Source organism: Aphelocoma coerulescens, chromosome 15 (assembly GCF_041296385.1).
Source record: "Aphelocoma coerulescens isolate FSJ_1873_10779 chromosome 15, UR_Acoe_1.0, whole genome shotgun sequence".
Classification (NCBI taxonomy): Eukaryota; Metazoa; Chordata; class Aves; order Passeriformes; family Corvidae; genus Aphelocoma; species Aphelocoma coerulescens.
In genome coordinates this window covers 4,813-145,519 of record NC_091029.1, presented here as the reverse complement: position 1 = coordinate 145,519, position 140,707 = coordinate 4,813, and the positions used below count along the sequence as shown (strand labels likewise).

Sequence of the window (140,707 nt, the reverse complement as noted above, 5' to 3'; positions counted from 1 at the left end):
GAGCATTGTTCCAGGAGGGATGAGACAGAGCCCTTTCACTGCCATTGTCTGAGTGACTACAAAGTGCCACTCATGGAAGGAGCCAAAAATGCACATGAACTCCTGTGCTGAGCCAGCATTCCCACATGAACTGAATTACAAGTAGGAATAAACCTAATTGTACCAGACAGCAATTAGTATGGTTTCCTGTCAGGAGACAGTCCGCTTGCCCTGGGCAGGGAAAGTTGCTCCTGCCCCCTGGGAGAGGACTTGTGCTCACTGAGAGCTCCCAAGGGATGGCTCTGGCAGGGTGAGGGGTTGTATTTGGGACAGTGTGCATGCTGTGGGGCAGAAGGTGGGTGTTGAGATGCTGGGAAGCAGCACACCCCTCACTGAGCCCCCACACTCCTGTCCATGCACACTCTGGCTGCCCTCACACCCAGGCCAGCTGAGCAGAGCACGATCATCCATTGGGGTGGTCCGTTCTAGGGTGTTTCCCGAAAGCCCATGGATCTGGGACCCCAGACCTTTGCTGTAGGAGCCTCCTTCCTTCCCACAGACACAGGGCCATGTTAACCAAACATCTTGAGGTCTGTCCTGTATCTTCCTTGGGGAGCCCCTTAGAGACACGATGCTGCTATCAGACTGGGGTGAGTGGGCACTGCTGGTTGTACCCAATCTCACATGACATCTCCAGGCCAGAGTGCCCCCTGATCACCCACCTTCTCCATCCTGCTCCTAAATCATGCAGCTGCCCATTCCCAGGACAAAATAAGGCCAAAAATGAGCAGAGCAGGGCAGTTTTGAGCCTCCTGCCCACTGGCATCTCTCTTCTGGCTGTTCAGATATGATGAGTTCAGGTCTGGATCACTCAGCACTGAGGCTTTAGCAACCCCAAACTCAATTGACTGAGGATTTGCAGGAGCTAGACCCTAGTCTCCTTGTTCAAGCTTTAATAACATAGGGAATTAGTGGCAAAGTATTGGATTACTTAAAAATAATAAAACATTTCTCTAGTGAAACTTTAATTAAAAAAAAAAAAAGGCATTTGATTGTGCTTTGAGTAAGAGAGAGGCTGTATATAAACCATCCCTTTGGACACCTCGTGTCCACCACCATAATGAAAGTTCAGTTAATGTAACAGCTTTTAATGCATATGATGCACTTCGCTCTGTGGTGTAGACACAGAGCTGAGCTGTGCTATGAGCAACAGAAGCTGTGGTAATCTGTTATTCTTAGGACACAAGGGGCAAATAAGAGCTTTTCTGTAAAGCAGGGAAACTTTTCAGTAAGACCTTTAATAGAGCAGTGAGATTTTGTGCTGTATGTAACTGGCCATCATTGCAAACAGGGATATTTACTGGTAGCTTCAAGCCAGAAGGTTCACGAGCAATTTATTTCCAAAGCACTGTGCTACTGTATATGTTTGTTCTTGGGAAAATCACTCAGAGGTTTATTTTTTTCTCTTGTCATGCTGCCATTCTGCCTGCTGCAGCTTCAGCTTCTAATGCAACACGACACCAGTAGCTGCTTAAGATCCATGGAGTAGAGAGGAGTCATTAAAGTTGCATCCTGAGAAATAATTAAGTTCCCAAAGTTGCTCCACAAATTATGCTGTTTATTTCACATGACTTTGACATACAGAAGCATAATCCTTCCAGTCCAAAAGGATCTTTCATTCCTCACATTCATTAGGTGCAGGGGAGAGCAAAGCAAGAGAACGATGTTCCTCCCAGGACTTGGTCTCGAGTTTCCAGTAGTGAATACTTCCTCTTCCAGCAGAATCCACTTAACTTGCAAGCTTAGTGGAAACTGCCATGGGTGAGAATAACTGCAAAGGCAAAATGGGTTTTGCCACGAAGAACAGTTTTCATAGTAAGGATTTGCCTTATTTAACTGGTTTTCTTCCTTCAGGCTTCAAGCAGGGAGGACTGATCAAGGGTGTGAAACTTTCCTTTGGTTCTAGCTTTGCTGAGAAGTTCTAGAAAAAGCTGTGGAGCAAGAAGCCTTGCAGGTAATGATTTGCCTGGATCTGATGTACTGAAATATCTTTGCTTGAGAAATGCAGGGTTTTCCCATTAGGGCATTAGCAGGGAAGCTGAGCAGCCCTGGCAGCTGTCCTTAGGGTGTGCTTAGCTCTGTTAAGGGCCACATAAACTTTGTGGGCACTGTATTTCCAATATATGAACTGTTTATATCAATAAAAAGCCCTGAATTTGCAACATTAGCTCCAAAATATCCCTGGGTTTTGCTGATGTTTCAAACCAGGTTCCAACTGGACTTTGTAAGCAACTGGTCAGGGAAAAACACCTGGACATGTAATTTGGTAAGTGTTTACCTCTGAATCCAGACCTGTGGCTCAAACATATCTTAAAGGTTGTTTGCTTACTGAAGAAAAAGTTGAATTTGTAAACTCGGGCTCCAAGATCCCATTATATGGGGGAAGCAGCTTGGACTGTATCTGTATGAGTACAGCAATGGCTTTAGGCTAATGGCTGATTTTCCTCACCTTTTGAACTTCTTCATGAAGATCTTAAAGGCAAGATCCAGGTCAGATGAGGAACAGAAGAAATAAAATGTAAAACATGGTTGGGAAGAGGTTAGGACTGTTCTCCATCCTCCTGCGCCAAATTTGCCCGAGCTGGTCCTGAGAGCCTCTTGGTCTGGTGGGGATCCCACAGTCCTTCCAGGCAATTTGTTTAAATATTTCACTATTTTTACAGCTTTCCATAACATTTTTCTCACATCTTCTGTTTTAATCTCCTTTCTGCTTCCCATCTTCATGAATGGTTTCTGCCCCTTTTCTGGTAGTGTTTTCCCTAAGAAAGCTGGGTATGGTCGGTCTGAAGTTCTTTCCCATAAAATGTCTGAATGCTTTTTGTTGCTCTCTGTTAACACCAAGTAATTCTTACCTCAGAGAGATCCATAGAACTGGAAGGTGAAGGACACCAGTATTTATCCAGAGCTCAAATCCAGGGCTCTCAGCACCCTAAAGTGTTGTTGCCCTCGAAAAAAACTGAACTCAGTGGGGAGCAGGGTATAGTCAAAAACCATTTAAGAGGGAATTCATGGAACTGGCAGGATGTATATAAGAAGGTCTGGGCAGAGAAAGATTTTGGAGGTAAAGCAGGAAGAGCAGAGCAAGGAGCCAAGGCCAGGGGTGTGCTGTTTGCAGGAGGGTCTCACAGCATGGAGTGCAGGTGAGGTTTGTTAACGTGTCCCCCCAGGGCCCCATGATGGAAATTGCATTGTAGGAGAAGCTTTCCTGACCTTGCTAGCAAAATCCCCCCGTTGTCTGAGCCAGGCCTCCAGACAGGTTGTCAATCAACGTCACAAGCTGAAAGAAGATATATGGCCAGATTTAACTAACGAGATGTTCTGACTTTGCTAAAGTGGGTATCTGCCTCTGTAAGGTACAGAGCATGTGTGCATATTACAGATTGCTGGCTTTTGATGTAGGCCACATAATTTGGTGTCTTCCTGACTGACAGAAAGTACAAACTGTAGGCCACATAATTTGGTGTCTTCCTGACTGACAGAAAGTACAAACACGTATTAAAGCATTATAAAAACAGGTCAGAGGACTTGTGGTTTTCCCTGGCCAAAGAACAGTCTGTAGTGTCTAAGTAGTGTTAAAATTAGTACTATTTTCCACTGGAAAAGGGAATCTAATGATACCTTGTAGCTTTAAAAATTTTTGTTAGTTTTTTTCTTGGACTTCTTTCTCAGTAAAGTGACTGTGTTCTACTTCTTGTTAATTAACCTCTGAACTTCTCATCATTGCTTAAACAAGACATCAACATCCTTTCATGGACTGTTATTGAAAAGCAATGGGAATAAGGATAGGAATGCTGTTAGTGAAGAGAAAATTACACTTTGGTTTGCATTAACATGGCAGTTCTGACCCATCCTTCTGCCTGTCTCATTATTACAAGATCTTGATGTACTGGGGACGCTGCAGCAAAGCTAAGCCTGTGGAACGTGAGCTTCTTTTGTATTGTTTTATAATTCATGGGTGTTAATGCCTTAAACACTGTTCTGTGAGAAGAACACGATGCAGCAGGGAGGCAGAAGTGGCTGGTGTTGTTCCAGATAGTCTGTGCTGGTGTCTGCTCAGTGGCAACATGGCCTTGAGCTGAGTCTGTGGGTGTTGTAGCTGCCACACACGTTCCTGTAATGCCAAGGGATTTCAGCAGTAGACTGAGATGAGCTCATACTGGGTGCCTCACAAACCTGGAATAAAGGGAAGAAGATGGAAAATGAGACATGTCTGCAAGCAAGGGAGGCAAAGGAAATGACAGAAAAATACAGTTCAAATTCTTGGAGTACAGTTGTACTAGAAAAAATATACTGGGATTGGGTGGTGGTGTCTTGGTCTTACAGTGTATTTATAAGAGGCAAAGGGAGGATAGCATGGCTGCCTCGGGCTTGCTTAGAAGGAAATATTCCCAGGCAGAAGGGGGAGCGTGGAAGAATGTGAGCGTGGGTGTTTGAGCAAAGGAAGGAAGAGGTAGATTTCATGGTCAGGTGGACAAAGGAGCTGATTTCTTGGTGCTAAATGAGCAATAAAAGACAAAGCAGGGTTGTCTGTGAAAATCTTTGAAATAAAGAGGAGCAGTTTATTTTATCTGATATAAAGAATTCCACAGAGAGCTGCTTGAAAGCAGTGCTGAGAGATCAGAGTGTTAGACTTGGAAAAAGACCTCTGAAACAGGATTTGCTATGGGTACCTGCAGGAATGTGGCTGGCAGGGGGATAAAAGAGTTTTTCAGCAGAGGAGAAGCAGGCTGGGAAGAGCTGAAGCTTCAGGGGAAGCCAGGAAGGCTGCATTTTTCAGGAGTTATGTGAGAGAAATCTGCAAGATTTAGACATTAGAGTGAATTAGAGAGGACTAAGCTTTGCTGATAGTGGGCTCCGGTGGAATAATGGTTAGTGCTGTCTCAGCCTGTGGAGTGGGAGCTGGCAGATGGACATCCATGAGATGCTGGAGGTTCTTTGTGCCAGTGTGCAATTATGTAGAGAGCAAAAGTCCTGTGGCTAAGAGAACTGTGAGCATTTCTGCAGCATCTCTCTCCACTCCAGAGCCCTGGCCTGCAGGAAAATACTGTTTTCCATGCCCCTTCCAACTTTGGTTTCCCGTCTTTAGTATAAGTTATGAAAAAATGTCAGCAGGTTGATTTTTCAATTGGATAACAAGGAAGCAAAAAAAGGTGTATACTCCTAAGCCATCTGTAAATGTCCTGATACACTTTGGTTTTACTCAGGGAAAAGCAAAATTTCTAAACTTCCCATGACTTGTACTTAACATATGTGCAACTAGGTGTCTACCACTGGTCTTGTGTCATAGGTTAGCTATAGAAAAATAATTGCTCGCTTTTCCAATTTTATTGGTCACCCATCAGTTTTAAAAGCAGGAACCCAAATAAATAGTTTCTGCATTATATTAATTACAAGCAAGCAAATTATACTCCAGCAACTGCGTTATCTCATAGCTACCAAAGGTTCTAGAGAACAGCAGGATAATATCACAAATGTCCTCATTCTCAGACTTTGCAGGTTCTGAGATTCACCACTTGGACTTGGGAGGAAGTCCTTGCTGCCCCTTGGGAATTCCGTGTGTGCTGTTAGAGCGGCTCCTCACAGAGTGGGACCGTGGCAGCAGCCCGGGCCCCACTCTGCACAGCAATTTCTGTCTCCCTGGTTGATAGGGCAGAAAATTCTCCTTTCTCACTTGCCAGAATACGAGCATCTACAGTGATATAACAGCGCAGAAAAAGTCATATAGTATCTACTGATAAGAACTGCTGTATATTTAATGCAAAGGATATTTTCAGTATAGCTGTGTAATTGGGAAATTAAATCATCTAGATGTTGTCATATATGCTAATTATGCTAAAGACACCGAGGAAAAATCTTCATCTTCCACATAGCGTGTATAGCTAGAAGATAATGACATTTTAAATTCAAACTTGTCATCTTGGTGCACAAAGGTGAAAATATTTTAAATATGTGCATTTGGCTGGAATGTATGTGGAAGAAAAACAAATTGTGTACTTGTTTACAGGTTTTTCCAAACACTGGCAATAATGGGCAGATCGGGGAAATGTGAACTTGCAAATCAGCTTTACTAGTATTTCTTGTTTAGCATGAAAATTTTGTGGTAAAACAGACCATAGGTATCACCACAAATAGCTCCCTGCTCTGGGTGTCTATTTGCTTGCTCTTACAGCTGCTTGCAATTATCTCTATTTTGTTGTTGTGCAAAGCAAATATTTTGGCTAAAATGTGTTGAAATGCTGTTTTAACTGAGTCATTCATTTGCAATAAATGAAGCATAAAGAATGCCTTTTGGAAACTACACTTAACAGAATTAAAATCATCACGTTGTTCCTTCCTTAAATAAATTCTATTCAGCAACTTGCCTAAGTAATGAATGGCATGAAAACTCCATCTACCCTCATATAGTCCTTATGACATGAGCACAGAGTTAAACCTGTGCCATTGAAGTGGGGTTTTTTGCTTACTGAAAAGGAAAGAGAGGAAAAATATTCGCAGTTCAGTTTGTTATAACCAGGTTCTTTTTATTGCCCAGCTCTTCTCTCTGTAGCTGTAAGGAGCTGATGGCATCCACACAATCTGCCTCATTATTTTGGGCACAGCTTCCACCTTCCCAGGGAGAGCTGCTCTTAGATTACTTTCATTAGGTTAGAGGGAAGTTAGTGTGATTACTCATATGCTTAAATTTGAGTATATATACGATATATATTCAAATACAGGATTTAGCACCTCTCTGATATTTCTTTGGGCCTTGATGGTCAAGTGGTGTTTTATTAAAGGAGGAAGACTCATGCAATAAAATTAAACTATTAAAGATTCTCTCCTGGCTCTTTGTACCTGGCATGGCTGTGGACTCTTTTGGTCATGTAATTTATGGCAGAAATCTGCCATTTTGTCTCTTGTAAGTGCTTGCTAAAAATGTTTATAAATATGTTGGGAATTACTTTCAACAGAGTATGGACTACTGATCCAGTGTAAATAATCATTCACATTTCAGGTTCTTGTGGTGCAAGACAGATTGAGGTGCTGACGCAGAACATGTGCTAATAACTAATACCTGAGCAGATGGGGAAACAGGGCATTGAGATCTACAGAGGTCAGAGGTTGGGAAATTCAGTGACATTTGGCCCCTTCAGAATTCTGAGGCTTTCGTGGGGTGAGAAACAACTGTGGAAATAATATTCTCTTGCAATATGCAAGTTTAGTACATTCTACATTTGGTGAAAATGGGTATGCTCTTGCATTTAATGCCATAGGAAAGAATCTAAAAAGATTAAAGCACATTTGACATGGACCAACATCTTCAGTTTGGCCTGCTGTCACTCTCCTTTAAACACCTGCTCTGACAGAAGCTGTGAAGATTTTTGTCCCTGATGTGCTGCTGAGAGAGGATGACCTAGGAGAGGAAGATAAAATGGTAGCATGTGCCCTAAAATCCTGATCCCCTGAAGTTAAGAGCAAAACTCTTCCAGCTGGAGAGGGCTCAAGCCTTTATCTTTGGTCCATCAGCTCAGTGGCTGCCCATGATGAACGTTTATTCTTCGTTGCCCACTTTTGAAAAATGGGATGAAAGGTCAGTGTGGATCGTGCAACATCTTTCAGAACTGCAAGGAATGCAGCTGAGGTAACCTTGCTGCTACAGCCTGATTTGGCCAGGACGGGAGAGGAGGCACTGTGGATGTGGGTTAGGACCAAGCCCTGGAACTCCAGGCTGCCCAGCACAAGGACCAGTCTGCCAGACAAACTGTGCCCTGCAGAGGGGCAGAACGTGCTGAGTCTGTGTTGAGCAGTTCTCAGAGGACCCAAAATCCCTAGAAAACATTTTAAGGTACTGCTGAAGCCTTTGTGAAGTAAAGAAATTCAGCCAAATTAAATTTAATAAAGAAATAGATTTTATGCCGCGGCCAAAAGATCAGTCACACAGAAAGCCACGATCGAGAAAAGCAGCCCTGAGCCCAGGGTCGGAGCTGGGTAAACACAACACGCATAGATCTGACCTCTATCGCACCAGACCTCCCAAGTTCACTGGTGCTGCTTCGGCTGGTCCCTTCTTATACCGTTTTTGGGCAGAGTCAGAATTAATTCTATTCTTCCCGTAATTTTAGCATATTCATGAAGTTTTCTTGTCCCGGAGTTGGGCTGCACAAAGCCTTTCCTGGGTCCAATGAATTGTCCATCCTGGGTGATGAGTGGGCCATTTCTGGTGATGGAAAGGCCCTCTCTGAAGATGGATGGGCCATCTCTGGTTCCTGGAACAGTTATTTTTACTTCCCGGAATGTCCGATTCCTTATCAGATGAGATGTAGATATCAGAAGGTGGTGATCAAGTCGTCATGGTGCAAATGTCCCGGAGTTAAGATCTAACCCCACCTGGAGGGAATCCTCACTTATTTTGAGAGAACTTCTTTTAGTGTTGTGAAATTTTTCTCTTAGCCAGGCTGGTGGAGGGATTTTGAAACTCTGTCTCTACATGGTCTGATTACATTCCAGTTTTATACATAATAGCACGAATTAGATACTTTATTTATAACATTTGTCAGTGGTAACCTCAAGCCCATGACATGTCAGTGAACTTGTGCTGACAGTTTTCGCTCTGCCAAGACTGCCAGCACAGAGGCTGCTCATCCCGAGGGGAGGGCTGCAGATTTGTCCCAAACTCGGGGATTCTGACACATTGCTATGCACTCCTCCCAGCCCTGCTATGCTCCCTCTGCCTTCCTCCCGAGGATGGCTCTGATCTGCCCACAGTCACGTCAACTGTCAAAAGAAATGACTCCTAATAAGAAGAGATTCCAGAACTGCTTAGCAGGAAATTACTACATGTGATGTTGCTAAGCAATCTCAGGCTGGCTTGACTGCCTGGAATAACGCTTCTCTGTTGGAAAACCCGGGAAAAGTTGAGGGGTGGTCCGTGGCTGCTGCTTTCTGCTCAGAGCAGAGGAGTCGAGAATAGAGCAAATAACAGTCCTTGTCCCGTCGGGGCTAGTGTGACGGTTATTGAGAGTGAGAAAGAGCTCTCCCTCGACAGCAGCGGCAGCTGCGGGATGGAGGGGAGGAGGCGGGAGCAGCAGGCGATGCACAGGTTTGGCGTGAGTCCTGCAGACTGGAGGGGGATGTACAGAGACGGAGAACCACTCCCTAGAGGCACTTTGGGAGGGCTTTGTGGTAAAGTGGCCGTGAACATCTTTCCAGGGTGATTTTAAATAGTTGTTGGAAATGTTACCAAGTTTATATAACTTTAGTCAGGGGTTTTGTTCGCCTTTGCCCAGGGGGAAAGGAATTGAAATTTCTTTTCAAAGGACTGATGAGCTTAACTTCCCAACAAGACTGGGAATAGCACAGAAGATGCACAAAATATAACGACCATTAAAGAACATCACCTTCGAACATCACCCCTAGCATGGTCGGAGACACCTGATTTGGGAAAGAGAACGAAGAATGAGAACCTAATTAACATCGAAGGCAAAGGGATCAATAACCGGTAGGAAACCAAATACTAAGAACAGTGTAACTCGGGACCAATGAACATTGAACCAATTAATTTCTCCGGGTTTTGATTGTATAAGTATGTGAAAAATCTAGTAAAGATCAAAGGAATTTCTCTGTACAACCCGGGCAATGTGTGGATGAAATGAATGAACAACATCCTGGCCAGAGTAAAGTAATGCCTTAATTAACACAAAAAATGTTGTTGGAGAATTTTTGTTTTTCCCGCAGTTTCCATGACATGGTGAGTGGGAGCTGTTAGCCCTGCCGTTTGGAAACCCTCTCTCTGCACCTGTGGAACCAAGAGCCTGGGCTTTGCTGCTTTCTTTAAGAAGCTGAACTTTGTTTTAGTATGGAGCAAAGTCCTCGAGGTAACAGCTCTTGAGCTACAACAGGTAGCTGTTGGCGAGGCTTTGAGTCCTGTAAGCCAGGTATCTTCCCTCTGATTTCTCTGGTGCTGGAGTAGTAACTTTAGTCCAGTTCACAGGGACACAGGGTAGTGCAAACTCACCCACAGGAAGTGAGGTTTCCCTGCCAATTCTCTTTAACCAATTTCTTTTGGACAGAGATTTCCTCTTCCCTTATCCACTGGTTTTCTCCAGACCTGTCTGATATTAAATATCTCCAGAAGCAGCTATGGTTCATTGCTGGATTAATCTGTTTGTGCAGAAGATGTCATATCAATGTCCACCACAATTTCGCCTGAGCAGCACCTAGAAGCAATTTTTCATTTCTGTCCATTCTTCATTATCTCCACTTTTTATTTAACTTCAAACAGAAAGTGCAAATTTATTAAAAAAAAACAAAAAACAAAAAACAAACAAACAAAAAAAACCCAAAAAAACCCCCACCAAACTTTAAAAACCGTTTGCAAAGCTGCTGAGTGTATTAATATGCCAAAAGGAACTGGGGAACACAGATGCTGAGTAGGAAGTACATGTTCATCCTCAACTGGCAGGAGCTAGAGCTGTCAGGGTGTCCCCTGCCATCTGGCCTGTCGGAGCATGTGGTAGATTCACAGCTCTCGAGGGAGGACACGCTGCAGAGGCCATAGGATCCCATTATGCTGTTTATGGGGACAAGCCAGACATTTGTCTCGCTGAGACGAGGTGCCAGTCGGGGATACCCCAACTACGCGGTCTTTTCCATAGTCCCTTAAAAACTCAGAGATGAAGATGGTGCTTATAGAAATGCTGATGTTTAGAAAAAAACCCGTGGGATTTCAGCCAGACACAGATACCAAAACGGGAGGGGACTGAGCCCGCTCCTGCCCGCGCGGCGCAGGGGGAGCCGGCCGGGATCGGTGGCGGTGCTCGTCACTCAGCTGCGGCCAGACCACGCTTGCGAACCCCCCCACGCCCGCGGAGCTCTGACACCGCCTCCCTCATTAGCATCCCTTCTTTTTCTTCTTCTTCCTCCTCCTCCTCCTCCTGCGGCCGGCCGCAGAGGGGTGCATGGCAGCGGCTCCCGTTGCCGAGCCGCGCTCTGCTCCGCGCCAGCGTCCGCAGCAACTTTGCCGCTCCGCAGGCTGCGGAAGCGGGGCGATGTGACGACGCACCCGGCGGCGGAGCCTCCCCTGCAGCGCGGACCAGCGCGGACCAGCGCGGAGCGGAGTCCTCCCAACCTCCCTCCTCGGCGGGGCGGAGCGGAGCCCCCCCGCCTCCATCCTCGGCGGAACAGCGCGGAACGGAGTGGAGCCCCTCGCCTCTCTTCCTCCTTCCCTGCCTCCCTCCCTCCCCGGCGGCGGCCGCAGCCCGGGGTGGGAGCGCGAATGCGGCGCGGAGCCCGGCGGAGCCCATCGCGGGGCCGGGGCCGGGGCCGGGGCCGGGGCCGGGGCCGGGGCCAGGGCCGGGCGGCGCGAAGAGCGGGGGGATGCTGAGCCTCGCCTCCCGGCACCGCTCCCGCCGCCGGGAGATGCTCCTCGTGCTCGCTCTGTGGCTGGCGTGGCAAGAAGCGCCCGCGGCGCCGACCCCTGCGGCGGAGGACATCACCCAGGGAGTTGTGAGTTACCCGCGGCCCCCCGCTCCTCTCCGATCCCCCTTCCCCCGCCTCGCCGGCTACTCCCCCACCCTCGGGCATCGCCCACCCTCGCTGCACTGGGCGAGCTTCGGCGGCTGGAAACGCTCCCTGGCGCGCCCCCCTGCCCGGTACCCCCTTTGCCGCCAGTGCCCTCCATCCTGCTCCCGCTGACTGGGGCCTTTTACACCCTGTGCCCCCTCCAGCATTTATCTACGTGGTGCCGCTCGTTGTAGCTGGTGCCTCCCCGAGCAGACGGAAGGGTCTGTTTATCCCCCCCGCACCCAGTGCCTCCCACCCCCTACCCGCTGCACCGAGTCCTCTGGAAGCCAGAGTCCCCCTCCCCTGCACCCAGTGCACCCTACCGCACCCAGTGCACGGTGTCTCTCCTCCACCACAGCCTGGTGACCCAACTTTCCCCCAGCCCAGCATCATGGGGCGATGGCCCCACCAGCTTCCACACATGGATGGTGATTTCTCAGGCGCTGGGAAAGGGCTGGCCTGTCTCGAGGGCTCCCTCCCTGCCTGCCATGGAGCCACACAAACTCCAGCAGCATGCAGAGTAAAACGGCACGTTTGGAGTCAGAGCGGTCCCCGAGGACTGAGACATACTCGGGGATGTGTTTAAGGGATGCTCTGTGCCGGCGGCGGGCGGAGGATTGGCTTCATTGCGGGGGTCTGCACAGCGCGGGCATCCTTGTGGTCCTACTTCTCAGAACCCTCACAGGTGCCTGCTTAGTCTGCAGGGATGTAACAGGTTTTAGCAAGCATGGAGAGCTTAGGTCATGTCTCTGCCAGGTCACAGTGCCAGCAGGTCTACACAGCTTCACCCCTCTGACATGGAAGAAATTAAGGGTTTTCTTCTGGGGGAGGAAAAGTTTCTTGTGGTTTATACCAGTTGTAGCTCAGAGAAGCCCCACGACTGTATCAAACCTGGGTGTCAGAAAGCCAGCTGTGGCTGGGTGTGGGCGGGCAGTCCTGAGGCTGGACCCACCAGTTTGGAGAAATTCCCTGAAATTCATCGAATTTCAAAATGCTGCCAGTGCACTGCTGTGAAGGCAGGAGGGAGGAAGGGTTTTCAGCACGGTAGGGTTATCTAATGAGTGGGGCTTGCTCAGAGCAGTGCGCCAGGACGCTGCCTCCGCCGCCCAGGCTCCGGCTCCAAGCGTGTGCTTCGGCTCACAGGCTCCGACTCAGACACCTGCCAGGGAGGACAAAGCCTATCGTTCCCCATCTGTTCCTAGGAGAATAAAAACTGTGGTGAATATAAAGTATACCTGCATCATTACGGTGCATTCACTCTCCTCTGTAACCAAATGTTAAAGCTGGAATTAATATTTCATGCAAACAGCACATGAATTGATGTATTTTGCCCCAATCGATTTAACTCAAACTTTGTCTTTGACCTGGTTTTACCCTCGCTACCGAATATGCTGCACTCAGCTTTTACAGGGTAAATGCTAATACTCGAGGGGCTTATTAGTTACTGATGACAACTTTCAGGCATTAAGGTACCTTTTTAGTCCTGGACTTGACCACTCTCTCCAAACCCTGCTGAAGAGCTGGGGCTGTTGGGCAAAGGAGAAGGTGCTGGGGATGATGGTAATAGAGCAGAAGTGAACTGCAGGAGAAGGGGATTACATTAATCCAAGACTTATTTAGGCTGGGAATCTGACATTTAGGATGTATGATGGGTGTCAGGGTGCTGTCTCCCTCCTGTGGGTGTGCTTGCTGGGGCAAAGAATCTTTTCAGCCTGAGACACCATTCGTGGGTTTCCAAAGGGGTTGAATGTAAACCAGGTTTATGCTTATGCCCTCTAATGAGCAGCAGGGAGCACAAGAAGCCAGATATTTTCAGAGGTTTTGTTAGAAAACTACCACTCTATGGGAAGTGAGAACCTCAAGAATTATTTGACATCCACTTTATGAAGCAACTACAAAATTAAAGATCTGTGAGGCATTTCAATCAAATATTTCAAAACTAGGAAGCATGAAACCATGGCAATAGAAAGCCCTGCTAACCTTGGAAAATTATATCCAGCAATTCTCTGCAGTAAAGAGAGAACAATGTCAACAGAGCTTTTATATCCCAAATGCTCACCCCCTGCAACCTAGAGGTTTTCAGTGCTGAGCTGGACTGTGCCTCTGAGCTCTGTCCTCTGCTCCACTCCTGCTTGAAGTTTGTTTTAAATGAAACAGTGGTGCTGGGCCAAATTAAAGTTCAGCAAAATGAAAGAGGGCTGTAATTCAAAGGCAGTTCTTGTTAGTGTGCTGCCCAAAGCAATATAACATGGAATGATTCTCCAGATTTCATTACTAGTGGAATATCCTGCCCAGTTTATAAATCTAACTTGATTATTAATGTTTTTATTGTTCACCATTAGCTGCCCTGACAAAGGGAACATAAAATAGCAGATGGAACAGAGCTTGACTTGAGTGATTCCATTGAATTCTAGTATGCCGCTTTTGAAATTTATGACTTCGCATTTTGCACCGCTGTCTTTACAGTAAACCCCCAATGCCTCCTCACCACAGCGTTCACAAATTGCATCTTTTTATGGCTGTTGAGTTCAGATGTCTCAGGGGTGCAGGTAGCAAAGACTTCCTATATGTTAGCAGTAACTGGATAATGAGATCTCTCACTTCACTGGGCTTTGAACCAGGTCTGGGGGGAGGTCTACCTTCAAGTTGTGCTTTTCAGAGTAGCTGGTGTGTGGAGTCTGAACACCAAAGGTGTTGACCTGGAGACTGGCTGGTTTGTAAGGGAGCCGGCTGTTCCTGCAGGCAGCTCCTTGCCCGCTGGGCTGCATTGCTGCTGTTGTGGGGACATGGCTATGCAGGGCAAAACCTGTGGCTTGGGGATGGACTGACGCCTGAGGGTGGGCAAGCTTGGCCCCAAGGGAGATGCTTTGCCCTAGGGAGTTTCTTTGCCTGGCACTGAGGTTGCCACCAGACAGTAGTTGACAGTGGGGTGCTGGTGGTGGCATCACTGAGATCACCCTGTGTGGACATGGGCTCTGGCATCAAAGGCTGAGGGATGCAGGACTGCAAGGAAAGTTTTAGCTTGGTTACCAGAGCATGGGCGAAAAAAAATATTCTGAGCGGCTTTTTCTTGACTTTGTGACCAAGGGTGAGAGGGAAGGTCTATGTATGCCCCCAAGGCATTTCTCCAGCTGGGGATTGCTGGGCATTCCTGGGGGCTTGCGTATGATGATGCCTCTCTCAGCCTCCTGCTCACAAAGCCTCGTCTGTGTTGTTCCCAGAGAAGTTGCTCCCAGGCTTTGGAGGCATTTGCATTCATCAGTGGAGACCAGGGACCCGCGTCCCCCTCTGCCATCCCCCTCTGCCGTTACCCCAAGTAGCTCTTTGTTTAGGACAAGGCCCTTGCCTTTGTGGCCGCTTCTCATTTGAATGACAAGGATGCATTTGTGGGCAGAGTGGGGTGGCACAGAGCCCTTCGAGGCTGTGCCCTTCCCCCCCCCCCCCCCCCCCCCCCCCCGCCGCTGGCTGTGGTGGGCCAGGGGAGAGACAGAGGTTCCTCTGTGTTCCCATGTCAGGGAGCGGAGGGACAGGAGGAGCATGAGTTTCCTATGAGTGTGTACTCTGCATCTCCCAAGTGCTAAATTTCAGAGTAGAAGCCAGCCCACGACTCATCCTTGATGTTTCTGGGGTACTTTCCCAGCCTTGAATAGGGTAAAACTATCCTGCTGCTGTTGCTGCCAGGTGCTCACATGCCACATCTTGGTCCAGCTGCCCTCCTGCTCCCACCTGCCCAGAGTCAGACAAGAACTCCCCTAAATTTCTGCATTTAAATACCCAGTGGGGCATGTCCCTGAGACATGGCTTAGCTCCTGGTTCAAGGCTTGGGGTAATCAGCCTCTTAAAGTATGAATGTAGGCTGTTCCCTGTATCAGGAGAAAGTACCATACTTCTTCTGTTTCTGCTAATGGCGAAATTAAAAATTGATAATTCCAGTTGGAGCTTCATTCAGCCTTCTAAAATAGTGAGTCTTTAAAGGACAGAATGCTTAATAGATTGCCTAAACAGCCTTGGAGAGAGGAGCTTTGCTTGGCCCCTCTGCCATTAAAGCACTTCATGCCTTCCCTTATGGAGCAGTGCCCATCCCAGCTCCATGAATTTCCTTCAAGAAAGCTAAGCTACCATACTAAAAAAATAATAAAATAAAGATGGTCACATTTTAAAGTACCTCTTGAAGCCAAAGTACAATGCAAAGTAAATTGACAAAAGGCTGTCTGGAAGCTTTCAAACAGCCGGGCTGCTGTGAAAGCATTTAATCTGGTATTAAAGCCCTGGTCAGTATGAGCTGCTCCTTCCCTTTCAGATTTGAGACCTCCATGTACAGTAATGCAATTTCCTTCTGGGCTTGGCTGCTATTGGGGCCCCAGCCGTGGGAATTACCCAGGGCAGTCAGGCCAAATTACCCAGTTTAGTGAAACTCTGCCTTTGGGAAGCGTATAGAGCCAGTGGGTGATCCCCACAGATTGTGCTGGGGATGGAGCAGTGAGCTCCCACACTGGCCTCACTCTTCATCCTTGGTGCTGTGTTGGGGGTAGAAATTGCTGGCTAGCAGGCCCCCCTTCCCTGGGGGCAGCATGCAGTGGGGCTGTACCTCCATCACCTCCTTTTGCCCCTAAAATCTCCTGGGCAAAGGGAGACTGCTGCCTGTGTGACTTAGCATGGATATTTTGTTATTCTTCCTCAAAGAGGAAACACCAAATTCAATGTGTTCCCATCCCTGCCTGGCATTGGACGGGGCTCTCCTGGTTTGGTGTTGGGTGTGACTCACCAGTGGGACCGTGTGTGTTGGCTTTGTGGAGGACAAGGAGTGACATGGATGTGACATGGGTGATGTCGTCAGGAAACTGGAGGGCTTGGCTGTCTGTGACACCCTGTTTGTCCTGACAGGTTCATTAATGCCAGCGGCCGCTCACTGTGACTCATCATCAGGGCCATGCACTAATTTCTCATTATTTACTCATTGGCAAAAGTGCTGCAGGAATGGGGCTCTGTGGCTCCGGGAAAGGTCGTGCTGTGGCAGAGGGAACCTTTATTTCTGGATGCTGTGGGAGCAGCTGTGTACCCTGTGTGGGTCTTGTGTCCTGGCAGGCCCTGTGGAGGTGACAACGTGAAAGGGAAAAGCCGTCACATCTCAGCTGATGATGAGCATGGGGCCACCGCATTGTCACTTTTTAAAGTGTCTTGCTCAGACTAGAGCACCACTTGAAAGCTTAGGATTTGCTTTCAAAATAACCTGAGATCTGACAGCAACAGTTCTCAAAATTCTTTCTTTAATCAAAATCACTTCAAATGGGTAGATTTGGGAGTTTCAGAATCTCTTGCTGCTGCACACGTGCCAGCAGCATCTTCTTTGTCCCAGATTTTTATGAGGATTGTCTCTGTTTTCTGGGTCAGAGAATTAAGAGATTTGATGTTATATTAAAAAAACCCACACCAAACCACATATGCAAAGTTAAATCCAGTGCAAAACAAAGCAGACATGCGGGGGCGAGGGGAAAGAGCTGCTGAAGGACCAAAGAGTTTTAGATCAGAATGAGAAACTGCCTTTGACACCGGGTTTGTTCTGAGGGAAGACCTGACATGGAGTAAAAGCTGGCATTCACCAAGGAGTGTGGTCTTCAGTTGGGATTCCAGCTTTTTGATTAGCCATGATGATTTGATAGAAAAGAACCCGATTAAATCTGAGGAACTTCCTGCATCAGAACACACCACGTGCACAGAAAATTGTTCTTCCAAGAAATCTGAAGATGGCCTACAGCTCCTGGTGATAAGAGTCCAAATACAGTGACTTGGGAAGTGGCAGTATATTCAGGATTTTTTTTCATATTGTTTTTACAAGAGGGAGTTCCTGCCTGTTTCTGACAGTCATTGGTCAGGCAGAGGTCTTCACACCGGCTCACATGTTATTTCATCCTGATAATACTGATTTTTCGAGTGAACAAAACCAATTTTACCTGTGTCACTTGCTCGAAGGTGATGTACATGTTTAGATTATATTGTCTTGTCATTTAACAAACCCCAACTGGCATCTCTGTGGTTCAGCTCCCACCTGCTGAAGATCATCCAACAGTGCCGGCGCTGCTGTTAACATCCTGGGTTTGCTCTGAGATCCAAGTGTGTTCTACACAGCCCACTACACACATCCTTCTTTAAGGATACAGGACCAAAGTATTCCTTGTCCAAAACATGAATGGGAGGTAAGAGATCTGGACTGCTTTACCCACAGGTTTGTCTTCATTTGTGGAGGCTGCCTGTCATGCACCATGGTGGGGGCATCTAACCCCCATGCAGCTTCTCCAGGGCTCACATCCAGAACCTCCTGGCTCTGGATTTTTTCGCTTTCCACCAAATGCCTCTGGCTGGAGATGGCGGACTACCAAGCAAAAGGAAACTTCAGGAGCTGTTTGCAGACTTTGGGGATTTCACTGTCCAAGGGCTGAGGAAGCAGATCTGAGAATGGTGTTGGGACCAAGGGAGCAGCTGAACTCTGGAGGGGACCCAAATGGGATAAAAAGAAGAAAAAGACCAGTGCCTGAGGAAAGGGATCTCTTTTGAGGAGAAAACGTGGAAACACTCTTCTGAGGAAGCATCCACTTGATTGGCAGCTGTAGACTTTCCAAAATACTGCAAGTTCTAGGCTATAGTGCTTGTTCTTGACTGTCTATGTATCAGTCAACTCTTCATGAAGACTTGCCTTTCTCAGTGAGATGCTGTCATGCAGAAGTGCTACTGCTGATACTGTGGCTGAAGTACATCTCAGGAGACAGAGTCTCCTGTTTCCCTCAAAATGGAAGCCGTGACTTTGCTGAGCTGCTGGGTAGCTCTGCTGGGCTCCTCCACAGCTATAATTACCAAAAACTTGGATGACTGCTGGGATGAAAAGCATAACACAAGAGAATGCTCCTTTAGTCTTTCTGTAGCTCCTGGGAAGTTTAGTTACATGATCACAGCAAAAGCACAAGGAGCAAAATGATACCATGACTGCTAGAGACAACCCCACCATGACTCCAGATCTAACTACCTGCAGCACTGGAGCTGATCAATTCTGTCTTTGAGAAAGGGTCTCATTTATCACCGAGCAAGAATAAAACAAAGCAGTCTCTCATGTTTTTTCTTGAGTCCCCCACATGCTGTATCTCCTCTGGAGATACTACATCCATTCCACATTAGTCACGTCCTGGCTGGTGCTTGGTCAAGTCTGTGTCTTTGGCAAGGCTTGTGGTGGGGAGCATGGGAGCTCTCACCAGCCCTTTGTCTTGTTCCCACCTTGTTACTTGTGTTTATTTTGTCATTTCTGTTCCTCTGTCATGCTCACAGGGTCCCTCTGGCACATCTGCCACAGCAGGACAATCAGTGATGATGCTCAAGAAGCATTTTTCTCCTTTGGTAAATTCTCTGCATTAAATTGGCTTTTATTTTTCTTGTTTGTTCTCCGTTTTGATGCTGCTTGGCCAATTCCCCATTGCTCTGTACTGAGCCATGCTGTCTCTACCTTTGCATCCTTCACATCAGAGATGCATTTTTGTTCAAAAGTGAGAGGAAATTGGATTCACAGAAAGGAAATTCCTCACAGATGTGCCTGTGAAATGGCAACATGTTTTATATAAAGGCACAGTTAAAGAGAGGTAGGTGGTTTGGTACTTCTGCCACATTTTTTTTTTATGCTGCGGTAATGTATCCTCCACATCTGATCAATGAGACTTCGAAATGAGGAATCTTGCCTGGCCTCAGCCAGCACTGAAGTGTACAGCAATCCAGTCCTTCCTCCTGGGCAGGATTCACATCGTATTTCATGATAGAATGACAGGCCTGTCAGACCATCTGTTGCCGTTTTGGCCTTTCTGAAACACCTCGTGCTTTGGTACACATGCAGTGTCCAGAAAGATCAAGATAATCTAGAAGAAATCAGCTGTCATGCACCAGGGTCCTGTATGGGCAGTGAACAGGGCAACATTAATTTGAGCAGTCTTCTACATGCTCACCTGGGCTAAAAACTCACCCCAGAAGATACCGAAATTTTCTTTCTCTGCCTGAAGTCCACAACATCAAGTGCCTGATCTGCCAGGTTCTGTGGCATGAGGTGTAGTTCTTGACCAAGCAGCTTCATCACTCCCTGAAGGGTGACCTGAGCTCTGAGCACCAGGTCTCAGAGTCAAAAGCTTCCTTTGTGAAGGGTGTCCAGTCCAGACTGGAGTTGCGTGGCTTTTGTATGTTTCCCATTCACATTTCTATTACTGGGGGAGGGAACAGGGGGTTACTTTCACTGGTTTATCTCTTCCCAGCAAAGTCTTTCCCTGCATCAGGGCTTGCCAGGAGCCCAGCACACCCTTCAGACAAAGCTCTTTCCCCAGAGGAGCAGCTCCCGAGGGTTCATGCTCCCTGCCTGGTCAGTGCACCGCGATGGGGAAGTTGGAGTAAACAGGTGCCAGTGGGAGTCCCTCTGCACGCTTGTTCCCCTCTCTTCAGCCCCTCGGCACTGGCAGAGCAATTCAAGAAAATCTCTTTTCTGAGCAAATGTAGTTTATTTCTGCAACAGCAAACGTCGTGGTGAGTCACGGCTCCAGAGCCGAGATCTCCTGGGAGATGTGCATCAGCCGCTTTCCTTCCGCAGACAAAACCCTGGGCAAGACCCCGGTCTCCGGCTCCCGCTGCTCCCGCCGCCGCGGGGATGGGACCGGGCGGCGCCGCGGGGCGGCTGTGGGCGGGGGGGAAAATAGCGGAGCATCTCGTTGGTGTCGTGCCGGTGCCCTCTTGTGGAAACTAGGAAAATACCCGAGAAGATATGCTAGTGCTGAGCTGAGAGCAGTGGTTAGAAACCCACCCGAGGGAGCGGGGAGAAGTGCTGGGTGCTCCCCTGAGGCTGCGCTGTGCCTCCTCCAGCTGCAGCCCGAGAGCCTTTGTCACTGCTGCCAATGGTATTGTCACTGTGGGAGATGATATTAACTGAGCCTGGAGGCAGGGGCTGCCAGGTCTCAAATCCTGCACTTTGTGCACACCTTTGGTGGCCGAATCCCTGTATGGTGACCGCTGTCTGTGCTTTAAGTGGGTAAAGGTCCCCAAGTGCCTCTGTACCTCCTTGCTCTTGTTCTGCAGTAATTCCCATTTCCCTCACAGCAAACACCTTTATGAGCAGCAGCACAAACTTTCTTCTTGAACAAGCACTCAGCCTGCCAGGTGTCCCCTGCAGCTGCAGGGCAGGCACAGACTCACTGTTTCCCAAATGCAGCAGCTCTGCTGCTTTCCTTGGGAAGGCATCATGCTGCTTTGGTCATCTTCCGAAAATGTCAGTAGGTGAATGTGCCCAGGGCACCATGGGGCCAACATGCTGGCTCTCGCCTTCACAGACCCCAGCCCTGAGTCACACTCAGTGGCTCTGGCCACAAAGGGTGGTGATGAATGGCTGTTCTGGAGCAAACCTGCAGGTGCCAAGTGGCTTCTGACCCTGCCACCCGCCTGGCTCCCAGGCCTGTTTGTAAGAGCTGGCAGAAATGGTGCTGTGCTGGGTAGGAAATATCAGCCCCACACTGTCAGTCTGTTTTCTGTCCTCTGTTCTGGTTTCCCAGCCCTGTGGGGCTCTGGTGAGCCAGGTGCCCGTCTCTCATCACTACTGCAGGAACAGCCCCAGCAACAAATCTGTCTCTGCTGCCTAGGAGCCCCATTCCCACAGCTCCCCTGAGTTCAAGTTCTCCTTATCTTCTCCATGTTTCCCTTCTATTTAATTTATTAATATCCTTAAAAAGCTGCTTCTTTTAAATGTCTGAAGAATTTTAGCTGTTAAAACCAACTTGTCTCCTGCATTTTCCAGACTTGGCAACTCCTCTCCTTTCCATGCTTTCCTGGAAAGCAGTGTCTACAAAAGTCCAGCTGTGTCGGGTAGGTTACCAGTGCCAGCCCAGGAAGGGGCTGTGCATCATCAGAGGTGAAAGGGAGCCAGAGTTCTGGGAACTTTGTGTGGAATTCATCCAGAGTCCTTGCGGTGACTTGCTGTCCCTCCTGCATCCTCCCTGTCTGTGTGATCACAGATACTCGTTTTTGCTTGTGTGTTTAGAGGAATCAATTCTTGGGGTAAGGACATCTGCTCTTTTTTTTGTAGCTCTGCGATCATCTCTCTGCCTGTAGGTTATCTACACTAATGCTATGTCTGAACCCTGACAGTCCTGAATTCATTTCCTTTTGTGGAGGAACAATATTATATTTCTGATGTTGCACTGAGGGAATTCAGCGTTGGGAGCCAGACTTGTTCAGAGCCAGGCTCGAACAGGGACAAGGAGCTGAGCTCACATGCTCAGAGAGGCTCGGATCTTATTCAGAGCCAAGAGGTACAACTGCAGAAATTTAATTAACGTTGCAAACCCCTTCAAAGCAGAGTTTCTGGCAAAATTGCCAGCTCTGCTTTGCAGCAGGTAGGATGCTTGAACGGCCTCCACAGGGATCTGTCACAGAATAACATATGTTTCTTTACCTGGATGGTTGCATGAACAGCAGAGAAAATCGATATGGCATGCTCCCCTTCCCCAGGGTAGCCTTGAACCCTAAAGAGCAAACTAATTAGCAGCCAGGCCCCCATCACATCACCTTGGTATGCTCCAAAGAACTGGAAGTTGCTGGGTAGCAATGTGTTTGATTGGACAACACGGGGAAGGGTGCAGTGTCTCACTGTCATCTGTGGGTGATTGTTGGAACCCTGGGTTTGGAAAATTTAGGTTTCTGGGACATATGTAACAACATGGAGGATTTGGGGTGTGGGTTTGTTCTTCTTTTCTCCCTCTTCTTCACAAATCTGGGTGTTCTGGTATTGGGAGGACATCAACAGGTGCTGAAGCTGGGCTGGTGGGGAGCCCCGAGTATGGGCTGGTGCAGAGGAGGACATCTCAGTTTGCAAATTGACAATAGATTGTTTATAGCTAAAAAAAAAAGTGACTCCTGCAGCCATAAATGAGTGTGGAGAAATCATGGTAATAAAGGCGGTGGCAGCTGGAGTAAAACATGACCCAGCTGGTTACTCTATGAGGATGAGAAGGCAGGGAGAATTGCTCTGTTGAGAAAATCCAAATACCTCAATATTTCAAGGGCTTCAGGTCTTCAGGTGTTCTAGAGAAGAAACTCACTCTTGGGGCACTCCATTGTGGGAGCAGCAGTGCTTTCTGCTGTCTTTGTATTATCACAGTCCAGGCAGGACATGTTCAAATCATCCAAAAAGGAGGTGACCAGAACTGTCCCATCTTTTGCGACTGTGCAGAAAGGACTGCTCAGCTGCGGAGCTGCTGCTGGTTCTCAGCTTGCTTTATTTTCATGGGGCACAAGGGCCTATTGGCTAGCAAAAAGGGCAATTCTGCTCCTAATTAAGAAACATAAGGGAAATTAGTTGTTTCCATAGCATCAGAAGAGGGGGAAGCTGGTGGACCCCAGTCTCCCCAAGCCCGACTTGCTGGCAATGCAGCAGGGCAGGCAGTAGCCTCAACACGAGCAGCAACTGAGGCAACTGCAAACAAATCCTTTAAGGACTCTCCTGACATAAATAAACATGGAAAAGAAATTATGTCCCTGGCACTCTGCCCTCAACTGATGGGAAACAAGCTGCATTAACAAAGTAGTTCAATAACCTGGAAGAGCTTCAGAAGAAACCTGCTTGCCAGCCCCAGTAGAAGAGGGGGGAGTGCTGCCTGCAAACGTGCAAAGGAGCATATGAAATGTGGTAGAGCATGAAGCCATACAGTGCGAAAGTACTCACAAATTGAATTATGAGTGATGATGGTTTTCCTGTGAGAAAAAGCAGAAAGGAGAGGTGATATCTGTAGCTGGTGGTGGATGTGAAAGGGTGAGGGCAAGCATGCCACGTTTACGTCCTGAACTTTGGAGCTGTGACCTGGGGAAGTCACCTGTGTTTTCACTTTGTCACATGAGCAGTGCTTGTTTTGTGCAGGAGAATATGGTGTGAATTAAGATATAAAGTCTCCTGAGAGACGTGGTGATGTAAATGCCATCCCAAGAGATGCAGCTGTAGGTGCCTGGGCAGAGGGGCTGCAGGGGGGCTGCTCCTGCCATTATGGGCATCTGTCCTGGCTCTGTGTGGCACAGAAAACCTTGAAATTCAGCCCCAGCCCACCCTACTCCTTCCTGCTTCCCACTGCTCCAGCTATCTCCTGCTTCATCTTTTAATTAGACAGGACTGGGCATTAACCAGTATTCAGAGCTCTCTGAAAGATTCTCTCTTACAGCAACCTCTGGATGGATTAGAGCAGCTACTGTTTCTTTTATTCACTGCTTCATTTTTCTGGCTTCTCTAGAAAATTCCTTTTGGTCATCAAGTAACCTGGCTGTTAGGACCCAGATGGCTGCTTTTCTCTCAGCTTTAGAAATCGCCCTCTTAATTTCCCTGGTGCTGTGCCAGCCCTGCGCTGGGGAGGGGGAAGGAGGGTGCCCAGCATGGCGTGCACAGACATGCCCTGGCTGAGAGGCTCTCACAGGGCTTCCCCAGCACCATCTTTGTCTGCAGGGACATCTCTGAGCAGATGGGAGGACCAAAAACTGCCCTAGTTTGTGGAGTGACAGCTGGAGGACACTTCCCACCTGCTCAGGGTCTCCTGGTGATCCTGTTTCTCCCCCTGCCCTACTAAAACAGCACCCAGGGGGCTTGTTCCCAGCACTCACATCTCTGTCAGCCCTGTTCTATTTCCAGCCTCGTGCTAGTGCCGTTTCCTTGTGATTTGAATTTAACTCTTAACATTAACTCTTGATTTCCACTGCCTGTGTGTGTCAGCAAAGGGTTGGACACTCCAAAAAGCCCACATCATCCGAGTCTAGGACAAGGAAACTGGACGTGGTTGAAAGCTGTGCAGGTGGTTTAGATGGGCGGAGAGTGCTGTGACCCTGGCTGGGTTTGGGGTGAGGCTTTGTGGGAACCTGCCTTGCTCTGCTGTGGATTCAAGAGCAAGAAAGCCAGGCTGAGAATTGCTTGTTATGATCAGGCAACACATAAATATGTTTTATATTTATGTGACTTGTAGCATGCAGTTCCATTCTAGAGGGAATGTTCAGGAGGAGGCTGCCATGGGAAAGCAGCACTCCACCAAGGCAGCAGAGGCAGCACCCTGGGGCTCTGCTCACTCCTGCATGCATTCTGTAGCCCTTTCCACTCTCCTTTTAAAGCCACTTTCAAAGGAGAGGTTCCTTCAGGAAAGTGAGCCTGCAAAAGTGGATTTGGTGACTCGACCAACAAGGGCCAGTGTGGTGTCTTAATGGCAGAAGAAGGCTTAGGACCTGCTGAAAGAAATCATATCTTGACTTCTTCCCAATTCTGTATTCCTTTGCTGCAGACAGCAGCAGAGCAGTGGCTTCTCTGCTGAGGGGGTGGGGGTGGCTTTTCTGGTATCAGCTGTTGCTCATTTTCACTGCTTCATGTCACAGACTCTCAGCACTGTGTGTTTAGAGCTTCCAGGGGCATGCTGCTGATTTATGTAGGAAGATGAGTTTGGGCCTGAGATGGATGAGGGATGTGCCTATGGGGGTCCAATGTGCCGCTGAGGTGCTGGACACCATTTCCCACTGAAGGAGGAGGTTTAGCAGGGGGCTGATGTTGCTGAACCCCTCTAGTTCACCTCCACCATAGCTGCCCTTCCTGGGCGTACCACCTCCTCTTCACAATTAAGAAATAATGCAGAAAACGGTCTTATCTTGAACACTTCTTGATGCAGTTGTGCTAAATTTAAAGCTCACCTTTGTGGGGTGGCCCAATGCATGAGTTCATTCATTTTTTTGTCTCAGCATCCCTTGGTGACACACAGGTTTGTATTAGCCTCCTTCTTTTCTCACTCCACTCTTTTTGACTGATTCACATATCTGTGCCATTTTTCCTAAGAGAGGAGATGAGGTTTGACTGACTGCCCCAAAAAGACCCTTGATGGTAACATTTCATTGCCAGGTGACGAATGCACTTAACTGAATTCCTTTCCCCTTATTCTAAGGCAATTGCTGGGCAAAAGCCTCTCATAAGAGCGCTTAGCCACAGCATGAGTGGGCTCTAACACCCTGCTGGGCCATGCTCCCTATGCTGGAGCTGTTAATTCAGGACCGTGGGGGGCTGCTGGTCTTGTGGCAGCACTGGAAAATAATTGTTGCCCTGGTTGAAATGTGGTGGGACACTATTTGCAGTGTGTTTAATTGCATTGAGTGATTGCATATTTAAGTATTTGTGTAAACCCATGCACATGTGTTGACTGTTCATAGAGTTTAAGAAAGTCCTTTACCTGCTCAGGTCTTTGGCTTCCCACCCATTGCGACAGGCTTGTAGTAGCCTTTCGCCTTTAGCACAATCTTATGATTTTATAGAGGAATGAGCACTGGGGGTTACTTCAGGAGCCAGGTGGTTTCTCCTGGCATGGCTCGATTTGCTGTGCCCATCAGGAAGGCAGGGGCAGAGTCAGGGGTGCCTGGACCAGTGGCTAAATCTGTGTTGGGAAAAGGTGGCTGTTGCCACCTGGAGCAGAGAGCTGACCTTGACCCCAGTAGAAGCAGCTCTGTGAGGTCTGCATGAAGCAGCTGTCACCAGGCAGGTGACGTTCCCAATAGGTGAGTGAAGAAACAGCTAATGACTTCTTCCATTTGAGAAATGTTTGCTGACACTGCTGGGGAGGTCATTGTACTTCCCCAGAACCATTTGTCTTCTTATCCCCAGCCTTTTTGCGTTCCAGCCACATCCAGGCTTCCCTGGCTTTGCACAGCCACTGGCACCTGGCAGATGCTGCCTGTCTCAGGAGCAAGGGAAGGCTCAATCCATCTCCGTGCATGCTGTATTTGTCATTATTGAAAATCCCCTCTGAGTGCAGACACATGAGAGAAGGTGTCCATAAGAGAGAGGTTGCTGTCTGTGCCCCCAAAAACAATGCATCCAGATCCAGTGAGCAGCTCCCTCAACAACACCAACCCAACATGGCCTTGCTCTGCTGATATCCCCTGACCCAACCCAGTGATCCCCACTGGAAGGAGCATTCAGTGTGTGATGCCCTATCTTTAGCAAAAGATGCAAGCCGCAGCCAGCTCCAGGTGGTTTTGCCTGGGAATGGATAATTTTTCCTCATTCTCTGTTAAAACAGTGATTTCAGCCATTAAAAAAAAAAAAAAAAAAAGAAAGATGAGGCAATAAACAGTCTCCAAATGACTGAACAGCAAGACCTCTCAAACAAGATCAAGTCAGAGGAGTCCATAATTTTGATGTTGAAGGAAATGCTTCTTCCTGGATTTATTTCTCCGGTAAAGGATGAAGTTGTTTCCAACCAGCACAGGGGTTGCTCTCCTGGAGAGCGGAACTTGTGGTGGCAGTATCTGTACAAAAGGCAGCAGGGAAAGGTAGAAGGTAGCCAAAGCATCTGGGAAGAAAGGGTTGGATCCAGTCCCACTGCAAAAGAGGCAGAAGTGAGTGAGTCCAGAGCCCAAAGATATCACTCCCAATTTCCTTGGGCTTCACTACTGAAAGAGCAGAGCATGGGGATGACAGAAAGGCAAATTGAGGTGGAACTCACAAGACAGAGAAGCTCTGATAGGGAGAGCATCACTGCTTGGGAAACCATTGTGTGCTGGAAACTATTTGCTTGTTATTAAATTTCTTTTTTCTCTCTTCACTGTGCCTTGATATGGTTGGGCATTTTCCAAATTGTTCCCATGTGGGTGGAGAGCTTGGAGGGCTGTATTTCACATTTCATAATTTATTCACATGCATAAAACTTAAGCACCTGCTTATTCCCATTGACCTCACTGGGCTTTAGACACAAATTGGCCGATTTTGCTGAGGTTTAAAATAGATTATATCCATCTCCTACCATCAGTTTTGCAAATAACCACTTGTTGGCTTCTTAAAGTGTTAATGATAGAGAATAGGCTGTGCACTGCCAAGGAGAAGTCATATTTAAAAGAGATAATATGTCTTTCGTGTGAGCTCAAATGAGGAAATGGATGTTTGTGAAGCTCTTTAAAGCATGGTTATGTCAAGAGCAAGAAGATCATATTTGTTTTTCATTTGTATGCAAGGTGAAGAAAGGACAAGACATTTTTTTTCTCCTCCTCTGAACTCTTACAATCTTCCACCATAGAAATTGGTGATAATTGCTGCAAAATGACCCAACTTGGGTCAAGGTGTAATTTTGAATCTTGAGTATCTTTCACTCTGTGAGCAATTTGAATGATTTGACTTTAACACCTTGGCAACCCATCGCTGGAACAAATAGAAATCTGGCGAGCAGATGCCAGTGCAGAGCAGCATCAATCCAGGTTGTGTGTGGCCCTGAGAAAGGCCAGCTGCTGCCTTCCCCCACACCCAGTGGCCTTTTCCATCGATTCATCTCTGTTTTGGGTAATTGGCTTTTGCACATCAGACTGAGAAGTGCTCTAGAAGCTGCTCTTTTTTTCCCCCCACTTCTTTCTGGGAGCTTTTCTTAGGTTTGAACAAAGAAAGGGGGAGTTTTGAGTTGCAGGGGGAAGATGAACTGTGAACAGCAGGGTAAGGGTCCTCAGACTGCACTGGTACATGGGAGTGGGACAGAGCTCAGGAGCGTGGTGACCTTATTCCTGGCACCAGCCACAGCCCTGGGGCTGGGATGGTGTGCTGTGGAGTGGGATGAGATTTCCTGTTGTATGTGTGCAGTCCCTTTTGTCCCTGCTCACAACTACTGCTCTGCCAACCACCTCCCTGGGACAGAAGACATGCTTGTTTAATTACTGCAGCTTTGATTTTGACAGCACAAATTTCCCTTGCTGCCTTTTAACCTTCACGGTTTCCTGCCAGCAAAGATAAAGCCCCCTTGCAAAGTCTGTTTGCTCCTGGGAGGGAACTGGTGCTCCCACACCAGATGCAAGCAGGGAGAGGAGCAGAGAATGATGCTTGCCACAGCCATGGGACTTTTGCCTGAAAGTCCTGAGGATTCCAAAACCAGGAGTTAACCCAGCCTGCAGCAACATCTCCTAGTTGTGTATAAATGAGGCTGGAGAGACTGGACCTGTGCAAAACCAGCCAGCCCTTTGGTTTTTGGGGACAGGAAGTTTTCAGCAGGCAGGGGCAGAGCCTGCCCACAGCACCTAGAGCAGGGTCCTGCCTGCAGGATGCAGGGCTGCGCCATCATGGAGTAGGCTGGCATAGTCAATGCCAGGGTGATCCAGAGCATTCCCCCTTACTGACATTAGCAAATGCTCTGGGCTTGTTTGTGGGAGGGATTTGGTGGAAACTCATCATCCAGGTGGTTATTCAGGTGAAATTTTGCCTGCAGTTCATTTGACACCACTAGCTGCAAATGTTTTGTCACCATGTTGCAGTACCAGTTTAGACTGTTTTCTGCACTCTGTTTATTGCCCGCTGTGGTTTCACTAGCATTATTGGCAAAACCTGATGGTACCTTGGAATATGTCTTAATTTCCCATCTTAATGTAGATCAGAAGCCTTGCCCATGGTCCTTGCACCATGCATATGGAAAAGCAGCAAATCCTGAGTGATCCCACAGCAGGTGGTTGCACTCACCTCCCCGTTGCAGTGCTACAGTGTCTCTTTTACATCTGCCCCTTACCTGAGCCCAAGACAGAGCACAGGGGACATGGGGACAGGTTGGTGGAAGCAAGGGCTCAGAGAAGCTCTCCACATCTCTCCCCTTCCACTGAGTAACGTAAAAATTATCAGTTTAAGGAGGTCTTGCCTCAGTGGTGGAGAAACAAAAAGGTTCTCTGTGACGGCAATCGGGCTGATCCAATCTGATAGCTTGAAAGCACTGATTCAGCAATCAGTAAAATACGCACTCTCTTTGATAACAGCTGATTTATTCACATGCATAAAACTTAAGCACCTGCTTTTTCCCATTGACCTCACTGGGCTTTAGACACAAATGCTCACTGTAACAGGACCAAGAGAGAGGAAAATAACCCAACAAAACACAGCACAGACTTCCATCTACAGGTATCTGTTGTTTTAACCTGTACATTTTTAATACAGCTTTGCTGGGAGAATAAATGCAATGAAAAAGTAAAATGTAAAAGCCTGGCTGTGTAGATACCTGTGGTGAAAGTCTGACTTCCACTGGGGTAGAGGCTGTATGGATGAACTTGTTTTTAATTTCATTCCATTGGAAGGAAAAAAAAGAAGGCAGATACATGAAAAATTAAGGTGTTGTGCTTCATATCTTGTGTAATTAGCAAAGCTGACAAACATAATTAGAAAAATTTGTCTGTTAAGCAAACACTGATTGTGGGTGAGGATAACTAGCAGTGTTTCCTCCAGGAACAGCTGGGAGGTAAGGGTCTTGCTTCAGCTCTTCTGGGTTTATTTTGCAGGGATGCTGGTACTCAGCAGCTGCTCTCAGTGCTCAAGACCTTCTTTGGTTGGCATTGCTTGATGTGCTGTAACAACTTCTCCATCCTAAAAACGGTGTTGTGGTGCCAAAGGGCTTTGATAGGGGAATGTTCCTGTCCAGCCCAATCTGTGTAGCTGGTTATGGGTCTCCAGGGCAGAGAGGACTCTGCAGGTGGAGATTTCTTTCCTTTCTCTCTGTGCAGCTCACAAGCTGGTGTTACAAACTCAGTGGCAGGCTCTCCTTGCCTTGGTGCATGCCAAAGGCTTCTCTTGTATTTTGAGGATCACCAAGAGATGTTTTTCTTGCACAAGCTCCTCAGCTACAGCTTCTAAATGAGCCTGTATAGCTTGGAGCAGCTGTATATTGCTACCTTCTGGGTGCAATACTGGTAGTATGACATTAAAGTATCAGATGCTGAGAGAGTTTTCAGTGGCCTCATTCCAGGATTGCCGCTTTAGGAAGAATTGGTGCCTTGTTGTGCATTAAATTATTTATAAATTGTTCTGCTGGCGACTGGATTTGAGAATTAAAATGTATATGTGAGAAAAGGTTTTCAATAATGAAATAAGGTAACAAAAAGATAAAGCCATTATATGCATAATTAAAATGATACATAACTGTGTCTTCTTTATGTAGCTGCTTCAGCATCTCAACTAACTTATTAGGCTGAGTAATCAGCCCCTGAATCCTCTCCTTGTCCGAGTCGGCTCCTGCTGTTGCTGAAGATGCTGCAGAGCCACCCTGAGTAGGGCCCTGTCTGGTCCCTTGGGGACAGTGGTCCCATCTTCCCCCTTTTCCCCAGTCTCTGGGCTTGGAGAGTGGGATATCATATGACAAGGCAGAAAGACAAAGTCTTCAACTTGCTTAATAAGCTGTTTTTATCATATCCCTTCATTAGTGTATTCCTGTTTCAGGCGTCAAGGTGCTCAGAGCCTTCTGAGAGTGCACTGAGGGGTTCAGATATCCCCTTACAAGAAGCAGTAAATATTTTCTCCTTGTCTATTAACTAATCTATTTTTTGGCATGATGTAGAACTCAGACACGGAACTGCAGGAGGCTAGATTGGGCGCAATTTTCCTAGGATAGGGAGCTCTCCCTGCAGGCATGTAGCTGATGGGCAGTGGCTGTTGAAAGAAGCTGGACCAAAACCTCCTTAAGCACTACTCTGGAGCATCCTGTGCGTGTAATGAAAAATGCAATGTCCTACTCCTGTGGGCAGATTTTCTGTGAGTGGTGAAGGAGGGATCATGGCCCCACAGGTGCCCTCCATGGGTACAGAGCCCTGGGGAGTGTCTGGCCACATTGGACCTGTTCAGTCCCTCTAACAAACCAATGGGACAGGGAAGGGCAGTGCCTGAGGATGCTGCTTTGATTTGTCCTGGGGTGCCTTGGAGACTCACGGCCAGAAAAGCCACAAAATGAGCTTGAATAACAGCATACTCAGCCAGCTCTTTAATTAAAAAAATGTGATTTCACCACTTCTCTAGCTGGGCTCAGCTGGAGCCCACACTTTGGTAGGTGTAAAAATACAAAGAAATATTATTTCCAGCAAAATTTCTGTTTTTCCTTGAAGCCCAAAGTCCTGCCAGTGCCAGGCCCCACACGGGGGGCTGCACTTCCGGCTTCCAGTACTTTAAGCTATATAAAAGACTTGTGAACCTCCGCGTTCACAGAGAATAATTTAAGCTTTAACCTTTCCTTACAAGATGTGTTTCCAAGGGAGACTTGCTGTGAAGTCCACCCTTACATAACATTAAAACGCACTTACTCACTGGGGCTCTGGGGAGGGCTCCTCTCCCTGGATGCTCCCTGCTAACCCTTTGCCTCATTCCCCACAGCTTCATCTACCCAAGTAGTAAGGAATTTTGGCTTTACCTCTGCTGTCCTCGGGTCTCTGGGATGGCTGATATGTGCCAAGATCCTGCTGCATTGGCCAGGAGGGTGTTCAGCCCTGCTCACTGGGGCTGTGTGCAGGGAGCCTGTGGGGCCTCCAGCAGCAAAAGGAGGCTGAAGCCACACACTTAAATTATTTTTCTTGCTGTTCAGATCAAATACATCTTGAATTTACTCTGCCTAAAGTTGTTTGACTGAAGTTTTCTTGTGCAAAGACCTTGCTTGCTTTCCCCTAATAGTTTCAGTTTGTTATAGTGTCGGATTTATTGCTGGAAATGCTTTCCTTGGGCTGCTCAAGTTGGCAGAGATCATCTCTGATGTGCTGGGCACAGGCAAGAGGATGGGTGCGGTTGGTGCAAAGGCAAGGAAGGGAGCAAGGAGCCACATGCCTGTGTGAGAGTATCTGATCCCCAGGGGGAATTGATGGCTTTGTGGGCAGCATTGCCCTGGAGCACTTGGCAAGCCAAGTGGTATGCGAATGCTGCACATGGGCTCTTGCTGGTGGGGGAATAGCTGCACCAGTGATGACCCTGGTGGGCACAGCACACCATGGGAAGCCCCCAGACTCTTGCAATGTGCCTGCCCCTGCCTGCTCAAGGCCTGGGGTGTTGGAGGACCGCAGGAGGTGGTGGGCTTCCACAGCCTTAGCAGCATCCATGGGGGAGAGGCTTATCCCAGCACCAGGTCCTTCTTGGACCTACCTTGGCTTTAGTAATCCCTGGAACGCAGGTCACTGCTGCAGTTTTCTATTCAGCCAGATCTTCATCGGGGTCTCTTTGTTCTTGGCTGACACTTGCCTTCTCTTACCAAGCAGTCTGTGATGTTTTTATGAGGGTGAGCCATGCTTTCTTTTTGCCTTCTCCTTGCACTTTCTAACTCACCTTGCAGGCTGCTTTTCCACATGCCAGGCTTTGGGGGCGACCTGGTGGTGCCTGCCCACCCCAGCACCCCACTGCATGGGCCCCCAAGCTGTCATATGTGTTGCTCATGCCCTGAGAGCTGGGAAGCTGCTTTATTGCTTCTTGTAGTACAAGATGACAGCATACAATATGCTCACTTACACACAGAGCAAACAAAAAGTCCATTAAGAAGGGCCCCGCTGGGGTTACTGTGGGCATCTGCCTGCTGCCGCCTTTGCGGTTGTAGCTTTTAGTCAGATTAAATCTTGTCAGATTAATCTGAATAGATTTTCTTCTGTTCCTTCCTCTCCATCCAGCAATTCATCAAAGGATGCCTCTTGCTGACAAGTTTGCGAGCTGTGGCCATGCTTGAAGCTGGGTCTGACTGGAGTTATGGAGGAGGAAAGTGACTCTTCAGACCTGAGTGGTCACATGTGGGGGAGAAATCCTGACTCCTTTTGAGCTGTGGGAATTTTGCACTGGTCTCAGAGGAGCTGAGATTTCACCCTTTCTTTGCCTGCCCTGTTCTTCCCAAAACCTCCCAGCCCATGAAGTGAAAACTGTGGCAGTGGAAGTGCTGGATTGTGTTCAGTGCTGGCCTTCCAGAGGAAGACACTTTACAGCCATGGAATTGAGAGAAAAATACAATCTTCTACACTTTTTCCTTCTTGCCGTGACAAGGACTTGATCTTCAGCTCCCTCTCTGCAGGGACAGGTAGGGAGGAACACTCTGCTCCATCCTTCTGGCTCCATCCCCTCCCAGTGCAGTGCTCCTCCTCCAGTTTGTCTGATAGATTTGGGCTCACATTTTATTCTTTAGGCTCTCCACTCTGTTATCTTTTTTTCCTGAGTTGGTTGTAGAGAAACTGCGTCCTGCATGTTTTCACATCATGTTTTCTCCCTGTTTCCCTCCGAAGCTCTGGCATAAGCTCCATGCTGGTGGCTTTTCCTCTTTATTTGGGCAGTTTGGAGAGATAGAAGCATGTCCTTCCATCCAGTATACAGTTGGATTCATGCATCTGGTGTGGTTGTTGAGAGGAGGATTGCCAGGGAAGGACACTAGCTCCTGGAGTGTTGGTGGGAGCACAGGTCCTGCTGCTCCTACTCTGAGCCCCTCCTGTGGAGGGCTGATGTGCTCTCAGCTCCAAACAGCCGTGCCCGTAATAGTGTATGAAATGCTGCTTCTGAATTCTTCCTTGGCTGTTGTCAGTCAGTAATTAAAGCCTGATACACATGGACTGATTTGATGTCTTTCATCCCACTCTGTGCCATTACGTGGCTTTGTATAGCTTGAAATATTCCTGATGGTCGTAAAATTGTCTTGCTTATTTTTAATAGTCTGCACTTGCTCCTTAGTAAAGCCTTGAGCCTATGGGCTGGAAAAGATTCAAGTTTTACTAGCTGAGCTAAAAGGCATTAATTCACAGAATATACGCATCACAATGCTGTCCTGGCATGGGGCGAGCCCTGCCTGTGAGATTTCTTCGCTTTTCTGCTAGATGGGCATTGGACATCTCCTTTTATTGCTTTGAAAGCTCAGGCCGATGGATAGATTGGTCAAAGTCAAGTGAGGGCTTTGTATTAAAGAAAGGAAAAAGACAGATCAAAATGAAGTTCTGGGATTACTGAGATCAGCACAGGCTGAGGGAGGCCACCTCTCTCTGGGTTGTCAGGCCAAGTGCAGTAGCAGAGGATGGGGTTCTGATACCTGGCTGCCATGGGGTGACTTAACTGTTGCAGCAGGTCAGTTGTTTCTTCTCCCATGCTCATTCTGCTCCTGCTGTACCTGGTTAGCAGAGAAGCCTCGTGCTGCCTGTGGCAGAGCTAGTCCAGGGGAAGAAGGAGAAGCCAAAGACACAGCAGATGCCTGATTCATTTTTTAATTGGATGCGCAGGGAAAGGGGAGCCACATGCCACCTGAATTTCCTTGCCTCAGCAATTAATACTCACCTTGCCTTGTCCTCACCTTGCTATGGCTCTGCATTAATTGTAACATAGATGATGAAGATAAAGGATACTGTCCATGGACCTTCCCTTGTGTTTCCTTGTCCTTGGTGCAGCACTAGTCCTTCAGGTGGGAATGGCTCTGAGGGATTTCCAGCTTGAGCCTGTAGCTCACTCAGGGCATGGTGTCTGCTGGAGGAGAGCACAGCTCTCCCAGACCTGATCCTAGCCCGGCAGCCAGGATTTCCACTCCTGACAGAGTCTGGAGCAGTGAGGAAATAAGACAGAATAAGTGGTTGGGAGTGAACAGGCAGCCATACCATGGGTCAGGCATCATGCAGTGCTGAGAAACTTCCAGGAGCTGGGCAGGGAAGGTTTCTGCTGATTTTGTTCCCCTTCTTGAACTAATTGGACTAGTTGAACTAGTCTGGTTTTTGTCCCCACCCATGTCTACAAGGGAATTGGGCAACACAGCCCTCAATAGCAAGATCCAATTAACTTTCCCACTCCTGAGTTTTATTTATTTTTTTATTTATTAGGAGCACAAAGGCTTTTATTTGGGGATCTTTGGGGAGCCCAGTGTACCTCGGTTTCTCTGCCTCAAGCCACCCACTGTACTAGGCCATGGTCACCAAGCCATGCTGAGGGCTTGTTTGCAAAGCAGAAAGGAGAAGGGAAAGATGGCCAAAGGCTTTCACTTAAGGAAATGAAGGAGAGAAAGGAAAAAGGCTCTTGCAAACCCCTCACTCTTCTCATACAGCCAGCTGACACAACCTCATTAAACATAGACACTCGCCTGCATCCCTACTCACAGAAACCTGGTTTCCTGTGGAAAATTCACAGGACAGTCACAGACAAACCCAGTGATTTTCCCAAGGGCCCTATAAATGGTGGCATTAAATACAGAAAAGAAAGCAAAAGGGATTTGTTAACTGTTATGGTCTCATGAGCCAATGAGCCAGCTGACAGCATTACTGCTTTGCCATCTCCCCAACAATGGCCTGTCAGTTCCAGATGCTGCCCAAGAGATAAAAAAATAATGAAAAAAATTAAAAGCTAGATTTAAAAAAACCCTTAAACATTGGTTTCGTTTTAACCTGTGGCTTTAACCAGGAAAAAGAATAGATAATAAGGTGTAACATGAAGTGCTGCTGTGAACGATTGCTGAGAGGTGTTGAGGTTCGGTGGTCCGGATGTCGGACGAGGACGTGGGGGAAATATGCTCCCCACAGTGTGACTCCAGCTCACCCCTTCTCCTCTTTGTTTCCTTTTTGCCATTTCTAGTCCTGACATGGTGAGATCTCCCTGGACGAAGGACAGGATCTGTCCCTAGGGGGACCCTGTGGGACAGCAGTGTCAGAGCCAGTGATACTACTGCTCATCGAGGCTTTTATTATTTATCCTGTTGCTAGAAGAATGTTCATTTTGGTGCTGCTAGATTAGCAATGACAAATATGTGATGGGCAATCAATGTGAAAGCCTACATTTGCATTAACTTAGGAGTGTATGTTTTGATTTCATTGGTTATTTTACCACAAACAAGGGTAACTTGGTTAAATGGCTTGATCACTGAACTTGTCCTAATTAAGCTTTGAAAGTTTTATTCCTTTGAGGACGGGGTCGTGTCCTACCTTGGTGGCTGCTGTTTTGGCCCTGCTTGAGGACAGCTGGCTGCCAAAGTGGGTTAATTGCACCACAGCATCAGTAGATCTCTCACACCCAGATGCTTGTGCCCTTGCTATGGAAGAAAATAACGGATAATGTCTACACCAGTGGCTGTGGCATGTAGGAAAAAAACCCCAAAATAATAAACTCTGAACAAAACAAAGCTAATTGATTATCACAGCTAGACAGGTCTCATTATCTGACCTGCTTAATACTGTTTGAAAGCTCTCTGTGGTACACTTGCTGGATGTACCGCAAAACGTCTTCTAAAAGGCAAGGCTGGAGCTGTAGAAAGTGGTAGGTGCCTGGAAATGTCAAATTGTCTCATTCCTGTGGTAAAGAGGAGAGTAACACTTACTGATATTTTTATGGCTCTCGTGTGCCAGCTGCTATTTGAGCACAGCAGCATCCTTCCTTTTGCAAGTAAAGCAGGAGGAAGGCTAGGATTCACCCTGTTCTTCAGCAGGGATAAACGAATTACCTTCATTTCTGAACAAGGCTGTTGGTGGTCAAGGCAAAACCCTACACCATACAGTCAGCAGAACCTAGTGCTTTGCCTTCGTCCCTCCAAGGACATGCACATTCTGTTGTCTTCAACCTTTCCAGCAGATTTTGCTGGCCTTTGTTGTAGATCCACTGCTCCAAGTCCTTGAGCCCCTGCGTGCTGCAGCCATCGCCACACATGGGTCCTCACCCCTGCATCTTTCCCAGCTTTGGAAACAGGAATGTCATCAAATTGTGGGCAGTTTTTGTAGTCCAGCTGGAAGTACCTATAGACTCTGAGGTGGCAGGGTGATGCTGATTGCATTTCTGAACAAGGTTGAGTAGGAGATGAGATTGTTCCTGTGGTATTTAGGGCAGGAGACAGCAGGTCTGGACACTTGGCTCCCATATAGCTAACAAATGGTACTTGATAGGTATGGCCAAAGAGAGCAGTGTCCCACTCAGCATGCCAGGGCATGTCTCTGCTCCTGATGAAGAGCTGTCCTGGTGTTGCAAGGAGAGAAAGCCTGCTCGTGATGTGAAACAGATGGCCACTTTGACATCTTCAATCACATGTGCTGACAGACCTTGTGTCATGAAGCTGAAGAAGGAAAAATATATGGTCCTTAAAAAAAAAAAAAAAGAAAAAGGGCAAAACAAACCTGGCGTGATTAAATGTATCCAATTTACCAGATGGATTTCTGCTCTGCTGTGCAGGATGCTCTCTTCCAGGAGATCATTCTCTGCATTTCATATTCTGCTTATGTAGGAATGCGAGATCTCTCTGTTTAATGAGTTTGATTGGTATGAAAAGATAGTCTAGAATTGTTCCTGCTGGAATGGATATCGGGAAGGCACCAGAGTTTGAATTCTTTCATAAATCTCGCAAGCACAGAGTAGTGGCTGGCCATAACTGGAGCCATCTGCCTCATCCTGCCATCACCACCAACACACACAGCCCTTACAGAGGGAAAATGTACTTTTAGCAAAGATTGAGCAAGATAAAAACATTCTTCCTCTACTGTTTGTGCAATGGGGTTATGATGCAAAAGTTAAAGCAAGTCAGGGATGGCTTTGGGAGACCAGCAGCGCTGGGACAGTCAGATAGGATCCTTTTACCTGGCTGCCAGAACAGGATGCATTGCTGGGAAGCTGAAACCCCTAAATCTCCATACCTGTCTGCAGTGCAAATAACTCTAATATGTATAAAGTCTGGCTGTTTACATGTAAAAAGGTGAGAGATGCCTCCATCTGTGGCAGGTTGTATCAACACCACAGAGAGGCCACAGAAGACTGGGTATATCTTCCCGTTAGAGCTTTTTCAATATGGAAGTTCTATTATCTTTTATTTTTTTCATCATTTTCCATCCAGTGGGGGACATATGATCCTTGTGCATAACCATGCCTGTTGCCAGCATGCTGGGAGGGGTTGTGCAGAGATGCAGGCTAAAGGGTGGTGGGGATAGCCAGTGCCTTTATCACCAGCCTGGCTTTTGATGTGTAAAATCACAGGCACTGGCCTTAATTTCCACCTCCCACATTTGTGTGATCAGGACTGCAGTAAGTGAAGAGACACTGCTGTAATTAAGATAAGGGTTGGATCCGAGACACTGCGCGTGGCTGGGATGACACAGGCTCATCCCTGCCCAACAGCTTTGGGATGACATTGCCCCCCACTTGTCCAAGCCCATGTAAAAAATAACACAGAGTTTAGAGGTTGCAGGCTGGTGATGAGAAGACTGGCAGCAGGGTGACCCTGCGGCCATGGGCATGTGGCACTGAGTCACCTGGCAGAAACTGCAGGGTTGGAGTGCCAGGTGGCTGCCCCAGGGATGCCACTACCCACTGGAGACCAGTCTCCCAAAGGTCCCCAGTGTAGGGAAGCTGTGTAGGGGTACATCACAAGAGTCTGTCCTTCAGCACATGGCTACCCAGTCCCCTCTCCTTTCAAATAGACATGAGTCACGACAACAACACTCTGTACCAGTGTTCTTCAAGGGAACACTCAAAGCCATGGAAATATTATTTATTATTTGTGGTCTGTGCATAAAGTGTTGCCTGTGACTGAGTGGCTGCTGTGACTGGTGCCACCAGTCACAACAGGCACCTCTGAGGCTTCCCGCTGCTTGTGATTGGAGCCAAGAATGAGAATTCCTAATAAGAGGTGTGGTTGTTCACAGGTGATGCTCAGCTAAGCCTGCTCCCCCTTGCCAAGCCTCAGTTTTGGGGGACACTGCACAGGATGAGTGCTGCCCTGAAGACCTCTGGCTTCAACCCAAGAGCCTGAAGATGATCCTGAGCACCCAAAATGCCTGTGCTTGACCAAGTGTCCTCACTGCAGCCTGCAGGGTCAATGGCTTCCATCTCACTCTGGTCCCAAGCTGCCCTAAGCACAGTGCGGTCTTGGGCAAAACAAAATACTTTCCAAATGTGCAAATTGGTGGTAATATTTCAGCCAGGGACACTTGCAGGCATGTTTTTGTTGGGATCCAACTGCCCAAACCCTTATGAAATACTCCAAAGCTGGCGGGATCTTCTGGGGATGTTCCCAGAGCCACCCCATGATGAGTCCTGGGCAGATAGAAGTTCTAATTACTGCAGGTGGGATGTGGGGTTTAGATCTAGTTTCCTTCTCAACTATGTGGGTAGGACTTAACGGTCCTCTCATCCTTCCGTCCACAGAGTGCCCACATCCCAGGGACAGGTAGTGTGGGAATAGCAGCCAAAAGGGATGGAGCTGTGCAAAACTGGCCCAGGATACAGCCTGGAGGCAGCTGGGAAGGGCTGAGCCACGGGTGTGAGGCCACTGAGTGGCCGAGGGTCCCAGCATTCACTGAGACACGGCTAGAGGGATTCCCAGGTCCTTGGTGAGGAGAGGGGCTCTCACTCTCGTGTGGGAGTGGCTGTTGCTGTTTGCCCAGCTATGGTGGCCTGGTACATACACGACTGGTGCTTCATAATTTGGAGTGACTTGTAATATCTAAAAAAAATAACACTGTTTACTGATGGGCAGATTTGTTATTCCTTAAATTAACATTTGGGGCAAGGGAAGTGCTGGTAGAAGCAAGTTCTGTGTTGAATGGTTTGGCTCATTTGCCAAAGTCAGGCACTGTACAATTTGAATCCCTCTGGGGAGAAGTGTAATCGGAGGGTTTGTTTGGTCTCTGCTCTGTTCTGGTCGTTTTCTGCAAAGCTGCTTTGGTCCTGGCTTATGACTAACACGGGTTCTCACTGAAAGCAGAGTCATCTGGTAGACACAGGAAAATGCTCTGGACTGGTCATAACAGGTTAAATTATTCATTTCAGTTAGTTTGTTTTAATAATTAAAGATTTTTTTTTTGGGGTCATGTTTTGCAAATAGTCTAATGCACCCTGGTGATGCAGGGCTCTTTTTTCTATCTGTGGGTAATTTCTTCCAGCTCATGCAGCCTGTGGGGTGCTCCTGAAGTACTTCTGCAGAGTTCCTGGTATTTTCACCTGAGGGCTGGTCACCTGAGAATTGTGATATTATTGCTTCCTCTGGTTTAATAGCCTTGCTTGTGAAGCCAGAAGGCTCCTTTTTGTTCTGTTCACCAGTTGCCCACAGCATCAATAATTGTTTGAGACACTTGTACAGCTAATAGAAAGAACCTGTCAACAAGAAAAGCTCATTGTAATACCACTGCTTTAAAGAGGCTGGGGAAAGCAACAAAGCCAGCCAGAAAGTAAATGTGTCGTTCCTGTAGTCACATAGATCTGGGGACAGGAGACATAAGTAGAGCTTAATTCTCTCCCAAATGGATGCTCTATTTCACATGCCAGCACAGCTTCTGATTTATGGATTTCTCAACATCACAATATTTTAATTGCTAAAAACTAAATGGGAAGATGCAGCTAAGTCCTGACCTAAAAGCCTCTGAGGTAGATACAGGGACTGCAGCTGCTGTTACCAGTCCTTGGACCAGTCCTAGGACTGAGCATGGTGATAACAGCATTTGAATTTGAGGACTGGAGAATTTCTACAGTCTCTTGAAAGGGATATTGAGCCATGCTGCAAGCATATTTAAACAGGCAGCCTGTGCCCTGAGGTTATCTTGGGCTAGGCTATCAAGCCCCTGTAAATGGGGAATCAGTTAAGCCATGCTGGAGGTTAAACTCTAAAGGCTGGGATGGAGGCTGAGAGCTCTGAACAAGGATGTGAACAGGCCAAGGTCTGGTGTTCCTGGTCATACCGCAGGGGACAGGTCTGAAGTCCATCCTGGAGAAGACACTGTCCTAACAAAGGATCTGGTAAATGGAGTTAGCAAGGATTTGTTTTGATTTATAGCAGTCTGTTCAGTTTGCTGCCAGATGTGCTTTGTTTAATGACTGAAACCAAAGGAGTAGGAGCTCATCTCTGTGAGACTGGGAGAGAGTACAGATTTAACTGCATTGTGCCCTCCGTGTGACACTCACTTTCCCTACATACCGTGAGCCGTGTGTTGTTCAGGTCTGATGAGATGGGCAGGCTCATTAAACTCATTAAGCAAAATCAGAACCTCTCATGCCACCTCTTAGGAGAACCTCCACGTGTATTCTCAGTTTGGTAAAGCACAATCTGTACTACTTTTAAAAAAATTCATCATTCTCTTGCTCATCTTGGTCTCAATCCCGCAGGAAGATAGGAGTGGTTGGAAATTCTCTACACAGTCTGTTTGGGTGATGTCAATAGCCCTGTGTCAGATACTCGGGAGGTTTGGAGATTTTAAGTAAAAACCCAAACATCTGTGTGCTGAGAGAGCCTCCCCACTGCGCGCAGGGCAGGTGTCCTCACTCCAGTGACTGAGAGGGCTCAGGGAGCCTCCTGATGCTGGAATTCCCTTGGACATGGGCCACATCTCCTGGCCTCCCTGCTGTATGGATGGGACAGGGTGGAGGAGCATGGGGAGAGGAAGGTCAAGGCACGTTCTGTTCCCTCAGTCCATCTCCAGCAGATGTTTCCTGAGGAGCGCTGTCCTGCTGGCTCTGCTCACAGCAGCCTCCAGGCAGATTTGGACTCTGATGACCCTTGTACAAAATTCTCCAGGAAACCGGGGGTAGTCCTGTCCTGTGCTCAGAAAACCCTGAATTTACAAAGTCTTGGCTTTCACTTCATACAGAGAGGATGTGATTTCATGGATGAGGCACTCGCTGTGATTTCTTGTGCTGTGTCAAGCAGGGAAACCTCCTCCTTGGTTACATGTGGATTGCAGCTGGGCACGTAGGGAGAGGAGTTCTGAGCTTACAAATGCTGTCAGAACTGTATCTGGTAACATTTAATTTAGCCCTGTCACAGCCGATCTGAGGTTAGATTTGATCCTGTCATACCTGCTCAGAGCACAACAGTGGGCAATGCTGGTAGAGAAGGCGGGATGCCAGGGGAAAGGATTTCCCGGGTCTGGGCACATGCTGGCTGCTGGTCTCCAGCACAGAAGAAGCCAGCAACCAGAACTGCCTGGGGTCCTGGGGTTTTGTGTGAGCTGTGAACATCACAGATCATCATCTGCAGCTGCTTCAAGAGTGGTGACTAACAGGTCTTGTGGATTCCTGTTGCTCCATCTCTTACGCTGGAGTTGAGTTTTCCTCTACTGTGCTTAGCCACTGTCCATCCTATCTGGATTCATCAATCAAGACCATACACATGGTTCATCCTGTGTAAATGAAGCTAGAGCAAGCCTGTGAATTAACCCAACAGCTACCACACTGAAGGATGCAAAGCCAGGCACAGCCTGGGTACCAGCAGCACAGACGCTCTAAAGTGGGTTTGAAAGCACATCCAAACTGATGCCAGTATTTATGAGCTGTATGTTGCAATGGTAGTTACTTATTGTGCTTCTCAATGGAATTGAGCACTGGGGCTGTTTAGCTCCCCTCCAGTGATGTCACTGGCCTCTGGGCCCACCAGAGGACTAGAAGTCATTGTGATTTTATTTTCCATGCAAGTTCTGGCATTTTCCTTTGTAGTGAGTGGTGCTGAGGGTACTTGGGGAGAGCCAAGGTCCCAAGGTTGCTGTTCAGCACAGGATCTGTCTGCAGGCATCAGTCCCCAAGATGTGCCGCTGCTAGGTGAGAGCCTCCTGTGCCTGTCACAGGCAGCCTCCAGCTGCACCTGCACAGTGTAGCAGGGCTATTTTCATAAACCCAGACATGAGTTACGTGGTTTAGAGCTATTTCTGTAGCAAGATAAAAGGATGCTAATTTGGTCATTTACCTGACTTCCCATCACAGTTCAACAGACCATTATACACCCAGCATTTCTTCTTCTCCTTCCTAGATAACTCAATGCTGGCCAAGGATGCTTCACCATGACAGGCAGCATAGTGCAAAACTAGGACTGAATTAAAACCAAAAAAATATTACTCTTGAAACTGCTATTAGATGTTCATGTGGAATTTCAATTACACATGGATTTTTTTTTTTTTTTTTTTTGCATTGTTCATTGACTTAGAGTGCAAATTTTTAGGATGTTCTGGAAAACATCCAGTGATTAAAGGACTCCCTAAAACCCTGGTGTATTAAATCTCCACCAAGAAAAACACACATTTATGTTGAAAATGCAGAATAAACTGTACCTTGTTTATATGTTTTGTCACTCTTTGGTACTCTGAAAAGAAATCTAAGCCATCTGCAGTAAACACTGTGCTGTGCTGCGCTGCTCTGCTGCCTTCTATGGGTGGGAATTGGTTCTTTGATCTTCAGTTCAAAGGGGTTGATTCTGTGGTCTGCAGAGAATTTCCTTCTGCTTCTACAACATCTCTTGATTAAGTCTGTGTTTCTGGGAAGGCTCTGGGAAGGGTATCCATCCAACCAAAGAGATGCTTACACCTTGTATAATATCTCTTGCAGAGTGGATGAAGCTTGTCTCCAAATCACCACAGCCCTCCTCTGTGCCCAGCTTGCCTGGCAAAGGACATCCTCCCCCGCAACAACCAGGAGAGTGGTAACGCGAGCAGAGCTGTTCAAATGAACATTTGAGGTTTTTTGCTAGACCCGACCACATCTGACAGGACCCACAGGCAGCCAAGTTAGCATCCAGTTGCTGGCTGTTCCACTAATGGAACATTTAAAGCAAGGAGTAGGGACAAGAAGTCATTAGCAGCTGCATTAACTTCCACCCTGGATTCTGTGCACAACGTTTGCTCAAATTAAAGAGCTGTTTGGATTCAAGCAGCTCCTCTGACGGCAGCTAATGAAACTGGTCCTGCAGTTCAGCAGTGGCATCAGCCAAAATTCTGGTTGTAATCCAAACTGCAATTTTTTCTCCTAATGAATTAATCAGCTGATTGCGTGCATGCGATAGCTCATTAGAGAGGTGCGTGGCAACCTTTGGAAGGGAAGTGCTGGCTCTGTGGGGCCCGGAGGCCGTTCCATTGCAGGAACATGCTCCTCCGAGTATCGCAGCACCATATGTGTTGCTCTAATTAACGGGTGTTGTTCCTGGGGTCTTTTGATCTCAGGAAAATGATTGTAAAAATTGTAATTCTATAAACCTTCGATAACTTGGAAGAAAACCTCAAACAGCTCAAAGCAATTTCCTTTAATCTAGCTTGTGGTGTTGGTGATTTTTAAAAATTATTATTATTTTAAAAGTTTCCACCCTATTTATTGGTAACTGCAGAGATAAAGCAAAGTGTAATTTGGAAATTAGTTCCGGATGTTTGAGTTGTAGCTTTATTTTAGTAATCTGGGTCATTAATTTTGTTGAATAGTGTGTTTGGATTTTCTTCCCCAGCATGTGTGAAGCATGGCTGCACCCACGGTATAATGGGACTTTTCGGCAGGAAAGGGAGCTTTCAAGACCCTCTCGCCCCGGGGCGACCCCACCAAAACAAAGCCTGTTTCTCTGTGGTTACCCAGCATGGAAGACAGGAGATGAGCCATGGAGGAGAGTGGTGGGGGGGTTTGTGCTCCTGCTGCAGTCCGGGGCATGGGCCACGGTGGGGAGGGACCGGGGTGGCCCTGCCAGAAAGCCAAGGGCCAGGTTCAGGTCAGGGTAAGGGTTTAACCTTGCAGCCATGACACCACCCTTTTAAAATGAATAAAACCAATTCGTCACTTGATTAATGAGAAAAGGTGCAGTCTGGTAAAGCTTTTCAAAGAATTAATAAGAGGGATCTTTTCAATGGAAAACAACTTGCTTCTGCTCAAGCCTTGGACTGCCCCAAAGATTTGGAAACTGGGACATAGTAGGATCCTCTCAGTGCGTGTTGCACATCCAAATCGTCTCTAGAGGTATGTTAGTCACTGGCTGCAAAGAGGTGTCTGGAGCAATGTTGATGGCCATGACACGGAGCAGGGAGAGGAACCCAGGGGTGTCACCACCAACACCCTCAGGCAGAGCACTGGGGGTGCTGCCTGTACCCATGCCAGCAGTGTCTTCAATTTAACTCCAGTTTCTTCGTTCAGCTTTGATGTGATGGGGATGGAGACAGTCTGGCATAGTGGTGCAAAGCTCCGGGTCAGGTCCACGAATCTGCCAAGGAGCCAGTGACTGTCGTAAAGCTCTGCTCTTCTCTTGGCTTGGCAACAGGCTGGGTACATCGAGGATAACAATCTCCATCCCTGAGCAAAGGGAATGTTACAACCTCTACAGGATTAAGGCTGTTTTTCCCCAGGAGAAAAAGAAAAACATCCTGATTGTTTGGGACTAAGATTTAGAAAGATAGTCATTTTAATACTACAAGAGTAGGCAGAAGTGTGGACCTCGCTTGACTAGAATTTTTCTGCTTATCCTGATTTCTGTTTTGCTGTTTATCCTGTTTATCCTCTCATTGTTATCCTGAAGTAGTTTGTCTTCTTGTAAATGCCAGCCTACCACCCTTAAAAAGAAATCATCAGGAAGAAAACTTGCTGACTGAGTCTTTCCTTTGCCTGTGGTGGTTGAATAAGCCCATCATCTTATATAATATTAATATTTGTAAAAGCAGACCTACAGAGCTCATAAATCTTCCATAAAAGAGGGGCAATATCTACGTCTATTTTAAAATGAAGCAGGTAAGTAGGTTCTAGGACAAAAGAATATTGATACAAAGGAAGTAGAGAGATGAAAGAAATTAAATTGCCATTTTAATCTGAAAATTGTCTCTGCATAAATAATACCAGAGGCCTCTGGACCCAGCTGGACCCAGCACTTGGCTCTGGGTGATTGCTTGACCCTGGAAAGCTCCAGTCCCTGGCAGCTCCCTGGTATTCCATTCAAGTGGCTTTAGGAGCAAAAAAAAGTCCAAAATTGAAGCAGAGCTTGTGTGCAGAGGGGAGGACCGCATTACCATTTTTCTTAACTTTGTGCTTCTCCAAATGGAAAAATAAAAGTGAAAAAAATATGTAATTTTGGATTCTGTTAAACATTTTTTTTTAAGACAAGAAGCAGGCTTTTCCCCATTACGGATGGGAACCATACAGTTTATTTTTAGCCAGCCAAGTGAGTAATCTGTATCCAAACACTTGTGGAGCTGCTCTGTGAAGGAACGACACTGTGGCACTGCTAACAGAGGGTACCTTTGCAAAGGCAGACTGTGCTTTGGAGTTGGTTTAAGACTTTGTAAATCTTTTATTGGGTACCACCCATGGTAGGATGGTAAAATGAAATCATTTGAAGATTGTAGAGGCAGGGGAAAATGGAAAAATTCCTTTCTTTTTTTTTTTTTTTAAAACTTTTCCTAGAACCACTGTCCTGAGAGTTGAATGTTGTGATGGCTTTTCCCCACTGCTGAGGACATGGTGCAAGTCCCACCATCCAGAATAGGGCAAGGAGGCCCTCCAGCCCCCGGAAGGGACAGTGTTTTATCCATATATATCCCATCTGTGGTTTGTAGGCAATGTGTGTGCTGCTGCTCTGCGCTGAGCAGCACGGAGGCCCTTGCTGGCAGCTGTGTTTATCTAGCAGAGAGGAGGGGCAGATGGATGGGTGGTTTTGGACCTTTCTGCCAGGCATGCAGTTCTTCCTTCTTGCTTTTTTATTTCTTTTTTTTCCTGGACCTGAGCCAATGCGGAGCCTTTCATTCTGTATTGCTCAGTGGTGGAGCCGGATCAGAAGATTCATTCTGGACTTGGCTCCCAGACCCATCTTTGCTGGTGGTGATTCCCACAAAAATGGAGCTGGGATCATGTGAGCCCCAGACCTAGGTACCTACCCTGGGGCATGGCATGAGTCATGTAGTGCAGTCCCACTTGTTCCCAGCCCCTCTCGGAGCCGGAATATGGTCAGACATTGGCTTCATCTGATTTTTTTGATAAAGCAATTTTTAAACTTTTGAAATAGTTGGTAAAGCTGAATTTTCTCATGGGATTAGGTCAATTCATTTAGCACAGTACACTTTTAAGGAAAAGTTTTTATCGTGGAAGCTCAGGCAAGAAATGTGTTCATAGAACTTTCAGATGAAATCCCCATTTCAGCATTGAGATGAAATCCCTATTTCATTTAAACATTTTAAGCTAATGAGAGTTGGCAAAAAAAAGAGCTATGATTATCACAGTGGAAATAAGAAGAGGATGTGTTGAAGTTATCTCAATGGAAAATGTTTTCATATTCTTATTTATGGAAGTATGTAAGTTTAGCCTTTGTCATTATTAAGGACAAGAAAATACTTGAGAAGCTTTCATGGCGCACACAGATAATTAGCCAGACAACTTCTGCTATTCTTTCTCATCTCCATGCCAGCTTCGGTTTCCCTCATGAAATTTTCTGCCACAGCAAAGGTGGAATGCTAAAGTTCAATGTTAAGAATCAGCTTTGCTCACAAGGAGAGAGGAAACCAGCCAGAACCCCTGCACTGGAAAAGAGCTGAATGAGAGCAGTCTCACAGAGGTCTATAAAACTAAGGAGGATCTGAGTAAAGCAGGATAATCTTGATGGTCTAGATGAAAAACCACTTGCAGGAAAATTGGTGCTTGCAAGGTAGATCAGGCGAAGGATTTGTGATTTCTGTCCACTTATTCCATCTTTCATGTAGAGAGCTCCCGACTTGCTTTGGGGTGTCCATTTGTGTTTGTGCTTTCTCTGTCCCTTGGGGTTAGGAAGGAAAGAGGACCTGCACAACCTTTGTTGGATATCCCTGTGCTGTTGCTTTCCCCAGCCTTTTGCTGCTGCCTCCACCCCCAGGAGCTCCCAAGGACAGGCGAGTTGTGTCTGTCTCCGGTGTGGCAGTGTCTCCACTGTCATTAAAGGCTAAATGACGCTGTCTCCATGGCCAGGGAAGAAACTAGATTAAACTCCACTGTCCTCAGCAGTTGATGGACCAGCTGCTGACCTCCGTGTCACAGCCAATTTCTCACGAAGAATCAAAGACGAATCGTATCTCTAATTTCTGTCACAAATGGCTTCGCTATGCAAAGGGACAAATAGTAGCAGGGAAAAGAGGGGACAGCGCTGGGCCTGGCCATTAGCTCGATGACAAGGAAGGGCTGTGATGATCCTCACACATTCCCAGCAAGGTGGTGGCTAATGGAGTTGCATTAAGCGACAAGAAATGGCCGGATAAGCTGTTTCCAGAGAACACCATTCCACTGAAATAAGGCAACTATGAAGGAGGGTGGGCAGGGAAGTGAATTGCTGTTGAGAAATCCAGAACAGCAGGCCATGCTCCCCAATGGAGAGTCACACCAAGCCTGGGGATATCTGTCATAAAGCTCTGTAAGTGTGAACCTGTTTAATTGGACTTTGCAGAGAGGGGCTGGAGGTGCTGTGGCATTCAGGGTGACATGCAGGTGACACCAAGCGATGAGACATTCAGAATGTAGCAATAAGCAGCTACTGACTTCTGGCACTAATCTGGCTACCATAAATTTGTGGCGTATTGACTGCAGTGGAAGTCTGGATCAATATCAGTCTTCAAGAGGCTCAACAGATCAATGTTTGATACAGATAAAGAAAATAGAGAGCAGTCATTTATGGCACTCCCTGCGTACGGTATTATTATTCCTTGCTCATCCTTCTGCTAAGGGAAGGGAGGGAGAGAGAGGGAAGGTAAGAAAGGATTTAGAAAGATAATTAATGAGACATTTAAAAAGCAGTTTTAAGAAGGATATTTATGGCTTTTTTTTTTCCTATCCATTTTAGCCTGAAGAGAGAAAGAGAAAAGTCTTCATAAAAATACATTGTCCTTAGAGAGGCAAATTCCTATCAAACAGTGGGTTTGGGTTTAATGAGACGCCTGTGGCAAGGGGATCACTTGCACATGGCTGTGCCTGCCTAGGCTTTGGGAAAGAGGGATGTCCAGGGGTTCCACAGCTCCCTGCCGCTTTCTGGTGGTAGAGAGACCCACACCTGGCTCTAAATAGTTTAGGGCAACTGGCAGGAAGATGATTAAACCAGGGAGCGTGGAAATGCTGAGAGGGGGGCTCAGTTTTGTGTCAATGCTGAGGTCATCTGCCTCAAGTCTTGGATGACTGTGTGATTCAAAGGGGGCATGGAGACTTCATGGTTGAGTGTATTTCCAAACAAAATCTTGGTGTTGTGAAGGTCAAGGTAAAACAAGCCACTCCAACAGAATCATTTAAGTGGGAAAAGACTCCTGCCTGGAGGAGGGCACCTCTCTGCTCTCCTCCCCTCCATGACCATCTCGCCACAGGGCCATCGAGCTTCCGTGCTCGGGGCACAATTAAGGAGAAGCAGCTAATTAAGCTAATGCCCTCAAACCATCAGGGTGCACTGAAGGAAGAGGACCTTCAGAGCGTCTTTCCCTGTGTCTGTATTTTCTTCCTTTTCTCTTCTCATTTCCCCCTCGCCTTGTTTCACAGGACTGGCTGACCAAATTTGGGTATCTGCCTCCTCCGGACCCTGTCACAGGGCAGCTGCAGACGCAGGAGGAGCTCACCAAGGCCATCACTGCCATGCAGAGGTTCGGAGGGCTTGAGGCCACAGGAGTCCTAGGTCAGTGGCTGATGACCCCTCCTCTCCTTGGTGCAGAGTGAGGCAGGGATGGCTTCTTGCAGGTCCGTGGGGGAGAAGGGACTTGTTATTGTGTTCTGGAGCAGCATCAGCAAAAGCTCCAGGAAAAGCTCACGTGGGTGGAGCATACAGCCCAGTTTGCAGCTGTAAGAGTAATTACATGGCTCAGGTGCTCTGTTGCCTTGTGTTTTCAAGAACCTGAGGCAAGCAATTATTTCAACAGACCCACAGACCCTTGGGGTTCTCAGTGTGCTTAAAATAGCTCTTTGTGTGTTCCAAAAATAAGTAAACCAACAAAAAGCGTAAAAAAGACAAGGGGAAAAAAAAGGGGAGAAAGTTGTCCTGTTCAAAGCCTTACGTGCACCATCAAATTGAATTGAACAAAAATCCTGATTAAGGCTCTCGATTTGTATACGTAGATATTTTGGGTTTTTTGCCGCTGGGGCACAGGCAGGGAAGGGAGAAGGATGGTGTTGCATCACCCCAACCCTGTTTGCTCCTGCCCACAGTGCATTTTTTGGGGCTCTCCTGGGATCTCACTGAGCCACAGCAGCTCCAGGTACTCCCCAGTCATGCCCAGCCAGCCGGGAGCCCATCATCTGCTCCAGCAGCTCCGTTGGGCGGCAGGGGCAGGGAGTGGCATCCGTGTGGTGGGCACATCTGCCAGCGAGGGAGCAGTCCAAGGGCAGGCTGAAGCAGCGCGAGTTCACCAGCATGGCCGGGGTCATTCCTCTAAATGCCTTCATTGAGGGAAGGAGAAAGCCAGCATTATCCTGGCCTGCAGGAGGGCACCTCTCTGCTCTCCTCCCCTCCATGACCCTCGCGCCACAGGGCCATTGAGCTTCCGCTGCTCGGGGCACAATTAAGGAGAAGCAGCTAATTAGCAGGCGGTCTCCATCCATCCCAACACCCCAGCGTCCCTCTGCTGGTCCCCCAGAGCTACGGCTGCATCCTAACACTGGGACTTCCTTTCTCTGGTCTCAATTGAGCACGCGCAATTATTTCTTTTCCACTGCATCACAAGCTGCAGGAGACCCAGGAACAGGGGTGGCCTTTCAAATTGCATTTTCGGAGGGGGTGTTTGAAATGGGCTGGGGGGAGGGATGGCTGCGCTGGACAGGTCATAGATGTGGGTTTGTTCATGAAAACAGAGTTCAAGAGGTAAAGTCAGCAGGGAAATGAGTGAATGAAACAACCTCTCTGAATTTCAGCTGGTGAGAATAGACACTTGAAGCTTTCATTAATTTTTAAAAATTAATAAGAAGGAATATGGACATTCTTCAAATGATCTAGCTGAACAGAGATGGATTTTTTTTACATGTGAATGCTTCTCCTTGCCAGAGGAATACTGGGAAATTCATCAATAGAGAACAAAACAGAATATTTAAAAAAATATGTTTTAAAATATAATCAGAGCTGGCCACAGGTGGGCTTCCAGCAGGAATTGCTGCCCAGTGCTCGGAGCAGCAGCGAGACGTAGGGGGTTCAGTGTTCTGTGGGTGTCACCATGACATGCTGGGACTGGTGCCATGCCCCAATGGGCTCCTGAGTATGGACTTTTGCTCTTCTGGTACATTCTTAGCACTTCATTTCCCATCTCATTGTCCCCCTGGGATTTCTTAACCCACCATTCCCGTGATTTCTTGTTTTTTCTCTAACCCTAGATGAAGCCACCCTGGAGCTGATGAAGACCCCTCGCTGCTCTCTGCCCGACCTCACCATTGCAGAGACCAGGAGGAAGCGATTTGCCCAGGCTGTCACCAAGTGGAGCAAAAGGAATTTGTCCTGGAGGTAGGAATTAATCTATCCCTGCTGAAATCTTGCAGCAAAAAACCAATTCCACAGACACCTTTGTTAAATACAGCTTTGAGATGAGTTTCAGGGTGATGGTTAAAACGTGTCCCTCTGTGCTCCCAGGACCCCACAGACTATTTATTTTAACTCTTCTCCTGACAGTCTCAGCAGTGACTTCTTGGACCCACTCAGCAATGCCTGGGAACGGTGCAGATTTGGCTAGTGAATTAGGTGGGAGCTTTTTGCTGGGTTGCAATGGTTCTTAGACCATCCTTTTTCTTGAGTTCATTAGAACTCTGTGCTGTCTCAAGCAGCTGCCAAGCCTGGAGCTTCTTCTCTTGCCCCACCCAAGTCCAAGGGTAGGAGCATTTTCTGGGAAATAAAGTTTTTTTCTCCTTATCTCTGCCACAGGGGAGTATTTTTCTCTCAGTGTCAGGCAGTGACACATGTGGGTCCCTCTGCACCTGTGACACACAGAAGTTCAGGTCCAGCTTTCAGAAACATGCTGGAGGTCAGGATTGGCAAGCAAACTGATCCATGTCCCACCAAGATTTGTGCTCCCTCAAATACCATGTGCTGCTGTGATTGTTCCTCTAAGAGTAGTGTGCAGCATGAGGTGCTTCTACTGTCCTGAAAACACACTGGATCTTATGGAAAGTTCTCCTAATTAATAGTAAGTTTCTCTTTGATCCTGGCATAGCCCCTAAAGAGTCCTCTTCCCACTGCAGTAACAAATCTCAGCTTGGCTGTTGCTGTCGACATGTGTTGAAACTATGGTCTTAGCAGAGATTTGGTCTATGTTCCTGCAGGTTCCTTTGAGACTTTTATTTTCAGAAAAGATAAACATAATTCAGCTCCAGTAAGAAACAATTTTGGTTCACAGATGGCTTCATGTCGTGAAGTGACCCATGTTATAAAAACTCAGCCTGTCTCCCTGTTGCCCAGCCCTGACTTGATGGGGAAAGGGGAATAAACTTCACATTTCAGAAAGGAGACAATCATTTGGGAGAAAAAAAAAACCTACCCTGGTGTTCTGGAATCTGCCAGAGCCAGTGCAGGGGCATGGCTTGCGCAGAGCCTGACCCCAGCAGCTCCTGACAAACCTGAGTGACATCCCATGGCAGGGCAGGTGTGGTGGCTGGGCAGCACGGTCAGGGGACTGGCACTGCAGGTGCCACCAGGACTTCGGATGTGCTGACACAGTATCCTCAGTTCCAGGCTGGAGAGAAACATGGAGGTGAAATGGGGTCCGACTGTTCTGATGGGTGCAGTCCTGGGATATGCCCCACCTCCCGCCCCCTTGGAAACTGTGATGCTGCAGCAAGGATGCCATGAAAAGGGGTTTAGGTGTGAGACAATATTATATGTAAGGCATAAAAAAAAAATCCATCTTCTGACAAAGTAGTTTCTGCTTTTTATTCTTTGATCCTTTCCAAGAGCTTGGCTTTTGTCCAAAAAAGGACTGTATTTTACAGCTGTAGGTTGAAGCCAGCAGAAGGCTATAGCATTACAGAAACTCCAATGTAGTATTTACATCTAGCACTTGAGATTAAACTGGCTTTTTGGAAAATACCATGAAAATCAGCCAACAGAGACATAAAGTTTTACTTGCTTACCTTTTACACATTGATCGAAGATTTTAAAAGAGGAAAATAAAACTAAATGCTACTCTGACATGGATTTAAAAGTTGAAAAACCTGAACAATTGCAAGGCTGAGATAAACAGGTAAGCAAAGCTGTAGGAAAGGAGGGCCTCGAAAAAGGCACATGCACTGATTGAAAAGGCAATTTTGGGCAAACAAAATTTTACAGGTATACAGGTCATTCAGGTTTCTTCTTTTTACCTTTTGAGTACAACCAACCGGTGGGACTGGAGGGCTCAGGGAGCAAAACAGTACAGGCTGCATCCTGCACAGCTCACAGTACAGCCTTGTAGCATCCTGGTACAGCCTTGTAGCATCCCATTACAGCATCAGAAATAGATGGTCTTCTGTGCCTCATCTCCATGTAGAGTTTCCAGGATATTACAGCATAGAAATTTTCTTTTCACAGGATTGTTTTTGTTATTACTTTATTTTCCCTATGCTCTCCCCAGGTGCCAAGGCAGCTGCTGAGAGAGTGGCGTGCTGTGGATGCCCTCTGCCGGCATCAGCGCCGGAGCTGCCCGCAGCCACTTCCTCCTCATGTCTGCAGCCTGGTTTGTCGCTGATTTTGCTTTCTTGCTTCTGGTTACGCCCCACAGAAGGGGAGTTCATAGATGGCATCTCCATTTCTTCCCAGTGCTCGCCGTCTCCCCACAGTCCTGGGAAGTGCAGCAGCAGGGCCATGACCCATCTCTGCACGCTTTGAGCTCCCTGGGGCAGGCGCAGCCTGGAAGCTCAGCTTTTTAAGTTTCCCAGTTTTTTTCTTTCAGTGCTGAACTCAGCTGGCTTTCATCTGTCTTTAGTTAAGGTCTACTCCCTTGTGCCACCTCATCAGAGCTGCAGTCTCGGACACTTCGATGCGCAGGTCATGGGGTGCCAGAGCAGGAGCAGACCGACCCCACTGGCAGAGGAGCAGTGACACCTGTCAGTCAGTGCCCACCCGTGCTGTGAGTGTCCTGAGCCGCCTCCTGAGGGGAGGTGTGCCACTGCCTGAGCCCCGGATGTGGATGTGTTCAGGCATGGAGGGGTGGCAGTCAAGGGGAAGGGTGTGCAACCCCCAGTTCCATACTCCCATCCCCACGACGGTCCTGATCTTCCTGCTTTGTCCTTCAATCAGTGGCATCCTGCCATAGGGACCTCCCATCCCAAGCCCAGACTGCCTTGTGCCCCATGTCTGGGGGTGACAGTTGGCCAAGTTGTCAAGCTGCCTTAGGGTTGTTGTAATGCCCCTGTCACAGGCAACTGGGTCCCTCATAGGAAAATCCCCGATCAGCTGAAGCAGAGAGCAGGCAGGTGTGTGGAGGCACAATGGCTTGTGGGTGAATGGCATTCTGTGCATGATAAAGGACAGGAGAATGAAAAAACTGAACATTTTTGGGTGACAGTCTAAGTGCTGGGAGAGGGGTGATGGAAGGTTCAAGCACCCACTGCATTCCTCCTGTGACATTGGGAATGGGATGTTGCAGCACTGCCAGGGTAGCACTGGATCAGGGCTGCTGTGCCATGGATGGCTCTGGGCAGCTGGAAAAGAAACTTTGCCAAGGCAGAAAGCATCCATCCTTTTAACTATCCCCTCTTCCCTCCTCTTGTGAGAAAAATCAGTGTGGGTTTATCAAGCAGTCCTTAGCCTGCTGTGTTTGGTAGTTCTCTGCATTTATTTTATTTGTCTGTGGTTTCAGGGCTGGTAAAGTGAAAGAGTGCTTTCATTAATGACCTATTGAATTCTCATCCATCACTGATACTCTCCCACTTTTGTCTTTGGGAGGACAAAAACCAATAAGCGACCCAGAAATCAAAATAGGTGAGGGTGCCCCTCAACGGCAAACAGAGGCACATCTGTCCTCTCTGGTCTCTCCTTACGAACCACCCCAGACACAAAGTCTGGTTAGGGTGGGTCAGGCAAAGGAGGTGACTCAGAGGACACGTGAAGGACTGGCAGCGCTGTGTGAGAGTCAGCATTCATTTATCTGCACAGCAGTGCTGCTGCCTGGCTGAGCTCTAAACGCAGAGGGGAGATTTTCTCCGTGGCATCCAGTTGTGCCCATCAGCACCACATCCAGCTCGGCAACTGCCAGTTCCAGTGTCGTGGCTGATGCTCCCTCCTGCAGCCCCATCCACCACGGGGATAGACACTCCTCAGGATGTCCCAGAGTGTGATTTGCATAGGGATGTGACTGACCCTACAGCTTAGGGCAGTGTCGGTGGGGTGGTTGGAGGGACTGAGCAGCTCAGTCCTCATCACCCTCCCTCCGGCTTGGCAGAGGCTGTCTGGAGCATTCTCCCCAATTACTCACATCAGGCTTTTGCCCAAGATCCAAGCTCTGTAAGAGGAGTCTCAGAAGGGATTTACATCCACTGGGAACCTAAGCACCATTTACTACTACTACTACTACTACTACTACTACTACTACTACTACTACTACTACTAAATAAAGGTAGGAGGAAGCTTATTTATCTGCATGCTGTTAGAAATGGGCCTCCTTTTCAGTGGAATTGGGTGATGCAAGGCCAACAAACATCCTATCAGCACAACAGTCTTTTCCTAATCTCATTGAAAACAATTAGCAGAGCTCCAGCAATCAAATCAGATGCTGCATTGAAAAACCCTGATGGGATTCTCTTGAAAAATGACAGTGATAATGAATAAAGGATAAGGGACTTCTCACCTACACCTGCAGCATATTAATAAAATGTGGGTCAGCTCAGAGACGCAGGACTTTTTATAAGAAGTAAAATAGGTATTGATACTGTTTCTGCCTTAATCTAATGTTTCTGGAGTCAGATGTTGGGAGGAATATTAATAATATTTGGTTTTTTAGACAGGGCTTTTTATACACCATCTTGTACAAGGGAGATGTGATTTATTATCCTCATTCTACAGCTGGAAAGAGAAGGAAAGGAAAACAGCTCACGTGGTGAGCAGGGCTTGAGGAGGAAAGAGCAGATAGTGTCCCCAAATGTGACTCTGTGCCTTAGGCACCATGACTTTGGAGAAAGGTCATAATTCCTGGACTAAACATGGTGTGCTTTACACATATAATGACTTACTCAGTAGAAATTAAAGCAGTGAAGGGTTTACCTAAATCCTGAGGAATGCTATGAAAGATGAAGACAGATAGTTAAGGAATATCTGGAATCCAGGTGGCCTTTTTCTCTGTACTGTAGAGGATTACATCCAGGCACAGTCTCTTCTATAAATTAAAAATTGCCTGAAAATTGTCTTTTCTAATCCTGTGCTGATACTGTTTGTACCTCTGTGCCGTCTCCTTTACAAATGTGTTTTCTTTGAAGTTCCACAATCATCTGGTTATAAGTATGTTCAGTCATTTAGATTAGTCAATAAGGTTTTTCTTTCCAAACCAAAGAGTTTAAAGATAGCAAAGGCGAAGCTATGAATGATTTTTGCTCATTTGGCTGTGATGTGTTTTGCCTGATTCACCCACTCATTCCCACCATCTCTGGAGCTTCCCAAGCGCTTCAGAGGAACTGTTACTGAGATTTCTGCTTATTCTCACGAGTCCGTTTTTGCACTATCCTAGATTTAACCCTGACTAGTTTTGCCCTGGCCCGAAGGTGGTGCCTTCTTTGGGCTGTCTGTCTCTTGAGAGCATGGGATTTACGTGAATATTTGTGAAAGCAAAAGCTCCCAACCTCAGCAAGGAAGTCGTTCCTATGCCCCTTTTCTGATCCATGGCATCTCTCAGCACTCAAATCGCTGCTCAGGAAGAGCTTGAGTGCTGTGACATCCCCTTCTGACACCTGCAATTACCTATTGAAGTGTAGTTAAGTCATCGCTGCCCGTTGGTGACGGGGAGCGGTGCGGTACCAAGTGATGCTGTCACAGCTGTATTATGTGGGAGGGCAAGTGAGGTGATCATAATTGTTGCTTTAGCCTTTAAAAATCTGTCAAACCATGAATATTTCATGAACACTTTGGCTGATGTGCTGGTGCACAAAAAATAATGTATCTGCTATTACTGGGGTAATACTGGGGTAGAGCTGGCCAGAAGTTATCCATTGGAATTGGCTTTTGTCAATAATTACTCAGTCAACAGTACGTTTACTTGGAAAGTGTGTATATTTTTGTTAAAATTGTCAACGAAAGATTATCTAAATATATTCCTTTAGAAGCCAAGGTGCCTTGTTGCATCTTCGTCTTTTCATTTCCTGTATTAAATCAATAACATTAGGAATTCTTTTTCAAAGTTGGGTTATACAGGAAACATTGACTTTTCTTCCATTCCAGCTCAGCCCAAAAATGAAAAAAACTCTGAAGTCCTCACTGAGGTGCTGATGCACAGGCACCAGCAGAGCCAGTTTGGGTGATTCTTGGAGATCTTTCATGCTACTGACCCATCCTCTTGTTTGCCCTCTTTATTTCAGAGTTCGCACCTTCCCAAAAGAGTCCCACCTGGGCCACGACACTGTCCGAGCCCTGATGTATTATGCCCTGAAGGTCTGGAGTGACATCACCCCACTGAATTTCCATGAAGTGGCAGGAAACAATGCTGACATCCAGATAGACTTCTCCAAGGCAGATCACAATGATGGCTATCCCTTCGACGGGCCTGGTGGGACGGTGGCACACGCTTTCTTCCCTGGAGACCATCACACAGCAGGGGACACTCATTTTGACGATGACGAATATTGGACCTTCCGATCATCAGGTAGGTCACGGTGGGAGACCTGCAGCTAAACACAAGGGCTCACAATTTCCCTCTTCTTCTCTGGTGGCTGGAGTGGTTTAGTCTCTGCCACACCTTCACCCCAGGCTTCAGGATCCTTCTTCTGATTCCTCTCTCAGCCTTGCTAGCAAAATCAGCTCAGGCAGTGCTGAGGACACACTTATGTTCCTGGAAGCCTTCAATGGCATCTCCATGTTTCTCCTTATCCTGCCAGCAATTGCAGAGCTCCCCGTTGCCCAATCCCAGTCCCCATCTCTTCTGGGACATGGAAGGTTGCGGGTTGGGTATGTGGCTGGTGGAGCTCTTGGATGGGGACTGCATTCTCTGACTTTGGCATGTTTTGGGTGGCTTCACTGCCACATGCCCCAGTTTCCTATTTTTATAGTATACTATTAGGGTAAGAGGCTCTGTGTTCTGCTGGGAAGAAGGCCCAGTTTTTTCCTGCCATCTCCTATCTATTACCTGACATCAGGATGGTTACAAGTTGCAGTTCAATTCTTTTTTATTTTCACCTCATCTAAAGCAGAGTTTTAATAAGCAGAGGGAGTATCAGAAGCGAGTGTTTGTCAGCTGCAAAATCATCTGTGGGGATCAGGTCCCCAGCCTTCGTGTCAGGCATGTTTTGACAGAATGTCCTCTCTGCAGCCACCAGCTGCTAATTTACTTGTCATGCCACCTCCTCTGCCAGTCTCCTAGTGGGATCCTGCTGCCACAGCCTAACGACTTCGGTTAAACCTAATTGTCTTCTCTGAAACAAGCTAATACCTTCTTCCTGCCCACTGGTTGACCTCTGTCCATCCCCCTGGGTGTTTGTGGGCAGGAGTGTTCACCAGGGGTGCTGGAGGAGGTCTTGAGGTAAAAGTTAAAGGTCTGGGCAGGCTGATCCTTCAGGATTACACCTGCTCCTTGCTTCATGCTGCTGTGCAGCCCCAACTGATGGCTCTTATCAGGAAGGGGAAAAAAAGCAGCAGTTTTGATCTGCAGATGTACAAGGCAGGGGCAAGTGCTGCAGTCAGCAGCTTGCCACAGAGGATGTGTTAGTGACGGAGTCAGTTTTGCAGCTGGTGGTTAGGAATGCTCATTGTGAAACAAACTCATGTGAAGGAGCAAGCTCAGAGCCAGCATTCCTGCAGGGAGTGTCCCTCCAAGCACCACCAAGGGATGAGGGGATGAGCCTGACAGCGAAAAGCTGCCCTCTATTTTGAAGATCTTGGAGCTATCCGAGCTTCATCTTTTATTTATTTTGTTCCCCCTACTGATTCAAAAACAACTACTTGGTAGGTGATATAAAAATATCCCCAAGGTTGTCAGTCCGGCATTAAAATGTCAGAGAGCATATGTCTTGTTCTCTCTTAGTGCCAGGGAAAACAGCATAGGTTATAAAAATCTTAGCTGGTTACAGACACTGCAAATAACAGTCATGATGGAAAAGGCAAAATTCAGCAAAAGATATCTCCCTGCTCCAACACCTCAAGCCTGGTGAGGAGCACTAAGGATTGGGCAGGATCAGCCATGGTTAATTTTGTGCAAAAAAGTAGCCATCTTCTTAGTCTCCAGCCATTCTCAGGGAATGTGACAATCCCCTGAGCTTCACAGGGACCTTTCCAACCTCACTGCTTCTTTATTACAATATTGACATCATGATCTTTATAAGAACCACACTTAAAATCATTGCCGCCCTCTGGTGCTGCTCTGCAGGACATTGCTGAGCAGAGAGGGGCAGAAATTATAAGGATGCGTGGCCCAGCCTGCCGGGAGCTGGGTGGTGGGAATGCACCAAGCAGGCTCAGTCCCATACAGCTCCTGGGAGCAGCTCCTCCTTGGTTTTGGTAGCAGTGGTGTATGTTTGGAAATGAGCATTAACCCCTTTCATGAGTGTCTCAGGCTCTGGAGAGGATAAGATGGGTCTGTATGTGGGTGCGGTGTGAGGCACTGGGAGCTGGATTGCAAATGAGGAAATTGGGGAAAGAGAATATAGCAGAGACAGCCCGGACTGAAGGAAAAAAGTCAACAAAGGAGGTATTGATGTTCAACAATGTCTCCCTAATGCCCATTGTGGCATGTGACGATCAAACTGTTTGCCCAAGGGAGCAGCCACAGGAGCTGCAGCCCTGCCAGCACAAGGTGTGTAACAGGAGAAGATGGTAAATCCTCTAAAAACAAGCTGGACGTGGTCACCTACCCACATCATGGCAGCAGTGAGAAGAGCAGGTCAGTGGCTGATGAGCAGATGAGCATTCCTGCATCTGTGTGCATACAGGAAGGCCAAGGGATGGATTTGGCCAGGGCAGCAGCGTGTGAGGCCAGGAAGGGAAAGCCCCGCAGAGCGCCGTGGGCAGGCAGGCACTGCCGGCACTCCCCGGCTCATTGTCGCAGGATGTGATGAGCTCCTGGCTGATGGCTGCAGAAATCCGGTATTCTGGGCAACATAAAGGCTGTGTCAGCAGCTGCAGCAGACATGAGATGCAGAGAGTGACTGCTCTGGCCCAGCTTCTGCAGTGCCTGTCAGCAGATGGTTGTGATGTGGTTGCTGTCTCAGCCCTTTGTCTCCAGCTTTTTCTCAGGTGCCAACAGTGATCTGGAAATAAAAAGGGTGATACCCAGGCTGGCGTAGGCTGATGTCCGGCTTGCGTTCCATTTTCATATGCTACACTTCAGTCTCCGACTGGAAAAAAATGCCTTTTTCAAACTTTACCTATTCCAAAGCTCTTCTTTCCAGTTTATCCAACATTAACCTACACTTTCTCTTACAGCCCTTGCAGCCCACCCAAATCCCCCAATTACTATCAGCACTTAGTGACTTTTATTTTAATTTTGTCCTTATCTCCAGACACTCACGGGATGGACCTATTTGCTGTAGCTGTCCATGAGTTTGGCCATGCCATTGGCTTGACCCACATCTCTGCCATGGAGTCTATCATGAGACCCTACTACCAAGGTCCAGTGGGGGATCCTCTGAAGTATGACCTGCCTTACGAGGACAAAGTCCGGATCTGGCAACTCTATGGTAAGTCTGTGTCCCTCTCGAGGCTACAGCCTGTTCCTGTCATGGCAGGACACACTGGAATAGCTGTTTTCTGGGGTCAGTGGAGTTGGTGGGGAGGATGGTGTACCCCATTACTGCTTCTTTTCTACACAGGAGTCAGGGAATCTGTGTCCCCCACAGCCAAGCCTGAAGTAAGCAAAACAGATGACCATCCAATCCTGCCAGAGCTGCCAGAGAACCGCTCCACTGTCCCGTAAGTCAAATTCCTTCCTCTCCTGCAAAGGATGTGCAGTAGTGAAGCTCTGCTTCATCAGTATCTCTTGCCTGTTCACTCTGGCTTTGGTATTTCTCTCTGGACTTCTGGATATTTCACCAAGAGTCACATTTTTTACTCATATTAGTGGAAATTTGTCACCATCACCCTTAGATAAATTCATCCTTGCTGGAATTTTAATCAAAGTTCCTCAGCAATATCCTGAATTGCACAAGCATAACTTACCGAAATCATTCCACACTGAGCAACTCCCTAATGTACCCGAGGGAGTGAATATTGGAACAAGTGGACTGATAGGACGACTCCAACGCAGGTTAGCATTGGCAAAGGGCTGCTTACCCTGAGTGTCATCAAGCAACCAGCATGGTCTCATTAAGGGAAGTGCTGGATATTGCTCATTAATAAATGTTGACCAGGACAGCAGGACAGTTAAGAGAAGAAGGGACACTGAACAAAAAGGCAGGAGGTGATGGTCACACACATTTTTGCCAGGCACCAGGAGCACCCCAAGTGAGAGCGGCAGAGATGGAGCAGGTCACCTTCACCTCATGCACCTTTTGTTTGAACATGCTGAATGCCATTAGTTATGTTTCTCCGTGCGTAGCTTCTAATGGCTCTTGTCCACCAGGGTCCTTATGACCACGTTTGGACCTAGAAATATGAGAGCCTTTCTCCCTGCTGTTGTGGGAGGCCACCGTCTCACACCAGCAGCAGGAGCAGTAGGAAACTTGCTCATGCCAACCCCTTGTTCTTGCCTTGTCTGCTGGGAGAGTGGATGGGGTTTGCCTCCACATCTGTCATTTTGTGGCCAAAGAGGGCTGTGAAACTGGTGCTGGCAGCCCAGCACAATTCTTCTATCAGCAGGATAGATTTATGCTTCCCTATCACCCACAGCTGCTTTTCGGTGCATGTTCCCATCATCCTCTCCTTGTTCCTCCATCAGTCATCATTTCTTATGTGGGCTTTGTGGCTCTCTCAGTCCTTCATACTCTGTGCCTTCCCCACCCACCTTGTTAAAGCAGCTTAGTATCTCAGCTGCCACTTGCCAGGTGGCTTTCACTAGGTATCTTTCACCAGGTGTATCACATGGCTCCTTCAGGTCCCTCTGTTTAGGCTCAGCTGCTTTCTGCTTTGCAGCTCTGTCACCTCTCACTGGCACTTTGGAGCTCAGCCCTGGAGCAGCAGCATCCTGAGCTGCTGGAGCGAGAGGCTGCTTGGCTGTTTTCCACATCCTGCTGCCCTGGGGCAGCTGGCCAAGCCACGCTGTGCCACTGGGAGTGGGAAGCCAACTCAGCCCTCACCAGCTACACGAGCTGGTGGATGTAGAGTGTGTCCTCACTCGACTCTCAGCAATGGCGTCTGGTGGCCCAGGGTTGTCAGCCCAAGCTGTCTTCAGGCTGAGAGTTGCCTGAGCTCACCTTGGAAATCCCCATGCACGTGGCTAGGCTTGAGCATGAGGAGTGACAGATGGGCACAGCCCGTAGTCTCCAGGAGCAGAGGTGATTCAGTCTGTGGGATAGGAGGCATCAGGGGGACACAGCCCCTCACTGCCTGCCTGGGCCCTGCTCACCTGGGCATCTCTCCACAGGCTCAGGCGGGATGTGCCCAACAGGTGCAACACGCACTTCGATGCAGTGGCCCAGATCCGGGGAGAGGCTTTCTTCTTCAAAGGTGAGTGCCAGAGGTCTGTGTCACCCTGCGGTGGCTTTGGTGTGCCGGCACCAGAGGCAGCGCAGCGTGGGACGGGCTGGGGTGGGTGGTGAGGATGAGCTGGCTGGGGTTTGTGGGCTGCTCCCACAGACCCAAGGAGGCATCTCACATACTTGAGTGTGTGGCTGCACTGGTGACGATCCAGCACAGGAGTTTTTACTCTGATCTGTCGCACTGGACTGCCCAGGTGAAGAACTAAAATCTGATGTTTGTGCTATCAAAGTCAAAATCGAGCTCGAACCAAGGATGAGCAGAGCAGCAACAGCACTCCACCGCTTTTTTCCTGTATACTTCCTTTCCTCCCCCACTTCACCCTCCCTAATGCTGCTCGCCATGCGTCTCTCAAAGACAGTGCGTACACAACTGAGGACCATCTGGTTTCGTGCCAGCAAACCCTTGCTGGCAGCGCGTTCCCGGGATGCCCAGCTGTTGACGAGGATCCCATCGGGTGCCTTCTCAGCTGCGCGGAGCCTGTGTAGGCTGGGCTCTCTGGGCTTGCTTTCTCATCTATCCAAGATGTAAAAATGCCTGTGGGTGTTTCTTTGCATCCCTGGTCACCATATGGCCACCCCAAAGCCATCCACCAGGGAAGCAGAAGCATTTGCCCCGGGGATGAGCGGCAGCGTCCAGGCATCTGGGTATCACAGTGTGAGCCTTGGGTCACAGGCAAGAACAGCAAAAGGGCTCCAGAGAATTTGGTGTTGCCCGTGCCCTGAGGGAAGCACAATATCGAGACAGTTCCACAACATTATTTGTTCAGATGCCATCTCCAAAAAGCCACAGTGAAGAAGGGAAACTCAGAGACACAAACTGGTGTCAGGATAAATGGCTGTCTGTCCCTCGGAGGGGAAAAAGTGATGAAGTAAAGAGAAATCCATCTCAGTGTCTATTTTTGGATATATTTATTGCAGTCCAAAAAGCAAATGTACAGAGCACAGGGTCAGTGGATGCCAGATGCATGTCTGCCTCCAGACCCCAGCACTTTCCTTGCAGCCCCCATTGCTGCCCCTGAACCATCCTACGCACCAAGGAAGGGGATGTCACCTCTGGGGCAGGATTTAAATGATCTCTAGTGCCGAGCTCTGTCCCTCGATAGGCATTTTGTTCTGAGCTGCTCCAGCTGGTTCCCTAGATGGAAAGAAGCCTCTTCCACTGTGAAGGCACTGGGACTGGAGCTCCCCGAAGCTCACAGGCTTGTTGTTTTGAAGGCGATGTTGGGTTTTCTGCACTTTGAAATCACTGCTTGCTTTGATGTAGGTGCCTCACTACAGACTCCTGAAGTTTTAAACGCCTTTGGCCTGCGTGTGCATGTCTTCATGGTGCGTGCAGCGGTCTTGCCAGAGGCAGCCAAAGTCTGGACAGTGTCGAACACAGCTGAGATCAAAATTACCTGGAATTAAAGAAAGCAATTGCCTCAGCCCATCAACCACATCTTAGTGCAGCAGGACCTCACACTTGTCTTTCATCGTGTTCAGTTTGCCAGCTCAGAGGAGGGTTTAAATTGAGCTTTTTAAACAAACATGGAGTTGGGATTTTGTTTTTTAAATTATTTCTGCATGCTAATTGCAGAAATTCCCCTGTGGATCTGGCTTTGGCTGATGATCATCCATGCAACAGCAGCACTTTGGTGAGCAGGCTGGGCCATGGCAAATCGTGAGCCCAGGCAGTCTGGGGCCATTACGTTCAGAATTCCTTGTTACTTAAGTGCTTTATATTCTTTCTTTTTCCTGGTAGCTTATAAAAACCTAAGCAAAGTAACCAACAGCTCAGGCTATTCCTGAGTTTGGGGGTAGATTTAAGGCTTCCCTGCTGCAGCTGATCATCCGCTGAGCCCATCGCTTGCAAAGGGATGAAATGTCAAAAGTACTGAGGCTTCCCTTTGTGTCTGTGCTGAGCCCAGGGCACTTCAAAGTTCAGATACTGATCTGCTAAAGAAGGAATTAAGTTGAGCTGTATTTCTTGCTAAAAAAGTGAAAATCTGACCTTGTCTAGTGCCTCAGTAATTACAGATGCAGAGATCATCTTTATTTAATTACATATGTTTCCATTGATGTAAAACGGCCACCAAATTTGAATCCTTGGGTTTTTTTATGTTCTTTAAAAGAATCTGTAATTATGGCAATTCCTACCAAATTGGAATGTATTATTCATTTATGTTTCAGTAAGACAGAGCAAATACACAAACTGGAGCAGAAGAACAAGACTATGATATAAATCCTTATAATTAGAATAAAACTCCCTCTCTGCAGATGTTAAAGCGTTAGAGTTTTGCCTCCTGCACTATTAGGCTAAGATCCAATGTCCATAAAATTTTAAAAGCTGGTGTCACAATCTGCCAGCTCTCAAGAAAGAGCTGAGCATGTGGGGAATAAAAATCTGAAGATGCACCTTTGGTTTCTGTTGCTTATCTCCCCTCAGAAATCCATGCAAGACCAGACGCAAATAATGTGCAATAATTTCTAACCGGCAATAACAAATGTAAGACAAAGTTGAGAGTTGCCTCTTAAACATCTTGCTCTGGCTCACATCACTACGTGGAGCTCTCTGGAGAAAGCACAGCATGAAATGTGCTGCAAAAAGGCTGAGAATCCCAGAGCTGGTGCAGAGTTGGGTTTGGAGTTGCCCCTGAAAACCATTAAGACTCCTCAGGAAATGCCACATAAGTGTCTTTTAGCAGGAAAAAGTTTGTCATCCTTCCCCAAAAGGATAAATCTGTTTCCTTTCCTATTATCTAAAATATTTCAGAAATCCCCAAAATACTCTTTCCTAGCTGAGCTAGTGCTGCTGCAGGTGTTAAAGTGCATTTGTTGGCACCACCAGTATATGCATCCTGGACGCTCTGCAGGATTGCGGTCCCTGGTTTTAGTATCCTGCACCTCTAGATGGTACCAAAGTCCTTAATTCGGCCTCCTTCCCCTCCTCAACCCTTCCAGATTTTTTCAGATGGTTTCCTCCTCCTCTATTTTCTTACTCCCTTTCTTCATTACAAAAAAACCCCTCTGGTATTTCTGTGTTTCATTGTAACATCCTAGACATTTCCAAACATGAAAGCAGCTGGACATCCTGTGTGCAGGAAGCTGTGGCTGCTCCAGGAGAGGAGGAACAGGGATGTTTTTTTGGATGCTCTTGCTTAAGGCTGTTGGTGCCTGGTCCCACCAGTTCGCAGGACGTCCTGCACAGAGAGGGAGGGAGGAGATGAAAGGCTCCTCTCTCCTGCCCTGGCTCAGCGATGCAGCCTCACACTGTGGCCAGGAGTATAACAACTCCAGCGCAACATCCAGAGGATTATTTTAATTAAAAAAAAGGGGGAGATTTCTTCTAAAAACTGCCAGAAATAAAAAAGCAGTCACAGCTGCTGCTGGAAAGCAGGATGGTTCTCAATCATGGCTCCCATCTCACACGCTTTGCTTCCCGATGCTGCCGCCCACCTGGCGCTCGCCCCCCAGCGGAGGTGGGTTGAGTGTGGTTCAGTAATGTCCAGTCTGTCCCTCCAGGCAAGTACTTCTGGAGACTGACTCGCAATAAGCACTTGGTCTCCCTCCAGCCGGCTCAGATCCACCGTTTCTGGCGGGGCTTGCCACTCAACCTGGACAGCCTGGATGCAGTCTACGAGAGAACCAGTGACCACAAGATTGTCTTCTTCAAAGGTGAGAGCAAACATGGTGCTGGAGGTGTAGAATGCGGTGCCAGGCAGGAGACACCAGTGCCAGATGTTAAGCATCACAAAGGCAGGGCTGAGACCTGTTGTCCACGAGCAGGGCCAGGAGAAACGAGTTGGCAGGGAGGGCAAGCAAAGGGTAGAGGTCATGTTCCCCAGAAAATGTGGGAAATGTCATTCAAGATAAAGTTCAGCTGTAACTGTGTCTGTAACTAAAATCTGAGCTTTTCAAGAATGAAACACAAGCAGGAACCCCCCCTTCACACACTCAGAGGTGTTTTGTTCCTCCTTTGACCTTTTCTCTTTTTACTATTTGTTGCTGAGAAAAGAAGAAGACAGAGAGGGAATAAAAATGAAACTGACGGACTTGGGTTTTAATAATTATATTTCTGCTACTATATTTTTTCTTAAAATAAGTGGTATAATTCTCTCTTTATTTAAAAAACTTGCAAGTTTGGGGTTTTTTTTCCAGAAGAGCTGGAGGAACAGTTTAGCTCTTGGTTTCTGTACAAATATCCGAGTCCCCCACAGACCATCCACCCGTGCTGGTTAGATGCTACCCGTGCACTCAGTGTCACTCAAGATCCTGGCAGGCACCGACTCTTGTTTCACCAAGGTTATGCACTTGAAGTGCTAAATACATCCCAGCCCTCCATTCCTCCAGTTTGGAAATTGCTTTTTGTCTCCCGACCGTTCTGCTTGAAACGTGGTGCAATTATTGGTTTCAGAAGGGCTTAACCAGGCAATTCTGGAAGCAACAATTTGGTTTCAGTTCCCCCAGCCAGGCCAGAGAGATGGCTCACGTTTCACGTAAGCCTCTATGCTTGCAGAAGCCTTTCCAAGTACAGCTGAAAGCCCTCCTGGACCGCCGGCACACTGGGCCCCGCAGTGCCACATCAAGCCCTGCATCTCCTCACGGAACGGCGTACGGAAGGCTCTGCCGTGTGTGTCCAGCTGCCTCAGGCAGCCTGCCCTGTTCTGCTTTCCCAGAGGGAATGGGGCCAGCTGGAGCGTGCCACCCCTTATGCCTGACACCAGACCCTCCCAGACAGGCTTGCAGATCACAGCGGCCCTTGCCCGCTTCCTTCCCTCCCTCCCTCCCTTCTCTCCCTGCTGGGGATGAACAGACAACCAACCGGGAGCTCAGATCCAGGGGCTCCTCCCAGCTGCTCAGGAGGCTGGAATTCCAGATGTGCCACAGCTGGCATCTTGTCCCTGCCAAGCAGAATGCTCTGTGGTCATGCATTCTCTGTGTGTGTTAGCCCTGCCTAGCTCCCAACATAAACTCAGAATTTTTATTCCAGCCATAAAATACGTCTCATTCTCTCCCTTCAGCGCTGCTTCATTGATCCCTGGACAGAAACCGAAGAATGCAAATTACCTTGGCCTCTAAGGTCCTGCTGCTGATACACGGGTGTGCGTTTAAGGGCCTCTTCAGATATTCTAGAAAACCGAGAGGAAAAAGTCTGATCCCTAAAATAGGCTCGCAATACCTAAAAGGACACTCCAGGTTCCCAAACAGAAGTTGTAAAAGAAGAAACTGTCCCAGTGGTTCGAGATTTATGAAAAAATTGAGACATCTGCGTTCAATTGCTTGTTCTCACACAGACCAGGGCCCAGTCTCGTCATGCTTCATTTTTATTGGGCAAAAACCCCCACATTGACATCCCCCCCAAGGTTGGGCCAGGGGGGTGGCTGTGTAAGACCCTTGAAGAGCAGTGAACTTCTCGTATGGGATTTTTCCAGTCCCTGTGCATTCTCCTATCCCTTATATCCCACGGTCTCTCAGCCCCTCTGGCTCTAGAAAGTGGCGATTTCTCTTTCAAAGTGGACTACGCTTGGCTTCTCAGGAGCCGAATAACAGGCAGAAAGCGCCCAATTTGCCCACAAAAGCTGCCTGTAACTTTGTTTCTTTGGATATCAGGCAGAAATCCAAGGGGCAGAAAACCAAATGCCTCCGTCAAATACATAAAAGTGACAACTGTACTGACGCTGTCAGCGTGTTCATGTCCTGGGACAGTCATGCTTTCAGCGGCAAATGTCCACGGACAGCCTGACACAAGAAAGCAACTATTTAAAGCCAGAGGTTCCCCCACAGGCTGACCCCTTCCTCTTCCCATCCTTAAATGCCCAGAGTTCAGCCCCAAGGCTTTGTCACCACAGTAGGTAACAAAACATTATCTCAGCTCATCTGCAGGGAAATACTGGTTTAGGCTGTGAAACAAATGCAATTTTATTCTGCGCTTGTTTCCTTTCCACAGGAGACAGATACTGGGTCTTCAAAGACAACAACGTGGAGGAAGGGTACCCGCGGCCCATTTCGGACTTTGGCCTGCCCCTGGGAGGAATCGACGCCGCTTTCTCTTGGGCTCACAATGACAAGACTTATTTCTTTAAGGACAATCTCTACTGGCGCTACGATGACCATGAGCGGAGGATGGACCCTGGCTATCCTTCGGAGGCCATCCTGTGGAAGGGAATACCCAGCCCTTTAGATGATGCCATGAGGTGGTCAGATGGTGAGTCCATATGGCAGTTTAAAAAGGTACAGCAAAGAAAATTGGTGCTCTATCGAGCTGTAGCCCATTCTACCCTGCCTACCAACACAAATGCTGACCCCCTGATGGGATGGCCATTCCTGGTGTCTTGGAAGCTGAAGAGGGAGGTGTGATTCCAGCCAGAGCTCCCCACACTGCTTACTAGAAGACTCTAATTTTAAACAGGCAACAGAAATATTGGGTGGGGGGATAATTATTGCACTTTATTGAAAGAATACAGTTGGTGCTGTTCTGCAGTGATTTTTTCTCAGTATGGGCTGATTCGGTCCTCGCTGGTTTTGCTGTCATTGGATTTTTAGCTAGATATATGAGGATGCAGACAGAAAATACTTTTAAAGATGTTTTCCCAGAGTTACGACTTATTTTCTGAGGATGAGATTTCTCAGTGGTTTCTTCCCCCTGAAAAGACCACAAAAATTTTGTCACAGGAGATGTTTACAACCAGCTATTCACTAACAACAAAGTGGCACTTCCGGGGTTTATTTACTGGCGACCTAACGGTGTAATAGCAATAATTAAACCAGGCAGAGGGGAAGGCCACTTCCAGAGACTTTTCAAGCTGAATTTCCAAAGCTACTGAGAGTGACGTGGTCATAGGTAAGAGTACTGAGCCTGCTTAGAGAATTCACAACCTCCCAGTTCAGAGTGGAAAAGATGCACTTGAGAGCGGAAGGTTACCAGGGCCCTGTCAGGCTCAGGTTATTTTTCTGAGCCCAGGGTCAGCAACACACACCCCAGATCATTAATGCATAGTGGGGTCTCCAGCCTTACCATGCCCTATTACAAGAAGGAGAGTTGTGTATGGCGTGTCCAGCTGCGGGTTCACAGGGCCTTGACCCTACACACCCACAGTACCAGGAGGTGCATCCGCTCTAGGACTCTGCACGCAACAGGCCGCACCTCACCGTCCACCTCCAACTGCTGGTGGCTCCTGGCTGGTGTGAGAGATCCTGGCCAGCCACAGCATTACCCTCTGGAGCATCCCTCCCTGCAGTGAGAGAGGATATTGACAACGAGCAGTGATATCTCATGTGCCTCCACTCCTCAGGGCTCAGCTGGGGTGGGAATGCCGCTCTGCTGCTCCCAAGTGCTCCTATGCCCTTCCTCTGGGACAGCCCCCATGGCCGCTCACCTTGTCTTTGGGTTTTGGTCTCTTTGCAGGTGCAAGTTACTTCTTCAAGGGCAAGGAGTACTGGAAGGTGCTGGACAGCGAGCTGGAGGTGCACCCCGGGTACCCACAGTCCATCGCCAGGGACTGGCTGGTGTGCGCTGACATGCAGGCTGATGCCCCCGAGGCAGCTGGGAGTAGCAGAACTGGGGCACGCTCAAGGCCGGGGCAGCACGACGAGAGCCGCTCAAAGAATGGTTATGAGGTCTGCTCCTGCACCTCAGGCACCCCGTCCCTGTGCCCTCACCCTACACCCAGACTGACAGTCAGCCTCGTGCTGGCTATGTGGACAGCAGCACTGCTCTGTGCAGCCCTATGACAGCTCACCTCACCAGCAGGACGACACCACGGTGCTCCGGGATACAATTCCACGATGGCTAACTGTTCCAAGCAGAAAAAAAAAAAACATTCCTAGGAACATGCCAGTGAAGGGTTTGAATTCTCCATGAGAAATGAACAGTGGTTTTGTTTTGGGGTTTTCTTTCTTTTAAATTTTAGTTTAAAGGTCTAATAACAGATTTGAGTTCTGCACCTTCTCATTCCCCCATCCAGTTAAAGGTAAGAGCAGCCTCATGTTAAATTTAGAAACTCTCCATAGAGATATGTTGCTCTGGAGGTTTAAACACAGCAAATAAGGGATGGGAGAGCTCCTGGGATGAAGTGGGGACAGAAGAGATGCTGCTGAGATAGACAGCGACAGAAAGGCAGCAGGCAGGAGGTGGTAGTTTTGTGCTGACACAATGTACACATCCCATTGGATGTACTAAGTAGAAGAAACCGTGACTCTGCTAAGATTGACGGCGAGGTGATCATTATTTTACTGTCAAGCCTGCTGTGGTCACTGGTGTCTGGGTAACCTGTACCAGTTTCTATGTGTCAGAAACACCTTTGCCTTTCAAAAGGCACTGCAGCTTGTCTTTGTATACGAGTCATTGGAATTTAGCAATTTCTCTAATAAACCTTGGTCGCCCACATGGAGATCTCTCAGTCCTATGCCAGATCAAGCCTGCCACCCACAGCAAGGTACTGGCTGCTGAGGCTCTCAGCAGCCTCACCTGTGGATGAGGAGCAGTGCAGCCAAATGGGATGCAGTTACAACCACTGCCCCAGACTAAACTGTGCCCACAAACTCCTGCTCTTAGAATTCCCATGTCGGGTCATCTTATGTTTTGGGAGGGATCAAGATGTATTCCATTTGTTTGTGATTCTGCCACACCTGGCTGTGCTGCAGAGGATGGGCTGGAGCAAGGAGGATGATACATGGTCAGCTCAAACTCCTGATGCCTCTGCCAGGAGTTTGGAGTGGCAGAAGCAAGGTCAAGTGTTGCCTTAGGATATTCCTGTTTGGGTTTTTTCCTCACTGTTTATCAATTTTCTGTGATATGATTTGGGCATCTGCAAGTCCTTGACAATGGTGAGTGAGAACTTGGATGAGATGTCAAAGAAGCAAGGGTCCTTGAGACTGCTGTTGTCAAGAGGTGTTACATGGGCAGCAGCCACTGGGACACACTCTTCTTCTCTGCCCTGCTTCTACAAAGCTCCTGCAGAAACTCAGAAAGCTCCTTTTGCTGCCCTGCCAGGGCCAGCTTCTCAGGCAGACCTGGCAGCAGAGGGTGTCACTGCAGGACCCAAGGCTGCTCCCATGGCCCTGGTGCCAGGTGTAACACAAAGCCCTCTGTGGCACAGCAGGAAAGGCAGAAAAAGCGCACAGTTGCATCCCGACAGAAAAAAGGGGTCGCCCTGAGTTTCCCTCTGCTATTTGTGTTTTTAAATAGTCCCAAGCATTCACAGGGTGTAGCTGTTTTCAGGACGATATGCTACAATGTGATTTTATGGGTCAGAGTCAATTAAACATCCCACTAAACCATTCAATAGCCTTTAAAAACACACAAGCAAAAAAATCTCAGGCACAGCAGCTCCCTCTGCTGAGTAAAGCTGTCCATCCCACCTCTGCGAGCCGGGCCAAGCACAGGCTGCTGAGGCTGTGGGAGATGTCATGTTCCTTTGATTGATTCCCATTGCTTTTTTTCCTCCTCAGTCACGAAGACACAGCTTTTAGTCTGTTAGTCTAATCAGCACATTACAGATTCCTCTCGGAGCTGCAGCCAGGTAGGAGCACAGCATGCAGGGGAAGACACCCTCTCCTTTTTTACCGGTTTGTTTGTTTTGGTTTTTCTTTTTTTTTTTGTTCTTCCACAAAATAACTATCCAGAAGCTGCACGTGAAGAATCAGAGGAGGTGGAGATGTTTCCATGGCATCTCTATCCCAACCAAGGAGCCTGTTGTGGTGACAAGGACCGGTGGCTCTGCAGCTATGCTGATGAGGTCACCAAAAGGTGTTCAAAACTTAAGCTTATTTAGCGGGGGGGGGGCTTATGATTTATAAATAAAGCCTGTGGAAAGGCTTTCCATGCACCCTTCTCTCTTTTGAATTATTAATTTAGATGATCAGAAATGGAGCAGGAATGGGGCACTGCTGCTGCTGGACAGCCCTCAGGAAGGATGGTTGCTGTCTCTTCCTGGCATGTACCTTGCTCAGCCATTCCCCAGCCACTGGCAAAGCCTCCGTGAAGTTGCCATTAGCTCTGAATGCAGCAGCAGGAGGCTCAAGCTCCCCTGGGGTTTAAACTGCCCACTTCCTACTGGTGGAAAACATACATGTAGCATAAAGAGAGCCTCTGCCGGGCTCCCGGGCATCGTCCCATGCCTGGATCCTCCAGTCCCACACGGAGCCCGTTGGCCAACTCTCCTCCCCAGCAACATCCTCAGATGGAAAAGCCACCTCCACCTTCCAGAAGAAATGACCTGAGTATCATGCTGCTACTGCATATTGCTCGGTTTTGATACTTCCCAACTGCTTAAAATCCCAGAGGAGTTTGTGAGGGTCAAAGTTGGAATACTTGTCTTATGCAATAGGAGAAACGAGGATTTCGCGGCGGGGGGGGGGGGACGGGACGGCACTGGCCATCTGAACCCTGAGTGCTCTAAAGCTGCAACCTGCCATAAACCCGCGCCCCCCTGACGTGCCTCGTATTTCCCACGGGGGGTACTCGGCAGGCGCGGCGCGGCCGGGACAGAACCAGCCCCGCCGCTGCCCGCGTGCCTCCCGCCCGCCCCCGGCGCCGCTGACCCCACTACCCGTGTCCCCACACCGGGAAACGCCACAGAAAATCGCGCTGAAAACGCGGGGTCAGCGTCGGAGTCGGGGGCAAGTTCAGGCAGCCGCAAAGACGCCTCCCTGAAGAGCGAGGTCGCCCCGCGGCGCCGTTTCTGTCCCTATGGAAAAGCATACGCGCACGACGCCGCCACGTGTGGGGTAGCATCACTTGACTGTCGCTCACCGCCCCGCCCCCCCTTAGGTGCTGGCAGAAGCCAATCCCGGTCACCCCGCCATCTTTAGTGTGGTATACGTGGTTTTTGTTGGTTTGTTTTTTTTTTTTTTCTTCTTCCCCCCGCCCTTACTCACTATTTTGTGTGCTGGCAGAAGTCACTTCCGGTACTCCGGAAAGACCATGCGCCTCAGAAAGGCGTCTCTTCGGCTGCTTGAACCCGACGCCGATACCGATCCTGCGCTCTCAGCGCGATTTCCCGGGGCGTTTCTCGGTGTGGAGACACGGGTGGTGGGGTCAGCGGCGACGGGGGCGGGCGGGAGGCGGGCGGGAGGCGCGCGGGCGGCGTCAGGCAGCGGCGGGGCCGGCTCTGTCCCGGCCGCGCCGCGCGGCTCCCGCCGAGTACCCCTCGACGCTGTGCGGTGCTGCTGCTGTTGGCTGAACAGGTGCCGCTGATTTGTCTGTGAGGTCGTACAGTAGCCGCAATCCCAGTTGTGCGGTGGTGCGTCGGAACTTCTGGGTTAATGTTAAGTCTTGCCATATGATTTTTACGAGGTTAAATACCAGTGAGTCTGTACCAAAAAACATTTTTCAAGATAAAATCACACAGGAATGACCTTGGCAGAAAAGCCCCTGTGAAGAAAAGCAGAAGGAAAATACCTGTAAGCAGAAACACTCACAGGTTTTTTTTTTCCCCCCAGCTGCGGCAGGGGAGCGAGGAAGCACCCGGCTTGCTGCTTTCCAGTCAGCTTTTGGCCAGTTGTTTCAGTTTCTTGTTCTCTGGAGAGAGACTGAGAGTTGAACTTTGTTTTTCCTTCCCTGGAATTCCGGATTTTCTCCCTTTTCTACTGGACTGCTTTCAACCTCAGAGCACATCAGGAGGACTTTCCATCGGGCACAGAGGGCCTGGCCCTGGGCCAAGCCCCAGCTCCGAGGAGACCAAAGGGAGGACTCTAACATTTTCCCAGGTTTTTCCTCCACAGCGAAAGATTTTATTATTTAGCATTATTTTCCTTTTCCCGTGTGTTTGGTAAATCAATAGTTTTATCTCCTTCACTTTCCTGAGAGGAAAATTTATTTTTTCCTGAACCTGGTGGGGGAGGGGTGATTGTGCCTTCTCTCAGAGGATATATTTCTAAATTTGGCCAAACCAGAACAAATTTGCTAGCTCCTGGTGGCCTATTTCTTTCTTTTCGAGGCAGAATCCCAATTTTGGCCACGGGCACCCAGACGAGGAGACCAGTCCTTTTCCACGGAAAGGAAAGCCTGGCACCCCGGTGTTTCAGGGGCAGACAATGGCCCATGTAGGGGAGGGAACGACCGGCAGGACCTTTCTCCACCTCACCGCTCCAAGGTGCAGCAGCTCCAGGTGCGACCGGCTGCTTTCAGAGGGTTACCCCGGCACACCTGCACAGGGCGCTGCTAGTCCGGAGGGGCCAATGGAGGTGTCCCGAGTGTCCCTCCAGGAACAACAGTTGGAGCATCCAGCAGGAGCTAGGGAGCAGTCAGATGCACCCAAGCACCTGAGCAGGCAGGGCAGCTTATGGGGTGCCGGGGGGAAAGTTTCAACTTTCGCCTTTTATCTTGTCAGTCCCTCCCCAGAGCCCCTAGTCCTTCCACAGTACCCCGAGAAAAGAGAGGGTTTATTAGGAAAAAAGGGGTTTAAATTGAGGGGAAAAAGCTTCCTTTTCCATAATTGTCTGCAATCAAATTGAGGGAAAATCCCCTTCCCCTGCAATTTTAATGGTATCCTTTGAAGGAAACCCTGCCTTTTTTATGCTGTTAAGGGTATCAGTTGACAGAGAATTCCCACTTTCCATTATTTTCTAGTTTAAATGGAAAGGGAAAACATCAACTGTGCTATTTCATGGGTTTGAATTAAGGGTAACTCCTGCATTTTCATCATCCTAATGTTTAAACTGAGGGGGAAGCCCAGATGTCCCTCCTTTTCAAGGGTTTGAACTGAGAGAAAAATCCCCCTTTTTCCCATCATTTGAGAGATTTAAAGTGAGGAAACCACCTCTTTTCCCAATATTTTAGAGGACTAAATTAAAGTGGAGAAACTACTTATTTGCTATTGTATTGGTTTAAGCAGAGGTAAACACCCTCTGTTTCCTCATTTTAAGGCATTCAGTTGAAGGAATCACTCCCTTTTTGAGCATTTTAAGGGTTGAAATCTGCATTTCAGGGCACTTCTACCCATGCCCCAGTACCAAATATCTCATATGGGAGCCAGCCTGGCACATACATAACCCTAACACCACCCAAGGCTGTTATATTTTATAGGGTGCTATATTTTTCTTTATCATGTATATAATCTTAATTAGAGGTCCCAATGACAGTTATACCATTCATATCATTACTATTCTTCTCCACCCCACTTAGCCACATGTAGACTACAGCTTAGCAATCATTAAGGAATGGTTATGCAAATTAACAACTAATTATCCCCCTTACCTATCTATACTGCCAAAACATAAAGTTTTATTTCTTACCCCGTCTCTGCCCTTTTGCTTGATGCAGTTGTAGCAAAAAAGAAGGTGTCATCATTTCCCTGAAGAGCTGTTTTTCTTCTCTCCAGCCCTTTACTCATCTTGAATTTAAATCAAAGGAGCCAAGCAGCTGCAGCTCCTTTGAGAGATTTTATACCTGGTGCTAATTACCTCCTCCCTTTTCCCGGGCATTGTGGGAACGAGAGGCGGGCCTGGCTAGGGGTATATTAACCCCAGCCTTTGCCACAGGCATTCATTCTCTCTCTGGGATTGACTGGGATAAGAGGTCTCCTCTCACTTCAATGAAAGGGGTCTTTCAGATTATCTCAGCTATTTTTTTCAGTAGGTGCTTTTGGCCTTTAAAGCAGTAGAGGCTTTGAAGATAGTACTAAATGCTGGGAGTATTTAAGCTTGTGATTTTAGGCTGAGTGTTCAGGGCTTGTAAGGTGCTTTTATAATTTTGGTTTTTGTTCTTGTTCTTTTAGGAGTGCTGTAACTTCTGGGTTATATTGAGTATGAAGGTTCAAATTTTTTCAGCATGTTCATCATGTCATAAAAGAGACCTACGCCATGTCAAAGGTGCCATCCAAAACTGAGGCTGCTGATAGGTAAGTTGTAGATTGCGTCTGGGAGAGGGAGCAGGGTAACTGGTTCGGGAAGTGCTGGGAAGGGCTTTGAAAGCCATACAATGGGAAAAGGTGTCTGTTTGGAGTCCCCTAGGCCTTTTCCTTGAGCACAACAGATGCATTTATGTGTCTTAAAGCATCCAAATGCATCCACCATGCTCACAGAAACGCCACATAACTGTCCCTCACTAACCCAGATGTCTATTGAAATAAAGACCACAGCTTTTTGACTCCGGACAAAGCCCCAGACTCGAGCATACTTAGGAGAGACTGAGTAGCTAAATTGCTGGGATTTGGCCCATATGCCAATAAACTTGTGCACTGATTTTGGTTTTCTTTATCTTAGCTGCCTAAGAGGCTAACCTGGCTATCTGGAGGCCTTCTGAGATGGCTAAGGAGGACTCATTTTGTGTCCAAAGTGGATTCACGTTGCCACTTGTCTTAAAGATAAGTCGGGGGCTTTGACTCAGAGATGGGATGATAGCAGGGTAGCCAGGTGGAAATTCCTGGGAGATATTTAATAGTTAGTGTAGGGCTAAGGGATGTCCTCTAAGGGGCCTCTTAGGATAGCTAAAGGCAGCGGCCCTACTTTTGTTTGCAACCGTAGGGTGTGCAGTGCAGAGCAGTTCCAGCCTGTGTTGTGTTGTCTAGCATGTCTTTGGGGTCCCTTGGATCAGCTATCTCTGCCTTTTCCCCTCGAGGACCTTATTGCAAGCATTGTTTATCATCTCTAGGTTCTTGAACTTTCGCGCTTCTCGGCATGACGCCGATATCGTTTGTTCTTTTACTGGTGGGCTTGGCCGTGTCTCGGAATCACATCTCAGAAGCCTCGAGTCAGGCGTCTTTTGTGTCCTTTGTCCCGGCAGTATTGCCATCCATCCTTTCCAGCCGTGAGTTGTAATGTCCTGGGGCTTGTAAGGATATGAGGAGTGTTCTGAACGTAGCACTGTGTCTTGGGGTGACTCGTGGCCATCTTGATCATCGTGACCGACTGTTCTTATAACAGGTCACTCTGTTACAGTCTTGTCTTCTGCTCCTTAGAGCTTCCTCCATCCACTGTTGCCATGCCATCAGTTGTCTCTTTTGGCGTCATCTCGGTCCTCGCCATCATTCTTCTCCCCGAGAGCTTTTTTTATCATTCTCATGTCACGCTGTTTGTAGCCTAATGTGTTGTTTGTGTTTAGCCTGGAACTGCTCTGCCCTGTAGAATAGAGTGGGGGGGTAGGTGGAATAGAAAGAAGACTTTATGGGTAACCTTTACCTTTGCGCAACCACCCGAGCCACACCTCAGACGGAGCAACCACGGCCAGTCCGTGCAGGGTTCGGCGGGAATGGTATGGCAGCATCTTGCAGTTTTCTAGTCCTTTGTCTTAATGCATGCTGTTGTCAGATCCTAGGCGGTTTGCTTTGAGAAATGAGAACCTGGGAAAGGTTAAACTTGCCCTGTGTGTGTCTAAGTGACTTTGACAAATAATTCTTTTGCAGAGGGATACGATGTAAACCCGCTACAAATGGAGGAGGCCAGAGGAGCACGGCGACGAGGCGGGTCGGCACCCAACCTCCTAGCAAAGGCCTGACTTTCGGCTCTATGTTTACTTCATTGTTTGGTATTTTGTTTCATTTTGAAGATGTGAAGTGCTTGTCACGGCTGGGTGTTGGCACCGGGGAGATCGTAAGCCAGCTGGGTACCGGCAACAGAGATAAGTATTGATTCCAGCACAGACCTAGATGCTACCAGAGGTGTTACACTAGTCATAAAACTATAAGCATCCTTTGGGTTTTTTTGTGTTTTACAGGTGGTCCACAGCATTCAAACCACTATTCCAAAATGACAGAGATCACAGTCAAGTGGTTTCAGATGGAAACTACCACGGCCAACACAATGCTTTTGGACCCTACATCGATACCTGCCTTTTCCTTTTGTTTTGCCCCTTCTCTGCTGGGAAGGTCAGGTAACCATTCTGCTTTTCAGGGAAGGTGCAAACGGTGGTTGGGGTGTAGTTTGGCCTCTAGATGGTATTCCTGGACTGACACAAGATGGCTGGAGCTGTTAAGTTATCATGCGCCCCTTTAACTTTTGTTATCACTTTCTTTCAGATGCAGACAGATTAAATTAAATGGGGCAGAGCGCCCCATACCGGGTGAGAGGGCTCACACAGGAAGGTCAGTCACCATTTGCCTTTGCAGAGCAAGTGTAAATGGTGGCTGTGTTACAGCATTTTTCTTTGTCTTTATTTTTAGGAGGGAAAGCAAGGTCTCAGCAGTCAAGTGAGCGTGGTAAGCAGTGACCGGTGGAAAGAAAAAGTTGTTATTCCTTGGGTGCCAAGTTCTGGTACAGCTCTAAGCATCCATTGTCATTTGTGTGTTTTAGGGGGTCCACTTGTATTATGCCGAGCTCCCTCACCGACTGGCCGATGTACCTGGCTCGCTGCCCTCATGAGCCCTCCCAAAGCATTATGGGACTCTATGATGAAGCCTTTGCCCTTTCCATTCAAAGATACTGTCCGGGCAGACTTTGGCAATGGCTGAGAAGTTGGGGTCAGTCAGGGAGGGAGGGGGGAGGAGTGAGGGTCTGCTCAAGTCTCAGCAATGCCGCATCACCTTGTCTCCTCTCAACCCAGGGATACCCTGGGGTGACGGCGTCAGCCTTGGAGCGTGGCCAGAGCGTGTGGCCCCAGGACCCCGGCCTTCTTAGGAGACAATGAGTAGTGGAATTGTTGGGTTTTGGCTAATGTGCCACTAAGTTCAAGCCTTGATATTTGGTTTTCTTTATTGTAGCTGACTATGAGACAACAGCCTGGCAACGGCAGGAGCTTCCTGGATGGCCAGGCGGCCCTCTTTTGCACCTGAGGAGGATTCACCTCCCAGGATGTCTGAGAGATAAGTTGACGGGATGAAAGCGGGGTGTTGGGTAGGGGGTTGCCGGGAGGGATTTTTGTGTCAGCTTTGGAGATGCGGCTACCCACAAAGGGGCCCCTTAGGCCACATAAAGGGAAAGTCTCACTTTTGATCACAATGACAAGGTGTGCAGGGCAGAGCAGTCCCAGTGTGTGTTGTGTCACTTGTCTATTGTGTGTTCTGTGTCTTTTGGGCATCTTATGTCTCATGTCTTTTGCCTTAGCCCTTTGATGTGCTTGTGGTCATTCTTCTCGCCGAGAGTTTTCTCGTTGCGTCCCCTCCTTTGTCATCTGCTGCATGCAAATCCTGCATGGGATTTGGCCTGGAGCTGCTCTGCCCTACTGCACAGTCTGGCCTATAGGTATAATAGGGCAGGGCTTGGGGACTTGGAATTTGTTCTGTAGGGTGTAGTTTGGCCTCTAGATGATATTCCTAGATTGACACAGGATGCCTGGAGCTGTTAAGTTATCATGCAGCACTTTGACTTTTGTCATCACTTTCTTTCAGACACATATGGATTAAATCGGTGGCAGAGCACCCCACACCGGGTGAGGGGTTCCTGCAGGAGGGTCAGTCTTTGCAAGGCAAGTGTAAATGGTGACTGTGTTCCAGCATTGTTCTTTGTCTTTATTTTTAGGAGGTAAAGCTAGATCTCAGCAGTCAAGGTCAAGTGAGGGAGGTAAGCAGTGACCAGTGGACAGAATGACTTGTTATTGCTTGGGTATCAATTTCTGGTGCATCCACTGTTATTTGTGTGCTTTAGAGGGTCCACTTGTATTATGCTGAACCTCCTCGCCAACCAGCCAATGGACCCAGTTTGCTGCCCTCGTGAACCCTCCGGAAGCATTACAGGACTCTGCAATGAAGTCTTTACATTTTCCATTTGGAGCTACCATCCCGTTGCCTTTGGCAACGGCCGAGGAGTTGTGGCAAGTTAGGGATGGAGGGAGGAGCATTGAGGGTCCGCTCAAGTTTCAGCTCTGCCACATCACCTTGTCTCCTCTTAACCCCAGTATACCCCGCAACGATGGCGTCAGCCTCGGAGTGTGGCTGAAGTGTGCGGCCCGAGAAGCCCAGCCTACATAGGAGATGGTGAGTGGCAGAATTGTCCGGTTCTGGCCGAGGTGCCACTAAGTTTGTGCACTGTTGTTTGGTTTGGTTTTGTTTATTGTAGCTGACTAAGAGAGAACAGCCCGGTGATGGCAGGAGCTTCCTGGACGGTGAGGCTGCCTTCTTTTATGCCTGAGGTAGATTTGCATCCCTGGATATCCGAGAGATAAGTCGAGGGGGTGAAAGCAGAGTGTCAGGTCAGGGCTCGCCGGGAGGGAACATTGAGCCAGCTTCAGAGATGGGGATGCCTAAGTAGGGGCCCCTCTAGGCCCCATAAAGGGAAAGTCTCACTTTTGATTAAAATGCTTATGTGTGCAGAGCAGTCCCGGTGCATGTCATGACACTTGTCTGTTGTGCGTTCTGTCTCGTTTGGGCATCTCGTGTCTCATGTCTTTAGTCTTAGCCCTACAATGTGCTTGCAGTCATTCTTCTCACCGAGAGTTTTCTCTCCTTGTTGCATCGCCTTGTTTGTCATCTCCTGTGTCACGGGTACCTGCATGGGTTTGGCCCAGAGCTGCTCTGCCCTGCTGCATACCCTGGCCTATAGGTGTAATAGGACAGGGCCCTGGGACTTGAGATTTGTTATGTAGGGTGTAGTTTGACCTCAAGATGTTATTCCTAGATTGACACAGGATGGCTGGAGCTGTGAAGTTCTAATGCAGCCCTTTGACTTTTGTCATCACTTTCTTTCAGATGCAGATGGGTTAAATCCATGGCAGAGCGCCCCCCACCGGTTGAGGGGGTTCCTGCAGGAAGGTCAGTCACTGTTTGTGTTTGCAGGGCAAGTGTAAATGGTGGCTATGTTCCAGCATTGTTCTTTGTCTTTGTTTTTAGGAGGTAAAGCCAGATAGCAGCAGTTAAAGTGAAGTGAGCAAAGTAAGCAGTGACCGGTGGAAAGAAAAAGTTGTTATTCCTTGGGTGCCAAGTTCTGGTACAGCTCTAAGCATCCGCAATCGTTTGTGTGTTTTAGGTGGTCCACTTGTATTATGCTGAAGCACCTCCATGACTGGCCAACGGACCCGGTCTGCCACCCTTGTGAGCCCTCCAGAAGTGTTACGGGACCCCGCGACGGAGCCTTTACCTTTTCCATTCAAAGGTGCTGTCCAGGCACCCTTTGGCAACGGCTGGGTAGTTGTGGTGAGTCAGGGAGGAAGGAAGAGTGAGGGTCTGCTCAAGTTTCAGTAATGCCGCATCACCTTGTCTCCTCTTAACCCAGGAATATGTGGCGATGATGGCGTCGGCCTCAGAGCATGGCCAAAGCGTGCGGCCCGAGAACCCTGGCCTTCTTAGGGGATGGTGAGCAGCGGAATTGTTGGGTTCTGGCTGAGGTGGCACTAAGTTCGTGCACTGATGTTTGGTTTGGTTTTCTTTATTGTAGCTGACTAAGAGAGAACAGCCTGGCAATGGCAGGAGCATCCTGGACAGCAAGGTGGCCTTTTTTTGTGCCCGAGGAGGATTTGCATCCCTGCACGTCCGAGAGATAAGTCGAGGGGATGAAAGCGGAGTGTCGGGTCGGGGCTCACTGGGAGGGAATATTGAGTCTGCTTCAGAGATGGGGATGTCTAAGAAGGGGCCCCTTAGGCCCCATGAAAGGAAAGTCTCACTTTTGATCACAAGGCTGAGGTGCGCCAGGCAGAGCAGACCCAGTGCATGTCATGTCACTTGTCTATTGTGTGCCCTGTCTCTTTTGGGCATCTCATGTCTTCTGTCTTAGCTCTTCAATGTGCCTGCAGTCATTCTTCTCACTGAGAGTTTTCTCTCCTCATCCCTTCACCTTGTTTGTGATCTCCTGTGTCACAGGTGCCTGCATGGGTTTGGTCTGGAGCTGCTCTGCCCTGCTGCACAGTCTGGCATATAGTTGTAATAGGACAGGGCCCTGGGACTTGAGATTTGTTATGTAGGATATAGTGTGGCCTCTAGATGATATTCCTAGATTGACACAGGATGGCTGGAGCTGTTAAGTTCTCATGCAGCACTTTGACTTTTGTCATCACTTTCTTGCAGATGCAGATGGGTTAAATCTGTGGCAGTGCGCCCCCCACTGGTTGAGGGGGTTCCCGCAGGAAGGTCAGTCACTGTGTTTGCAGGGCAAGTGTAAATGGTGGCTATGTTCCAGCATTTTTCTTTGTCTTTATTTTTAGGAGGTAAAGCTGTATAGCAGCAGTCGAGGTCAAGTGAGCGTGGTAAGCGGTGACCGGTGGAAAGAAAGTTGTTATTCCTTGGGTGTCAAGTTCTGGTACAGCTCGAAGCATCCGTTGTCATTTGTGTGTTTCAGGTGGTCTGCTTGTGTTCTCTGAACCTCTGTGACTGGCAGACCCGGCTCGCCACCCTTGTGAGCCCTCTGAAAGTATTATGGGACTCTTTGACCAAGCCTTCCCCTTTTCCATTCGAAGGGTCTTTCTGAGCAGCCTTTAGCAATGGCTGGGGAGCTGCAGCATGTCAAGGAGGGAGGAGGAATGAGGGTCTGCTCAAGTCTCAGCAATGCCACATCACCTTGTCTCCTCCTAATCCAGGTATACCCTGCAATGACAGTGTCAGCCTTGGAGTGCGGCCAAATCACGCGGCCCAGGGACCCTGGTCCTATTAGGAGACGGTGAGTAGCAGAATTGTCGGGTTTTGGCTGAGGTGCCACTAAGCTAATGTACTGATGTTGGGTTTGGTTTTCTTTTTTGTAGCTGATGGAGAGAGAACAGCCCAGTGATGGCAGGAGCTTCCAGGATGGCAAGGTGGCCTTCTTTTGCGCCCAAGGCAGATTCACATCCCCAGGCATTTGAGAGATAAGTTGAAGCTTGTGACCCACAGAGGGGGTGACATCAGGTTACTGAGTTGGGACTCGCCGGAAGGGATTTTTGAGTCAGATTTGGAGGTGGGGATACCCAAGAAGGGGCCCCTTAGGCCAACATAAAGGGAAAATCCTGCTTTTGATCACAATGCCAAGGTATGCAGGGCAGAGCAGTCCTGGTGCATGTCACTTGTCTAGTGTGTGTTCTCTGTCTTTTGTGCATCTCGTGTCACAGGTGCTTTGCCTTAGCCCTTTGAGATGGTTATCGCAAATGCTGGGCGTTATTCTTAGCATCTCTGCTCTTGGTGTTCCTCAGTGTGGTGCTGATACCATTGATCCTTTGACTCTTGAGCTTGGAGATGCATCAGAATCGCATCTCTTTAGCAGTGTGGAGTCAGGTGTCTTTTCAGGTCTTGTTCTGAGCTGCATTGACAGCTGTGCATCAAAACAATCCACTAAAGGGGATGAGGACTTGTGAAAATGCAAAGATAGCTAGAGGATTCTGCCTGTACAACTCTCAGGCATCCATCTTTGCGGTTCTTGGATAAAGCCTTTGTGTTAGCATCCTCTTCTGCCAGGGTTCTTGGAGCCCTGTCGCCTCACCGTCGGTCTCGCTGCGGTCATCTCATTCCTCATTTGCTTGGTCCTTGTCATCATCTAGCCCAGAGTTTTCTCTCCTTGTTGGGTCCCCTCGTTTGTCATCTTCTGTGTCACGGGTGCCTGAGTGGGTTTGGCCCAGAGCTGCTCTGCCCTGATGCATACTCTGGTGTATGGGTGTAAGAGAACAAGGCCTGTGGACTTGAAATTTGTAATGTAGGGTGTAGTTTGGCCTCTAGATGGTATTCTGAGATTGACACAAGATGGCTGGAGCTGTTAAGTTCTCATGCAGCACTTCGAATTTTGTCATCACTTTCCTGCAGATGCAGACAGGTTAAGTCTGTGGCAGAGCGCCCCTGTACCAGTTAAGGGGGTTCCCGCCAGGAAGGTCGGTCACCATTTGTGTTTGCAGAGCAAGTGTAAAGGTGGCTGTGTTCCAGCATTGTTCTTTGTGTTTGTTCTTAGGAGGTAAAGCCAGATCTCAGCAGTCAAGGTCAAGTGAACGAGGTAAGAAGTCACTGGTTGTAAGAACCACTTGTTATGCCTTGGGTGCCAAGTTCTGGTACAGCTCTAAGCATCCATTGTCATTTGTGTGTTTCAGGTAGTCCCCTTGTATTACGCCGAACTCCTCGCCGACCGGCCGATGGACCTGTCTCGCTGCCCTCCTGAGTCCTCCGCAAGTATCACGGGACTCTGCGATGAAGCCTTTACCTTTTCCATGTGAAGGTACTGTCCGGGTAGCCTTTGGCAACAGCCTAGGAGTTGTGGCAAGTCAGGGAGGGAGGGAGGAGGAGCGAGGGTCCACTCAAGTTTCAGCAGTCCCGCATCATCTTGTCTGCTCTTAACTCAGGTATACCCTATGATGATGGTGTCGGCCTTGAGGCGTGGCCAAAGCATGTGGCCCGAGGACCCCGGCCTTCTTAGGAGACGGTGAGTAGTGGAATTGTTGCGGTTTGGCCAATGTGCCATGAAGTTCGTGTACTGATGTTTGGTTTTCTTTATTGTAGCCATCTAAGCGACAACAGCCTGGCGATGGCAGGAGCTTCCTGGATGGTGAGGCGGTCTTCTTTTGCGTCCCAGGTGGATTCACAACTCAGGACATCTGAGAGATAAGTCAAGGGGATGAAAGCGGAGTATCGAGTTGGGCCTCCCTGGGAGGGATTTTTGTGTCACCTTTGGAGATGGGGATACCCAAGAAGGGGCGCCTTAGCCCGCATAAAGGGAAAGTCTTGCATTTAATGACAATGCTGAGGTGCACAGGGCAGAGCAGTCTGAGTGCATGTTGCATCAATTGTCTATTGTACATTCTGTGTCTTTTGGGTGTCTTGTGTTGCAGGTCTTTTCCCTTAGCCCTTCGATGTGCTTGCAGTCATGCTTTCCACCATGAGTTCTCTCTCCTTGTTGCATCCCCTTGTTTGTCATCTCCTGTGTCACGGGTGCCTGAGTGGGTTTGGCCCAGAGCTGCTCTGCCCTGCTGCATTCCCTGGCATATCGGTGTAATAGAACAAGGCTCGGGGACATGAAATTTGTAATGTAGGGTGTAGTTTGGCATCTAGATGATATTCCTTGATTGACACAAGGTGGCTGGAGCTGTTAGGTTATCATGCAGCCCTTGGACTTTTGTCATCACTTTCTTGCAGATGCAGACGGATTAAGTCCGTGGCAGAGCGCCGTATACCGGGTGAGGGGGTTCCCGCAGGAAGGTCGGTCACCGTTTGTGTTTGCAGGGCAAGTTTAAATTGTGGCTGTGTTACAGGATTGTTCTTTGTGTTTGTTCTTAGGAGATAAAGCCAGATCTCAGCAGTCAAGATCAAGTGAACGAGGTAAGAAGTCACTGGTGATAAGAACCACTTGTTATTCCTTGGGTTCCAAGTTCTGGTACAGCTCTAAGCATCCGTTGTCATTTGTGTGTTTCAGGCGCACCGCTTGTATTACGCTGAAACCCCTCACCGACTGGCTGCTGGACCCGGCTCGCTGTCCTCGTGAGTCCTCTGTAACTATCATGGGACTCTGCGACGAAGCCTTTACCTTTTCCATGTGAAGGTACTGTCCGGGTAGCCTTTGGCAACGGCCGAAGAGTTGTGGCAAGTCGGGGAGGGAGGAGGAGCGGGCGTCCCCTCATGTTTCAGCCATGCCGCTACTCCTCGTCTCCACTCAACCCAGGTATACCCTGCGATGACGGTGTTGGCCTCGGAGCGTGCGGCCCGAGGACCCGGGCCCTCTTAGGCGACGGTGAGTAGTGGAATTGTTGGGGTTTTGGCTGACGTGCCAGTAAGCTCGTGTAGTGATGTTTGGTTTTCTTTATTGTTGCTGACTGAGAGAGAACAGCGTGGCAATGGGAGGAGCTTCTGGGATGGCGAGAGGCTGCCTTCCTTTGCGCCCCATGAAGATTCACATCCCCAGATGTCCAAGAGATAAGTTGAGGGCTGCGACCCACCGAGGGAATGAAAGTGGGGTGTCGGGTCGGGGCTTGCTGGGAGGGAATTTTGAGTCAGCTTTGGAGATGGGGATAGCCAAGAAGGGGTGCCTTAGCCCACATAATGGAAAAGTCTCACATTTGATCGCAATGCTGAGGTGCGCAGGGCAGAGCAATCCGAGTGCATGTTGTGTCACTTGTCTATAGTGCATGCCATGTCTTTTGGGCATCTTGTGTCACAGGTCTTTTGCCTCAGCCCTTTGATGTACTTGCAGTCATGCTTTTTGCCGAGAGTTCTCTCTCCTCGTTGCATCCCCTCTTTTGTCGTCTCCTGTGTCACGGGTGCCTGCATGGGTTTGGCCCAGAGCTGCTCTGCCCTGCTGCATTCTCTGGCATATAGGTGTAATAGAACAAGGCCCAAGGCCTTTAAATCTGTAATGTATGGTGTAGTCTGGCCTCTAGATGATATTCCTAGGTTGTCACAAGATGGCTGGAGCTGTGAAGTTCTCATGCAGCCCTTTGACCTTTGTCATCACTTTCTTGCAGATGCAGACAGATTAAATCTGTGGCAGAGCGCCCCATATACCAGGTGAGGGGGTTTCCTGCAGGAAGGTCAGTCACCGTTTGTTTGCGGGGCAAGTGTAATTGGTGGCTGTGTTACAGCATCGTTCTTTGTCTTTGTTTTTAGGAGGTAATGCCAGATCTCAGCAGTCAAATTCGAGTTAGTGAGGTAAGTGGTGACCGGTGTACTGAACTGGTTGTTATTGTTTCGATGCCAAGTTCTGTCACTCTAAGCTTTAAGCATCCATTGTCATTTGTGTGCTTTAGGCAGTCCCCATGTATTATGGTGAAACTCCTTGCCAACTGGCTGATGGACCTGGCTCGCCGCTGTCGTTACCCCTCCGGAAGTATTACAGGACTCTGTGACGACGCCTTTACCTTTTCCATTTGAACGTGCCGTCCAGGTTGCCTTCGGCAACGGCCGGGTAGTTGCAGTGAGTTGCGGAGGGAGGGAGGAGCGAGGGCCCACTCAAGTTTCGGCAATGCCGCATCACCTCGTCTCCTCTTAACCCAGGTATACTCTGTGACGATGACGATGGCGTTGGCCTCAGAGCGTGGCCAAAGCGTGCGGCCTGAGGAGGCCAGCCTTGTTAGGAGACGGTGAGTGGCAGAATTGACAGGTTTTGGCTGAGGTGCCACTAAGTTCATGCACTGATGTTTGTCTGGTTTTCTTTATTGTAGCTGACTAAGAGAGAACCAGCCCGGTGAAGGCACGAGCTTCCCGCATGGTGATGCAGCCTTCTTTTGCACCCGAGGCAGATTGACATCCCCAGACATCCAAGAGATAAGTTGAGACCTGTGACCCACAGTAGGGGTGAAAGCGGGGTGTTGAGTTGGGACTCACCAGGAGGTATTTTTGAGTCAGATTTGGAGGTGGGGATACCCAAGAAGGGGCCCCTTAGGCCCCATAAAGCTTAAGTCTCGCTTTTGATCACAGTGCCAAGGTGCGCAGGGCAGAGCAGGCCTGGTACATGTCACCTGTCTATTGTGCGTTCTCTGTCTTTTGTGCATCTCATGTCAGAGGTCTTTTGCCTTAGCCCTTTGAGATGCTTCTCGCAAACGCTGGACATTATTCTTAGCATCTCTGTTCTTGGTGTTCCTCAGTGTGGTGCCGATATCATTGATCCTTTGACTCGTGAGCTTGGAGGTGCATCAGGATCACATCTCTCTTCAGCGACATTGAGTCGGGTGTCTTTTCAGGTCTTGTTCTGAGCTGCATTGTCAGCTGTGCACTGCAATGATCCATTATAGAGGATGAAGGCTTGTAAGAATGTGGAGATAGCTAGAGGATTCCACCCGTCCAATTCTCGGGCATCCATCTTTGCGGTTCTTGGAATAAGCCCTTCTGTTATCATCCTCCTCTGCCAGGGTTCTTGCAGCCTTGTTGGCTCACCATTGGTCTCTCATCGTGGTCATCTCATTCCTCATTTGCTCGGTCCTTGTGATCATCTAGCCTAGAGTTTTCTCTCCTTGTTGTGTCCCCTTGTTTGTCATCTTCTGTGTCACGGGTGCCTGAGTGGGTTTGGCCCAGAGCTGCTCTTCCCTGATGCATACTGTGGAGTATGGGTGTAATAGGACAAGGCCTGGGGATGTGGAATTTGTGGTGTAGGTTGTAGTTTGGCCTCAAGATGGTATTCCTAGACTCATACAGGATGGCTGGAGCTGTGAGGTTCTAATGCAGCTCTTTGACTTTTGTCATCACTTTCTTGCAGATGCAGACGGATTAAATCTGTGGCAGAGCGCCCCATACCATGTGAGGGGGTTCCCACCTGAAGGTTGGTCACTGTTTGTCTTTGCAGGGCAAACATAAATGGTGGCTGTGTTACAGGATTGTTCTTTGTCTTTGTTCTTAGGAGGTAAAGCCAGATCTTAGCAGTCAAGGTCAAGTGAATGAGGTAAGAAGTCACTGGTGGAAAGAACCACTTGTTATGCCTTGGGTGCCAAGTTCTGGTACAGCTCTAAGCATCCATTGTCATTTGTGTGTTTCAGGTAGTCCCCTTGTATTACACCGAACTCCTCGCCGACTGGCTGATGGACCTGTCTTGCCGCCCTCCTGAGTCCTCCGCAAGTATCATGGGACTCTGCGATGAAGCCTTTACCTTTTCCATGTGAAGGTACGGTCCCGGTAGCCTTTGGCGCCGGCCGAGGAGTTGCGGCAAGTCGGGGTGGGAGGGGGGGGGAGCGAGGGTCCGCTCAAGTTTCAGCAGTCCCGCATCACCTCCTCTCCTCTTAACACAGGCATACCCTGCGGTGACGGTATCGGCCTCAGGGTGTGGCCAAAGCGTGGGGCCCAAGGACCCCGGCCTTCTTAAGAGACGGTGAGTAGCGGAACTGTTGGGGGCTTGGCCAATGTGCCACGAAGTTCCTGTACTGATGTTTGGTTTTCTTTATTGTAGCTGTCTAAAAGACAAAAGCCCGGCAATGGTAGGAGCTTCCAGGATGGTGAGGCGGTCTTCTTTTGCGTCCCCAGTGGATTCACATCTCAGGGCGTCCGAGAGATAAGTCAAGGGGATGAAAGCGGAGTATCGAGTCGGGCCTCACCGGGAGGGATTTTTGCGTCAGCTTTGGAGATGGGGATACCCAAGAAGGGGCGCCTTAGCCCGCATAAAGTGAAAGTCTCACATTTGATGACAATGCTGAGGTGCGCAGGGCAGAGCAATCGCAGTGCATGTTGTGTCACTTGTCTATAGTGCATGCCATGTCTTTTGGGTGTCCTGTGTCACAGGTCTTTTGCCTTAGCCCTTTGATGTGCTTGCAGTCATGCTTTCCACCCTGAGTTCTCTCTCCTTGTTGTATCCTCTCGTTTGTCATCTCCTCTGTCATGGGTGCCTGCATGGGTTTGGCCCAGAGCTGCTCTGCCCTGCTGCATACCCTGGCATATCGGTGTAATAGAACAAGGCTTGGGGACTTGAAATTTGTAATGTAGGGTGCAGTTTGTCCTCTAGATGATATTTCTAGATTGTCACAAGATGGCTGGAGCTGTGAAGTTCTCATGCAGCCCTTTGACTTTTGTCATCACTTTCTAGCAGATGCAGACAGATTAAATCCGTGCCAGAGCGCCCTGTACCGGTTAAGGGGGTTCCCACAGGAAGGTCAGTCACTGTTTGTGTTTCCTCAGCAAGTGTAACTGGTGGCTGTGTTACAGGATTGTTCTTTGTCTTTGTTCTTAGGAGGTAAAGCCAGATCTCAGCAGTCAAGGTCAAGTGAACGAGGTAAGAAGTCACTGGTGGAAAGAACCACTTGCTATTCCTTGGGTGCCAAGTTCTGGTACAGCTCTAAGCATCCACTGTCATTTGTGTGTTTCAGGTGGTCCCCTTGTATTACACTGAAACCCCTCACCGACTGGCTGATGGACCTGGCTCGCTGCCCTCGTGAGTCCTCTGCAAGTATCATGGGACTCGGCAATGAAGCCTTTACCTTTTCCATGCGAAGGTACGGTCTGGGTAGCCTTCAGCAACGGCCGAGGAGTTGCAGCATGTCAGGGAGGGAGGAGGAGCGAGGGTCCACTCAAGTTTCAGCAATGCTGCATAACCTCGTCTCCACTCAACCCAGGTATACCCTGCGATGATGGCGTCGGCCTTGGAGCGCGGCCAGAGCGTGCGGCCTGAGGACCCGGGCTCTTAGTGGACGGTGAGTAGTGGAATTGTTGGGTTTTGGCTGACATGCCACTAAGCTCATATACTGATGTTTGGTTGTCTTTATTGTAGCTGACTGAGAGACAACAGCCTGGCAATGGCAGGAGCTTCTGTGCCGGCGAGAGGCCGCCTTCTTTTGCGCCCCAGGAAGATTCACATCCCCAGATGTCCGAGAGATAAGTTGAGGGATATGACCCACGGAGGGAATGAAAGCGGGGTGTCGTGTCGGGGCTTGTTGGGAGGGAGTTTTGAGTCAGCTTTGGAGATGGGGATGTCCAAGAAGGGGCCCCTTAGCCCGCATAATGGGAAAGCCTCACATTTGATCGCAATGCTGAGGTGCGCAGGGCAGAGCAATCCGAGTGCATGTTGTGTCACTTGTCTATTGTGCATGCCGTGTCTTTTGGGCATCTTGTGTCACAGGTCTTTTGCCTTAGCCCTTTGATGTGCTTGCAGTCATGCTTTCCACCCTGAGTTCTCTCTCCTTGTTGTATCCTCTCGTTTGTCATCTCCTCTGTCATGGGTGCCTGCATGGGTTTGGCCCAGAGCTGCTCTGCCCTGCTGCATACCCTGGCATATCGGTGTAATAGAACAAGGCTTGGGGACTTGAAATTTGTAATGTAGGGTGCAGTTTGTCCTCTAGATGATATTTCTAGATTGTCACAAGATGGCTGGAGCTGTGAAGCTCTCATGCAGCCCTTTGACTTTTGTCATCACTTTCTTGCAGGTGCAGACAGATTAAATCCGTGCCAGAGCGCCCTATACCGGGTGACGGGGTTCCCACAGGAAGGTCGGTCACTGTTTGTGTTTCCTCAGCAAGTGTAACTGGTGGCTTTGTTACAGCATTGTTCTTTGTCTTTGTTCTTAGGAGGTAAAGCCAGATCTCGGCAGTCAAGGTCAAGTGAATGAGGTAAGAAGTCAGTGGTGGAAAGAACCACTTGTTATGCCTTGGGTGTCAAGTTCTGGTACAGCTCTAAGCATCCACTGTCATTTGTGTGTTTCAGGTGGTCCCCTTGTATTACACTGAAACCCCTCACCAACTGGCTGATGGACCTGGCTCGCTGCCCTCGTGAGTCCTCTGCAAGTATCATGGGACTCTGCGATGAAGCCTTTACCTTTTCCATGCGAAGGTACCGTCTGGGTAGCCTTCAGCAACGGCCGAGGAGTTGCAGCATGTCGGGGAGGGAGGAGGAACAAGGGTCCACTCAAGTTTCAGCAATGCTGCATAACCTCGTCTCCACTCAACCCAGGTATACCCTGCGATGATGGCGTCGGCCTTGGAGCGTGGCCAGAGTGTGCGGCCTGAGGACCCGGGCTCTCTTAGTGAACGGTGAGTAGTGGAATTGTTGGGTTTTGGCTGGCATGCCACTAAGCTCATATACTGATGTTTGGTTGTCTTTATTGTAGCTGACTGAGAGACAACAGCCTGGCAATGGCAGGAGCTTCTGTGCCAGCGAGAGGCCGCCTTCTTTTGCGCCCCAGGAAGATTCACATCCCCAGATGTCCGAGAGATAAGTTGAGGGATATGACCCACGGAGGGAATGAAAGCGGGGTGTTGGGCTGGGGCTTGCTGGGAGGGAGTTTTGAGTCAGCTTTGGAGATGGGGATGTCCAAGGAGGGGCTCCTTAGCCCGCATAATGGGAAAGCTTCACATTTGATCACGATGCTGAGGTGCGCAGGGCAGAGCAATCGCAGTGCATGTTGCGTCACTTGTCTATTGTGCATGCTGTGTCTTTTGGGCATCTCGTGTCACAGGTCTTTTGCCTTAGCCCTTTGATGTGATTGCAGTCATGCTTTTTGCCGAGAGTTCTCCTCATTGCATCCCCTCTTTTGTCGTCTCCTGTGTCACGGGTGCCTGCATGGAATGGCCCAGAGCTGCTCTGCCCTGCTGCATAATCTGGCATATAGGTGTAATAGAACAAGGCCCAAGGCCTTTAAATCCATAATGTAGGGTGTATTCTGGCCTCTAGATGATATTCCTAGTTTGTCACAAGATGGCTGGAGCTGTGAAGTTTTCATGCAGCCCTTTGACTTTTGTCATCACTTTCTTGCAGATGCAGACAGATTAAATCCGTGGCAGAGCGCCCCATATACCAGGTGAGGGGGTTTCCTGCAGGAAGGTCCGTCACCGTTTGTTTGTGGGGCAAGTGTAACTGGTGGCTGTGTTACAGCATCGTTCTTTGTCTTTGTTTTTAGGAGGTAATGCCAGGTCTCAGCAGTCAAAATTGAGTTAGTGAGGTAAGTGGTGACCTGTGTACTGAACCGGTGGTTATTGTTTTGATGCCAAGTTCTGTCACTCTAAGCTTTAAGCATCCATTGTCATTTGTGTGCTTCAGGCAGTCCCCATGTATTATGGTGAAATTCCTTGCCAACTGGCTGATGGACCTGGCTCGCCGCTGTCGTTAGCCCACCGGAAGTATTACAGGACTCTGTGACGGAGCCTTTACCTTTTCCATTTGAACGTGCCCGTCCAGGTTGCCTTCGGCAACGGCCGGGTAGTCGCAGTGAGTTGCGGAGGGAGGGAGGAGCGAGGGCCCACTCAAGTTTCGGCAATGCCGCATCACCTCGTCTCCTCTTAACCGTGGTATACTCTGTGACGATGACGATGGCGTTGGCCTCAGAGCGTGGCCAAAGCGTGCGGCCTGAGGAGGCCAGCCTTGTTAGGAGACGGTGAGTGGCAGAATTGACAGGTTTTGGCTGAGGTGCCACTAAGTTCATGCACTGATGTTTGTCTGGTTTTCTTTATTGTAGCTGACTAAGAGAGAACCAGCCCGGTGAAGGCACGAGCTTCCCGCATGGTGATGCAGCCTTCTTTTGCACCTGAGGCAGATTGACATCCCCAGACATCCAAGAGATGAGTTGAGACCTGTGACCCACAGTAGGGGTGAAAGCGGGGTGTTGAGTTGGGACTCACCAGGAGGTATTTTTGAGTCAGATTTGGAGGTGGGGATACCCAAGAAGGGGTATCCCTTAGGACCCATAAAGCTTAAGTCTCGCTTTTGATCACAGTGCCGAGGTGCGCAGGGCAGAGCAGGCCTGGTACGTGTCACCTGTCTATTGTGCGTTCTCTGTCTTTTGTGCATCTCATGTCACAGGTCTTTTGCCTTAGTCCTTTGAGATGCTTATCGCAAATGCTGGGCATTATTCTTAGCATCTCTGTTCTTGGTGTTCCTCAGTGTGGTGCCGATATCATTGATCCTTTGACTTGTGAGCTTGGAGGTGCATCAGGATCACATCTCTCTTCAGCGACGTTGAGTCGGGTGTCTTTTCAGGTCTTGTTCTGAGCTGCATTGTCAGCTCTGCCCTGCAATGATCCATTATAGGGCATGGGGACTTTTAAGAATGTGAAGATAGCTGGAGGATTCCACCCGTCCAATTCTCGGGCATCCATCTTTGCGGTTCTTGGAATAAGCCCTTCTGTTATCATCCTCCTCTGCCGGGGTTCTTGCAGCCTCGTTGGCTCACCGTCGGTCTCGCCGCGGTCATCTCATTCCTCATTTGCTCAGTCCTTGTGATCATCTAGCCTAGAGTTTTCTCTCCTTGTGTCCCCTTGTTTGTCATCTTCTGTGTCACGGGTGCCTGAGTGGGTTTGGCCCAGAGCTGCTCTTCCCTGATGCATACTGTGGAGTATGGGTGTAATAGGACAAGGCCTGGGGATGTGGAATTTGTGGTGTAGGTTGTAGTTTGGCCTCAAGATGGTATTCCTAGACTCATACAGGATGGCCGGAGCTGTGAAGTTCTAATGCAGCTCTTTGACTTTTGTCATCACTTTCTTGCAGATGCAGACGGATTAAATCTGCGGCAGAGCGCCCCATACCGTGTGAGGGGATTCCCACCTGAAGGTTGGTCACTGTTTGTCTTTGCAGGGCAAACATAAATGGTGGCTGTGTTACAGGATTGTTCTTTGTCTTTGTTCTTAGGAGGTAAAGCCAGATCTTAGCAGTCAAGGTCAAGTGAATGAGGTAAGAAGTCACTGGTGGAAAGAACCACTTGTTATGCCTTGGGTGCCAAGTTCTGGTACAGCTCTAAGCATCCATTGTCATTTGTGTGTTTCAGGTAGTCCCCTTGTATTACACCGAACTCCTCGCCGACTGGCTGACAGACTTGTCTTGCCGCCCTCCTGAGTCCTCCGCAAGTATCACGGGACTCTGCGATGAAGCCTTTACCTTTTCCATGGGAAGGTACCGTCCCGGTAGCCTTTGGTGACGGCGAAGGAGTTGCGGCAAGTCGGGGTGGGGGGGGGGAGCGAGGGTCCGCTCAAGTTTCAGCAGTCCCGCATCACCTCCTCTCCTCTTAACTCAGGTGTACCCTGCGATGACGGTATCGGCCTCGGGGCGTGGCCAAAGCGTGGGGCCCAAGGACCCCGGCCTTCTTAGGAGACGGTGAGTAGTGGAACTGTTGTGGGCTTGGCCAATGTGCCACGAAGTTCGTGTACTGATGTTTGGTTTTCTTTATTGTAGCCGTCTAAAAGACAAAAGCCCGGCGATGGTAGGAGCTTCCAGGATGGTGAGGCGGTCTTCTTTTGCGTCCCAGGTGGATTCACATCTCAGGACGTCCGAGAGATAAGTCAAGGGGATGAAAGCGGAGTATCAAGTCGGGCCTCGCCGGGAGGGAGTTTTGCGTCAGCTTTGGAGATGGGGATACCCAAGAAGGGGCGCCTTAGCCCGCATAAAGTGAAAGTCTCACATTTGATGACAATGCTGAGGTGCGCAGGGCAGAGCAATCGCAGTGCATGTTGTGTCACTTGTCTATAGTGCATGCCATGTCTTTTGGGTGTCCTGTGTCACAGGTCTTTTGCCTTAGCCCTTTGATGTGCTTGCAGTCATGCTTTCCACCCTGAGTTCTCTCTCCTTGTTGTATTCTCTCATTTGTCACCTCCTCTGTCATGGGTGCCTGCATGGGTTTGGCCCAGAGGTGCTCTGCCCTGCAGCATACTCTGGCATATAGGTGTAATAGAACAAGGCTTGGGGACTTGAAATTTGTAATGTAGGGTGCGGTTTGTCCTCTAGTTGATATTTCTAGCTTGTCAGAAGATGGCTGGAGCTGTGAAGTTCTCATGCAGCCCTTTGACTTTTGTCATCACTTTCTTGCAGATGCAGACGGATTAAATCCGTGGCAGAGCGCCCCATACCGTGTGAGGGGGTTTCCTGCAGGAAGGTCAGTCACTGTTTGTTTGCGGGGCAAGTGTAATTGGTGGCTGTGTTACAGCATCGTTCTTTGTCTTTGTTTTTAGGAGGTAATGCCAGATCTCAGCAGTCAAGGTCAAGTGAATGAGGTAAGAAGTCACTGGTGGAAAGAACCACTTGTTATGCCTTGGATGCCAAATTCTGGTACAGCTCTAAGCATCCACTGTCATTTGTGTGTTTCAGGCGGTCCCCTTGTATTACACTGAAACCCCTCACCGACTGGCTGATGGACCTGGCTCATTGCCCTCGTGAGTCCTCTGCAAGTATCATGGGACTCTGCGATGAAGCCTTTACCTTTTCCATGCGAAGGTACCGTCTGGGTAGCCTTCAGCAACGGCCGAGGAGTTGCAGCATGTCGGGGAGGGAGGAGGAACAAGGGTCCACTCAGGTTTCAGCAATGCTGCATAACCTCGTCTCCACTCAACCCAGGTATACCCTGCGATGATGGTGTCGGCCTTGGAGCGTGGCCAGAGCGTGTGGCCCGAGGACCCTGGCCTTCTTAGGAGACGGTGAGTAGTGGAATTGATGAGTTTTGGCTGTCATGCCACTAAGCTCATATACTGATGTTTGGTTGTCTTTATTGTAGCTGACTGAGAGACGACAGCCTGGCAATGGCAGAAGCTTCTGTGCCGGCGAGAGGCCGCCTTCTTTTGCGCCCCAGGAAGATTCACATCCCCAGATGTCCGAGAGATAAGTTGAGGGATATGACCCACGGAGGGAATGAAAGCGGGGTGTCGGGCCGGGGCTTGCTGGGAGGGAGTTTTGAGTCAGCTTTGGAGATGGGGATGTCCAAGAAGGGGCCCCTTAGCCCTCATAATGGGAAAGCCTCACATTTGATTGCAATGCTGAGGTGCGCAGGGCAGAGCAATCCGAGTGCATGTTGTGTCACTTGTCTATTGTGCATGCCGTGTCTTTTGGGCATCTTGTGTCACAGGTCTTTTGCCTTAGCCCTTTGATGTGCTTGCAGTCATGCTTTTTGCTGAGAGTTCTCCTCATTGCATCCCCTCTTTTGTCGTCTCCTGTGTCACGGGTGCCTGCATGGGTTTGGCCCAGAGCTGCTCTGCCCTGCTGCATTCTCTGGCATATAGGTGTAATAGAACAAGGCCCAAGGCCTTTAAATCTGTAATGTATGGTGTAGTCTGGCCTCTAGATGATATTCCTAGGTTGTCACAAGATGGCTGGAGCTGTGAAGTTCTCATGCAGCCCTTTGACCTTTGTCATCACTTTCTTGCAGATGCAGACAGATTAAATCCGTGGCAGAGCGCCCCATACCAGGTGAGGGGGTTTCCTGCAGGAAGGTCAGTCACCATTTGTTTGCGGGGCAAGTGTAATTGGTGGCTGTGTTACAGCATCGTTCTTTGTCTTTGTTTTTAGGAGGTAATGCCAGATCTCAGCAGTCAAAGTCGAGTTAGTGAGGTAAGGGGTGACCGGTGTACTGAACTGGTTGTTATTGTTTCGATGCCAAGTTCTGTCACCCTAAGCTTTAAGCATCCATTGTCATTTGTGTGCTTTAGGCAGTCCCCATGTATTATGGTGAAACTCCTTGCCAACTGGCTGATGGACCTGGCTCGCCGCTGTCGTTAGCCCGCCGGAAGTATTACAGGACTCTGTGACAAAGCCTTTACCTTTTCCATTTGAACGTGCCGTCCAGGTTGCCTTCGGCAACGGCCAGGTAGTTGCAGTGAGTTGCGGAGGGAGGGAGGAGCGAGGGCCCACTCAAGTTTCAGCAATGCCGCATCACCTCGTTTCCTCTTAACCCAGGTATACTCTGTGACGATGACGATGGCGTTGGCCTCAGAGCGTGGCCAAAGCGTGCGGCCTGAGGAGGCCAGCCTTTTTAGGAGATGGTGAGTGGCAGAATTGACAGGTTTTGGCTGAGGTGCCACTAAGTTCATGCACTGATGTTTGTCCGGTTTTCTTTATTGTAGCTGACTAAGAGAGAACCAGCCCGGTGAAGGCACGAGCTTCCCGCATGGTGATGCAGCCTTCTTTTGCACCCGAGGCAGATTGACATCCCCAGACATCCAAGAGATGAGTTGAGACCTGTGACCCACAGTAGGGGTAAAAGCGGGGTGTTGAGTTGGGACTCACCAGGAGATATTTTTGAGTCAGATTTGGAGGTGGGGATACCCAAGAAGGGGCCCCTTAGGCCCCATAAAGCTTAAGTCTTGCTTTTGATCACAGTGCTGAGGTGCGCAGGGCAGAGCAGGCCTGGTACATGTCACCTGTCTATTGTGCGTTCTCTGTCTTTTGTGCATCTCATGTCGCAGGTCTTTTGCTTTAGCCCTTTGAGATGCTTATCGCAAACACTGGGCATTATTCTTAGCATCTCTGTTCTTGATGTTCCTCAGTGTGGTGCCGATACCATTGATCCTTTGACTCGTGAGCTTGGAGGTGCATCAGGATCACATCTCTGTTCAGCGACATTGAGTCGAGTGTCTTTTCAGGTCTTGTTCTGAGCTGCATTGTCAGCTGTGCACTGCAATGATCCATTATAGAGGATGAAGGCTTGTAAGAATGTGAAGCTAGCTAGAGGATTCCACCCGTCCAATTCTCGGGCATCCATCTTTGCGGTTCTTGGAATAAGCCCTTCTGTTATCATCCTCCTCTGCCAGGGTTCTTGCAGCCTTGTTGGCTCACCATTGGTCTCTCATCGTGGTCATCTCATTCCTCATTTGCTCGGTCCTTGTGATCATCTAGCCTAGAGTTTTCTCTCCTTGTTGTGTCCCCTTGTTTGTCATCTTCTGTGTCACGGGTGCCTGAGTGGGTTTGGCCCAGAGCTGCTCTTCCCTGATGCATACTGTGGAGTATGGGTGTAATAGGACAAGGCCTGGGGATGTGGAATTTGTAGGTTGTAGTTTGGCCTCAAGATGGTATTCCTAGACTCATACAGGATGGCTGGAGCTGTGAAGTTCTCATGCAGCTCTTTGACTTTTGTCATCACTTTCTTGCAGATGCAGACGGATTAAATCTGCAGCAGAGCGCCCCATACCGTGTGAGGGGGTTCCCACCTGAAGGTCGGTCACTGTTTGTCTTTGCAGGGCAAACATAAATGGTGGCTGTGTTACAGGATTGTTCTTTGTCTTTGTTCTTAGGAGGTAAAGCCAGATCTTAGCAGTCAAGGTCAAGTGAACGAGGTAAGAAGTCACTGGTGGAAAGAACCACTTGTTATGCCTTGGGTGCCAAGTTCTGGTACAGCTCTAAGCATCCATTGTCATTTGTGTGTTTCAGGTAGTCCCCTTGTATTACACCGAACTCCTCGCCGACTGGCTGATGGACCTGTCTTGCCGCCCTCGTGAGTCCTCTGCAAGTATCATGGGACTCTGCGATGAAGCCTTTACCTTTTCCATGCGAAGGTACCATCCCGGTAGCCTTTGGCGACGGCCGAGGCGTTGCGGCAAGTCGGGGTGGGGGGGGGGGGAGCGAGGGTCCGCTCAAGTTTCAGCAGTCCCGCATCACCTCCTCTCCTCTTAACTCAGGTATACCCTGCGATGACGGTATCGGCCTCGAGGCGTGGCCAAAGCGTGGGGCCCAAGGACACTGGCCTTCTTAGGAGACGGTGAGTAGTGGAACTGTTGGGGGCTTGGCCAATGTGCCACGAAGTTCGTGTACTGATGTTTGGTTTTCTTTATTGTAGCCGTCTAAAAGACAAAAGCCCGGCGATGGTAGGAGCTTCCAGGATGGTGAGGCGGTCTTCTTTTGCGTCCCAGGTGGATTCACATCTCAGGACGTCCGAGAGATAAGTCAAGGGGATGAAAGCGGAGTATCAAGTCGGGCCTCGCCGGGAGGGAGTTTTGCGTCAGCTTTGGAGATGGGGATACCCAAGAAGGGGCGCCTTAGCCCGCATAAAGTGAAAGTCTCACATTTGATGACAATGCTGAGGTGCGCAGGGCAGAGCAATCGCAGTGCATGTTGTGTCACTTGTCTATAGTGCATGCCATGTCTTTTGGGTGTCCTGTGTCACAGGTCTTTTGCCTTAGCCCTTTGATGTGCTTGCAGTCATGCTTTCCACCCTGAGTTCTCTCTCCTTGTTGTATTCTCTCATTTGTCACCTCCTCTGTCATGGGTGCCTGCATGGGTTTGGCCCAGAGGTGCTCTGCCCTGCAGCATACTCTGGCATATAGGTGTAATAGAACAAGGCTTGGGGACTTGAAATTTGTAATGTAGGGTGCGGTTTGTCCTCTAGTTGATATTTCTAGCTTGTCAGAAGATGGCTGGAGCTGTGAAGTTCTCATGCAGCCCTTTGACTTTTGTCATCACTTTCTTGCAGATGCAGACGGATTAAATCCGTGGCAGAGCGCCCCATACCGTGTGAGGGGGTTCCCACAGGAAGGTCAGTCACTGTTTGTTTGCGGGGCAAGTGTAATTGGTGGCTGTGTTACAGCATCGTTCTTTGTCTTTGTTTTTAGGAGGTAATGCCAGATCTCAGCAGTCAAGGTCAAGTGAATGAGGTAAGAAGTCACTGGTGGAAAGAACCACTTGTTATGCCTTGGATGCCAAATTCTGGTACAGCTCTAAGCATCCACTGTCATTTGTGTGTTTCAGGCGGTCCCCTTGTATTACACTGAAACCCCTCACCGACTGGCTGATGGACCTGGCTCATTGCCCTCGTGAGTCCTCTGCAAGTATCATGGGACTCTGCGATGAAGCCTTTACCTTTTCCATGCGAAGGTACCGTCTGGGTAGCCTTCAGCAACGGCCGAGGAGTTGCAGCATGTCGGGGAGGGAGGAGGAACAAGGGTCCACTCAGGTTTCAGCAATGCTGCATAACCTCGTCTCCACTCAACCCAGGTATACCCTGCGATGATGGTGTCGGCCTTGGAGCGTGGCCAGAGCGTGTGGCCCGAGGACCCTGGCCTTCTTAGGAGACGGTGAGTAGTGGAATTGATGAGTTTTGGCTGTCATGCCACTAAGCTCATATACTGATGTTTGGTTGTCTTTATTGTAGCTGACTGAGAGACGACAGCCTGGCAATGGCAGAAGCTTCTGTGCCGGCGAGAGGCCGCCTTCTTTTGCGCCCCAGGAAGATTCACATCCCCAGATGTCCGAGAGATAAGTTGAGGGATATGACCCACGGAGGGAATGAAAGCGGGGTGTCGGGCCGGGGCTTGCTGGGAGGGAGTTTTGAGTCAGCTTTGGAGATGGGGATGTCCAAGAAGGGGCCCCTTAGCCCTCATAATGGGAAAGCCTCACATTTGATTGCAATGCTGAGGTGCGCAGGGCAGAGCAATCCGAGTGCATGTTGTGTCACTTGTCTATTGTGCATGCCGTCTCTTTTGGGCATCTTGTGTCACAGGTCTTTTGCCTTAGCCCTTTGATGTGCTTGCAGTCATGCTTTTTGCTGAGAGTTCTCCTCATTGCATCCCCTCTTTTGTCGTCTCCTGTGTCACGGGTGCCTGCATGGGTTTGGCCCAGAGCTGCTCTGCCCTGCTGCATTCTCTGGCATATAGGTGTAATAGAACAAGGCCCAAGGCCTTTAAATCTGTAATGTATGGTGTAGTCTGGCCTCTAGATGATATTCCTAGGTTGTCACAAGATGGCTGGAGCTGTGAAGTTCTCATGCAGCCCTTTGACCTTTGTCATCACTTTCTTGCAGATGCAGACAGATTAAATCCGTGGCAGAGCGCCCCATACCAGGTGAGGGGGTTTCCTGCAGGAAGGTCAGTCACCATTTGTTTGCGGGGCAAGTGTAATTGGTGGCTGTGTTACAGCATCGTTCTTTGTCTTTGTTTTTAGGAGGTAATGCCAGATCTCAGCAGTCAAAGTCGAGTTAGTGAGGTAAGGGGTGACCGGTGTACTGAACTGGTTGTTATTGTTTCGATGCCAAGTTCTGTCACCCTAAGCTTTAAGCATCCATTGTCATTTGTGTGCTTTAGGCAGTCCCCATGTATTATGGTGAAACTCCTTGCCAACTGGCTGATGGACCTGGCTCGCCGCTGTCGTTAGCCCGCCGGAAGTATTACAGGACTCTGTGACAAAGCCTTTACCTTTTCCATTTGAACGTGCCGTCCAGGTTGCCTTCGGCAACGGCCAGGTAGTTGCAGTGAGTTGCGGAGGGAGGGAGGAGCGAGGGCCCACTCAAGTTTCAGCAATGCCGCATCACCTCGTTTCCTCTTAACCCAGGTATACTCTGTGACGATGACGATGGCGTTGGCCTCAGAGCGTGGCCAAAGCGTGCGGCCTGAGGAGGCCAGCCTTTTTAGGAGATGGTGAGTGGCAGAATTGACAGGTTTTGGCTGAGGTGCCACTAAGTTCATGCACTGATGTTTGTCCGGTTTTCTTTATTGTAGCTGACTAAGAGAGAACCAGCCCGGTGAAGGCACGAGCTTCCCGCATGGTGATGCAGCCTTCTTTTGCACCCGAGGCAGATTGACATCCCCAGACATCCAAGAGCTAAGTTGAGACCTGTGACCCACAGTAGGGGTAAAAGCGGGGTGTTGAGTTGGGACTCACCAGGAGGTATTTTTGAGTCAGATTTGGAGGTGGGGATACCCAAGAAGGGGCCCCTTAGGCCCCATAAAGCTTAAGTCTTGCTTTTGATCACAGTGCTGAGGTGCGCAGGGCAGAGCAGGCCTGGTACATGTCACCTGTCTATTGTGCGTTCTCTGTCTTTTGTGCATCTCATGTCGCAGGTCTTTTGCTTTAGCCCTTTGAGATGCTTATCGCAAACACTGGGCGTTATTCTTAGCATCTCTGTTCTTGGTGTTCCTCAGTGTGGTGCTGATACCATTGATCCTTTGACTCGTGAGCTTGGAGGTGCATCAGGATCACATCTCTGTTCAGCGACATTGAGTCGAGTGTCTTTTCAGGTCTTGTTCTGAGCTGCATTGTCAGCTGTGCACTGCAATGATCCATTATAGAGGATGAAGGCTTGTAAGAATGTGAAGCTAGCTAGAGGATTCCATCCGTCCAATTCTCGGGCATCCATCTTTGCGGTTCTTGGAATAAGCCCTTCTGTTATCATCCTCCTCTGCCAGGGTTCTTGCAGCCTTGTTGGCTCACCATCGGTCTCTCATCGTGGTCATCTCATTCCTCATTTGCTCGGTCCTTGTGATCATCTAGCCTAGAGTTTTCTCTCCTTGTTGTGTCCCCTTGTTTGTCATCTTCTGTGTCACGGGTGCCTGAGTGGGTTTGGCCCAGAGCTGCTCTTCCCTGATGCATACTGTGGAGTATGGGTGTAATAGGACAAGGCCTGGGGATGTGGAATTTGTAGGTTGTAGTTTGGCCTCAAGATGGTATTCCTAGACTCATACAGGATGGCTGGAGCTGTGAAGTTCTCATGCAGCTCTTTGACTTTTGTCATCACTTTCTTGCAGATGCAGACGGATTAAATCTGCAGCAGAGCGCCCCATACCGTGTGAGGGGGTTCCCACCTGAAGGTCGGTCACTGTTTGTCTTTGCAGGGCAAACATAAATGGTGGCTGTGTTACAGGATTGTTCTTTGTCTTTGTTCTTAGGAGGTAAAGCCAGATCTTAGCAGTCAAGGTCAAGTGAACGAGGTAAGAAGTCAGTGGTGGAAAGAACCACTTGTTATGCCTTGGGTGCCAAGTTCTGGTACAGCTCTAAGCATCCATTGTCATTTGTGTGTTTCAGGTAGTCCCCTTGTATTACACCGAACTCCTCGCCGACTGGCTGATGGACCTGTCTTGCCGCCCTCGTGAGTCCTCTGCAAGTATCATGGGACTCTGCGATGAAGCCTTTACCTTTTCCATGCGAAGGTACCGTCCCGGTAGCCTTTGGCGACGGCCGAGGCGTTGCGGCAAGTCGGGTTGGGGGGGTGGGGGGAGCGAGGGTCCGCTCAAGTTTCAGCAGTCCCGCATCACCTCCTCTCCTCTTAACTCAGGTATACCCTGCGATGACGGTATCGGCCTCGAGGCGTGGCCAAAGCGTGGGGCCCAAGGACACTGGCCTTCTTAGGAGACGGTGAGTAGTGGAACTGTTGGGGGCTTGGCCAATGTGCCACGAAGTTCGTGTACTGATGTTTGGTTTTCTTTATTGTAGCCGTCTAAAAGACAAAAGCCCGGCGATGGTAGGAGCTTCTGGGATGGTGAGGCGGTCTTCTTTTGCGTCCCAGGTGGATTCACATCTCAGGACGTCTGAGAGATAAGTCAAGGGGATGAAAGCGGAGTATCGAGTCGGGCCTCGCCGGGAGGGATTTTTGCGTCAGCTTTGGAGATGGGGATGCCCAAGAAGGGGCGCCTTAGCCCGCATAAAGTGACAGTCTCACATTTGATGACAATGCTGAGGTGCGCAGGGCAGGGCAATCGCAGTGCATGTTGTGTCACTTGTCTATAGTGCATGCCATGTCTTTTGGGTGTCCTGTGTCACAGGTCTTTTGCCTTAGCCCTTTGATGTGCTTGCAGTCATGCTTTCCACCCTGAGTTCTCTCTCCTTGTTGTATCCTCTCGTTAGTCATCTCCTCTGTCATGGGTGCCTGCATGGGTTTGGCCCAGAGCTGCTCTGCCCTGCTGCATACCCTGGCATATCGGTGTAATAGAAGAAGGCTTGGGGACTTGAAATTTGTAATGTAGGGTGCAGTTTGTCCTCTAGATGATATTTCTAGCTTGTCAGAAGATGGCTGGAGCTGTGAAGTTCTCATGCAGCCCTTTGACTTTTGTCATCACTTTCTTGCAGATGCAGACAGATTAAATCCATGTCAGAGCGCCCTATACCGGGTGAGGGGGTTCCCACAGGAAGGTCAGTCACTGTTTGTGTTTCCTCAGCAAGTGTAACTGGTGGCTGTGTTACAGGATTGTTCTTTGTCTTTGTTCTTAGGAGGTAAAGCCAGATCTCAGCAGTCAAGGTCAAGTGAATGAGGTAAGAAGTCACTGGTGGAAAGAACCACTTGTTATGCCTTGGGTGCCAAGTTCTGGTACAGCTCTAAGCATCCACTGTCATTTGTGTGTTTCAGGCGGTCCCCTTGTATTACACTGAAACCCCTCACCGACTGGCTGATGGACCTGGCTTGCTGCCCTCGTGAGTCCTCTGCAAGTATCATGGGACTCTGCAATGAAGCCTTTACCTTTTCCATGCGAAGGTACCGTCTGGGTAGCCTTCAGCAACTGCCGAGGAGTTGCAGCATGTCGGGGAGGGAGGAGGAACAAGGGTCCACTCAAGTTTCAGCAATGCTGCATAACCTCGTCTCCACTCAACCCAGGTATACCCTGCGATGATGGCGTCGGCCATCATTGGAGCGTGGCCAGAGCGTGTGGCCCGAGGACCCTGGCCTTCTTAGGAGACGGTGAGTAGTGCAATTGATGGGTTTTGGCTGACATGCCGCTAAGCTCATATACTGATGTTTGGTTGTCTTTATTGTAGCTGACTGAGAGACAACAGCCTGGCAATGGCAGGAGCTTCTGGGCCGGCGAGAGGCCGCCTTCTTTTGCGCCCCAGGAAGATTCACATCCCCAGATGTCCGAGAGATAAGTTGAGGGATATGACCCACGGAGGGAATGAAAGCGGGGTGTCGGGTCGGGGCTCTTGGGGAGGGAGTTTTGAGTCAGCTTTGGAGATGGGGATAGCCAAGAAGGGGTGCCTTAGCCCGCATAATGGAAAAGTCTCACATTTGATCGCAATGCTGAGGTGCGCAGGGCAGAGCAATCCGAGTGCATGTTGTGTCACTTGTCTATAGTGCATGCCATGTCTTTTGGGCATCTTGTGTCACAGGTCTTTTGCCTCAGCCCTTTGATGTACTTGCAGTCATGCTTTTTGCCGAGAGTTCTCTCTCCTCGTTGCATCCCCTCTTTTGTCGTCTCCTGTGTCACGGGTGCCTGCATGGGTTTGGCCCAGAGCTGCTCTGCCCTGCTGCATTCTCTGGCATATAGGTGTAATAGAACAAGGCCCAAGGCCTTTAAATCTGTAATGTATGGTGTAGTCTGGCCTCTAGATGATATTCCTAGGTTGTCACAAGATGGCTGGAGCTGTGAAGTTCTCATGCAGCCCTTTGACCTTTGTCATCACTTTCTTGCAGATGCAGACAGATTAAATCTGTGGCAGAGCGCCCCATATACCAGGTGAGGGGGTTTCCTGCAGGAAGGTCAGTCACCGTTTGTTTGCGGGGCAAGTGTAATTGGTGGCTGTGTTACAGCATCGTTCTTTGTCTTTGTTTTTAGGAGGTAATGCCAGATCTCAGCAGTCAAATTCGAGTTAGTGAGGTAAGTGGTGACCGGTGTACTGAACTGGTTGTTATTGTTTCGATGCCAAGTTCTGTCACTCTAAGCTTTAAGCATCCATTGTCATTTGTGTGCTTTAGGCAGTCCCCATGTATTATGGTGAAACTCCTTGCCAACTGGCTGATGGACCTGGCTCGCCGCTGTCGTTACCCCTCCGGAAGTATTACAGGACTCTGTGACGACGCCTTTACCTTTTCCATTTGAACGTGCCGTCCAGGTTGCCTTCGGCAACGGCCGGGTAGTTGCAGTGAGTTGCGGAGGGAGGGAGGAGCGAGGGCCCACTCAAGTTTCGGCAATGCCACATCACCTCGTCTCCTCTTAACCCAGGTATACTCTGTGACGATGACGATGGCGTTGGCCTCAGAGCGTGGCCAAAGCGTGCGGCCTGAGGAGGCCAGCCTTTTTAGGAGACGGTGAGTGGCAGAATTGACAGGTTTTGGCTGAGGTGCCACTAAGTTCATGCACTGATGTTTGTCCGGTTTTCTTTATTGTAGCTGACTAAGAGAGAACCAGCCCGGTGAAGGCACGAGCTTCCCGCATGGTGATGCAGCCTTCTTTTGCACCCGAGGCAGATTGACATCCCCAGACATCCAAGAGATAAGTTGAGACCTGTGACCCACAGTAGGGGTAAAAGCGGGCTGTTGAGTTGGGACTCACCAGGAGGTATTTTTGAGTCAGATTAGGAGGTGGGGATACCCAAGAAGGGGCCCCTTAGGCCCCATAAAGCTTAAGTCTTGCTTTTGATCACAGTGCTGAGGTGCGCAGGGCAGAGCAGGCCTGGTACATGTCACCTGTCTTTTGTGCGTTCTCTGTCTTTTGTGCATCTCATGTCACAGGTCTTTTGCTTTAGCCCTTTGAGATGCTTATCGCAAACGCTGGGCATTATTCTTAGCATCTCTGTTCTTGATGTTCCTCAGTGTGGTGCCGATACCATTGATCCTTTGACTCGTGAGCTTGGAGGTGCATCAGGATCATGTCTCTGTTCAGCGACGTTGAGTCGGGTGTCTTTTCAGGTCTTGTTCTGAGCTGCATTGTCAGCTGTGCACTGCAATGATCCATTATAGAGGATGAAGGCTTGTAAGAATGTGAAGCTAGCTAGAGGATTCCACCCGTCCAATTCTCGGGCATCCATCTTTGCGGTTCTTGGAATAAGCCCTTCTGTTATCATCCTCCTCTGCCAGGGTTCTTGCAGCCTTGTTGGCTCGCCATCGGTCTCTCATCGTGGTCATCTCATTCCTCATTTGCTCGGTCCTTGTGATCATCTAGCCTAGAGTTTTCTCTCCTTGTTGTGTCCCCTTGTTTGTCATCTTCTGTGTCACGGGTGCCTGAGTGGGTTTGGCCCAGAGCTGCTCTTCCCTGATGCATACTGTGGAGTATGGGTGTAATAGGACAAGGCCTGGGGATGTGGAATTTGTAGGTTGTAGTTTGGCCTCAAGATGGTATTCCTAGACTCATACAGGATGGCTGGAGCTGTGAAGTTCTCATGCAGCTCTTTGACTTTTGTCACCACTTTCTTGCAGATGCAGACGGATTAAATCTGCGGCAGAGCGCCCCATACCGTGTGAGGGGGTTCCCACCTGAAGGTCGGTCACTGTTTGTCTTTGCAGGGCAAACATAAATGGTGGCTGTGTTACAGGATTGTTCTTTGTCTTTGTTCTTAGGAGGTAAAGCCAGATCTTAGCAGTCAAGGTCAAGTGAGTGAGGTAAGAAGTCACTGGTGGAAAGAACCACTTGTTATGCCTTGGGTGCCAAGTTCTGGTACAGCTCTAAGCATCCATTGTCATTTGTGTGTTTCAGGTAGTCCCCTTGTATTACACCGAACTCCTCGCCGACTGGCTGATGGACCTGTCTTGCCGCCCTCGTGAGTCCTCTGCAAGTATCACGGGACTCTGCGATGAAGCCTTTACCTTTTCCATGCGAAGGTACCGTCCCGGTAGCCTTTGGTGACGGCCGAGGAGTTGCGGCAAGTCGGGGTGGGAGGCGGGGGGGGAGCGAGGGTCCGCTCAAGTTTCAGCAGTCCCGCATCACCTCCTTTCCTCTTAACTCAGGTATACCCTGCGATGACGGTATCGGCCTCGGGGCGTGGCCAAAGCGTGGGACCCAAGGACCCCGGCCTTCTTAGGAGACGGTGAGTAGTGGAACTGTTGGGGGCTTGGCCAATGTGCCACGAAGTTCGTGTACTGATGTTTGGTTTTCTTTATTGTAGCCGTCTAAAAGACAAAAGCCCGGCGATGGTAGGAGCTTCCGGGATGGTGAGGCGGTCTTCTTTTGCGTCCCAGGTGGATTCACATCTCAGGACATCTGAGAGATAAGTCAAGGGGATGAAAGCGGAGTATCGAGTCGGGCCTCGCCGGGAGGGATTTTTGCGTCAGCTTTGGAGATGGGGATACCCAAGAAGGGGCGCCTTAGCCCGCATAAAGTGACAGTCTCACATTTGATGACAATGCTGAGGTGCGCAGGGCAGAGCAATCGCAGTGCATGTTGTGTCACTTGTCTATAGTGCATGCCATGTCTTTTGGGTGTCCTGTGTCACAGGTCTTTTGCCTTAGCCCTTTGATGTGCTTGCAGTCATGCTTTCCACCCTGAGTTCTCTCTCCTTGTTGTATCCTCTTGTTAGTCATCTCTGTCATGGGTGCCTGCATGGGTTTGGCCCAGAGCTGCTCTGCCCTGCTGCATACCCTGGCATATCGGTGTAATAGAAGAAGGCTTGGGGACTTGAAATTTGTAATGTAGGGTGCAGTTTGTCCTCTAGATGATATTTCTAGCTTGTCAGAAGATGGCTGGAGCTGTTAGGTTATCATGCAGCCCTTTGACTTTTGTCATCACTTTCTTGCAGATGCAGACAGATTAAATCCATGTCAGAGCGCCCTATACCGGGTGAGGGGGTTCCCACAGGAAGGTCAGTCACTGTTTGTGTTTCCTCAGCAAGTGTAACTGGTGGCTGTGTTACAGGATTGTTCTTTGTCTTTGTTCTTAGGAGGTAAAGCCAGATCTCGGCAGTCAAGGTCAAGTGAATGAGGTAAGAAGTCACTGGTGGAAAGAACCACTTTTTATGCCTTGGGTGCCAAGTTCTGGTACAGCTCTAAGCATCCACTGTCATTTGTGTGTTTCAGGAGGTCCCCTTGTATTACACTGAAACCCCTCACCGACTGGCTGATGGACCTGGCTCGCTGTCCTCGTGAGTCCTCTGCAAGTATCATGGGACTCTGCGATGAAGCCTTTACCTCTTCCATGCGAAGGTACCGTCTGGGTAGCCTTCAGCAACTGCCGAGGAGTTGCAGCATGTCGGGGAGGGAGGAGGAACAAGGGTCCACTCAAGTTTCAGCAATGCTGCATAACCTCGTCTCCACTCAACCCAGGTATACCCTGCGATGATGGCGTCGGCCTTGGAGCGCGGCCAGAGCGTGCGGCCTGCGGACCCGGGCTCTCTTAGTGGATGGTGAGTAGTGGAATTGTTGGGTTTTGGCTGACATGCCACTAAGCTCATATACTGATGTTTGGTTGTCTTTATTGTAGCTGACTGAGAGACAACAGCCTGGCAAGGGCGGGAGCTTCTGGGCCGGCGGGAGGCTGCCTTCTTTTGCGCCCCAGGAAGATTCACATCCTCAGATGTCCGAGAGATAAGTTGAGGGATATGACCCACGGAGGGAATGAAAGCGGGGTGTCGGGCCGGGGCTTGCTGGGAGGGAGTTTTGAGTCAGCTTTGGAGATGAGGATGTCCAAGAAGGGGCCCCTTAGCCCTCATAATGGGAAAGCCTCACATTTGATCGCAATGCTGAGGTGCGCAGGGCAGAGCAATCGCAGTGCATGTTGCGTCACTTGTCTATTGTGCATGCCGTGTCTTTTGGGCATCTTGTGTCACAGGTCTTTTGCCTTAGCCCTTTGATGTGCTTGCAGTCATGCTTTTTGCCGAGAGTTCTCTCTCCTCATTGCATCCCCTCTTTTGTCGTCTCCTGTGTCACGGTGCCTGCATGGAATGGCCCAGAGCTGCTCTGCCCTGCTGCATACTCTGGCATATAGGTGTAATAGAACAAGGCCCAAGGCCTTTAAATCCATAATGTATGGTGTAGTCTGGCCTCTAGATGATATTCCTAGGTTGTCACAAGATGGCTGGAGCTGTGAAGTTCTCATGCAGCCCTTTGACTTTTGTCATCACTTTCTTGCAGATGCAGACAGATTAAATCCGTGGCAGAGCGCCCCATACCAGGTGAGGGGGTTTCCTGCAGGAAGGTCAGTCACCGTTTGTTTGCGGGGCAAGTGTAATTGGTGGCTGTGTTACAGCATCGTTCTTTGTCTTTGTTTTTAGGAGGTAATGCCAGATCTCAGCAGTCAAAGTCGAGTTAGTGAGGTAAGTGGTGACCGGTGTACTGAACTGGTTGTTATTGTTTCGGTGCCAAGTTCTGTCACTCTAAGCTTTAAGCATCCATTGTCATTTGTGTGCTTTAGGCAGTCCCCATGTATTATGGTGAAACTCCTTGCCAACTGGCTGATGGACCTGGCTCGCCGCTGTCGTTAGCCTGCCGGAAGTATTACAGGACTCTGTGACGAAGCCTTTACCTTTTCCATTTGAACGTGCCGTCCAGGTTGCCTTCGGCAACGGCCAGGTAGTTGCAGTGAGTTGCGGAGGGAGGGAGGAGCGAGGGCCCACTCAAGTTTCGGCAATGCCGCATCAACTCGTCTCCTCTTAACCCAGGTATACTCTGTGACGATGGCGTTGGCCTCAGAGCGTGGCCAAAGCGTGCGGCCTGAGGAGGCCAGCCTTTTTAGGAGACGGTGAGTGGCAGAATTGACAGGTTTTGGCTGAGGTGCCACTAAGTTCATGCACTGATGTTTGTCTGGTTTTCTTTATTGTAGCTGACTAAGAGAGAACCAGCCTGGTGAAGGCACGAGCTTCCCGCATGGTGATGCAGCCTTCTTTTGCACCCGAGGCAGATTGACATCCCCAGACATCCAAGAGATAAGTTGAGACCTGTGACCCACAGTAGGGGTGAAAGCGGGGTGTTGAGTTGGGACTCACCAGGAGGTATTTTTGAGTCAGATTTGGAGGTGGGGATACCCAAGAAGGGGCCCCTTAGGCCCCATAAAGCTTAAGTCTTGCTTTTGATCACAGTGCTGAGGTGCGCAGGGCAGAGCAGGCCTGGTACATGTCACCTGTCTTTTGTGCGTTCTCTGTCTTTTGTGCATCTCATGTCACAGGTCTTTTGCCTTAGCCCTTTGAGATGCTTATCGCAAACGCTGGGCATTATTCTTAGCATCTCTGTTCTTGGTGTTCCTCAGTGTGGTGCCGATACCATTGATCCTTTGACTCGTGAGCTTGGAGGTGCATCAGGATCATGTCTCTGTTCAGCGACGTTGAGTCGGGTGTCTTTTCAGGTCTTGTTCTGAGCTGCATTGTCAGCTGTGCACTGCAATGATCCATTATAGAGGATGAAGGCTTGTAAGAATGTGAAGCTAGCCAGAGGATTCCACCCGTCCAATTCTCGGGCATCCATCTTTGCGGTTCTTGGAATAAGCCCTTCTGTTATCATCCTCCTCTGCCAGGGTTCTTGCAGCCTTGTTGGCTCGCCATCGGTCTCTCATCGTGGTCATCTCATTCCTCATTTGCTCGGTCCTTGTGATCATCTAGCCTAGAGTTTTCTCTCCTTGTTGTGTCCCCTTGTTTGTCATCTTCTGCGTCACGGGTGCCTGAGTGGGTTTGGCCCAGAGCTGCTCTTCCCTGATGCATACTGTGGAGTATGGGTGTAATAGGACAAGGCCTGGGGATGTGGAATTTGTAGGTTGTAGTTTGGCCTCAAGATGGTATTCCTAGACTCATACAGGATGGCTGGAGCTGTGAAGTTCTCATGCAGCTCTTTGACTTTTGTCATCACTTTCTTGCAGATGGATTAAATCTGCGGCAGAGCGCCCCATACCGTGTGAGGGGGTTCCCACCTGAAGGTCGGTCACTGTTTGTCTTTGCAGGGCAAACATAAATGGTGGCTGTGTTACAGGATTGTTCTTTGTCTTTGTTCTTAGGAGGTAAAGCCAGATCTTAGCAGTCAAGGTCAAGTGAGTGAGGTAAGAAGTCACTGGTGGAAAGAACCACTTGTTATGCCTTGGGTGCCAAGTTCTGGTACAGCTCTAAGCATCCATTGTCATTTGTGTGTTTCAGGTAGTCCCCTTGTATTACACCGAACTCCTCGCCGACTGGCTGACAGACTTGTCTTGCCAGCCTCCTGAGTCCTCCGCAAGTATCACGGGACTCTGCGATGAAGCCCTTACCTTTTCCATGCGAAGGTACCGTCCCGGTAGCCTTTGGTGACGGCCGAGGAGTTGCGGCAAGTCGGGGTGGGAGGGGGCGGGGGGAGCGAGGGTCCGCTCAAGTTTCAGCAGTCCCGCATCACCTCCTCTCCTCTTAACTCAGGTATACCCTGCGATGACGGTATCGGCCTCGGGGCGTGGCCAAAGCGTGGGGCCCAAGGACCCCGGCCTTCTTAGGAGATGGTGAGTAGTGGAACTGTTGGGGGCTTGGCCAATGTGCCACAAAGTTCGTGTACTGATGTTTGGTTTTCTTTATTGTAGCCGTCTAAAAGACAAAAGCCCGGCGATGGTAGGAGCTTCCGGGATGGTGAGGCGGTCTTCTTTTGCGTCCCAGGTGGATTCACATCTCAGGACGTCTGAGAGATAAGTCAAGGGGATGAAAGCGGAGTATCGAGTCGGGCCTCGCCGGGAGGGATTTTTGCGTCAGCTTTGGAGATGGGGATACCCAAGAAGGGGCGCCTTAGCCCGCATAAAGTGACAGTCTCACATTTGATGACAATGCTGAGGTGCGCAGGGCAGAGCAATCGCAGTGCATGTTGTGTCACTTGTCTATAGTGCATGCCATGTCTTTTGGGTGTCCTGTGTCACAGGTCTTTTGCCTTAGCCCTTTGATGTGCTTGCAGTCATGCTTTCCACCCTGAGTTCTCTCTCCTTGTTGTATCCTCTCGTTTGTCGTCTCCTCTGTCATGGGTGCCTGCATGGGTTTGGCCCAGAGCTGCTCTGCCCTGCTGCATACTCTGGCATATCGGTGTAATAGAAGAAGGCTTGGGGACTTGAAATTTGTAATGTAGGGTGCAGTTTGTCCTCTAGTTGATATTTCTAGCTTGTCAGAAGATGGCTGGAGCTGTGAAGTTCTCATGCAGCCCTTTGACTTTTGTCATCACTTTCTTGCAGATGCACACAGATTAAATCCGTGGCAGAGTGCTCCATACCGGTTGAGGGGGTTCCCACCTGAAGGTCGGTCACTGTTTGTCTTTGCAGGGCAAACATAAATGGTGGCTGTGTTACAGGATTGTTCTTTGTCTTTGTTCTTAGGAGGTAAAGCCAGATCTCGGCAGTCAAGGTCAAGTGAATGAGGTAAGAAGTCATTGGTGGAAAGAACCACATGTTATTCCTTGGGTGCTAAGTTCTGATACAGCTCTAAGCATCCATTGTCATTTGTGTGTTTCAGGCCGTCCCACTCTCTTATGCCGTACCCCTCACCAACCAGCTGACGGACCTGTCTCGCTGCCCTCGTTAGTGCTCTGTGAGTATCATGGGACTCTGTGACGACGCCTTTACCTTTTCCATGTGAGGGTACCATCCAGGTTGCCTTTGGTAATGGCTGAGGAGTTGTAATAAGTTGGGGAGGGAAGGAGGGGGAGTGTGGGTCTGCTCAAGTTTCAGCAATACTACATCACCTCGTCTCCACTCAACTCAGGTATACCCTACAACGATGGTGTTGGCCTTGGAGCGCGGCCAGAGCGTGCGGCCCAAGGACTCCAGCCTTTTTAGGAGACGGTGAGTGGCAGAATTGATGGGTTTTGGCTGAGGTGCCACTAAGCTCATGCACTGATGTTTGTTTGGTTTTGTTTATTGTAGCTGACTAAGAGATAACCAGCCCGGTGAAGGCACCAGCTGCCTGCATGGTGAGGCGGCTGCCTTTTGCACCCGAGGCAGATTGACATTCCCAGACATCCAAGAGGTAAGTCCAGACCTGTGACCCACAGAGGAGGTAAAAGCGGGGTGTCGAGTTGGCACTCACCGGAGATATTTTTGAGTCAGATTTGGAGGTGGGGATAACCAAGAAGGGGCCCCTTAGGCCCCATAAAGCTTAAGTCTTGCTTTTGATCACAGTGCCGAGGTGCGCAGGGCAGAGCAGGCCCGGTACATGTCACGTGTCTATTGTGCGTTCTCTGTCTTTTGTGCATCTCATGTCACAGATCTTTTGCCTTAGTCCTTTGAGGTGCCAAGCATGTACCTTTTCACTTTGCGGGTATTGTCCAGGCCCCCTCCAGAGTCGGATGAAGATTTGCGGTGCGCCAGGGCAGCAGTGTAGAGGAGCCCTGGGGATTAATCTTCTGGAGGGTGATAGTCACGTTTTCTATTTTGTCGTCTTAGGTACCATGAGCCGGTGTGGAGCCGAAGTTTGGAAACGGCTGGTAAGCGATTATCCTTTGCAGTTACGAGGGAGGGGGGCGTTGCAGAAGGGGTCATTTTTGGGACGTCTCATCGCAGTCTGAAGTTTCTTTCTGAATTTTCGTAGCTTCCAAAGCAGACTACAGGGAATGTACTGATGTCCACAGCGCCCAGTTCTTTTCTGTCGAGGATGGATTTTTTTCCTCTCATCTCTGAAAGCTAAGTGTTGGGACTGGTGGTTGGGAGAAGGGAAAAACCTTTGGAATCACAGGAGGCAATCTGAAGTTAGCTTAGAGGAGAGGGCTGTAGTGGGATGGGCCCCTTGGAAGTAAAGGGAGAGGGTTTCTCCTTAGCATCACCTGACCCTTTGCCAGGCAGAGCAGTTCCATACCCATGTTTTTGCAAGCTTTGTGCTTTGAGTCTTGATGTCATCGCAGATCTTTTTGCCTGAGGAGCCTGCCTTTGGGTCCAGAGCGGTCACCCAGCAGTCATCACCTCTTTCTCTAGGCCTACTGAACTTCTTGAGCATCCTCTTAACAGCTTTGGCACTAACTTCTCGTAAGGAGTTGTTTCACTGTCACGTGCTATTGCCATAGAGCCGTCTTTCCTTTGGCATCATCACTTTCTGGCTCATCTTGCAGCAGGAATCTTGGGTCCATCAGGTGAAACTGCTGGGCAGTTTTAACTTCTCTCTGTGTTACGTAGTTTGTGTCTATGTTGTGTAGTTTGTGTCCACCCTCTTCTGTGTCCTAGGGCTTTGTTATGTCTTGATGCTTTATCGGCATTGTTCTGGGCCGTATTGGCAGCGGGGGGGGGGTGGTCTCTCCTTGTGTACTTTCCCAGATTGGGCTTATTCCGGCATCTTTACATTTTTACTTTTTGAGACCAGAGGAAGTGCAGGAGATGTTCTCATCCATCTTCCTTCTCACTTTTGGTAGTGCCTTCTGTTCACATCCTATTCCCTTAGACTTCTATATGGAGCATATTAGACCCTCCTCATGTGACCACGGTAGTTCTGTAGGTTTTGTTGCCTTAAAGCATATCGGGCTCAAGAATTAATCTTCCAGAGAGTTATCTCAAGCCCTCTTGTCGTCTTTGCTTATATTCGGCGCACCACCTTGTCCATGTGCTCTTTGCAGTTGGAGCTGCCCTGCCCTGGCAGGGTAATGGTTAAGAAGAACAGTTATAAAACTTAAAGGTTCATATCTTTTCTATGGGGTTTTGGGTAGAAAATTTATGGGCCTAGTGTGGAGATAACTCCTAGCCTTTGGCCCCTCACTGACCGCCTCATGTTGTCTCTCAGGTCCCTGAGGTGGCTTTGGATCTCTGTGGTCACTGATGCTACCAATTTTCCCAGGATCTACCGTTTGATGTTGAGGAGCAGCAGCTGGAAGATGTGCTGAAGAATCTTCAGCCGTAGAGTTTTTTGATTAAGGGCTGCAGTCAGTGTGTTAAGCTGAAGAGTGTGTGACTGTGTGTGTCTGTCTGTGAGAGTTGTCTGTCTTTCTGCTTCTGTCTGCCTGTGAGAGCATGTGTGTTGATGGGTTCCAATGTTGTATGCGAGATTTTTGCCTTTCAGGTTTTTCAACACATTTTGAAATTTTGAATTAAAAAAACCCCAGCCAGGTTTATCCCCCCCCCCAGGTTTTTTTTCCTTCGGTCCTGGCCGGTCTGCGAGGTGACATTCATCGCCAAGGTTTGGGTGCAGACCGTGCCGGCGATGGGGTTTTGTGAGGCAGGATGATTTGGAGGCTCCTGGGAACCACATTCCCATGGAGCACCGAGGGTTAGTGGAGCGGTCAAGATGAGAGCAAGGGTGGGTTTGTGTGTAAGCTAAAGGAGGTGTGGGTGGTGGATGACTTATGTTCTCTACATGTTGCTGTTTTGGGTTTCTTATAACAATAAAAGAAAATGTAATAAACTTTCCAGAAACAGTAGCATTGTTTTATTGTATTGATATGTATTTGGCTTGCATTGCCCTGTATTGTTCTGTATTGGTGTTTGCCACTGAATTTCCATGTATTGCTCTGTGTGTAAATTGGACTTTTGCCAGCATGTATATGGATTGTATTTGTACTTGTGTTTGTATACGTTATTTCCACATTTTGCTGAAGTGTAAATAAAAAAATTCAATGAAGAAAGAAGTTCTAAAGCACTCGCTCAGAACAGGGAAAGAAGAGAAAGTGCACAGACTTTCAATGCAGTACTCTAAAACTGGCGAGAGATTTAGTCTCTGTCAGAGCAAAAGCTCCTCTGGACTCAGGCCCAGAGGGAAGCCAAAGCACGGGGATTGAATTTAAACCTTTGGTCAGGCTGAGATACATGAAGCCACACCAAAGTGAAATAGAAACATAGATCTTTAACTTCAGTAGAAATCTATGCTAAGTGCCTTAAACATTAAAAAGCTGTAGCAGAGACCTTAAACACAGTTCTTGCTGCAGCAGTGTTACCTTTTCACAGAATTCTTTACTTTAGACAAAATATAATTACACTGTTCATATTTTTTAGATAGACTGTTCACATAAACAATAAGAGCTGATAGAAACTGCATACGCAAATCTGTGTAATACCTATGTAGTACTTGTGTAAGGCCTACGACTGTTAGAATCATGCCAGGATAGGTTAAGAAAAACTAGAATCGTGTATTAATCTTATTGGTCAGTTAACAAATATAATCCACACTTCCGTAAGAAAAAAATATAGAGTGTATAGTACATTGTATAGAGTGTATCATGTATAGTGTGTATAGTATATAAAGCATATAGAGTATATGGAGCATATAGAACATGTAGAAGAGGCTGGTTTTGCCTGCTGTTGCTGCTTGGCTTTATCATGTAACCCCCTCTGAACTCTGCCTTCAAGAAAACTATGAGACTATGAAATAAAGAACTTAGCAGAACAGCAGCCTCCTCTGCTCCGTTACCCCGGTCCGAGAAGGAAGGGTACCCCGTCAAAAGCTCAACAAGTCTCGTATATCAAATCTCAAAAGTCACATGCATACTTATGGAACACTTTCTAGTTTAAAAAAATATTTCAAAAACCAACCCTGACAGTTTACCTGCACCTGGCATCAACTATCTATTATCTATGGAAAGGAAAGCCCGGTGCCTCAGCGTGTCAGGTGCAGACAATGAGCCGTCCAGGGAAGGAGCAGCAAATCCTTTCTGCACCTGCCCTCACACTTGGACCGGCAACAACCCCAGGTGTGAGCCGTGAGAATGATGAGGGGGCAGAGCAGCCCCAGGTGTGAGCTGTGACGGTGAGGAGAGGGCGGCACCTGCCGGGGCCTGTTTTAGGAGGGGTTACCTCAGCTCACCTTTGCAGGGCTATGTTGGAGGAGAGGGGCTTACGGTGAGGTCCTGGGGGGGTCTCTCACGAAAGGACGGTGAGAGCATCTCACAGGGTCTAGGGGAGCACTCGGATGCAGTTAGATGCGGAGCATTGCCAAAGGAGGTGCCAGGCAGCTGCAGCTAAGCAGGTGAGCCGGTGCGTGGGTTTGCGGGGGTGGTTCTTTCTATTTTTCCCTTCCGATTTCATCTTGCCAGTCCCTCCCCCCGTGCCCTCAGAAAAAATGGGGATTACGAGAACAAAAGGAGTTTAAATGGAGGGAAGAAACTCCTCCTTCATTATTGTCTGTGTTTGAACGAGGGGATCCCCCTTCCATTTTAAATGGAAGGGGAAAGCACAGATGTTACCATTTTATGGGTTTGAATTGAGGGTAACCCCTCCATTTTCATCAATCTAAGTTCTAAATTGAGGGGGAAGCCCTGCTGCCCCTGCTTTTTGAGGGTTTTTATGAAGGTAACAATCGCCCTTTCCCCATCATTTGAGAGAGTTGAGGAAAACTCCTCTCTTTCTGATATCTTAGACCATTAAATAGAAAGGGAGAACACATTTATTTACCATTGTATTGGTTTGAATTGAGGTGAACACCCCCCGTTGCCTCAGTTTCAGGGGTTAAATTGAAAGAAACTCCGGCTTTTCCAGCATTTGAAAGGTTTGAATCGGAGCGTGCCACCGCATTTGAGGTCGCTTCCGGCCATGCCCCGGCACCGAATGTCTCGCGCGGGAGCACTCCCGGCCCCTGGGGAATTTCTAAGGAGGAGTGGGAATTTGGGAGCTGGGCCGCCGACAGGGACCGACGGAGCCGCGCCGGTCCGAGCCGCGCGGAGCCGAGGTGAGCGCCGCCGGGCCGGCAGGCGGGAGATGCGGCACGGAGCCGCGCCGCCCCCGGTCGTCCCGCCCGCTCCGTGCCGTCCGTGCGCGGGGCTCGGGCGCCGCCGGGTCCCCTTCGGTCAGGCGCCGGTGCCGTTCGGCAGGCGCCGGGGGCGGGCGGGGGTCTCCCGGCGCGGGGCCGCCCCCGCCTGCCGGAGGAGCCGCTTCCGTGCCGTGAGCCGCGCGCCGCCGGGTCCCCCCCGGCCCGGCGCCAGTGCCGCTCGGCAGGCGCCGGGGGCGGGAGGGGGTCTCCCGGCGCGGGGCCGCCCCCGCCTGCCGGAGGAGCCGCTTCCGTGCCGTGAGCCGCGCTCCGCCCGGTTCCGGGAGCGCGGGGCCGTCCCCGGGCGGCGAGTGCCGCCGGTTCCGTGGGTCGCGTGGCTTTTCCGGTCCCCTCGCACCGTGGAACAGCGCCAGCCCGGAGCGAGTCCCAGCAAGGGGCACTGTAGCACGCTTGCGGCTTGTCCGCTTCATAGTTTGCTTGCAAAAAGCCACCGAAAGGAACAATGGAAAAAAAACCAACCCCGATCTCCCAGGCTTTTTATCCAGGAGCTTAATTGGTATTGCTCTTTAACTGAGCCACGGCTTTAAATAATGAATGATTTAGCAGCCTTTGAGATAATCCTTGTCCCCTCTGTGATTGACGGAGGCAGACAAGGAGGTTTAATCAAATTAGAGAAGTTATTAATTACAGCAAGCAAGGCATAAGCAAAATCAGCACTGGGCGACAGGGGAGTCCCCGCTCCACCGACTGCCGCAGGGGTTTGCAAATTTGCAAACTTCTTTTATGCAGGATCATTTCCTATTAACTTATCTTTAAGGGAGTACTCTACGCATGTGTGAGCTTGTTGCTAGGGGGTCGTTTTCTGCCTTCTGGTGGTCGATGGCTGAAGGCAAGTAGTCTTCTTCAAGTGCCCTCTGGGTGACCCTTTCCATATTTGGTCAGTTAGTATCCCCTGCTTTTCTTCCTGGAGCTTAAACAATAGTACACTTACAGCACTTACAACCTTTACATATGGATTTGTTAAGACATTTCCTGTTATGTACGTTGTGGCCTGTGTCAGCTCTTTTCAATGAACAAAATACCCGTATTTATTACAATCCCCCCTTTTTCTCTTGTTCATTTTTGTTCATTGAATCTTTTTAGCTCTTGTTTAGCTAATTCTAACATTTCTTCTTCATGATTTTCTGGTATCTGCTGGTATTTAGCCCTAAGGAGCATTAAATGTGCTACTTCTAAGTGCCCTTTTACTACGGAGATCAGCTTATTGAATATACACGGCCCAAATGTGAGTCCTAGGACTAACAGAATTAGAGGCCCTGCGATGGTAGATAACAAAGTGGTTAACCAGGGTGAATGATTAAACCAGGATTCATACCAGGTCTGTTGTGCCTCTCTTTCTCTTTTCCGTTGTTCTAGCCGTTTTCTTAGTTCAGTCATGGTGTCTATCACTACCCCAGTGTGGTCTGCGTAGACACAGCATTCTTCTTTGAGTGCTACACACAGTCCTCCCTGCTGAAGGAATAATAAGTCTAATCCCCTCCTATTTTGTAGGACTACTTCTGATAGAGATCTTACTGATTTTACTAGGCCATCAATTGCTTGTTCTATTTGGCTTAGATCTTCATCTACTGAGACCCTTAGTGCTCTTAATTCTTTTTGCTGGGTGACTAAGGATGCTACTCCAGTTCCTGCCCCAACTCCTCCTATAGTGAGAAGGGTTGCTATGGTTAATGCAGTAAAAGGTTCTCTTTTTACTAGGTGATGATCTGCTGTGGTGTGTTGTTGGTACATGTATTCACTAGGATGATACGTGATTCGGGGTATGATGGACACTTGAATACAATAATCGTGGGTGTAATTAAATAGTTGAATTCGATGTAGTTTAAGTTCTAGCGGGGGCCTTTGAGTTATCATGCCCTTTTTCCATAATTCTTCTCTATATTTCATTAAGGTAATAATGTAATGATTCATGTTTTGGTCTCTTAAATTTGGGTGATCTTGAGGTTCCCCCATATTATAAGGCATTCCATACAGCATCTCAAAAGGGGAGATTCCCATGTCAGATCTTGGTTGAGTCCGTATGTTTAACAAAGCTAATGGTAGACATTTCACCCACGACAACTTGGTTTCAAGCATAAGCTTTGTCAATTGCTTCTTTATTTCCCCATTCATTCTTTCTACTCGTCCTGAACTTTGGGGATGCCAGGGGGTATGATATTCCCACTTTATTCCCATAATTCCCATTACTTCTTTGATGATTTTAGATACAAAGTGGGGTCCTCAGTCGGAGTCAATAGTCTCAATTATTCCATATCTAGGGATAATATTTTCTAATAGAACTTTGACCACTGTCTGTGCTGTTGCCCTTGCTGTGGGAAATGCTTCGACAAAATGCGTTAGATGGTCTACTATAACTAATAAGTATTTACTTCTTCCTACTTTGGGCAATTCTGTGAAATCTAGTTGTATGTTAGCAAAGGGCCTGTGTGCTAGTGGTCTCCCTCCCAATGGGTGTTCTCTTAAATAAGCCTTATTCACTTTAAGGCAAGTTATGCAGCCTTTAACAATTTGTTTTGCCAAATTATATATTCCAATACACATATACTTGGTGGCAAACTGGTCTGCTAGTGCTTGTGTTCCCCAATGAGTTTGGCTATGTAACCTTTGTAAAATTTCTACTGCTATTGATTTAGGTAGTACTACTCTTCCATCTGGGAGTTTCCATTCTCCTTCTGAATTTTCTTTTAGCCCCATTTGTGATAGTTTATCTTTTTCTTGTTCTGTAAAACTATACATTCTAGTTTTATTGGGGAATTTCTCCTTTGGTTGTTCCTTATCCTGAACTTGTCGTATAACCAAAAGTGCTGCCCTTTTTGCTTCTTGGTCTGCTGCATTATTACCTCTACTCCTAAAATCTAATCCTTTCTGGTGTCCTTTAAGATGTACTACAGCAATTCTTCTAGGCTCCCGTAAGGCCTGGAGTAGCTGTCTTATTAGCTCCTGATGGACTAAGTCTTTCCCTTGAGAGTTTATTAACCCTCGTTCTTCCCATATTTTTCCAAATGTATGTACCACTCCATATGCATATTTGGAGTCTGTATGTATTGTCCCTGTTTTATTTTTCAGCAATCTCAGAGCTCGTAAGACTGCATACAATTCACAAGCTTGAGCTGACCAGGATCTACTTAGAGGTCCTGACTCTAAGACTTCTGACCCTTCCTCTTTAATGATTGCATAGCCAGATACTCTCTTTCCCTCTATTACCCGAGATGATCCGTCTACAAACAGCCTCTCCCCTTCTTCTAATTCTTCTTCTTCTTCTAAGTCCGGTCGGATTTTGGTTTGTTCTTCTATGGTTAACATGCAATCATGGGCTAATTTATTCTCATTTGGTTCTCCGTATAAGAACTGGGCCGGATTTTGTAGTGTAGTGACCTCTAGTGTTAGCTTTGGGGAATCTAATAAGATCCCTTCATACTTTAAAAGTCTCGAATCTGTTATCCATTTTTCAGCTTTTTGTTGCAATATTCCCCTAATATTATGTGGAGATAGTACCTTGAGTTCCCCATTAAAAGTTATTTTACGTGCTTCTTCTACCAAGAGAGCACAGGCTACCACTGCCTGTAGGCATGTAGGCCATCCCTTGCTTACTGGGTCTAATAGCTTTGACAAGTATCCTACCGGTTTCTTTCTCCCAGCCCAATATTGAGTTAATACTCCATATGCTGTCCCATTTTCAATGTTTACAAATAGATAAAATGGTCTTTTAAAATCAGGTAAACTTAGTACTGGAGCGTTAATTAAATCCTGTTGCAGTTGTTCTAAGCTCTGCTCATCCTCTCTGCTCCATTTCAATAACCCATCATGACTGAGCTTGTTATACAGAAATTTAACCTTGGTACTATAATTATCAATCCATTGTCTACAGTAGCCTACTAATCCTAGCAATTGCCTTACTTGTCTCTTGCTCCTTGGTGGCGGGAGTGAGAGGATTCCTTTCACTCTTTCAGGGTCTATTTTTTTCTCTCCTTTACTCAAATAATGGCCTAAATATTTTACTTCTTCTTCTACAAACTGTAATTTTGCCTTTGATACTTTTAGTCCCTTCAAGCTTAAAAAGTTTAACAGTTTAATGCTCTCCTCCTGAACTACTTCTTTTTTTCCTGCAATCAGGAGGTCATCCACATACTGAATCAAAGTAATGTTTTCTCTTGTTTGATATTCTTGGAGGATTTGTTCTAATGCTTGTCCAAATAAATTTGGTGATTCTGTGAACCCTTGTGGCAGCACGGTCCATCGCAACTGTTGTCGCCTATGAGTATCTGGGTCCTCCCATTCAAAGGCAAAATAATCTCTACTATTTTCGTCTAAGGGGCAGGCCCAAAATGCATCTTTTAGATCAATTACACTACACCAGTGATTTTCTGGCCCTAGTCTACTTAATAGGGTGTATGGGTTAGCAACCACCGGGAACCGGGTCACTGTCCTCTTATTAATTTCTCTTAAATCATGCACCGATCGATAGGATCCATCTGGTTTCTTTACTGGTAAAATGGGTGTATTAAAAGGGGACATACAGGCTTCTAGGAGTCCCTTGCTTATTAGTCTGTGTATTTCAGGCTTTAGTCCTCGTTTCCCTTCTGGGGATATGGGATACTGCTTGATCCTTATTGGAATTTCTGGATCTTTTATGGTTACGGAGAAGGGCGGAATGTTCAGTTGGCCCACACTGTCAGGCGTGTACCATACCTCAGGGTTAATTTCCTTTTCATCCTCTACTCTAAGGGGGCATAGTTTGATTCTCAATTCTTTATTAATTACCTCTAGGTTTATTCCCAATTCTACTATGAGATCTCTACCCATGAGGTTATACTCTGCTTCTGGTGCCAACAAAAGGCTTCCTATTCCTATTTTTGATTCGGTTTCTATCAGGACATCTTTAATAACAGGGACCTCAAAAGGTTCACCCTTGGCGCCCACTACAAGGGCGGTGTCTCGGGAGACTTTACATCCAGATGGTAAAACTTGGATAGTTGATCTTTCTGCTCCCGTATCTACCAGGAATTCAAATTCCTGGCACTGGGGACCGACTTTTATTTTTATCAAGGGCTCTGGATGTTTCTTGGTCCCCAGTAAGTAGAGCCCCTGACCCCTCTAATCTTCTTTAAACATCTTTTCATCTCTTATCCTCTTTCTACAATCCCTTCTGATGTGTCCCTTCTCCCCACAATAAAAACATACGACTGCTTCCCTCCTTTCCACTCTCTGATTTCCCTCTGTGTTCCTAGGGGCCTTTCTGGGTATTTGCCCCATTCGGCGGGGAGAGTCTTGTTTTCTGCTTTCCCTTACTGCTGCCACCATCATTCTGACTTGTCTCTTGTGATTCTCTTCATCCCTCCTGACATATACTTTCTGCGCTTCCCTCAACAATTCATCTAATCCTCTCTCCTGCCAATTTTCTAGTTTTTCTAGCTTCCTCCTGATGTCATCCCATGATTTGGCTACAAATTGAGTTTTCAGAAGTGCCTGACCCAACTGTGTGTCTGGGTCCAGGCCTGAATACAGCTGTAGATTCTTTCTTACCCTTTCTAGCCAATCTGTTGGAGTTTCCTCCTTTCTCTGCCTCTCATTAAAGGCCTTATTTATGTTTTGTCCTCTTGGTACTGCCTCTCGGACCCCTTGTATAACTATTGTCCTTAAGTCCTGCATATGAGTTCTGTGTGCTGGATCCTGATGATCCCAATTAGGGTTTTGTAAAGGCCATTTGATATCTGCCTGTGGGCCTTGGGCATGTTGGGCATCCCAAATTTGCATTCCCGCTCGCCTAATCATGTTCTTTTCTTCTGCAGTAAAAAGAATATTTAGAATTGACTGCAACTCATCCCAGGTCTATATATTAGGGCCTAAAAGTTGATCTAGCTTCTCTGCAACTCCCAGGGGGTCTTCTAATAGGTTCCCCATTTCCTTCTTAAAGTCCCGTACATCTCCAGAGCTAAGGGGAACTGAAATAAAGCCAATTCCTGGTTGGGGTCCCCCCATAGGCACTTCTCTTAATGGACAGAGGTTATGACGTCTAGCTCTGCCCCTTGTCATTGGTCCCTCCCGTTCGGGTTCAGGATTCCCTTCCTCTTCCTCTAGGGGCTGCTCAGGGAGTGGGAGTGGGGGTGCTTGCGGGGCCTGCGGAGGTATATAGGGGGGTGGAATCAACGGGACTTCCTCTTTCTTTTTATCTTTTCTTCTTACCCCCGAGTTTTCAGATTTTTCCTTTAAAGTAAACAGGAGTACCCCGGGGGTCTCTATCCATATTTTTGCATATTCACTCTCTTCTCGACTAAAAGGAGTTTTGGAATTTACCCATAAATTCAAATCCTGTCTCACCCAGTCCTCGTAGGACCCAAATATAGGCCAAAATACATTTTGTGATATCTGCTTTCCTCCCCAGACCTCTATACAATAATAAATCATCTTGGCCTTATCTTTATTCTGTGTACTCGAATAATGCCTCCAATTATTCAATAAAAGCCCTAACGGACTATCCTCAGGTACTGGGGGAAACCTCATGGAACTAGAGGGCTTGCTTTTCCCCTGTCCCATCCTCTGGAGTGCCTTCAGGCGTTCTGTGTGTGGAATCACTCGCTTCCCCTGGTTCGTGGCCCACGCCCTCGCGGGCAATGGGAACCGCACTACTGAGGGTCCACACTCGCTTGGGGAGTCCGGCTGCCGGCCCCCCTCTCACACACCGCACTCGCCACACTCCAGGATACCCGACCCCGACCGAACGGATCCCTTTTCCGCAAATACTCACGCTTCCAGCGTCTTCGTCCGGACCTCTGCGCACAAAGTTTATGGGGCCGACCGGTTCCCTTTGTTTAATGCCTTGAGTTTAGGTTCGTCGGTGGGAGCGAGGTAAAGACTGAGGATACCGAGGCCACCAGAGGTGGGGCGCCTCCCCTATCTCTGTCTCACCGTACCATTCCCATCCGAGTCACGGCACCAAATTGTGATTGACTGAGGCAGACAAGGAGGTTTAATCAAATTAGAGAAGTTATTAATTACAGCAAGCAAGGCATAAGCAAAATCAGCGCTGGGCGACAGGGGAGTCCCCGCTCCACCGACTGCCGCAGGGGTTTGCAAATTTCAGTCCTTCTTTTACGCAGGATCATTTCCTGGTAACTTATCTTCAAGGGAGTACTCTACGCATGTGTGAGCTTGTTGCTAGGGGGTCGTTTTCTGCCTTCTGGTGGTCGATAGCTGAAGGCAAGTAGTCTTCTTCAAGTGCCCTCTGGGTGACCCTTTCCATATTTGGTCAGTTAGTATCCCCCGCTTTTCTTCCTGGAGCTTAAACAATAGTACACTTACAGCACTTACAACCTTTACATATGGATTTGTTAAGACATTTCCTGTTATGTACGTTGTGGCCTGTGTCAGCTGTTTTCAATGAACAAAATACCCTTATTTATTACACCTCTATCTTGACAAGATTAAGGTGAATTTGGCTTCTTAGGTTGTGTAATTAGCATCTGCTGTCTGAACTAACATTTGCTGTCTCCAGCTAGTTAACTTGTGCTTACATGAGTTAGTTATTGACTGCCCCTTCTTCAATCCCCCCCTTTTCTTTGGGTATTTGTAATTCTTTACAAATCTTGCATGTCTTTAAAGTAAGAACCCTTCTCTATCTTAGTTCTAAGTTTATGCTTGTGCCATGGAGCATAAGCATCTCGATTCCAGGTACATAATATCATACAACAGTAACTACTAATACAAACACTAAGTAACAATGCAATAACACAAATAGCTATTACAAACAATTGTTTAAGCCGGGTAAGTTGGGTAACCATGCTGTAAGTTTGTCTCATACCTCCTCAAACCTTCAAGAACTGTAATCTAAGGTGATCTGATGCAATGTTCGCTTTGGATAAATAATTTTAACAGTTTTCTGGGTATGATTATGAGACCCTTTATCCTAGCCCACCCATCTGTGCTCATTTGTCCCTTGTCTTCTTGTATCCAATTTAAATCATCAGTGTCATATGGTGGTTTGTTTTTATTTTTTTACTTATAAGGATGCTAGAAGGAATTAGAGCTAGGGCTTGGATCTGAAGCCCACTGGCCACTGCCTTTGCTGTTTTGTCTGCCATAGCATTTCCCAGTTCAGGGATAGTGTTACCCTGGGACTGTCCCTTACAATGCATTATAGCCACTTTTGAAGGTTTTACCACTGATTCCAGTAACTGTACAATTTCAGTAGCTTGCTTGATTTCTTCTGTGAGGTTAATAAACCCCTTCCTTTCCAGATAGCCCCGTGAGCGTGTACCACCCCAAAAGTATACCTCGAATAAGTCCAAATGTTGATAGGTTTTCCTTCGGCCAATGCCAAGGCTCGAGTTAGGGCTATTATTTCAGCCTTTTGAGCTGATGTCCCCACAGGTAATGGTTTTGCCTCAATGACAGCATCTGTGGCTATAACTGCATACCCAGCGAGCCGCTTACCATTCTTGACATAACCGCTCCTATCGGTGAACCAGTTTGCCGCATTTTCTAGCGGAGAGTCCTTTAGGTCCGGGCGGCCGGAGTAAACCGCGTCCACGGTTTCGATGCGGTCATGCCGTACAGGCTCCTCAGCAGCTTTGCCCCAGGTAAGCTGCTGGGTTTAAAACGTTAGTTACTTGGATACTCACATCCTCCGATTCTGCTAGGACAGCCTGGTATTTGAGAAAGCGAGATGGGGTTAACCAGTGATTTCCTTTCTGTGTGAGCACTGCTGACACCGTGTGAGAGACAAAAACAGTTATCTACTGTCCCAGTGTGAACTCGCGAGCTTCTACGTTCAGGATCACGGCTGCCACTGCACGCAGTGCAGGCTCTCCGTGGCTGACCACGTCCAGCTGCTTGGAGAAATAAGCCACCGGCCTTTTGTAGGGTCCCAGCTTCTGTGCCAAAAGTCCCAGCGCCAGTCCTTGTCTCTCATGTCAAAACAACAGAAAAGGTTTAGTGACATCTGGTATGCCCAGTAGAGTTACAAATACATTATTAGTCTCTGGTGTCCAGCATAGGTGAGTTCCCCTAGTCTCTTTTAGGAGTTGGTATAAAGGTTTCACAATGAGTCTATAGTTGCAGATCCGTAATCTACACCATCCTGTCATTCCCAGAAAAGTTCTCAGTTCTTTGGTTCTTCAGTTGGCCAGGGCATTTGACAAATTGCCTCCTTCCTGTTGTCTCTCAAGGCTCTCTCCCCTCCTGCCAGTTCATACCCCAGATATGTAACATTGTGGAGGACTAGCTGAGCCTTTTCAGGAGAGACTCTATGTCCACTTAGTCTCAGAAAATTTAAAAGACTTACAGTCCAGTTCTTGCAGTCTTCACAAGTCCTTGTTGCTATTAATAGATCATCGATGTACTGCAAGAGCGTACCTTCCCTTTCCCAAGCGGCGGCGTCCAGGCTTCCAGTTCCTTGGCTAATTGATCTCCAAATATCACGGGTCTATTTTTGAATCCTTGTGGCAATACAGTCCACGTAAGCTGGCTTTTTCTCCCTGTTCTGGGGTTTTCCCATTCAAAGGCAAAAATTTCCTGACTGCTTTCACCTAATGGCAGACAAAAGAAAACATCCTTTAAATCTAAAACTGAAAACCACACTCAGTCACTTGGTAATTTTGTGAGTAAAGTGTCCTCAGGTCCTGAACTAATCAATAACTTCCATTTGGCTTTTGTACTGGTAGAATTGGGGTATTGCAGGAAGATCTACACTCTCTCAACAACTTCTGATCAATAAATTTACTAATTATTGGTTCCATTCCTACTCATGCTTCATGCCTTAGTGGATATTGTTTAACTGACACTGGTTGTACCCCTTCCAGTAGTTCAATAATCACTGGGGGAGCCCGTTTTGATCTCCCTGGAATTTCAACATCTCTTACTAATGGGATCATCTGATTTGTTATTTTACTATCTATGGGTATTTCTCTTCTTTCAGTCTTGTTTTTTTGTAGTTTTTTTTTTGGTTTTGTTTTGTTTTTTTTCCTAGGCCTGAGTTGGGCAAAGAATGGGTTTTCCCTTTATCTAATCTTAGTGGTTTAACTTACACTTCAAAGTCCTAGTCAGGTATCTTCAGGAGGCTTCTTTGGTTGTAACTTCTTTATACAGTTTCTGTTATAATAATATTCTTACTCTGCTATATAATTCTATACATTATGAAAGATTAGTTTTTATGATACAAAACTAACACACAGAACATTTTCATACAAAATATTCTCATGCAAACATATCTTTACATCAGGGCTATGCTCTGTTTTCCAGGAGACAGATTATAGCACTCTTGTCATTTAATCTTGACACAAACTACAAACTGTGGCTTTATTTTTGGTGGGATTAAAAATGAAATGAATTCTCTTTCAAACTTAGGGGTTTTTTTTTCTTTTTACCTCATGTAGCCTTTTTTTTTTGGTGAATAAATTGCCTTCATCCCATTCTGCACCTACAACTGACATTGCAGAATATGCTATAAATAGGAGGGGTGAGGAAAAGTTAAAACATCCTCTTAAGACATATGGCATGAGATTGAACAGCACTTTAGTTTGAGAGCTGGTAGAAGGCTTTTCTGTATCCCTCCTGGTTTAGGAAGGGGGATTCAATCATTTCTCATGTAGCATTTGCTTGTGTTTTGTCAAGACTCTTTAATTCACTAATTAGAAAATCCAAAAAATTTAGCCAGATTATAATAATTTTGAAGCCTTCTGAGGCAGAACCGGGAGGGTTAGTCCATATTTGTAGGATTTCAAATATGTATAAATTCTTATACCAACTCTCAGGATAATATTGGTTGAAACAAATTATACATCCATAAGACCTGAGCCACACCATTTTTCAGTAAAAAGACAAAACAAGTTAGACAAAAATTAAACTCAAGAATATGTAGAATGCTTTAACTACTATTTGATCTGTCACTTGCAATGAAAACACAAACAAATTACAAACATTAACCAACTGACAATGCAAGCAATTATGGTGACACTTTCAATTTCATTGGTTTTCACACAGCTCCATCTCAGGTATTGGTAGATTCCTATAAAAGAAAAGTGAAAATTTGGCCCACTAGACCGATTATTAAAAAAGAAGTAAAACTTTATAGGGCTAACACAAAGTGACAGCGAAGCAACGGTTATCACATTTAGGTGTGATTTTGCTGCTTGACATTTCCTTGCTCTCAAACTGCTTGCTTTATCTTTGATGTCGGGACATTTGACATTCCTAGAAAAGAGAAAAGAAACAAACTTCCCAAAAAAAAAAAAGTCTGAGTGAAACAAGAGTTTAATTGCATTAACTTATTCAAGTGGAGTTTTAGTTTTTATTCTATGAAGTGCTTGTCGCACCACTTTTGTTGTCTCCCACAGGTTTTCGGTGGGGGTTTCTTCCAATTGATTCTTCAGCGGAGGGAGCGAGACTGCTTTTAAGAGTTATGCAAGAGTTGCAGTCTGTGAATCAGGCATTTGAGTCGCCTTTTTTTCTTTTTAAATAACCAATCACATTTTTAGTAATCAATCATCTTTTAGTAACCAATTGTTCCTTATCTCAATATTTTTTTTTTTTTACCAAGTCCACCCCAGGAGTAGAGAGGTGACTAACAAATTAACCAAGGAAGGACAGCAAAACATTCTCCCCATAGGTTTCTTTACAGCCCCCGCAGATGAGGCTGCATGACAAATACCTGGGCCTGCACAGGGACAACACCATCCCCACAAGGCAGCAGCTGCAGAATTGGCCGCAGGATTAGAATCTGCCAATTCTAGTTCTCCACAATAAACCACAGACCGGTGGCAGGGGAGGGTTCCCCACAAGATAGGAGCTCCGGATTCACCTCAGAACCGAAACCTGCCAATTTTGGCTTTTCACAACAAAACACAAAAGGCACAGGGGCACGGGTCCCCTCCAAACAGGAGCCTTTCAGCTCTGCACAAGCACCACATAACAGGAGCCTCGCAGCTCCGCACAAAACACCAAGCAGAAAAGGGAACTAAACACCCAAACCTATTAACCACAATGTCCACAATTCTTAAAACCTCTGCCATCACCTTTGCCATTGCTTTTGCCTTTTCCTCATCTCTTCTTCCATACGCTTGCTGTACTTTTCTAACCAGCTCCTCTCCAATTTCTCACTATTCTCTGCCACTCTCCCCTTTAACATTATCTGCACTTTCCTTTTCTGGCAAGTTCTTTATTCCTGCTCTTTCTAGTCTGATACCAAGCTCTCTCCTCTGGCAGCTTGGACACCACCCACTCCATCTAGTAGAAATACAATACCACTTTCTCTCACAATTAATACATGCTCACAAAGACAAGCTTTAGAACCGTTTTCTCACACTTAACACGGGATTTCAAAAGGGAAATCAGATGGAGCTATATCAGAAAGGCGTTGGGGGTCTGCATGTTTTCAATTCAATAGCTAAAATCTTTCTCCTCTAAAATCCACCCCCTTTGGACAGTAAGGTTGAATTCCAAACCGACAGTTTATGTGATTTATGCTCATTCGCTCTTTGCCAAACGCTTCGCTTTCCTCCGGTCGAGCCCGTCGCCGGGGTACGGAACCGCAGATAGAGCCTCTCACTCGCTTTGTACTTTGACAGCACGTCTCATCCACTCTCACTCACACAGCAGCAGAATAGCAACAGACAAAACAAAAATAGCAGTACAATAGCACACGCCAGTGGGGTCCAGCCCCTTAAAGGTACCTTTCCCAGTGGGGTCCAACCCCTTTGAAAGTCGGGGTCCAACCCCTTAAAAGTACTTTTTTTTCTTGCCCAGGACTAATTTTGGGAGACCCAGTCTTCTTCGGGACTTTCAACCCACCCTCAGGGACTCGAACCCTGGACCTGCAGGTATTTCTGTGTTTAAAAGGAATAGCAAATACCTTAATTTGGTGCAGATGGTCCTTGTCCGCCCCCGCCGCGAGCCAAAGGACAGCCGAGCTCCCCCTGAAAATTCAGGGTCGCGACCGGGAGGTCCGCTTACCCCCGGATCCGGCAGCCGGGCAGAGAGGGTCCCATCTCGGGGCACCAGATGAATCGCGCCGCAGCCGGGCCAGGAGATTGGCTTGAAATCGGGGGTCACGAATTGGTCTGGATTTGATGATTCTGCATGAGATGTCATGGAAATGAAACTCTTGGATATTTCTGAGACGTACCTGGGGACACTCCAGGCGGTTTCATGTCTCAGCCATACCCAGTGACACAGGCTTCTGAGCTGCACTGAAATAACTGAATTGTAAATAAATAAATTTACTTACCCAATTCCCTTTGGTCCCAGTGGAGACCTTCACAACAAGAGACAATTACTTGTAATTAGTTTCTTGGCTGTGCAGCTATAAAAACTCCCTGAGACTCCCTGAAACTTTGTCCTTGGAATTTAAGTCAGTCCTTCTGACTGGTGTATCCAAACTAAAACTGTTCCCAAACCCTGTTTTTGCAGACCCAGGAAACTCGGGAGATTCTGCACTTTCACTACACCACCTGGCCCGACTTTGGGGTCCCAGAGTCGCCGGCCTCGTTCCTGAATTTCCCGTTCAAGGTGCGGGAGTCGGGCTCGCCGAGCCCCGGGCACGGCCCGGTCGTGGTGCACTGCAGCGCTGGCATCGGGAGGTCGGGCACCTTCTGCCTGGTGGACACCTGTCTGCTGCTGGTAAGGGCCACCTGCAGGGCCACCTCTCCTGCACAGGCACCTTCAGGGGAGCTTTGGTGCAGCCTTAAAGGAGCTGGAGCAGGGGCTGGAGGGGTTCCCTGTGATTTCCTGTTGTTTTACTCTGCTGTTTTGGGAGTGTATTCCAAGGCAGGTCTCATTCCTAAGTGGCCATTTTGAGTTAGGGGAAGAAAAGTCTCCAGTTTTCAGAGTGATTCGCAAAGACAGGCTTTGCTTTCAGGGAAAGCAGCATTTTTGAGGCCCAGTGTTTTCCCCTGTGTGTTTTTGGAGACCCAGTAAAGAGCCGTTGATACCAATTGTATGTGAGTTCATTCGTTCTGTAATGTGGAGGGTGGTGTGAAGGCCTTACCACAAAGTGAGTCATTGTAGTGAACCTCATCAGAGCAGAAAACACGTTTCACGTTTTTATCTGCAGATGGACAAACGGAAAGACCCTTCTTCCGTGGACGTTAAGCAGGTTCTCCTGGAAATGAGGAAGTACAGGATGGGGCTCATCCAGACTGCAGATCAGCTCCGGTTCTCCTACTTAGCTGTTATTGAAGGGGCAAAATTCATCATGGGAGATGCTTCAGTGCAAGTAAGTGCTCCTGGCAGCTCCCAGGGAACTGCAGCAAGTGGGTGGAAGGAACAGGATGGAAAGAAGCTTCAAATGTGGTGCTTGCTTCAGCTTCAGTACATGTTTATGTTATGGGGCTTTTAGGTACAGTGCTTTACAATCTGTCACAACCTAAAGTGCTGCGTTTTATTTATTTCCACAAGTACCTGTGATGTAGCAGGTGCCTCCTGTGCTTTCCAGCACAGTGACTGGGGTGGAGCTGCTGCATCAGCCTCCCCTGACATTTCAGACAGTACAAGTTTTCTAATATGCCTGAAGTTTAAGTGTCATGATTAAATTAATCAGGGTTTTTTATGGTAAGCAGAACTCTAGCAAAATAGATTTTATTTTGTGCTGCTTAGGTTTTTTAGAAGCAGATGGGAATTTCTTGCTTTTATGGCCAATATGTTTTGTGTAGTGGATGTAGCTTGGGCTTGGAGTTCTTGTGTTTTTCTTGCCTTTTTTTCAATTCCGCCAAGCCTCCAGATCTGTGTAATTCCCTTGCCAAACTATCCTCCTCCCCAACAGTGCAGCGCTTGTTCCCTTACACCTTTAGTTCATTGTGGAAAGCATTTATTTCAGTGAACAAATGTTGTTGTGGCAGGTGCAGCGAAAAGCAGAAGAATTCTCGGTAAGTTCATCTCGGAGACCTCAAGTGCCGGCCAAAACCTCGCCACATTCTGCCGTGACGCCACCGAGGGAGGAAAGAGCGTGAGGCGCAAAGCCCCGAGCAGAGCGGTAGGAAACGGAAGGACCGAAGAGTCGGGCTAGGTACGGATTTAAACCGGGCCAGGTATAGGAACTGCAGAGCAGGAAGAGTCATTTAGCTGGAATTAATTTGTTTCAGGAAGCGTCTCATCATATAGTCTGTAATTTAACAGTTCCCATGCCAGGAACTGTTAATCGTAGCGGAAGACAGCAAACGAAGCCTAGAGACTCGACCGGGATGCCCCAGGTCCCTGCCAGGCGCAGATTACAAAAAACCAAACCCCGAGGTTACAAAAACAGTAAAAGCTCATCATACAATACACAGGGAAAAAAAAAAAGCCTACAAATACACCAAAAAAACAGCCTACAGAAAAATTTTGTTCTTTGTTTTGTTTGTTATTTGTCTGGTATTTTGGAACAAAATACCAGAATAACCTAGTTCAAAATCATAGAAACCCAAATTTCAAAATACCAGAAAAACAGTTTCAAACAACCACAATACCCAGTTCCAAAATATTAAAATAGCCTAGTTTCAAAATACCAGAACACCACGTTCAGAGGTAGCAAAGTAACCCAGTTTCAAATTGCCAGAACACGTTCAGAAATACCAAAGTAACCCAGTTACAAATTACCAAGTTCCAAAATACCAAAGTTACCCGGTTTCCAAATATCAGAATACCAGGTTCCAAAATACCAAACTAATTCCATTTCAAAACGACAGAATATCAAGTTCCAAAATATCAAAATGACCCCGTTTCCAAATATCAAATTGTAAAATACCGATTTTCAGATGTCTTGTACAGGCAGGATTCCCAAACCCACAAAAATGCAGTATTGTCAAAATGGGATCTGTGCTACCAAAATGGGTATTTTCTCCTCTGAAAAGCTTTCCCATAATGACCATCAATAGATGCATTTTTTTAAATTGTACAGCCAGATGTACAATAAGACTTTTACTTCAAAAAGCCAACACTCGTAGTAGTTTTCTGCTTAGATCGTGTCCGCAAGCATCGGCATTTGGGCCGGAGAGCTGCGGGTGGGATCAAGGGATAGAGTAAACCCTCTCCCTGCAGATACACGAGGAAAGACCGAGTAGCAGGGAAAGGGAGTATTTATAAACAATATCAATATTTCACCGAAATTCAGGGCGGACCGGCGACGGGGGCGCTCGAGTTCGGTCCGGGCCTGCCGGGACGGGCCATAAACGACCCGGCCAAACCCTCGACCCCCTCGAGGAACACGTCAAACACTTCAAAGGAAACGGAAGTCAGTAACAATTATGGAAGAACCATTACCGGTAATCGCTTGCGATCGGCAGGGAATTTCCTCGGTAAGTACAAGCCTAGGACATAGGGAATTTTGGAGGCGGGATCCCAGTTTTGGCCACGTGCACCCGGACGAGAAGGCCGGTCCTTTTCCACGGAAAGGAAAGCCCCACACCCCGGCGTTTCGGGGGCGGACGACGGCCCACGTAGGGGAGGGAGCGACCGGCAGGACCTTTCTCCGCCTCATCCCCCCGCTCCGAGGTGCGGCAGCACCGAGCGCGACCGGCGTGGATGAGGAGGGGGCGGCTCTGCCAGAGGTCGCTTTCAGAGGGTTCCCGAGGCACACCTACACGGGGAGCTGCCGGTCGAGAGGGGCCAACGGAGGCGTCCCGAGAGACGCTTCGGGAACAACGGTCGCAGCGCTCCGCAGGAGCCGGGGAGCGGCCGGATGCACCCGGGTAAGGAGCATCGCTTCAAGAAAACACCCAGGGAAAAGCTCTCGTGCCAAGGGGCAGCACCTGAGCGGGCAGGGCAGTATGTGAGGTCCCTTTCATCTCCCCCTTTTCCATCATTGTAAGGTTTAAATTGAGGGGGAAGCCCAGTTCTCCCTCCTTTCTAAGGGTTTGAATTGAGGAAAAATCCCCCTTTTTCCAGCACCAGAGAGTTTTAAAGTGAGGAAAACCCCTCTTTTCCCAATAGGTTAGGGGATTAAATTGAAGGGGAGAAGCCATTAATTTGCCATTGTATCGGTTCAAGTGGAGGCAACTCCCGCCCGTTCCCTCATTTTAAAGACTTCAGTCAAAGAAAGCTCTCCCTTTTTGAGCATTTTAAGGATTTAAATTGCATCTCAGGGTGCTCCTACCCAAGCCCCGGTACCGAACGTCATACGGGAGCGAGCCCCGCACGGACGTAACCCTAATAGCAGCTAGGAGGGTATTAAGAAGTCTTATTTTTATTTATAATGTATATAGCCTTAATTAGAGGTCCCAAGGAGAGTTACATCGTTAATAAAATTACTATTCTTCTCTACCCTACTAAGCCACAGGTGGAGTACTACTCAGTAATTACTAGGGAATAATTATGCAACTTAACAACAAATTACCTAGCTGAGTTCCCAAAACACAAAGTTTGATTTCTTACCGGCCGGCCACCCTTTTGCTCAATATAAAAGCAAAAAAAGAAAGCATCGTCGTTTCCCTGCAGAGTTTCCTACCAAGCCCTTTACTCACCTCAAATTTAAGTCAGAGGAGCCAAACAGTGGCAACTCCTAGGAGGGCTTTTATACCTTGCAGGATTTGGCTCCTCCCTTTTCCCTGGGCATCATGGGAACGAGGGGCGGACCCGGCCAGGGGTATATTAAGCCCAGGCTTTTGCAAGGGGAGTCATTCCCTCTCTGGGAGTGAGTGGGGTAAGAGCTCTCCTCTCATTTCAGTGATGGGGATCTTTCTGCTTATCTCAGCTTGCTTTCAGCAGGCTCTTTTAGCCTCTAAAGCAACAGAGGCTTTGAAGACATTGGGAAGAAGATACCATGGAATACAGGTAATATTTAAGTTCACTCATTTGGGTTACATGTTTAGGGTTGGTAAGGTGGTTTTATAATTTCTGGTTTTGTGCTAAGGTTTTTTTTTTTTGGAGCAGTGCAACTTCCTGCTATTCCGGGTTGTGTTGAGTGGGATACTTCAAATTTTTTCAGTGAATTCATTGTGTCCAAAAAGGGATCTACCTCGTGCCGTAGATGGTGTCCGAGATTGAGGCTTCCGATAGGGAAGTTGAGGATTGCGACCGGGAGAGGGAGGACGAGCAGGGTAGCGGGTTAGGAGTTACAGCAGGGGGCTTTTGAAGGCGGCACGGTGTATTTGGGAGCCGCTTAAGGCCTTTCCATAAGCATAGCAGCCTCATTTACAAGTTTTATGGCATGCAAACACATCCCATGCATTTATGGAAACGCCTTGTAACTCTGTCCCTTGCTACCCTGGGTGCCTCTCACAATAGCAGCCGCAGCCTTAGACTAGGGATAAAGCTAGGGCCTTGAGAATCTAGGGGCACTTAGGAGCGAAGCGAGCTGCCGACTTGTTGCGATTTGCCACTAAACTCATAGTTTGATCTTGGTTTTCTTTATTGTATCTGACTAAGAGACAACAGCCCAGCGACAGCAGGACCTTCCCGGGTAGCGAGAGCCAGCCTTCTTTTTGCACCCGAGGCACGTTCGCATCCCCGGACGTCCAAGAGATAAGTCGAGGGCTCTGACCTACGGAGGGGATGAAAGCGGGGTGTCGGGTTGGAACTTGCCGGGAGGGATTTTTGAATTAGCTTTGGAGATGGAGATATCCAAGAAGGGGCCCCTTAGCCCACATAAAGGGAAGTCTCGCTTTTGATCGCAATGCCGATGTGCGCAGGGCAGAGCAATCCCGGTGCGTGTCGTGTCACCTGTCTATTGTTACGTTCTGTGTCTTTTGGGCATCTTGTGTCTCGTGTCTTCTGCCTTAGCCCTTTGATGTGCTTGCAGTCGTTCTTTTCGCAGAGAGTTTTCTGTCCTTGTCGTGTCTCCTCATTTGTCATCTCCTGTGTCACGGGTGCTTGCACGGGTTTGGCCCGGAGCTGCTCCGCCCTGCCGCATAGTCTGGCACATAGGTGTAATAGAACAAGGCCTGGGGACTTGAAATTTGTAATGTAGGTTGTAGCTGGGCTCTAGATGATATTCCTAAATTCACACGAGATGGTCGGAGCCGTGAAATTCTCATGCAGCCCTTTGACTTTTGTCATCGCTTTCTTTCAGATGCAGATGGATTAAATCTGTGGCAGAGCGCCCCATACCGGGTGAGGGGATTCCCGCAGGAAGGTCAGTAACTGTTTGTCTGTGCTGGGCAAGTGTAAATGATGGCTATGTTATAGCACCGTTCTTTGTCTTTTTCTTTTAGGAGATAAAGCCAGATCTCAGCAGTCAAGGTCAAGTTAGTGAGGTAAGCGGTGACCGGTGGAAGGAAAAAGTTGTTATCGCTCGGGTGCCGAGTGCCGGTACTCTAAACTTTAAGCGGCCATCGTCATTTGCGTGTTTTGAGCAGTCCACTTGTATTATGCCAAATCCCCTCACCGACCGGCCGACAGAGCCGGCTCGCCGCCCTCGTGAGCCCTCCCAAAGTGTTATGGGGCTCTGCAATGAAGCCTTTACATTTTCTGATGTTTTGGTTTTCTTTGTTGTAGCTGACTAGGAGATGGCAGGAACTTCCCGGACAGCGAGGTAGCCTTATTTTGCACCCGAGGCGGATTCACATCCCGGACGTCCGAGAGATAAGTCGAGGGTTACGACCCACTGAGGGGATGAAAGCAGGGTGCCGGGTCGGGCCTCGCCGGGAGGGATTTTTGAGTCAGCTTTGAAGGCGGGAATGTCCAAGAAGGGGCCCCTTAGCCCACATAAAGGGCAAGTCTCACTTTTGATCACAATGCCGAGGCGGGCAGAGCAGTCCCGGTGCGTGTCGTGTCACTTGTCTGTTGTATGTTCTGTGTCTTTTGGGCATCTTGTGTCTTAGGTCTTTTTCCTTAGCCCTTCGAGGGGCCAGCTTATCGGAAATGCCAGGCATCATCCTTAGCATCCGTGTTCCTCGGCCGGGTGCCGATACCGTCGGAGCTTTGACCGACGAGCTTGGATGCACATTGGAATCGCATCTCCCTTCAGAGGCATTGAGTCAGAGGTCTTTTATGGTCTTGTTCTGAGCTATATTCACAGCTCTGCACCGCAGTGATCCCTTACAGAGGATTAGGACTTGTCAGAATGCAAAGAGCGGTAGAGGATTCTGACCGGACGATTCTCGGGCATCCATCTTTGCGGTTCTCGGAATAAGCCCTTCCGTTAGCATCTTCTTCGAGCCTCGTCGGTCTCGCCGAGATCATCTCGCTCCGCATTCTCTCGGTCCTTGCGGTCATTCCTCTTGCCAGAGTTTTCTCTCTTCATCGCATCTCCTCGTTTGTCATTTCCTGTGTCACGGGTGCCTGCATGGGTTTGGCCCGGAGCTGCTCTGCCCCGCCGTGTAGTCTGGTGTATAGGTGCAGTAGGACAAGTCCCAAGGCCTTGAAATCTGTAATATAGGGTGTAGTTTGGCCTCTAGCTGGTATTCCTAGATTGACACAGGATGCCTGGAGCTGTTATCATGCAGGACTCTGACTTTTGTCATCGCTTTCTTTCAGATGCAGACGGATGAAATCTGTGTCAGGGCGCCCAAGACCGGGCGAGGGGGTTCCCGCAAGAAGGTCAGTCGCTGTCTGTGTTTGTGGGGTAACTGTAAATGGTGGCTATGTTACAGCATTGTTCTTTGTCTTTGCTTTCAGGAGGTAAAGCTGGATAGCAGTAGTCAAGGTCGATGGAGCGAGGTAAGCGGTGACCGGTGGACAGAACGAGTTGTTATTGCTCGGTTATCAATTTCCGGTGCAGTTCTAAGCATCCATTGTCATTTGTGTGTTTTAGGGGGTCCGCTTTTTTTATGCCGAACCTTCTTGCCGACCGCCCGACAGACCCGGTTTGCCACCGTCGTGAGCGCTCTGGAAGTATTACGGGACTCTGCAACGAAGCCTTTACATTTTCTCTTCTGAGGTACCTTCCGGTACATCCACGGCCGTGGAGTTGCGGTGAGTCAGGGAGGGAGGAGGAGGGAGGGTCCACTTAAGTTTCAGCAATGCCACACCACCTTGTCTCCTCTTAACCCAGGCATACCCCGCGATGACGGCGTCGGCCTCGGAGCGCGGCCGAAGCGTGCGGTCGGAGGACCCCGGCCTTCTTAGGGGACGGTGAGTAGCGGAATTGTCGGGGCTTTGGCCGACGTGCCACTAAGTTCCTGTAGTGATGTTTGGTTTTCTTTATTGTGGCTGACTAGGAGACGACAGCCCGGTGATGACAGGAGCTTCCCAGAGGGTGAGCCGGCCTTCTGTTGTGCCTGAGGAGGATTCCCATCTCCAGATGCCTGAGAGATAAGTTGAGGGCTACAATCCACTGAGGGAATGAGTGTGCGGTGTTGGGTCAGGGCTCGCCGGGAGGGATTTTTGAGTCAGATATGGAGGTGGGGATGTCCAGGAAGGGGCCCCTTAGGCCACATAAAGGGCAAGTCTCACTTTTGATCACAATGCCGAGGTGTGCAGAGCAGAGCAGTCCCGGTGTGTGTCACTTGTCTATTGTATGTTCTGTGTCTTTTGGGCATCTTCTGTTGCAGGTCTTTTGCCTTAGCCCTTTGAGATGCTTATTGGAAATGTTGGGTGTTATTCTTAGCATCTCTGCTCTCGGTGCTCTTTGGCCCGGTGCCGATACCATCGATCCTTTGACTCAAGAGCTTGGAGGTGCATCAGAATCGCATCTCTCTTTAGAAGCGTCGAGTCAGATGTCTTTTATGGTCTTGTTCTGAGCTGTATTCACAGCTGTATGCCGCAATGATCCATTATAGCGGATTAGGACTTGTCAGAATGCAAAGAGCGGTAGAGGATTCTGACCGTACGATTCTCGGGCATCCGTCTTTGCGGTTCTCGGAATAAGTCCTTCCGCCGGGGTTCTTCGAGCCTCATCGGCTCACCGTCGGTCTCGCCTAGGTCATCTCATTCCTCGGTCTCTCGGTCCTTGCGATCGTTCTTCTCTACGAGGATTTTCTCTCTTCATCGCATCCCCTCCTTTGTCCTTTCCTGTGTCACAGGTGTCTGCGTAAATTTGGCCCGGAGCTGCTCTGCCCTGCTGCACGGTCTGGCATATGGGTGTAATAGGACAAGGCCTGGGGACTTGTAACTTGTGGTGTAGGCTGTAGTTTGGCCTCTAGATGGTATTCCTAGATTGACACAAGATAGCTGGGGCTGTGAAGTTCTCATGCAGCACTTTGACTTTTGTCATCGCTTT

At 48.5% G+C, this 140,707-nt stretch overlaps 1 protein-coding gene and 5 long non-coding RNA genes across 13 annotated transcripts; 5 read left to right on the top strand and 1 right to left on the bottom strand.

Moving 5' to 3' along the window:
- Positions 1-43,933: 43,933 nt before the first annotated feature.
- MMP17 (matrix metallopeptidase 17) lies at positions 43,934-70,483 on the top strand. Of its 3 annotated transcripts, XM_069031035.1 has the most exons (10): positions 43,934-44,096; positions 49,523-49,655; positions 51,338-51,464; positions 57,494-57,777; positions 60,626-60,802; positions 60,935-61,034; positions 62,644-62,726; positions 66,260-66,412; positions 68,685-68,942; positions 70,143-70,483. In XM_069031035.1, the coding sequence occupies exons 2-10, from the start codon at positions 49,616-49,618 to the stop codon at positions 70,466-70,468; spliced, it is 1,548 nt and encodes a 515-aa protein (XP_068887136.1). In that variant the 5' UTR covers positions 43,934-44,096; positions 49,523-49,615; the 3' UTR covers positions 70,469-70,483. The 3 variants fall into 3 exon arrangements, with proteins under 3 accessions (XP_068887136.1, XP_068887137.1, XP_068887138.1); XM_069031036.1 differs by lacking the exon at positions 66,260-66,412; XM_069031037.1 differs by lacking the exon at positions 43,934-44,096 and having other exon boundaries at positions 49,414-49,655.
- Positions 68,949-73,769, bottom strand: LOC138119307 (uncharacterized). 4 transcript variants are annotated; one of them, XR_011155457.1, is made up of 4 exons: positions 73,616-73,769; positions 70,477-70,530; positions 69,753-69,969; positions 68,949-69,380 (listed from the first exon to the last, which is right to left on the bottom strand). It is a non-coding gene; the product is annotated as an uncharacterized lncRNA (long non-coding RNA). The 4 variants fall into 4 exon arrangements; XR_011155456.1 differs by lacking the exon at positions 73,616-73,769 and having other exon boundaries at positions 68,950-69,380; positions 70,477-70,559; XR_011155458.1 differs by lacking the exons at positions 70,477-70,530; positions 73,616-73,769 and adding an exon at positions 70,114-70,228 and having other exon boundaries at positions 68,950-69,380.
- A 2,475-nt stretch (positions 73,770-76,244) lies between these two features.
- LOC138119378 (uncharacterized) lies at positions 76,245-77,124 on the top strand. The gene is made up of 3 exons (XR_011155485.1): positions 76,245-76,312; positions 76,456-76,578; positions 76,943-77,124. It is a non-coding gene; the product is annotated as an uncharacterized lncRNA (long non-coding RNA).
- A 1,273-nt stretch (positions 77,125-78,397) lies between these two features.
- On the top strand, positions 78,398-79,470 carry LOC138119008 (uncharacterized). The gene is made up of 4 exons (XR_011155358.1): positions 78,398-78,548; positions 78,694-78,759; positions 78,838-78,873; positions 79,375-79,470. It is a non-coding gene; the product is annotated as an uncharacterized lncRNA (long non-coding RNA).
- Positions 79,471-81,660: 2,190 nt separating this feature from the next.
- On the top strand, positions 81,661-82,059 carry LOC138119342 (uncharacterized). Its single transcript, XR_011155474.1, has 3 exons — positions 81,661-81,741; positions 81,821-81,900; positions 81,983-82,059. It is a non-coding gene; the product is annotated as an uncharacterized lncRNA (long non-coding RNA).
- Positions 82,060-112,521: 30,462 nt separating this feature from the next.
- On the top strand, positions 112,522-116,643 carry LOC138119156 (uncharacterized). 3 transcript variants are annotated; one of them, XR_011155403.1, is made up of 8 exons: positions 112,522-112,756; positions 113,145-113,207; positions 113,286-113,327; positions 113,422-113,496; positions 113,671-113,750; positions 113,832-113,934; positions 114,351-114,391; positions 114,496-115,665. It is a non-coding gene; the product is annotated as an uncharacterized lncRNA (long non-coding RNA). The 3 variants fall into 3 exon arrangements; XR_011155404.1 differs by lacking the exon at positions 112,522-112,756 and adding an exon at positions 115,672-116,643 and having other exon boundaries at positions 113,105-113,207; positions 114,496-115,566; XR_011155402.1 differs by lacking the exon at positions 112,522-112,756 and having other exon boundaries at positions 113,085-113,207.
- The last annotated feature ends 24,064 nt before the right edge of the window (positions 116,644-140,707 follow it).

Bases quoted from the DNA above. Each gene is read 5' to 3' on its own strand.
- MMP17 (XM_069031035.1), top strand. From the start codon at position 49,616: ATGCAGAGGTTCGGAGGGCTTGAGGCCACAGGAGTCCTAG. The intron at 57,778-60,625 runs GTAGGTCACGGT...CCTTATCTCCAG, and splicing joins TTGGACCTTCCGATCATCAG to ACACTCACGGGATGGACCTA. The intron at 60,803-60,934 runs GTAAGTCTGTGT...TTTTCTACACAG, and splicing joins CCGGATCTGGCAACTCTATG to GAGTCAGGGAATCTGTGTCC.